General features: G+C 41.5%; 2 protein-coding genes across 3 annotated transcripts in view; one reads left to right on the forward strand and one right to left on the reverse strand.

Annotated features, from left to right (window-relative positions):
• LOC306695696 (zeta-sarcoglycan-like) overlaps window positions 1-6,465 on the reverse strand; it is a gene marked incomplete at both ends in the record, with an annotated part of 296,154 nt that extends 289,689 nt beyond the window's left edge. Inside the window, one exon of the mRNA XM_079159002.1 lies at window positions 6,427-6,465. Within this exon, the coding sequence (XP_079015128.1) occupies window positions 6,427-6,465 (39 nt within the window). The remainder of the gene's footprint in view (window positions 1-6,426) is intronic.
• A 6,205-nt stretch (window positions 6,466-12,670) lies between these two features.
• On the forward strand, window positions 12,671-75,045 carry tusc3 (tumor suppressor candidate 3). 2 transcript variants are annotated; one of them, XM_079158905.1, is made up of 10 exons: window positions 12,671-12,792; window positions 35,767-35,936; window positions 39,641-39,758; window positions 43,203-43,343; window positions 45,504-45,644; window positions 46,006-46,095; window positions 60,302-60,365; window positions 63,487-63,561; window positions 73,354-73,444; window positions 74,786-75,045. In XM_079158905.1, exons 1-10 carry the CDS (start codon window positions 12,688-12,690, stop codon window positions 74,799-74,801), a joined length of 1,011 nt encoding a protein of 336 aa, XP_079015031.1. In that variant the 5' UTR covers window positions 12,671-12,687; the 3' UTR covers window positions 74,802-75,045. The 2 variants fall into 2 exon arrangements, with proteins under 2 accessions (XP_079015031.1, XP_079015030.1); XM_079158904.1 differs by lacking the exons at window positions 12,671-12,792; window positions 35,767-35,936 and adding an exon at window positions 37,685-37,710.
• Window positions 75,046-144,179: the final 69,134 nt, after the last annotated feature.

Below are 144,179 nucleotides of genomic sequence, written 5' to 3' on the forward strand. Positions count from 1 at the left end.
TTATCAAGAGTTGGATGAACAGATTGACTTTGTGCATTTGGTACACAGAGAGTGTATAACAGGTCCAGGCAAGGTTTAGGCTTCACTTTAGCTCAGTTTGGAAAAAGCAAGCCTCCACCAATAGAGGAAAGGCACGGGTCCAAGATGATCTTGTTACGCGATGTCCTTAGTTAGAAAGCTACCCCAAAAATACATCTTAGGGAATATCCTAGGTTTCAAGTGAAAGCGAAACGGGGGACTTCACAATCAGGACAGGACTTCTGGGATGCTAGATGGGGGTCACAGAGCTTATCTGTTGTTGGTCAGTAAATACATCCAATGCACTTACAATAATAATGACCATTAAGGCACATTGTCTTATTTCCACATATGTTCAATAGACAAACAACACATACCTATGATGACTACGGTGGAGTTGTTAGAGGTCTCTCTTGAAGGAACTAGGCTAGCTGTTTTCCCCCGTTTCTACTCTTGGGCTAAGCTAAGCTAAGTATGTCACAGAGAAACTTCTGCAGAAAAAACAGAGAGAAGATGCTGACCTCAAACTTCCCGTCTATCTCCCACGAATACTTTCCAAAATATTGGTATTTATTTCTTAAATTTAGTGCAGCAGAGCTGGTTGAGTTTACCTTCAGCCACGTCAATATGTGGAGTGGTGGAGAGCTCACACAAAGACAGAGAGGCACACGCACACACACACACACATAAACACACACTTGCAAGCAAAGCGGAGGAGTGGGGTTCAACAGTGTCAATTACTTCACTCTATTGCTCAGCAAACACTACAAAACTGCTATCAAACATGAATATTCATGCGCAAGAAGCGGCTAATTACCTGTAAAATGGACTGATGTGTGCAAGATAGAGGGAATGAAATGGTTGAGAGAGTGAGGAGAAGTATAAGAAAAGAGAGAAGGACGGCTCCCCAGTCCAACTTGCCTCTACTATCAGGACATTTTGGTTTGTCCACTTCAACTAAAAGTTTACGGACTGTAGAGACAGTCCTTTACTTCAAAAGCAAGTTCAGGCTATTCTGCAGCTGTCAAGGGGGTGTGATTAACAAGATCAAAAGCTCTCAGTGTTTCCTCGCACTGCTCTTTCATCCTAGTAAACCCCTAGAATGTTTGATTTACATTTGTTCAGTCTAGGGATGTGAACAAGGATGCACTTCTGCATGACAACTATGTAAGGACCAGCTTTCAGAGTTTCAGATGCCGGCCACTGGTGACTATAAGAAAGACACTAGTGACAGTAACAACTACTACTTACTTGGGAATATGTTAAGCTTCTTAAAGTTTAATTTAGAAAACAGCAACCCAAAGACTTTACGTTTGAATTATTATGAAAAATGGGGGAGGTATCCGCTGAAAGCTGATGTAAGGATGGGAAGAAGGTTAAGGAGATGTTTGTATCATTGAGGATACGTGGGTGATGAAAGGAATGCAGTTGTTACAGTTATAATAAACTTAAATTACCATTACCAATAACCATTAGCGACCAGCTCTCGGCTACCAGCTGCTCCACTGCAACAATTGCAACAGGGCTGCAATAATGTTGTCATCTGAAATGAAAACCTCGCTGTAACTTAAATATTGGCCAGTGGCCTTTATAACGCTGATCATCAGATTGTTCTGGAAAGATGTCACATCAGCACAAGTCAATGAAGTCCCGATATTTTCATCACCACTGCAATGCATATTTAGTATAAAGTTGCTAAGAGTTTGCGCATTGCATACATGCTGAGGGACCTCCAAATGATTCATAAATACATTGATAGTTTCCAACCCGTTCAGTGTATTCCTTTTTAAACAATAACTAACACAGACGTATATCAATATATCAGTCTTAAAAGTTCTCTACAGTTGAATTGCATATGCGATCCCATATGTGGTCCCAGCCCAAAGGTTGAGAAATGTCCATGTAGATAAATTCACACATTCTGCCCATCAATACACTGCTGTCGAATCATTTGGCACCCTGGGGGCTTTGTTATTGATGTTAAATACCTCATGGCATATCTGCTATGGCTTCTCACATGCAGATGTTTGGGAAGGCTCCAGCAATGGAGTCTGTTTGGCTCGCCCACTTTTCAATTTGTGCAGCTGCCACACTGGAAGCTTCTACAAACATAACTGTCACCAAAAATACAACGTATTTCACACTGCAGCAGCACGTTACGTCTTGAGCTCGTGCGTGGTTTATGTTTGTGCTTGTTAGGTGGTTTAGCTGAACTTGTGCCTGCTACTATGCAGACGAGGAATTGTGCTTGCCTGAAGGTTAGAGAGGCAGGCTTGGGGCTGGCTGGCTGAAATGAATGAGTAATGTTCTCCCATCCCTCAGCAGCTACTACTAAAGTGCCCTTGGAAGAGGCACTGAACCCCCAATTGCTCCAATTGAGCTGCTCAGTGGCCAAAAATGCAAAACTGTGGCTGCACTGGGTGCTTACCAAATGGGGTTATGTGAAAGAGTGCAAACAGGGTGGGAAAGCAGCCACCATGCAAATGCTGGTTCATTCTGGCTGAGGCTTGTACCATAAGTTGGTTTACTTTGCCAGCCACTTTGGAAGGTAACTAACCATCAACTGGAGGTTCTGCACTATTCTGAAAATCTAGATGGCTTGTGAATAAGTGGAAGTAGGTGATGAATATGTCTAGACTGGCAGCCACATTGTCAGCAAGCCAACCATAATTTAGAGGTCTCACTCTAATTCTAGGTCTTTCATTTTAAGATGGAGAAAAAAAGAATGAAAGGGCTTTAATAGGTTGCGAGATGACCGTCAGAATGACAATATTTGGTGTCCAAGATGATGCCTTTAAGTATGGATTTCTTCTGCCTGGTTACATCAGGGCTAAATTATACCTTGGATCTAGCACTACGGAAATTAAACTTCTCCTGGCTTTCCAATGCCTGATCCAGTAACAAGTTGAGAGCCTCAGATCTAGAGGGTCAAATTCAATCTGACTGCCTTTATTATACCGCATATAATTCATGGTGCAGCTATTACTAAAGATCAATAGCACTTAAACTGCTCTACTGATATTGAAACCTGCGCTGATTTACAAGCAGATAGGTCTTAGGACAAATTCAGACACACAAACACACTTATTTATTTGATATAATGCAGTGACTTCCAAATGTCCCAATGTTGTCCTTGTTCGCTGTTCACTTCCTGTGATTGCTCTTCTGGGCGCACATACACACACACACACACACACACTTTTATCTGACTGAAAAAAAAGTGTTTTTTCATTAGCTTGGATTGCTGTGTGTTTGTCCCCCATTTACTTTTTAAATATTTGAAAGGCCAGCTCGCCAACAAACCTGGAGGCACTCTCTCTCTCACAGTTTTGCTCTTCTTGCTCGGACACTGCATTGATTTAATTTACTCCCAAATAAATGTAAAACTACAAGTACGGATAAACATGGCTTAACCCACATCAACAAACACACACATTTGCGACCTTCACTAAAAATGGAAAAACACTGCAGGAAACAGTGTGTGTATATGTTTGATTGCCAACTACCAATGTCCCAGCACTGCCAAAGATATGACACCAGCTCTGCAAAAAAACAACCAGCAGATGGATAGATGGACTGGTGGAAGTGGACAGAAATCCCTTCAACTCAATGGGCAGAGCGATGGACTAATAACACTGGCGGGGTGGAAGTTTGATTGGTGACCACCCAATCCGGTCACTTGGGGGGGTGAAAGCTGGCTCTCGGGGCCTATAGAAAGAACTTTTGCACAATCATGTTAAATACTAATGTATTAAAAAGAAGTGACGTTGGCAATATTCTTCGCTTCGCTGTTATCAGCGGTAACAGCCGTATGAGCGCAGTGCAGCGTAGCAGTGATTAGTTAGTCAGCGGGGGGGGGGGGGGGGGGGGGGGGGGGGGGGCGCACAACAATGGGACTCACATGCACGCGTAGCCAGGCCGGGCTGCGTAAACAAAGCACAGAGAACAAGCTGCGATTTAAACTCTGAATATGGAGTGAATCATCATGATCTTTCAGTTGCGTTCTGAGATACAGAAGCGATTCTCAACATCTTATTAAACTCCTAAATATTCTTTTTCAAATAGTCAACCTGCCAAGGTTTTTTGAATTACACCACACAAGCATGAATACCTTTCAAAGATGACAAAAGGGTACGTAACTCAGCTTTCATGGGGAAAAAAAGTCAGATAAAGCCTCGCTTTAAAGTACAAATCTCAAAGACTTTAACCTAAATCCATTTCTGTTAAGTTACTATCTATTGCCGATTGAGGTAACACAATGGTTATTGAGCCAATGGCCCACTGAGAACCCTTGCATTCACAGTTTTAAGAACTGCGTGTCTGTGGCGACATTCCCAATGAATCACAAGTTTGGCTCTCTGAGAAGTGAGAGACGAAAACAGACCTGCTTGTCACCATAGAGAACAAGATAAGTCGTGGGAGATATCTTATGTTTAACTAAATGCAAGATATTTACCCTCTGTATGCTCTTATATCTGTGTATAATGCTCTCTCACATACAATACGTTACAATTATAATTTCAATCACCTGAAGCATGACATCCGGAAAGACCAAACAGCTCACACATGGGACAAAAACATCGATACTCCCACAGTTCTGCAGGTCAAGCTCATTGGCTAACAGTTAAGTCCCCTTTTAAAAGCAGAATGTCAATTTCCATCTTTGGAAACTGCGACCAGCCAGCTGAGTCGAAGTCAATTTGGAGCACTGCATAAGAGCAGTTTCCCCGTCTCCTTCTCATAAATATGATCACATCATGCTATTTGAAATGTCAAACCTCTGGGGAATGTCATTGATTTGCTGATTTAGCCAATCACTGGTTATCAGTAACCGCAGCGGTATAGAAAATGAGCATTTCCACTCACATTTCCTGTCTACAGTACATTCCCTGATCAAGGTGGGACATTCTTACAGCATGTAAGTGGCATTTATTGTCTGTAGTGATACTGACCTGACCTTCCTGGCTTATTATGGTATCACTCAAATACTGATTTACATAGTTTTGCTACTGGAAACCTTTTCATTATTGCACTCAAAAGTGACAACATGAATGTGCCTCATTAGGTTAACCTAAACGGCCTCATTAGGTTAAATACTGCGACTGCACATAAACGTTCAGGTTACTTATATGCAGATTTAATCTACACTACAATTTTAGTGAATGAATGTTGAGGGAAATAATGATTCGCATACATTTCCAAACTATTGGTACGGGGGGGGGGGGGGGGGGGGGGGGGGGGGGGGGGGGGGGGGGGACAGGTGTTGAATGCTCCCCTGGTACACCTGCTTCCAAGGATTTTAGAATGGTTGTGCAAGATAACCCACGCCATTCATACACACAAACACACACCTTTATACCGCATGTTTTTCCCTAAACATCATTTGGACAAACCTAGATTAAGGTGGAATCGAAGTTACCTGAGCTTTCACAAGCCTGTAATTTACCTATACTCGTAAACCCACTGATGTGACATCCACGTGATGGGGGGGGGGGGGGGGGGGGTTAAGAGGTGGGGGCATAACTATCCCGGATAGAGAAAGAATAAAGTATAAGCAGCGACCCAGATCCACACGCTGCAGGAATACGCACACAAAGCCGTCGACGGGCACAAGCGCACCCAGGTCGAATAATTAGTCATGTCGGTTAAGAACAGACTTTTGAGAAGGGATGTCGTCATCAATTCCTTCACTCTCGGCTCTTGTTTTAATTTATTTATTTTTTTTTACGCACGACCCGCTGCACAAAGATGCCGCCCCGTCGGGAAAATCCGTCCCGTCTATCGAGCGTCCCACCGATTCACACAACAGCTCTCTGCAACAACTCTCTGTGCAAGAAAAGCGTATTGAAATGCATCCCACGCTCCGAAGACTGCGTGCACGTTATCTCTCTCTCTCTCTCTCGCTCTCTCGCTCTCTCTCTCTCTCTTTCTCTCTCTCTCTCTCTGTATTCCCAAACCAACATAGAAAGCGTGTGGTTTTTGTGCATGTGTGTGGTGGAGGAGACAGACCTGGAGAGAGCATCTCGGATCGTGTTGCAACAATCCAGATCTGGGTATACTCTGACTGAGAACCCCATCCGTTTATTGCACCTCGATAAGTTCACCATCCAGCCGCCCTCCCAGCATCCCGAAGCCATTGGGTCACCCTACTAGCCCAAACAGCCGCCCGGTCACACATCAAGCCACATTCAGCCACCTGCATAGCAAGTACAACCCGTCACTATCAGCCACTCCGCTGCGGATCAATCCAGCCTGCCACCCAGTGATAACACTCATCCTCCCAGCACTTCGAAACCATCACATCCAGACACCCAACAGGCCACCCAGTCATCCACCCGCCCAGCGGAGGATCGCAACTCTCTCCCGTGGAACAAACAATTGCGCGCCGCCCGGCTGCGAGGGTCTTACCTTGAGCGCCTCTATATCCAAAGACGTCGACCGGTCCATGATAGAGAAGTGAAGTAGCACTGCGAATCAGTCACGAAAATAGCAGTCCCACTGGCGAGGAAGATAAGAGGGAGAGAGATTTAAAAACAGAGACCAAAAAAAAGTTGGAATGCTCTCTAGAGTCCCAAACTCTGCGGCAACATCCACTGGATTCTTCTTAGGATTAGGTTATTAATATTCCACCACGGCGACGGATTTTCTCAGTTTCATTCCTCCCGGTACATTGGTAAAATCAGGACTCCATACCGTGGAAATCCCCCCCACCTCCGGTCCCCGGTTTGTCCGTGCAGGGGATGGAGGGAATAGGAAGAACAAAAAGATAAAGAAATAGAATAGAATTAGCTGTGCGTAATGTTTCAAGCAGTGGCTTCTGCGCACTTGACGATCCGGTGTGTCTTTTTTGGTTGTTGTTGTTGTTACATCTGTGTAAGAAATATTCCCCCCACTGCAGGAATGAAGCCGGTACTTAGACTCCCCTGTCAGTCGGTCAGCGGATAAATGCCGTTATATCCCGTTGAATCCCAGTAAATGTGAGTATGATGTTGTGTCTGCTCGTGCAGTGCTCGGCAACTGGAGAGAAGGAGTCCGGATCAGACAGCTGATATTCTGCCTTGCCTGGGCGACTTCCATGCGGCAAACCGCCAGAGATATCAGCTCGCACCGAAAGAAAAGGGAAAGAGAGAGAGAGAGCGAGAACGAGAGAGAGAGAGAGAGCGAGAGAGAGAGAGAGAGACAGGGAGAGAGAGAGAGAGAGAGAGAGAGCTGCTGGGAGAAATGCCGAAGAGCAGAGATGAGGAGAGCTGCGAGAGTTAAGAGGAGAGGAGAGAAGGAAGGAAGGTTTATGCTGTATATTATTCCAATGACTGACGCACCGGTGTGTGTGTGTGTGTGTGTGTGTGTGTGTGTGTGTGTGTGTGTGTGTGTGTTTGTGTGCGCGCGTGACAGAGAGAGCGGGAGTGGGAGGGAGAGGAGAGGTAAAGGCTCGTTCTAATCAAGTAGATGAATCGAAAATGCTGCTTTGCCACTGAAGACAAGAAAGAGATTTAAATGCAGAGGCTGTTGCAGAAAGTCTGGGGCTGCTGTCTCGCTCTCTCTCTCTCTCTCTCTCTCCCTCCCTCTCTCTCCCTCTCTCTTTGTGTGTGTGTGTGTGTGTGTGTGTGTGTGTGTGTGTGTGCCAGCAGAACGTAGAGGCACTGAACTAATACAGTACAATATAAAAAAAATTACGAAAAATAATCATATTGTGACTGTAGGTAGGCTATAGGCCTGAGCAAAATTGATAGAAAGATAATATTTATTTGAAGCAGACAGAAACTTTCCTTGATTCATCCTTTCGCTCATCCTTTCTTCTTTCTTTCTTTCTTTCTTTCTTACTTTATTTGTTGTGGTGCAAATTGCCTTGACCCGTCTCCTGCATCACAAAGTGTCGCCGCCTGCTGACCGCCAGGGCTTTTTATTATCTGTAACACCTTCTGAATGGGGAGAGGAAAGCACTCGGGAGGCAATGTGAGGAGAGGCTAGGAGGAGAGGGGGTGTGCTGCCTAAACGAGGAAAGGAAAGGAGAGGTGACATATAAAGGAGAGAAGAAGATAGGGGAGAAGAGAAGGAAAAGAGAAGTGTGAATGAGGATGAGAGGAGGTATGGTGACAAAAGGAGGAGAAGAGAGCAGCGGAAAGGGGAGGAGAGGAGGAAGGGAGGAGATCAGGTGCAATGGCAAAAGGAGGAAAGGAGAGGGAGGGAAAAGAGGAGGTGTGGTGACAAAAAGAGAAGAGGAGGAGAGAGAGGTATACTGTTAATGTCCATTTATGTCATAGTGACAAGTTCTGAAGCACAATCTGTTATCATCTCCGTTTAAGGCAGATTGTTCTCTTCAAGATGCCTGCATTTAGTGATAACATGTCCAAGAAAATCAGAATATTGTGTAAAAACAAACAACCAGTTTAAGACAGAAGATGAGGTATACACTTACAACTGCTGTGTACAAATCTGCAGACCTCTGCCATCAATTCAATCAACACACATTTTACTGCTGTCCTCCTAACTTATAGTATTAGATACGATGACGGCAGGCAGGCAAGGCAGGACGGGTCGGATTCGCTGAATAATTCTCTGCCAGCCAAGCGGAAAACACCCTGCCACGCTGTAACAAGAAGGGATACGATTATCACTTCACCCAATCCCATCCCACTGAGAGGGTGTAAACCACAAGAATTATCATCCATTTTATAATTGATCAATATTCTGTGAATCCGCACAAACGCTGTGAGTTTAGCTGCGTCACCAGTTATCCTTTATTCCCACCAGTGTATGAAATTTAAAAAATATGATTAATACACGTTTCTCAGATGTGTAGGCTTAACGTGAAGTGAGCGGACAACGGGACGTCCCAAAACGAATGGATGTGTGTATGATTTACAGACTTTGGAGCCACATTTACAGTATTTTCTGCGTCAACATTATGTTTTCGTGAGCGCAACCCTTTGTGAAGATTTCTGCTGCGACTTCAAAGCCTCCATGTTAACGGTGCCTCTCAACTTTTCAAGTCCTCTCTACTTTACATTAGTGTGAAGTGCAGGAAGCTTGTGTTCAATTGAATTGACTTGCCTTATATGTGAGAGTGGTCACACATGCATTCCCACATTTGTGCATTTGTGTAATTTATACACAGACACAGACACACACACACACACACACACACACACACACACACACACACACACACACACACACACACACAGAGAGATAGGCCTATTGAATAGCACGCTAAAGAACACAGAGGAACATTTGTTGAGGGAGTCGGTCAGAGATAACGAACATTAATGAATGCCTCACTCCTTCTCCCTGCTCCTCCCTCTCTGTTTGTCTGACTCTCTTCTTTGCTGCTTTTCTTTCTTCGCTCTCTCACTTCCCCTCTTCATCCCTCTCGCCGTCTCTCTGCTGCTGCTTTGCCTCCAAGCCCTCTCTCCCCCAACGTATCCCCTCGCTCTCTCGGCTTCTCCTTTGATGTGGCACTCTCCCAACCCCGCTCGCTCGTTCTCACTCGTGCTCTTTTTGCTATTTTCTTTTCCTCTGTAACTCAGGGACCCCCGTCACCTCCGCCTCCCCACCACCCCCTCTCTTTCTTTTCTATAAACTTTGTGCTGCCGGGCAATTAATCATTTTTCAGAGGACTCGTTATTTTTTATAAGGGAGCGGCTGACATCAGATACGGGCACCCAGTCCTGTGCAAGCTGGATATGACATCACCCATCTCCCCCCTCCTCTCTCTCTCTATCTCTCTCTCTCTCTCTCTCTCTCTCTCTCTCTCTATCTCTCCCTATGCCTCCAATCCTCCCGCTGCCTTTCACCTGCGAGTTAAAACAGCATAAACTGTTTTTTTCTCTCTCTTTTTCATTACACTCATCTCATTTACTTGGCCTTATATATCTGCTGCTTGCCCACAAAAGCAAATGTACAGAATCCCTCTCACTTAGGACTTCATTTCCACAACTCTTGATGAAAAACAAAATAGCTATCAGCACTAAATGTAATTTCCCTTTACGGAAATGCACATTAATTTATCACACGTAAAAACGGCATTTTGATGTTTTTCATATCGGCACATGTGGTTTTCACGTTTCACAGCTGCTCTCCGTTTTTATGTATCTCTCCTTATTCCTTAATGATGAAGCATCATTTTACCTGCCCCAGCACTCAAGAGCCATGATGCAGCTGTGCAGAGGCAGCAACTGACTTTAACAGGCTTCTCTGTCTCTCTCTCCGTCCCCCTGCTGCCTCTCTCGTATGACACTCTCCTAGGCTGTGAGCAGATAGGAGCTTTATTCTTCTGCTTAAATGCAAAGTGCAGCTGTTTGCTTTGCTCGCTGCAGAGAGAGCAAAAAGCCTGTTGGGAGGGTCACATTTTTTTGGCGTTGCCGTGCAACACAAAGTTTGACAGTTTGACTTTGCAAGTTACTGTTCGGCATTAGCCGGCGAAGGTGAGATAACGTATAGTGACGCAGGTTAAAATGGAGATGTGGAAGTCAGTAATGTCTCAGCTTGCTATTTATGAAGGATGAGGGGACATTGAGGGAGGCCCTGGTTTCCCCAGTTAAATTCATGAAGCATGGACAGATAGTGTGTAATACTGTCATGATTACAGGTCTCTCCACCTTCTGAAACGCCGCGCTACATCTTGATACATCTTATGTGCCGCATGTATTTGATCCATTTGTGGTCCGATGAAGGATACAATACAAAATGTCTATCTTATAGGCTACATCTTTATTTATGAGAATAAAAACAGTGTGAACTTCTCTACTATTGATTTCTGAGAATTCTCAGAGATGTTATAGTTTTGAAACGATGAATCTATTATGTGATTTGTTGATTTACATGAAATGAATCTGCAACAATTCCAAATATGGATTTCTTATTTTAACATAATCTGCCAAAGATTCACTGGCCATTTTTTCTTGAATGTGAATATTTTCTGCTGTTCTCAGTCCTCTAAGATAGTAAAGTGAATATCTTTATGTTTTCGACAAAACACGCATTCTCAGTTATAACTTGGGTTTTGAAAAATAGTGTTGCAGTTTTAATTATTTTCGCACAAACCAAATAATGAATCAGTTTAATTCAGAAAACAACCTGAACAGCCGTCCCTAAAACAAAATGTTTACCAGATGCAAAATTGTGGCACAGCGTATCAACTTATGTGATCTTTATGTTAAAAGGTCGAGCTACTTCAGTTCCATAATCACCCTACAAGGCAATTCCATGGGAATCATTTGACAAATCCTGCAATCAAGCCCAACAAATCTGTGGATGTTTCCATGATGGAGTTGCTAAAGAGCGAATGAATTGTGGTTGAGCAAGACTGCAACACGTACTTATTGTTTCACGGTGCATTGGCTTTAATATTCCAACATGCATTTCATTTCAGCAGTGTCTTGTCTGCGTGTGTGCGTGTCTGTGTGTGTGTGTGTGTGTGTGTGTGTGTGTGTGTGTGTATGTGTGTGCGTGTATGTAAGGGAGAGAGAGAGTCAGAGTTTGAGACTAGACTTTCTCCTCTCAAACATTTGTATTCACTTCTTCCATCTCACGGTCATTTTTGTTCATTTGTGTGTTTGTTAATATATCATTCAGTTGAAAAGTATTGCTCTCACTGCCATTTAGAAGATAGTACATTGGATTTATATATAAGAATACAGTCTCTTGGTTTAACCAAGCAAACCAGAAAAAAGGGGAAAAAAATACAGTCATCACCGCTATGAAAAGTTTTACAAAGGTGATAGTAATGTTCATTGGAGGGCTAATAAACTGCATTGCATTAGTCACAAAGAGTGCTGAGGTGTAATTTCATGGGAAGACAGAGAGACATGTCACCCCCAAATGATTTCACATAAATCATTTGTCCCCCTCAATTAACTCAATCTCACCGCTGTCTCAGAACATATGAGAGAGAGAGAAAGTGAGAGACAAGTTCTGCAGTTCTGCAAGTGAGAGTGAAACACATTCCCAATGGATTCATAACACAATGAAGTAAACTGAAAAATGGCAGCATGAAGATTAACACAGAGCATTTTATACGGTGACTTTGGATGAACATTGATATAAGTATTTGTTCGATAGCTGATGTGCTTTGGAAAGCTAAGACTGCTTAATAAACAAGATCAGTCAACCTAATTATTTCTGCATTTTTGATGCAGCTGATAAACAAGACATTTCAATTTCCATGCAACTGTGAATGTGGTGCCTGATTCTATCTATTAGTTATTAATACATTAAACCAGTTTTACTAATTACCTGTGACAAAGGGCTTTTCCATAGCATAGCCTTTTGTATTTTGTTTGTTTGTTCATTATTTCTTTACTGCAGAAATCTAAATTAAAGCTAGCATACCCCTTTCTCAGTAGGCTACACTGTTGAGGTCAGGATGCCAAGTGTTTTGAAAGTATGGTATTAGTGTTTGCAGTGTATTAGAATGAAATAGCTCATTGGTAAGGGCCTGGGTATAATTATAATGGCTTCAATCAGTCCTAATAGATACTTCCTCCAAAGTTTAAATGAAAAGAATGACCTCCAGATTTGAATATAAAGCCTGGTGTGCTATTAAATGTCTGTATGCATAAAAAAACTACAAAACCCAGTAGCTTCCGCTCTGCTCTTCCCGTTGATTGGTAGACTCAGCATCCAATGACTTGGCGGAGACGTGTCTCTCAGTCAGAGCATCCTTCCGTCATGGCGTCTGTTTGGGCTACATCCCTTGTTAACCTGCCGGTCCTGTCTGTTTTCTTCCTCTTGCTGCTATGTCTGCCACCCGGGGGAGGACAAAAGAAGAAGGAGGTAACGCTCCAAACGCTTAAATGAAAATTCCAGCGACCATTGTTGTGTCGTTTAGTGTAACGAGTGTGCAAGTGGAATGCATTGTTGTGTGTTAAGCTAGCGAGCATCAGTCCCAATAGACAGGACGTTTCAGACAGAGAGACGTTGTCATAAGTAGGGCACAGTAAACGCCTCTCGAATGATGTAACGTTAAATGAAAGAAGCACTGCGTACAAGCGGTCTTTTTTTACGTTTCGTGGTGGACTATTTCATGTGTGATTAAGCTTTTTTTTAAATCTTTTTGCATAGTATGACAAACCTATCCATGGTTTTGCATAACGTTAGCAAGCTAATATAGCTAGCTAATGTTTAGTCTACGGTATTTTGTAAAAAGTATAATCGGTCAGGGGAGCACTAACGTCACTAAAACATCCTACGTGTTTACATTTACACGTTTTATAATATTTTAGCATCACAAACGTCACTTTAAAGCACTGCTGGGTTGTCGCGAACGAGCGTTTTATTTTGAAATTTGTATTTGCAGGAAGTGCTGCACGTGTTTTACTTCACGGGAGCTTAATATGGAAATTAGACGATGCTGGCGAGAATCTCGCATCAACCTCGGAGATAGCTGCACGCCAGTTGAATTAGGTCGCTGCAGGAACTAGCCTGTAACCAGTGCTGGTTTAGTTTGATAGACCTACGTGTGTTTTCATTGACTTTAGAGTTGATACGCTTCAGCTGAAAGGGAAGCCAAACGGAAGCTCTCGTGGCTTGTCACTGGTCTGCTGACATACTGTGTCTGTTCACCTGAATCGATTAAAATGACCTTCAGAAGTGCAGTGAACGAATTATTTGTGATTGTTACTCAGATGAGTATTGTGATCATTTTAAAACAATGTAAACCACAGCCACTATATCCTTCAGGTAATATTTTATAATGTATGCAGCATTTTATTTTATCTAGTTATGTGCTGCTTTTTGTTAGCTGTAGATATTTTGTCTTTATAAAAAATACTGCAATTTCTTATTGATGCATTTGCATTACTTTTAATGATGCAGATGTTATACTATTCATTTTTGTTCTTGATGTTAATATTAATAGCAATAGCAGCAGTTTGACAGAATACTCCAGTTCCTCTCATTAGTTTTTAACCGTCTCAGTAGACTGTGAGACTTTATCATGACCACAGTCCAGCTCACCTGCAGGTCAGTTGTCCAGCACTAAACGCCAACATGTTGTCACAGGTTGTATCTGTGTGACCCACGTTTTGGGCCTTTGCTGGCATCTAACATGAGCGTCGTTGGTGACTTTTTATGGATCGCCGTAACAAACACTCAATAAGTTGATCGTGGAGTGTTTCCATTGTTGTGATAATGGTGAATAACCTCACATGAGTGACTTGGAAAAAGCTGTCTATCATGTAGAGAAGTGAAAATATAGCCTGATTGAAAGAATATAATGTGTGTCAGTGGTATGATTCAGGAGTAGTTAAAGATGAACATGCAAGCTGTCCAGAAAGAATTGAAGTAAAAAGGTGCGCTTCACGCTGGTCTGCTCTTCCGTTAGGTTTACAGTTAGATCATCTGGAGACAATAGGCCTGCTACATTTCTTCATCTTTGTAGCCTGCCATGCTGTTGTCCTGTGAACATTGATTCAGCTTGTTATGTTGTTGTTTCTTATGTTTGGTGAGCCGGAGACACATTTCAACCCTGGCGGTAAATATATTCTGCTTCAACTGATTAGAATTTGTCGGCAGACTTAGTTTGTTTTAATGTTTTAATGTTTTGTTATGGACCGAGCTCTGTTAACCAGGTCGCAGTGCTGCTGCAACACATCATCTGCACCTATTGCGGCTGACTTAGCACATGAACAGGAAATTGATTGAGCGGGCAAAGTGCGGAACCTGTAAATGATGGAACGCTTGTACAAATACATGACAAGTGGACAAATATCTGAATGAATGTATAAAGAATTGAACATGTCCACAAAGGGATGATGAAAGAGCTGACTGAGTGGAATAATAAACTGATGAATAAATGGACAGATTAACCACTGGAAAAAGCTTTTGAATAAGAGAGAGATTGAATGAATAATTGAGACTGACATATTTGCCCTCCAGTTCACTGTAAACACCTCTTTTTTTCTTTTTTTTTTCTCTCTCACTAATGCTGATGGCTGGTGAAATGCATAATGAACGTGTCACAACCGTTGGAGTGAAGATGTAAAGAACAAAAAATGAGCGCTTCTCGTAAAGATCACATTCAGCTTTAGAGGCAGTTGCAGCGATAATGTAAAGCACGATTCATTTCTACATGTTTATTTTCTTTAAGAAGGGACGATTCACATGAATTCACACGAGCACTTGAGTCCATCATTGCAAACATGCCCGGCTTTGAGTCACTTAATATATGTTATGTTTTATGTTATTCACAACAAGCTGAGTAAAGTTGATGTAGGTAATGGCCATAATAATTAAATGCAAAAATATAAACTTGATTACTTTACAAACCTCAGACGGTACTTTTAAATAGTTACTTGTTGCAAGATCTGTTCATGTTTCAACACTGAAGAAGCACGCGGCCTCTCACTCAGTTGACCACTAAAACCTAAATAACTTGCATAATCCCCCATTGTGAACATTGTCTTTACCGAGGGGACAGTCCGCGGACACCGCTGCTCATTGTCAGCAATGCCTTGATTCACATTCACAAGATTCCACCAGGGAGCTGCCCATTATAGCCGCAGTCTGCTGTTTGGCACTGACCGGCTCAAGGACACCTCTGCATTATCTAATTAGTGACAGGGAGAGCTTTTCTCCATCACTCACCTCGCTGAAATGTACCCAGCTGTTGTGCGTTTGCTCCTCGGCCATCGACATCGCCACTAGCTTTAAACCATTGAGACTCTATATACCAAGCAGCAGACGGGAGCTAGTCACACGTTATATACTGGCGCACACACATTACACACACACACACACACACACACACACACACACACACACACACACACACACACACACACACAGACATACTTTCACCGAGTCACAGGAGAGATATTGAGGGGTTATAATGTGAGAAATATTCTTTCCCGGTCGCCTGCCTGGGGCCATGGCTGAGGAGGCGGAGGGAGATCTTATTTAGCTGGAAATGGACAAAATGGTGAAGCAGCACTTCTTTGCATTCATCTCACCAACTTGTGCGCTCCCTCACTGCCCTCCGGCTCGCCCTGGCCACTTCAAGCTTCAGCTATAAAATGTCGGCCTTGGCTGAAGGTTAAAAATGTAAGTCCATTAAGGCTGTGGTGAATCATCCGAACCTTCAAACGATCGATACTTCCATCTTAAGTCAGTATTCAAAGCATTGTTTATTTGTTTGTTTGCCCTTGTGTCATTTCCTCTCCGTGATTCTCCACTTACTTACTCGTTGTGGTTAAAAGGACAGCTACATCGCAGAGCAGGGCATGTCTGTATTTCACCGGTGCGCTGAATACATTTTTACTCTGCCTTTGCAGTGTATGGAGACGGTGAGAAGGGGAAGTGGCTGAGGCAGAGAGAGAGCAGAAGAAACGTTGATATTCAAAATATGGCGCCATAGGCTTCGAGTTCAGTTTGAATGTAATGTAGGATTTGCAAACAACAAAGAGGAGCCTAACCGTTTTTATCTTGTCCCATAATCACTGCTTATTTGGAGCAGGATTTAAAAACCTCAAGTTAGGAGTTAGCCCTTGGTGGCTAATTTATTATCGACGCCTGCATGTAACGCCTCTTCACAGTAAAATCCATCCAGTTATTCAGGGGTTACAGGTGCTTTCATTCAGCCCTTTTTAGCTGTGCAATAAAGAACTGATTCCATAATGTTGACTCTCTATTTCTTTGCCATAAAGCAAATTAAAATGGGAAAGATCTAGATTCTAGACCATTTTAGCATGCTAGCAGTTGGTCCAAAGCAAAAGTTCATCGTAACATTTTTTTAGTTTTTTTACTGACTTTCTTGCTCCACAGGAGATGCATCGCCAAAATTTGGATTGCTACACGCAGGTTTTAACACCTAAAACTTAAGTATTCCTCTAGAACAGAGGGCTTCAACAGGGGGTCCGCGACCCCTAGGGTCTTTCCATTATTTGAATAGTTCAGTATTGTATGTAAGATAACGGGTATGTTTATGCATATAGCAGTAGCACCAATAGGCCATCACTCATTTTTCGTTTCCACATTTATGTTTAAAATGAAAACGTCCATTTGAATAGCTTGTATGATGATTATCATGCAATTGACAGACAATGTTGATATTGGTATCAGTTGACAAGGTATGTTTATAAATGGCAGTGGCACGGCCACCCTACTCACTGTACCTTGCACATGAATATATGAACCTGTGTATTATTTGAATAGCTTAGTATTGAATGCACAAAAAAGAGATATGTTTATACATGGCACTAGGCCCAGTTTAATATAAAACACAATTTTATACAATATATATAGTCGGGGGTCCCTGCTCCATCTCTCTATCAGTTTGGGGGTCCTTGGCCTGAAAAACGTTGAAGACCCCTGCTCTAGAACAAACGACAGAATCCCTGCCATCTCTACATTAATCTCTACGATTAATGCTAGCATAGCATGCTAACGTAAGAACTCCTAACTTCCTAAAATACTATGTCACCATACACAGTGGAGGCATGTAACTGTTAAGTTGTCAAAAAACGACTTAATCAATACCAGCATGTCTCAACATCCATTAGTTGGTGAAATGTTTGTTAACATAGCGTTAGTGTGGCACTTGTTTTCCGTTTCAAAATAAAAGCCCTGTGGCGTTTTCTGTCGACAGAATCTCTTCATCTGTTAACGCAAGGATCTTGTTCTAAAATATTTGCAGGATAAGTTTTTGGAAAACGCAGTGACTTGCACGGCTCCATAGAGTACCGGCTTTTAGTTGTGGAAATACGATAGCAGACAGTAAAGAAAAGAGTGTAATAACGATCCAAAATTAAAAGCCAGTAGGTTTCTCTATTAATGGATGGCACCGTGCAGGTCACTGAATTTTTCTGTCCTACAAATATTTCAGAATGAAAAGCTTTGTGTTAACACATGAGGGGATTCTGTCCACAGACATATTCTAGTGGGCTTTTATTATGATGGAAAAGGGAATAGTTTCAAATAAACGTTAACTTTCATGTCTGTGAAATGTTCTACAGACAGAGAAATTGAAACTGTAGTAATGCAGTTGCTGGTGTGATGACTATGTGCTGTCTGAGATCATTTTCACGGTCTATTTTTGCTGTCAACTATAGCAAATAAAAATAGGCGAGACCTCGAATCTAACGCAGGCAGTGTGACCCGTGTGTGAGATCTCCTCTTGTCTGCATGCGATCGCATCTTTGTCACGTCGTTTGACTGAATGTTAGGTTCAGCTAAGGAAGTGCACGGTCACATTTGGACAGAGTGGGTCGACTCAGCTGTCTTGCTTCATAAGTTTGCGGTGAAATTTCAGATTTGCACAGAACAGCACAACTCCTTGCAACAAAGCTGTGTATCATGCCGATGGAGAATTGTTTTACTGTCGGAACCGGACCCCAGAGCGCTGATAGTGGCACTTTTTGGCCTCTGTTATTCATGCCCTGGAAAGTTTATTGTTTCATTTCCCTTATTTTCCTAATCAGGTTAGTTGCACAGTGGGGTGGATAGATAAAGAGATAATGAAAAAAAAAAAAAAAACGTCTGAGGAAAGGAGATCAAGATTATGACAGACCTGGAGAAAGCAAGAAATGGATTAAAATAAATAAATAAAAAATGCAGTGATGTACCCCTGCCCTTTAAAATCCTGCTACGTGCCCCTTGAGGGAGTGGAAAAAATAGTCATGGAGAGAGAAAGGATATTTATATCCCTTCAATACTCCCTCGTTCATCACCCCAGCCCTGCTAGATATTATATCTAGCTTGTGTTGTGTTTCTGTCTTAAGGCTGACTACAGCACAAAGAAAGAACCAATGTAAGCACTTCCTATACCTAGGCCCGTGGAGTCAGGGGAGGAAAAGATAGGGGGGAAAAAAAGGTCCAGGGCAGCAGGTCTGAGGCAAAGAGAATTATATATCTAGAGAGTTATATGTCCACAGAGAGATAGAGATTTCAAAGTAGTGGGCTTGCTTCCACACCCAGGGAGCAGTCTAATAAGTGGATCGGAATAATAAGAGCCTACCTCTGCACACGGAGGCGCAATAAACTACCGGGTAGGCCCTTCAGGGCATAACCCGAGTCACTTGCTGAGGTTAGACTGGGGCTTATGAAGCTTAAACCTGTGTAAGCAGTATTGAGTCTTGTTTTTGTTTTCCTGTCTGACCTGTTCATTGGAGAATAAACCTGAGCTCACAGTTTACGTAGTTCTTTGCCCATGGATTGTGTGGCACAGACAGGTACTGTATGAGAGAAGATAGCTTTTGCACACCTATTGTCGCCATTAACCAGCCAGGCTGTATGAATACGGGCCTGTTATCATGCTGTCTGGGGATTGCAGTTTAAATGTTGTCCCATGCTGTGGAGTTGGGAAGAAGGAAGTTGTTTATTGTGTGTGTGTGTGTGTGTGTGTGTGTGTGTGTTAGTTACCGTCATCCGTCCAATGCCAGACACCACGCTGGGTTAGTGCTTTCTAGGTTCGTCTTTACATTTCTATGCGTCTCCCGCACTCCAGCCACTATACCGCTGTCAACGGCTTTGGTTATCTTTCCTTCCATTTTCCTCTCTTATGCTCGCATGCGCGCCAATGCTCCATGCTGCTGTCCTGTTTTTTCCTGATGAAAATAAATGTGAAAATTCAAAAGGTTCCGGAGAGACGGATGCTGTATCCAGCTCTCCCCCCCTCCCCTGTGTGTTGCCATTACAGCCCAGACTGCGGCTATATAATGTTGCCATATTTAGTGCAGGGAAATGTTTCAATGTTCTCCCGTGAAATTCAGGGGTGATTTGTTTGGATCTCGCTCATTAGCCGTAGTCGTCTGAATTATTGATGCAGAAGTGTCAGGCCTGCTTTCCCAGTGAATGATGGCCTGTGTTCCCAAGTCATTTTCCTCCGCTGTTATTCCTCCCTCCCCTCCTCCTTTTTCTTTCCTCCCCTTTCCCACACTTCTGTAACAAACTTTCTGAGTGGCAAAAGGTTTTCCATCTGCCGCTTTCGATCCCCTTGTCCACCCCTTTCCACTCCCCGGCATTTTTTTCCCTTTCAAATATGCTCCCGCCCCTTTTTGACATTTCTATAATCATGTGGTGTCATGAAATGATTCCTCTCTTTTTCTTTGACCTTGTTCTCTAATTTTCCTCGTACAAAAGGACCTTTCCTTGTTCTCTTTGGTTTCTTGTTCCCTTTCCCTTGTCCCTTCTTCGCTAACTCTTTGCCTAATTTGCCTCTTTGGCTAATTTCTGTCAAATTAGAGCAGCGTGTTTCCTTGTTGTTGTGAACATTAAGTTCTCAATGCCATTCATCTGACGTACAGGCACTTGCTCTTTCTGAAATGTCTTTCTCTCTTTTGCTTGGTTAGCCTTTGAGGCAGTCATTTTCTCAATCAGGCAGTCAATTAACCTACTAAATAAGCCCTTCAGGTCTGTACGCAGTCAGTCCCTCACATAACCGCCGTTCAGTCAGTCCGTCGTATACTCACACACTTACATTCATTGTCACGTGGTTACATACAGTTCCCTATTCACTCATATGTTAGTTAGTCACTGTCGACAACAGAGGCGTGAATCTTCACTGGCCTCACGATTCAATTCGAGGATGATTCGCCTGTAAACGATTGAAAAGCACCTCAATGTATCGCGTTCTACTACGCATAGCTACTTTTTCATCAATTAACACAGACAGTCAGATAAATCTGAACTCGGACTACACCAGTCTACAATATGAAAAAGCCGCATATTCTTCAATACCAGTATCTGTACATCAACCTGCCTGTGGCATTGTACGCTGCATCAAATAGCCGAGCGGCTAGCAGACCTTTCCTTGGTCGTAGCTCTTCTATTCCTAACTTGGTTGGAGTGAAATGCATCAGCATCAGCATCATGCGTGCACGTTTCTACCGCCCAGCGTTGTTGAATCAGAGCCTATAACGTTGGTAACGAGAGCGACGACTTAGCGGACTGCCAATCGAATCCTCTCTCCCTGCTCCTCACACATGGAGTGTGTGTGTGTTTGTACAAAGCTCCACCTCCACGAAATACCAACAGAGGACGGGAGAAAATAAATTGCGACTGTAAATGACAGCAACACGCAGTCTAGAGTCACTCTGAGCTGAAGTGAAACGGAACTCCCGATTATGGTTCCGTCACTGCGTCGAATCGTCCTCGCCTCATCGTCGTCAACGCTCTGAATTGTACCCTTTACAACTGTCTTGAGGGATCTTTTTCAATTTCTGCCGTCCATCTTAAATGTCATGAACACGGCTAGTAGTCTCTTAGTCAGCCATTGACTCACCCGTTGCCTTCTGTGTGACTGCACTGAAACATGTGTTGCTTCAGGACAACTGATAGTGAGATGGTAAGACCTTTTGGTTCCTCGACATTACATTACAGTCATTTAGCAGACTTATCCAAAGCGACACACAATTCAGTGTCTATCTATACACCGTAGGCACAGCTAGGGGAGCAATTGTGGGGTCAGGTGTCTTGCTCAAGGACAAATTGACATGCAACATGCAACTAACGGAGCCGGAGCGAGGGATCGAACCACCGATCCTCTGATTGAAGGACGGCCCTGCTCTCCACTTAGCCACGGTGGACCTTCTGTCAAACTCCAAATGGCTAATATACCTCTTGTCTGATCATCCATAACTTGTCTTTTTTTTTTTATCACTCCTTATCTCCAGAGAGAAATGCTGCAATCTCTCATTTGCATACATTTTTCTCCTCTGTCGTTGCTCTTCTCATTCCATTTTCTTTATTTATCCCTCAACTTTCCCCTCCTCGTTCGCCTCCACTCCCTTCCCTCTTTGCCCCCCCCCCCCTTACTGTGACAGACCTTGCTGTATAGCTGATATGTGGTGGCATATAATACCACTGTGTGTGTGTGTGTGTGTGTGTGTGTGTCTGTCTGGCTTATGGCTGATAAGACGTCTCACTCTTATCCTCCCAGACAGACCTGTGTCGCTGTGACGGTTCGCAGGCCACACAAGCTCACGTACGCGCGCACAGCTGCACAAAGACGCACTCATAAACACACAAGTATATTCGCGTTTAATACATATGCACATGCTTACACAAAGTCTCCACTGTGTACTAGGTTGTTAGATTGAAAGGCATACAGTGGAGCTGTGTGTACATGTTGCCTGTCGCAGATATCTGATGATTCTGTCTTATTAAACTCTTAGTCTTTCTGCTTCACTGGCAGGAAGCCTGTTAACACTCTGCACAGGGCTAAAGACTGTGAATGTGAATGTGTGTGTGTGTGTGTGTGTGTGTGTGTTCCTTTGCCTTTCTCTGCATGGTAGAGAGGCTGTCATAAGACCTGCCTTATTGAAAACACTTGTCATGAGAGTTGTACAGACGAGAAAAGCTGGAGAGACAAAGTGAGCGAGGCAGATTTCCGCCTGGCCTTGTTTGACCCTAGGATAGCGCTCTGGTGGCCAGAGTAAGTCCTTGTTCGGTAACGCTACACCTAGAGTTAATCAGACCGGTTATGAATTATTGAATTATGTTAACATAGCTCTTTTTTTTTTTTTTTTTGAAAGCTTTCATTTCTCCAGGGAAAGTCAAATCATCGCCGCGGTCTCTCCCGCTTCTCATTCGCTCCGTCGAACGCGGTCACACCCGGGAGATGTTGGACCACAGAGCAGCGTCATGGATGCAGCCGGAGAAGGTTGGGGGGGCGGGGGCGGGGGCGCTAAGGGGCCGGCATCTTTAACCTTTAGGAACCTTTAACCTTTAACCTTTAACCTGACCGAAAAAAATCCACCTGAAAGGGAAAGCCCCGAAAGAAAAAGTTAGAAAAGTGCTCGTCCTCCTCCTCCTCCGCTCGATTGCATTGAGATACTCCGTCTAACTGACGGGTTATATCTGCCCCAAAAATAAGTTATTAAATACACACACACACAGCAAATAGGCAGTATAACATGATGAACTGAAGCAGTTTAGCATAAAGCCGTAGTCAGGATAAATGCTAAATGTCTCTTTCCCTTTCTCTCCCACTCGTTTTACTCAACGGCTGTTTTTACTCTTTTGTAAAGTTGCTTCATGTCATTGGAGTGACAGTAACCACAATGGACATTGCTATGTTTACACAAAGGACATACTGTATTTGATTTGGTCAATGGTCTTTTTTTTTTTTGTAAGCCTATATGTCTATAAGTTACTCCTTGCTTATTTCACTCACCGAGACGTGCCCTGTAATGCCTGTTATTTTAGATTGCAAGTCTCATGCGGCGAGGGAATCGGCAGCTGTGCTATCACTACAAACTCTTCATATCTTCAGATAAACACGGGCACACACTCACATCATTACCTCAGTATGGAAGCGTAACGTATCAAATTGAGTGGCAAAGTAGTTTTTCCCAACACCTCCTAACAAGCCCATCATCACTTTCACCTATCGAGAGAGAGAGAGAGAGAGAGAGAGAGAGAGAGAGCGAGAGAGCGAGAGAGCGAGAGAGAGAGAGAGAGAGAGAGAGAGAGAGAGAGAGAGAGAGAGAGAGAGAGAGAGAGAGAGAGAGAGAGAGAAGCATTTTGATGGATGATTTTAAATGGCACCACTTTTTAATCTTGTATGCTTGGCGAGGGTCATCTGGAATCAACATCAAAGTGTAGTCACGACCCATCATGTGTCATTGTTTGAGTCATCAGAGAAGTAGTCTTTCATAGCCAGGCCTATCTGTACTGTCTCCTGCTGCTGCAGAATGCTCTGGCTGCACCCATCATCATCATACTGATGTAGGGGGCGGGGGGGGGGAGAGATGCTCTGGCTTGTTTTTATTTTATTTTTTTTAAACCTTGGCCACCACTAAGCCCCGGAATGCGACGACGGTGCCGTTGCAAAATAGATAGCGTAGAGCGTGAAAGGGGAGGAGCATATAGCGCCCGCAATACACAGCCAATGGCAGGCTTCTACACACAGTGAGTCAACCTATCAGAGAGGTGAGCCTGCGCCCCAAACGTTTGGGGGACTATAGGGCACATGAGTGGCAGGAATATAATTAAACTTTTGTATTTTGGAGTATGGTTCCCGCAAAATCATGGCAAAATCATTGTTTTATTGAATAATATAACAACCCCCCCAGCTGGAAAAGCCTTGCCTGATTCCACTGCAGTCACACATAAACACGGGAGAGTAAGAGAAGGTTCTTTGAACTACGGCTGCCGGATCATGTCTTTTAATGAGGAGCTTGATTTGTAATGATCGTTGCACCCCTAGTTTCAACTGGTGGTCACTTCCCTTTCCCCAGCTGTTCAGATTATTGACCAGCCAATTAGTCTCAGCAGCCGAGCTCAGGGCTCGCTATGATTAGTGCAACTAGCTCACCATTTCCCCTCGCGAGACCGACACCACTTTGCAGTTGGCGGCGGGCGAGAAGAAGTTTCATTACTGTCATCGCAGCCTGCATTCAGAGCAACTCGGACACGGGGTAAAGCTTTAACACACGCAATTCTTTTGCCGGCAGTGAAACAAGAGAGGTTCTGGACAGCCGCTTTTCTCTGGTGGCTTTATTGCTGGCTTCTTCTGAAATGAGCTCTTTAGTCAGTAGGCCAACCCATTCAGGTCTAAAAGCAATTGTCTTCTCTGAGCTCTTATTTTTTTACAATACGTTTCAACAGTAATCGTATCAAAAGACCAAGGACGATGCATAAATGCAGCCTTCAAATATAACAGTCTCTCCTCCTGCTCCTCCTCCTCTGTGTCTAATTTATTGCTCATGGAAAATAACTTGACCGCCCTACTTTTCCCACACATTTGCACACCACTCAGAATATTTAGCTATGGTCACATTTTATTTTAAGGGCAACTATATGAGTAATCAGAGTTTCCTCTGCATATTAAAATTAGTAATACTTTTTCTCTGTGGGTGGGGGGGAAACCCGCTGTGAGTCATTGGACTAATACAGCACTTTGTGTCACACCAAAAGCTTAAGATGGGTGGTCGCCAAGTAATAGTTTACATCTGAATAGAATGAATAAAAACCATAATCGCAAGTAAGTTTTTATTTCCTAAAAAAAGCTTTAGGGAGACACAAAAAGAGATGAAAGAGACAGACAGACAGACTAGACTCCTGAGTTTTACTCAGGATTTTCTTTTAATACATTTTAATATTTCCTTTTAACTGTTTAACAGCATGAATCGTTTAACATTATGATGAAAATAAAACATGTTTTCAAAGTCAATGTTAGCACTGAAATGGTATTATTAAGTACTCATATCAGTACTGGCAAGTATCTAAATATAAGTACTTGGACTTGGACTGGAACAAAGTGGTGCCGGTGCATCCTTAGTTGTAGGCGTTGTAGGCAGCCGAGGGTTGAATTTCTGTTTTAAGGTACTAACCCATGTGGATAGTGTTTCCACAATAAAGTCAGGTATACTTGTTTTGTTTTGTTTTGTTCTCTTTAAGAAGTTCATTCAAAAACTGCTATTTAGTAATAGGCCTGGTGAGACTGAATGCTCACCTAGCAGAAGCAGATAACAAAGGTGAATGCTGGCTTTTAAGGCTAATTAGGAACACATTAGGCTCACAGTTATTAGGCACTAACACTGTTACTCCCAAAGGCTAATGGGGTTGCATACTAGGCCATTTACACTTGTATTTCTAATATGCTCGTATGGGCATTGTGCACTTGACCCTGACTCTGACCGTTACAAATGATCACTGCAGGGCAGGCAGATTGGCACAGTCTGCAGGTGCATAAAGCTAAAAAGACGTGTGGAGAGAGAGAGAGAGAGAGGAGTAGATGGAGGGTTCAGAGCTAAAGGGCACCACAGCAGTGGCACACAGCACACCCGTGGAGCAGAGAAGAGGACGGCAGCTGAGCTGGTAGTCAAGACAGACTCACACCGTCAGGACCTGTTCTGAACCCAGACCCCTCACTCCCACGTCGTCTCCGTCTTTTGCTTCACACGTGAGCCAGCAGTTGCCACCTTTGTGTGTGTGTGTGTGTGTGTGTGTGTCTCTCTGTCTTTTCTCATCTTAAACGTCCCTTCTTTTTTAACACTAATTATTGTTGTCGGTGTACCTTCAGCAAACTGGAAACAGGGATGTGACAGTATACAGTATATATATACTTTTTTCCACTGTTGTGTTTTATCGGACAGCGCTCCCCAGCGGTTAGGCAAGGGTGATTATTGAAAACGAGAAGTAAGACAATTGGAAATGTGTTTGCCTTTTATGATGATATAGGAAAATGTCTTACCATGTGGACACCTGTCACTTAGCCTAATGTAAGTAAGGGATGATTGAGTAGCGTGAACGATGTCGCCGGTGTTTCTATCACATCCCCCTTTTTTTTTTTTTTTTCATCTGTCAAACTCACTGTGGCTGCTGTTTTTGTTTTGTTATCCGCTGAAAACTGTCCCTATCGCAAGTCTACTTTTGGTGCATTTGCAGTTGCTACAGGAAGCTATAAATCCTTCACAATAAAATCCTTCACAATGAACTGACTGGTGCAAAGCTTGTGAAGCGTTCAGATGAATTATAATATTTTTAGTTCCCCCCCCACCCAAGAAAAAAAACTAATTTTGGCTCGGAGTGAGAACTGACTTTGCTACTTGGCTGCTGATGGGGATTATTTAGCAGGCTGCTTGGTTTTACAGTGCTAAAAGATTAGCAGTGTAATAAGCTCAACCCCTCAGTGTGTGTCAGATTACTCCAGTATTGAGGTAATGTTCGCCCGAGTATTACCTCACAACTCATATTTCATTATGAGTTACAGAATTTGTCTTTGCGACTAACTTTCCTCCTCATCGCCTCCCGCTACGCACTATTACGGCATCATATACTAATTATACCCTTTAATTGCTAAAAAAACGTTTACACACACACACACACACACACACACACAACCTTTCATTGCCCTTAACACCCTTGACTGAAATCCTTTGAGTATGTTTTTCTTTCTAATTTGATGCAAGATAGTTATGTGGCGGCACATCAAACTGTGCCTCTCAGTGCTTAATTAAACCATTAGACCACCCACAGCTGACCCGGGCTTTCATAATCACTAAGCAAGCTGAATATACTATTTGGATACTCTTTGTGCCTGAATCAACTGATCACATAACACAACACACATGTTTGAAGCCCAACACTTAGCATAAACAACCTTGAGTAACAAGCCGTGAACATTTCTTTCCTTCAGAGGAAGAGTAAGAGTGAGCTGAAGTAAAGATAATAAGGCACGGGGAGACTTAATGGCACCGTGTCCCCTACGTCGTGGTGAATCACTCATGTGTCCGGGAGATGGAGGAGCCCACATATTGGCTCTGTGTTCTTTTCAAAATTCAAGAGAATGGCTCTTTGCTGCAACCAACACAACTCTAGGGCTCCATTTGTGTTATCTCCACTCGGTTTTTCTTAAACATTCCTTCTGGTTTTCGAAGCAGGTAAATAGATTTGTCTTTGTGTCTGAAGTTGCTTTTGATTGTTTTGTTCCTTTTCTTTTACCGAGGGCAGAAGAGTTCAACGCCGGTTAGCTCTCGGGTGCTTTCTAAAGTGTGATTGTTTTTGTTTTGACCTGAATTAGAAAAATTGCTCTTGAAAGTCAACTACCTCACCGCACGAAGGAGCATTTCTTAATATTTCTTCCTCTGGGCTTACAGACAGCTAAACGCATCGATGTGTGCCCAACTGACCCAGCCTGGTGAAGCAGAAGCATGGACTACCTAACAGTTGCCTATACCTGCCTGGTGCCTGGCTCAAGGGTACCACCGATTTTTGCCGTACAGAAAAAAAAAAATCATCTCCTACAGTACCTCTCTGCCATGCATAGATGTTCCTGCCCAATCCCTCAGGGAATTTGAATTAGCATTTTATTTTTTATAAATCCTGCGATGCAATTTTTTTTTTTTTTAATCAAAGTTTCACCTGATGTTGACTTGCTGTAAGCTTTTCTGAAATCCCCCCAACGAATGTAAAACCTCGAGCAAACTAATTTACACACAGATTTGTTTTGCCTTGCATTCTGCCAGATAAGCATACGCTCCCTTTATCACTTGCTTATGGCTACTAAAAAAGCAAAAAAAACAAAGTAAGGAAACCTTTTATGTTTTGGGATCATTACAGAAATGTCATAGTGATGCTTGTCCGGTTGTTGGGTGTGTGACAGTGCTGAGGCTTAAGACACACTGTGTGTATCCGTGCATTGATGAACATGCATTGAAATAAGAGTTTTGTTTGGAGTGATCTTGAGCTTGAAGGGAAGTAAAGTCCTTTTTAAGTCCTCAACTGTCACGCGCTAATATCGTCATTGGCCAGTCGGCACCGGGTGGAAACTAGCATCACCTCAGTGTTGACATGTTGTTGTTTTTTTTTAACCTATTTGCGCCCACGATCATGTTTAGCCGTGTACGGTATTACTGGCTTTAAAAATTGTAAGCATATACAATCGCAAACCTGAAACAATAACACGAGCTGCGTGTCAGTCGGAGCTCTGTCGCCATATTCTGCTGTTTTAATGTCTGTCTTGACTTTCTTCATTTATCATGTTATTATCTACTGTGTCCCTTTGCTTTCTGCTTCTCTATTTGTCTCTCTCTCTCTTACTTCTTGCAGGTGATTTCCCTCCATTCATCCTTCCTCACCATCCGTTGTTTTTTTTCATTTACTTTCTTCTCCTCCTTCCATCCTTCCATCCCTTGGCTTCATTTAGCTTATAGTGACCATATGCTCGCTCCCCGAGTGTTGAAGTTGACTCCCTATTGTTCTTTTTTACAGTAGGACTGGCCCTGTGTGTCCATCCACAGTTTTTTTATTAGGATGCCTTTATAACAAAATCAACCTGCGCTGATGCTCCGTAACCCAATTGGAGCTCTGTGCTTCCCCAGAGAAATGATATCTGCAAAAGAAAAATAAAGGGGAAAGAAGGGGTGAGCGGAGGTCAAGCAGAGTGAATAAACAATCACCCGTCGCATTCTACTTCTGCTCTGCGGCTGATCGAATGTAATATATGTACAATCAGTTATATTCACTATGTTGACGGTTTAAATGACTGGGATTAGTTAGACCACTTCATACAGTGTTTGTTAAAATATCCCCCCATATGTTTCTCCTTCCTCCACAACAGGCCTTACAGATGGAAATAACCAATACAAGTCAAAAACAGAAAACCCACTCGCAGCAACTCTAGAAATAGAAAGAACAAAAAAAACAAAACGTTAAAACATGATCTTAAAGCTCAGAATGGCCTCCAGTGCAGACAATTTGAAGGACTTAATTTAGTTTGTGGTCTTAATTAAATTGTCTTATAATGTGATGAATGGGGGGGAATTTAACCTAGCCACCCACAACCAAACCCTATTGTGTTTTAATCGCTTCCACAGCTTTTACATCAGTCTTATTACTCCTCCTAAATGCCATTTAAACCGTCTAACAAAAGTTAACTTGATGAAACTAAACCAACAATGACAAAATACTTAACAGGCACCCTAAGGGAAAGGAAATGACAGAAGATTTAAACTGTTATGGGGGGGGGGGGAGCTGAAATCTGTAAGCAAAAAAAAAAGAAGAAACAAGGCAGAAAAATCTTCAGATATTCTATAAGCATGACAGAGGGAGACAGAACCTCTGGCGCTAATGGGGGAAAGATAAAAAAATCAAATCAAATCACTAGAGGGTGACGGGTGGGAAGACGCGTGGACAAAGGCGGGGGGGGAATACGTTTATTTCAAATAATTGTTATTGGGAAGATAAGCTGACAAATCCCCACCCTCAACCCCTCCATCGACAAGTCATGATATTTCTGGAAATCGCAGATTATGGGCTGACAAATATGGAGCTGGCAATATGAAAGCATGCTGGTCTGATTCAATGGAGGTGAGAGATGAAGACAATGGCTCCGACAGGCAAAGTGACTCAAACAGACACACTCTCAAAATATGTGCTTACATCACACCATATGAACTGTTCTCTGCCACCCTTTATTAACAGGATTCCCTTATTACCACCCTGTGTGTGTGTGTGTGTGTGTGTGTGTGTGTGTGTGTGTGTGTGTGTGTGTGTGTGTGTGTGTGTGTGTGTGTGTGTGTGTGTGTGTGTGTGTGTGTGTGTGTGTGTGTGTGTGTGTGTGTGTGTGTGTGTGGTCTGCTAGCAAACAAACTGAGGCAAAAAGCATGTTTGTCACATGTCATCTTCATGTTCACTCCCTTTCAAAATATAATTATTATTATTAATAAATGGATATTAGAGAGGGAACCGGTTTACACTAGCTCTAAGCAGCTTATGATAAATCATTAAAACTACTAATAAGATCTTATTTTAATCAATGAAAATACAATCTTTTAATTCCTAATCATTTGAATCGTGTGCCTTTTTAGTGAAAACACTATAAATGACTTTAACAAAGCAAAAGGATAACGTGTAGAATTATTGATGGTTTACAGACATCAGATGAACTGATGTTTGGGATGGTGGCAAAAGAAGGAGCTTTGTAGACCAGCTGCTATAATCAAACAACAAAGGGATCTGTATCTGACATTATGGATCATCAATGATCTGCAATTAGTACCAGCGGCAAACAAAACATGATCAGGGATCTATAAAAGTTATATTTGCTCCCTTTTTTCTTTTGTGCTGATCCGATCCGTGACTCTGATCCGTGATCCGATCCGAACCGTGAGTTTTATGACCCGTTGCACCACCAGTACTAGACTATCCAGGTGGTACACGGCAAGTTGTTTTTTTCAGCTCTATTTTTACATTTTCTGTAAAAAACAGTATTGCAATATATTGCGATATATCGTATTGTGACGTGCAGCCCTAGCGTGCACGTGTGCAAGTATTCTTTGTCTTAGATCAGCACAGAAAGTCACAAAGGCATCACAAGGACTAGAAATGGACATGCAATATGTTGTTTCTTTTGGAGTGTACTTCTTTGTGTGTGTGTGTGTGTGTGTGTGTGCGTCTCTGAGAGCGAGCGAGAGAGAGAGAGGTTGAGAGATGAGTCTTTGTTCCTTGTTGTACCAAGCCAATTTCCAGTAATCCCCCTTTCAATGGAGAATTGGAGGAAGTGTTAGGAGCATGATGGCCAAAGCCGAGGCCCATTCACTCACAATAGACCTCTGGTTAGACCGCTCAGAGCTGGGGATTGTGCTTTCAACAAATACTGTTGGCTTTTCATGGGGAAGGTTCGCAGATCAAACCTCTGGCCGGGGAAAACCGTCCCCATCTAGTAACTACAAGAATATACGGGCTGCCGAGCATTACTACTGCAATCAACTATTTGCTATAAAGATTTAGTGGCGTTATGTCTACCTGAGGAGAGAATGAAGTATGTAAAATAAGTTTGGCTTTCGTGTCTGCGTGGATGGTTTCATACACTTGATTGTGGTGTGTCAGGAAGCCTAATGTGTGCGTCTGCTCCGGCTCCAGTAGCAGGTCCGCTTTTAAAGGACTTCGTTGACTAATTACTCGGTTGAGCGACTCAGCTGACTAATAGACAAACTAACTAACCACCTGAGTGCCTGCTTAATACGCTGATTCAGTGACTGACTGACATGAACTTCACGCATTTCCATTCAGCTGATTCGCTGACTAAATAAATGAACCGACTGACTGGTTACCCCCAGCGGGACTGATGGGTTGACGGTTCTTTTTGGGCCGGCAGAGTGCCCGCTTGATTGAATAACTGGCCGCCTGATAAACTAACCGTCTTCTTTCATAACCTCTCGCCGTGTGGTCATCAGTGCATGAGTCACTTCTGCCTTACACTCCATGTGTCATCGCCCCGTCTCTTATTTTCACTCTCCCTCCTCATTTATTCTCCTCTATCTGCTCGTATCAGCTTGATGCTCCTCGGAGCGCTTTTTTCCTCTTCTCGTCGTCATCTCCTTCTCTCAGTTTGAGGACGCTCCGCCAGCGAGAATGTTCCTCTCGAAAAGTCATTTTCATTCGCTCAGCCTTTTATTCTTGATGTAGCGATGATGGGCGGTTCTCAGGTTGCCGTAGTGACTTGCAAGGAATGTGGGAAGAACATGGAGTTGCTGAAAAGACGCCAACAGGGAAAATGACATCATGAGATAAAGGGAATGCTAGGAAGGGAAAACGGAGATACAGTCTGCTGCATACCCTATGACCTATAGAGTGTGTGTGTGTGTGTGTGTGTGTGTGTGTGTGTGTGTGTGTGTGGGGGGGGGGGGGGGGGTGTGTGGTTATGACATACATAGAGGAAGCAACAGAAAATCAGATGGATGAAGCAGGACATCTGCACACCATTTCTGCATCTTATTCTCTCACACACACACACACACACACACACACACCTACACACACACACACACACACACACACACCCTAGATGTGATTCATAGTAGGGCCCTCTGTGCTCAGCGGGGTAGAGAATAAATGTTTTTAATGGTCCTCGGCTGTTTGGAGTGCTTATGTATTGTACATGTTTGTGTGTGGCTCACGTCAAGTAGGGAGCCATAACACTGATGTGTGGGAGTCACTTGAAGGTCTAACATAAGGTGTTTAAATAGCCCTGTGCATGCATTGCTCCTTAGGAGCATTTTTAACACTTTTGTACAGACAATATTGATCAGTGTGAACTCTCCAATAGTGGTCGTTAACTCAAACAAAGAGTGAAGCTGTTATTTGAGACGGCCTTTTATTTCCATTTCCCTGTTTTGAGAGGTCAGATTTAAATAAGAAGTTTGCCTGTGATGCAAAATTCAACCCGTTTCTCGTGTTCATTCAGCACTAGATTAAAGGACTAATCGGATCGAGATGTAACACCTTTCATATGCAGTAAGTCATTCGTATCAGTGGCACAAACCATTATTACACGTACTGTACTAAGAGGGGCAATCAATGCAGACTAATGCAGTTTGAGCATAAGACATAGAGAATATGTAGTATAATGCCAAATGATACTCCCAAACTTGGCATAACTAGATACCTTTTAAACAGCAATGGTATAATTGTACATTTTAAGACCCACCTCTCCTCAAATGACGAAGCTTTTACTTCAAAACATGCACTCCATAATAAAAAGTATTCTCTCTTTGCAACTGTCCTGATCTCAACAATGCCCTCACAAGTAGTACTCTTGTGTGTTTTCTCATTTTTCGTGTGTGTGTGTGTGTGTGTGTGTGTGTGTGTGTGTGTGTGTGTGTGTGTGTGTGGGTGTGGGTGGGTGTGTGTGTGTGTGTGCGTGCAACATGAGTAAGGAAGTGCTTCATTACTGCTGGTATGATTGACATCCAGGACTGACAGCTCTCCTTTTGAGGCTGAATGCACACGGGTAAAAGCTTGCTGGATAAATTAAAGGCAAAAAAAAAGCAAAGGTGTACAAGAAGCACTTTGAACCTCCTCTGGACGTGCACACCCGTGTGTGTGTGTGTGTGTGTGTGTGTGTGTGTCGTATTCCCTGTGTGCTGTTTCTCTTAGTGCATCTCACCTCTCATTATACATGGCTCATTAACGCTGGAGTGTGTATTACATTGTGTGAAGTGAACGAGCAGTACAGCAGAAACGCATTACATACTATTGTGTGTATTTTTCTCTCGCGCTCTCGTCTTTATCGCTTCCAATTTTTGTTTTTTGTTTGTCTTCGTCGATCTTGTCTCCAGGCAGTTTACTTGAGAGATTTAGTCTACAGCTGTGCTTCGTGACTGAAGCCAGGCCTATTACCTAATGTTTGTGCATATGTGTGTGTGTGTGTGTGAGATATATATATATATATATATATATATATATATATATATATATATATATATATATAGAGAGAGAGATTTTGTGCCTGATTAGCAGTAGGAGTGAGACGCAGTTCTAAATTATTTAGCTGCTGCCATACTTGAGCCAATACTAGCAAACTCCTGGGTAGAAAGCGGGATGATGTCTGCACATGGAGCGGCCTTGGACGCTGCCGCCATAATGCGTTAGTCCTCACACCCGGTGTGAACACCTTGCAGACTGGAGATTTGAAAGAGTGCTGCCACAGAAAGCCTGTCACTCCTCTCTGCTGCGCAGCAAGACCTGCATGCTTATGCCGGCTGGCAATTGAGAGCAAGAAGTATGAATTGCGTTGTACCCATACGTCTTATGAATAACTTTTAGAACATGCTGAAGTAATATGCTTTGACATTTAAACTGATTCATATACCATTAGCTAATGAAATCCCTATTAAAGGCAGGTATTCCTGCTTCATTCATTCTGTTTGAGCCGGGGGGCGTTGATACATTTGGTCCTTTCCAAGATAAACTGCCGTTCTGATTGGGTAGGAAAGCTGCTTAGCGCAGATCCATTAGACAAAAGTCAATTATATTACTACTAATCCTAGGAGTAGAATTTATCAACCCAAAGCATGCAATTAATATCGGACTACAATGCTCTTTTAGTTAAAAAAAAAAAATAAAAAATAGATGTAGCTCAGTCTACATCACAAAAAGTTTTCTGGGTCAATTTGAAATATGCCTCCCGTACAGAGTTGCTGCTGTACAGTGTGATCAGCAGAAAGGGAAACAACAAGTGTCTCATCAGCAGTCTCAGTATTTCCTCAGTCATGACTTCAGAGCTCAAGTCTGGCGGAGATGATGCTGGTACTAAGCGGTGTCCTGCTGAGAACTAACAGCGACACAATCACACAGCCCGTCTGAAGACGCACACACACCATGTGAGTTTGCTCTTATAAGCATTTAAGCCTACGATTCTTACTCAGGCACCAGCTGCTGTATGCGGCGTGTTGTTGTTGTTGTTGTTGTACCTTTTTATGGCGCTGTGTTCCGACGCTGACTCTGTTGTGACCTTTCAGCTAAGCCTTGACTGGATTTAATCAGCAGCAGACTCCTAACATTCACACACAAACACAGCCAAGAACTGTACACACACACACACACACACACACACACCTAGACTGCTAAGTCGGGGCTCCTTCTTCTGTAAATAATGGTTAGGTTTGTTATATTCCAGATTCTTTGTATTGGATCCCATTAGTCAAAAAAGGCCAGAAGTCAAACCTTTCAGTAGCACATTGCTGTGTATCAGTGTTTGACTTTCAAAGCATTTAGCAGATACAGTACGGCTCCTGGCTGGTCTTTGGATGTTTTGAATGTCAGATTTTAGGAGACGTTGCCCGTTTTTAAACCAAGGTGATATCAGCGGATGCTACAAATGGGTCATTTTAATACGATTGTACCAGAATGTCTTTGCAGTTTCTTTATACAGGCTTGTTTCCTCTCTGACAGGAGCGGTGGTGGAAGAAGTATTGATATCTTTTACCAAAGTAAAAGAAGCAGTACCACAGCATATACTCCATTTCAAGTGAAACGTTAAAGGTCAAAAGTATTAGCAGCAAGATTTACTTAATAAAGTATCCAAAGTAAAAGTACTAATTTTAACAGTATATTATTGTATATCTTACTACTAATGCATTAATGTATAAGCAGCATGTTAATATTAATTGTAACATGGCATAACATTTACACACTATTAAACAGTAATCTTACAATGCATCCTATTTTATATGGTTTGTATATTTTGTCAGATAAATGTACTGGAGTAAAAAGTATTATATGTACTTTCAGTTAAGTGTAAAGTAGCATACAATGAAGAATACTCACTCAAGTACAAGTAGCTCCAGAATGCACTGAAGTGCTGTGCTTGAGTAAATGCACTTCCCATCCCATCCGGTTGCAGTTCTATTCTGCAACTGGATGGAAGTGTTTTTAACATTTTAAATAATTCAAAGGCCTTTATTTTGAATCTGCTGTCGCTTTGCATTGTTGGACGCACCGGGAAAGGGTTTCTGTTTGAATCTGAAAATCCTAATGTGGATGCAATGTCCTCGCTGCCCTTTTGCTTGTCTGTGTGTTCAGAACATGCTGTCGGAGAAGGTTGACCAGATGATGGAGTGGTCCTCTCGGCGTTCGGTCGTCCGGATGAACGGGGACAAATTCCGTCGCTTCGTCAAGGCCCCACCCAGGAACTACTCTGTCATCGTCATGTTCACTGCCCTGCAGCCTCAAAGGCAGTGTTCTGTCTGCAGGTATGCACACACACACACACACACACACACACACACACACACACACAGACACACTCGAGGCCGGAGCACCTTGTTTAGGCCATGATCTGCATGGCTCCTACCTTGACAGCCTCTGTAGTTTCTCAGTGCACTGAAGTTCACGTACAGTGGAAGGGTCTGTGAGCTCTCAAGTCACACGTCCACAAAACGCGTACACACAAGCATACAATGTCCTAGAACTCATCTGATAATTCATGTACGCTTCTTCCACATGCACATATAGATGTATAGACCTTGGGGAAGCACAGAAAACACCATTACATAACAAAAACCTGTGGCTGACGTTGACGTTTGGATCAAAGGGACTCCAGCTGGCTGTATTACCAAAGGGTATGAATAAATTCAACAGAACAAGGCCAACGAGACCAAAATCCCGATGGCAAGCTTTAAATCTATTTACAAAACCAGACTTGAATCATGTTTGCAGCAGAATAGCAATGGGGCGGGGTCAGGGACCAGCCCCAAATGCTAATACTAGATTAGAGGTTTGATTACATTTTTTTAGTTTCAATAAATTCCAATTTGAACCAAACAGCTTGAACTCCCAGACGATCCCAGTATTTCAGGACCATGGACAGCTCTGCACACAGCACTGGACTCTGTCCATGGTCCTGGAAGCTACTTTGGTATCGAGGTTTCCTGAGATCCTCATGTCTCAAATACTGGATTCACGCTATTACGACACCGAAACCAAGACGACTGCAGCGTGATGAGCAAGAGTAAACAGAGGAGTAAATATGTTATTTTTATATTCAGATGGACTCGTGTATTTATTGCAGACATTGTTGTGTATGATAATACGCGCACTGTCGCATACCCGGGTGAAAATGTACAGAGCCTCCCATTTGGATTACACACAGCATGCACACAGAGGAAACCAAAGTTGTTAATTTTGTAAAGCTTTTCTCAGGGTAATGTGAATTGCAGTCAGCGTCTCTATATTTCATGTTTCTGGTTTGCTGTGATTGTTTTTCATTGCATTTTTACTGTTGTTTTCCTGGTTGCTCTCACATTTACGCCCTCGTTAAGTGCTTTGTTCCTGTAAATGGACGGAGTTGCAACTAAAGGCGGCGGGTGGTCTGCATATTTTTCTTGTATTATCCCACAAATCAGCCCCTCTATTATTATTACTTCGTATTATTATTTCGTAAACCCAGGTTTGAGTTGTTTATTCCTGAATCAAAAAATAGACGAATGTGGAAACCAGGCTTGCCTAATGTTGCCTAATTGACGTTCATCACATTGGCATGCGCGGTATACATCCTGCAGTCTGGTCTCGACGAATGTATTCTCGGTACAACAGTAATAATAATAATAACAATAATTACATCCACGACGCACACACACACACGCGTTCCTGGTTCATCTATTTATCGCCGAAGCAATTTCTCTCCCTCATAACAAAAAATATACTCCTTATTTATATAACATTTTCTGATTTAATCATTAATGTCAACCCTCTCTCATTCTCCCTTATTCCTTTGTTTATTTCCTTTTCTGTTTTCATCTGTCTGATTCTTCTTCTGTTTTTGTCCATCAGCTTGTTTGTCTGTCTGTCTGTCTCTCTCTGTCTCTCTCTGTCTCTCTCTCCATCTCTGTCTCTCTATCTCTGTTTCTCTCTCTCTGTCTCTCCCTCCATTTCCCAGGCATTCTCTTATTAACACCCCAGCAGCATCTCATCGTTAGAAAAAGAGAGAGGAAGAGTTAGAGTAACGGATGGATGATAGACGGTGACGTGAGTGTCTGCGTTAAGAGGACTTTCGGGCAGTGAAAAGACAGCTAATCACTGAGGTCCTCAGACCCACATCACTCTTCAGCTTTGTCCCAGTTCCATAGCGCATAGTTTTTCTTACTCTGCAATTTGTAAGCACATCGATGGCCAGTATATTAGGAACATAGGTACAGTTTAGAGTTACTGTAGCTTTATGGGATAGGAACCTATAGGTACAGTTTAGAGTTACTGTAGCATTATGGGATAGGAACCTATAGGTACAGTTTAGAGTTACTGTAGCTTTATGGGATAGGAACCTATAGGAACAGTTTAGAGTTACTGTAGCTTTATGGGATAGGAACCTATAGGTACAGTTTAGAGTTACTGTAGCTTTATGGGATAGGAACCTATAGGTACAGTTTAGAGTTACTGTAGCTTTATGGGATAGGAACCTATAGGTACAGTTTAGGGGCCATGGCTGTCTTTACCCGAGTGGGTTCTCTTTGTTTTTTTAAAAGGCAAGTAACAAGAAGCACTCTTTACTTCTCCCTTTGCTTGTTTAATTATTCACTTTTTGGAAATAAATATTTCACCGTAGCAGAGGAAGTGCATCCACCCCTGTATTCAGTGTTGATTTATATTGTCAGGTGGTAATAAATATCTGCCCTGGTGTGACAGATAAGGAGACTTTGTTTTAGATCAATTGGTTGGCTGTGATGCTCACATTGATAAGATGGGACACAAATTAACAAACGGAAAACTTTTAACATCACATTGTCTTTTAAATTCAACACAAACGCGATGATCAGTTCAAGTTGGGGATCCTGTAGTAGAGACCGGTTGGGTTTGGGAAACACACTCAAAAGTTACATTTATTACTGATTTAAATGCAGATTAAGGATACAGGTAAGGGCCGTACGTATGTTGAGCTAATTTGCATGTATAAATGAAGTTTGAAAATGAATAGTATAATGTTTAAAGTTACACATCTTTTATGCCCTTTGAAAAATCAGATAATGTTTACTAAGAAAAAAACGTATTAATGCTGTAAAACATCATTGAAGCGTCTTATGCTGAAAGACGCAAACAACTTAACATCTTACATTCTCACAATATATATATACATATGTTTTTATTTTGCTTTGTTAATTTATAGTTTTTTCTCCATTATGATGACATTTCTTAATAGAAGGAAAAACCCCTGCAACCTAAAAAAAAGTCTTTCATCATTAGCACAGTTGTCAGAAGGTAAATAAAGAAGAAATAAATAAATAACATGGACCCTTAGGACAGTTAAAACCATATCTCAGTGACACGTTGACAACTCCAGCAAATTGGTGTTCACAGATAAGATAGGGAAGAGAGATGAGCCCCACTGTACTCACTGCTGGCCTGATTTTCAACTTCATCTCCGCTGACTTTTTGAAACGGTAGACACTTCAAAGAGACGTAACATTAGCCCCAAAGATAACAATGTAACACCGCCGCACATAACACATCCTGACAGACAATTTCCTAACTAATTAAAGCCAGCACGAGAGGCAGTTGACGCGAGACACTATGTCAAAGTGAACTTTAGCAGATGGAAGGAGACATATATCTAATGTCAGCGACGAGGGAAGAGAGGGAGCTAATAGAAAAGGGAGACGGCCTCTTGGCATTTTCGTGTTTATCTTGTCATGTAGGAGGATAAGGGCACGGACTGGACTGACCATGGCTGGTAGAGAAAATAACGCCTTCATTGGGCTGCGTTTGAACATAAGAGAAATAAAATGACAAATGAGGTTCGGGGAAGAGAGGAATGAAACGGTTTCTTCACATGCCATGTTGACCACTGCTGGATGACGAGAGAGACACTGCCAAGGATCTAGTGTACACTTTCTGTTTCTTACTCCTGTCATCTTTTCACGTTTCTTTGTTCCTCATTCTCTCTCTCTCTCTCTCTCTCTTAAAGGCAGGCGAACGAGGAGTACCAGGTCCTGGCAAACTCGTGGCGTTACTCATCTGCGTTTTCCAACAAGCTCTTCTTCACGGTAGTGGACTACGATGAGGGAGCGGATGTTTTCCAACAGGTAAGTCATTTATCACTTCCCAATGTATTTACCAAAAGCCACTGCAATTTGCGACTTGTGTCCTTCCTTTCTCACCCTCCATCACCTGCTCGCCCCGCTCCCCTGCACATAACGCCCCTCTTCTGTTCTCTAACGTTACGCCGGTCCCTCATCATCACCCACCCCATGGCTTTAATGAAACACGTTCACACGGCAGTGTGGAAGCCACTGAAAACACCACTGTCCCTCGTCGCTTGTTGTTTAAAATCTGCTGGCTTGTTATTTTTTTTTTTGTGTTTATCTGACGAAGCTACAAGACCGAGAAAAAAACATATTTGACACCAAAGGCTAATTACTGTGGGTAGAGGATTATTTTTATCATTGGATTTACCCGAATGCTGGAGGTAATTTGCCAGCTGTAAACCGTAGGTAGTGAAACAACATATGTTGGTGCTCTGGATGAAGAAAGAATGAGAAGAGAAAACTGTGGCGTCTTCACCAATCCCCCCCCCTCCTCCTTCGCACTGTGGTCCACTAGTGTCGGACAATGACAGTTTGCGGCCGACAGTCCCTTCCTTTTTCTACATACCCACCAGTTTATGTCTGTTAATTAGTAGTTGCTTCAGAACCTCAGCAGTAGTTCAGCGTATAACCTCACATAAAACATCATGGAAAAAGGCAAAAAGACTCACCGAAAGACATGATGACACAAAATATCCTGCAAAGGCAGAAAAGCACACAAGGTCGGGTACAAACAAGACCATACATACACTGAGAGAGTACTTATACACACTGAAATAGCACACACACACACACACACACACACATCTATTTCGAAGGACAAACAAAAAGTCCATTCAAACATGTTTGTTTAACCTTGTCTTTTGACTTTTTTTTTAATACAAACACTAAAAAAGGTCCAGTAAACAGCATTTAATGGTTTGAAAGAATTGGTCAAAAATGTCAAATCTGGTTCATTTATTGTTATTCTCTTCTTATTTAGTATATAGGTGTGTAGAAAGTTAGATTTTTATAGTCACACATACTTATTTTTGTAGTTTTATTCTACTTTACCATAAACTAGAACATGATGAAAATGATTGATGACTGAATTGAAACCCATCAACTATATAATACACGACTATTGCTTTAAACAGGGTTGAATATCCTGAGAAATCATTACAAAACTCATTTTATTGTTTAACTTTTCGATCCAGTGACACAGACTCTGCTGTGCGGTGACGTTGATGGTCTACAGGAGATTTTGACAGGGAGCCAGAGAGGCTGTCACTTTGCCCCCGTGAATATTCAGTCATTTAGGTGTTCTAGCTCTAACGACTGGGCCCTCCCACAAAACCGAGGGACAAAGACAAAAAATAAACGCTTTATTTAAAATCATTCTATGTCTCTGTGCGGTGGTATCAAAGTATTACTCACTTTAGAGATATTTTTGTAACTACAAAACGTTGTTCCTCAGTGGGGTTTTTTTTTTCTGGTGTGGCTTCTATGATATCAGAAGTGTTAGATACGTTAAAAGATCTTCAACACCAGCAAATGGCTGCTGTCTGCCAGCACTTTTTACCTAAATACAGGAAAAAAGATACAAAACACAGAGGTAAATTCCCAGTTGTCCCTTGTATCCTACACTCTATACTCTTAGAACTTTAAATAGCTGTGCTCAGTTAGAAATAGCCTTGTTTTGCTTCTTTTCCTTTTATCTCGATTTATTTTAGACCAAGGAACCCAATGAAGGCAGCACATGGTACCACATGGTCCTTTAAACACATTTCTCTTTTTTTCTTCCTACTTCAGAGTTTGCTGGCCATTTTCCCCTTTTTTATTGATTTAATTATTAAATCTTTCCCTCTTACTTTTTGGCAAAAAGGCTTTCTGCTTTTCACAATTCTGTCCACGTATGTAGTTGTCATGAGAAAAAACAAAAGAATCGGCTAGTGAAGTTTAGTTGAAAGTTAATTACATTCCCAGCTTCTTTCTCTGTCCTCTTAGTGTTTCCATGTGTGTCGGCATGAATGCACACTTTTGTATTTGAATTCATGGACATCTATATATGTATGTTTACATGTTCTCACATTTACATGCATATCCTTTTCTCCTCTAGAACTAGTTGACTTTATCATTGTTGATCGTTGCAGGGAGTCCTGGGATTTGTAGTTAGGGTTAGGGAAACACGGAGGGAGGGAGAGTGGAAGGAAGAGCAAGTTCGACTAGTTGTCTTTATTTAGCTGGGTGTGTGAGTAGAGGAAACAGGTGACACAGTAAAGCAATTATACAGAAGAATATATTTGTGCACGTTAATTATTGGAGATGTCCTTGCTATTCAATTATTAGCTGTGATAGCTAACACACCCCCATATACTGCCATGTAATTGGGTAAAAAACGCAAAGATTGAAAAGCAATACTCTGATGCAGTTTGTTATGTCTAATGATCTTTGAGGGTTATTATTTATCTCCACTCTTGAGCCAAGCCTTTTTGATATTGAGTATTTGCAACATCGGGACCCAATACTTATATTTTCCTACAAATACAGTTGCATAGCGCCACTATGTAGAGTAGCTGGTCAGACATTGGTAGGGTGTTTTCAACAACTGAATAACTCTGCATGATAAAACATCATTTGCATCACATTATAATTCATAGATATTTGTGCATCCCTAATTTTTAGTTGTAGATCCCTACTTTGGGCATCACTCTCTAACAGAGCTGTGTGTGTGTGTGTGTGTGTGTGTGTGTGTGTGTGTGTGTGTGTGTGTGTGTGTGTGTGTGTGTGTGTGTGTGTGTGTGTGTGTGTGTGTGTGTGTGTGTGTGTGTGTGTGTGTGTGTGTGTGTGTGTGTGTGTGTGTGTGTGTGTGTGTGTGTGTGTGTGTGTGTTGGGTCTAGGTTTGTAACGGCACACTGCTGGAATGCATACTGTGTCAACATTTATGTCACTACTGTGATGTACTATTTATTGGATTGTTAGCCGGCTGCTGAATGTTCTAAACATGCAAATATGACCGTGTTAGGCCGGCAGCAAAAGAATTGCATCGCTCCAAGCGCAAAGTAATACATACATACTTTCTAGTGTGAAACAGCAGTTGAATGCGCTTATCGAAATGTAAACAAATAATCTAAATGAAATGATGACATACTGGCTCTCCTTGCATAGATAAATAGCAAGTCCAGAAAATAACAGGCATTCTTAACTGAAAGATGTGTTCTGCCATTCACCCTCTTATATTTAACAAAGCAGGTCATATTTGGAGTAAATCAAAGAAACTTAATTATAAAAAAGGGCCTCAGTCAAGGAGTCATTACCAAAAGAGGGTGAAAACTTTGAGCCATATGATGATAATCAGTCTAGAGGTGAACCTACGATACTAGCTAAGATATGATGAGCGATGACATGCTGCTTTCAGAGATAACATTAACTTGCCCCGCCCTCGTTTTTCCTCTTTCCCTCTAGTTGAACATGAACAGTGCTCCAACCTTCATGCATTTCCCGGCTAAGGGAAAGCCCAAGAGAGCCGATACGTTTGACCTGCAAAGGATCGGCTTTGCTTCCGAGCAGCTGGCCAAGTGGATTGCAGACCGCACAGATGTTCAGGTACCACGCCCTCATTCACACAGGCATCATTTGCAAGAAACGCGCACTCGTGTGCCAAAAGATGTACGGTTGGTACACACAACCCCAATTTTTTCCATTTTTCTTCCAAAGAATAACAAGGTTCAACATGAACCATGGCCCGATGGCCACACAAGTTACTCTGTGGCTGCCAAGTATCCCCTGTAGGTGGCTCCCCTGCGGCCACCAAGTGTTTATCAGTTCTTATATCTTGGGAATGAGACTCCATCTCTGTCTGTTGAGCTGTGTGTAGGTGTATAATCAATATGTACTGTATGTAGGTCTAGATGTATCTGGGCATGTATATGCATCTGCATTATAGAGACATACAGTGTTTTGCTTTATTACTTTTATTCACTGCTGTATTGCTAATTGTCTATATTTCTTTGGCTCAAATAGTACAAAGAATTTGAAAAAAACATCCCCAGGGTTTCCACTAGTTTACGTCAATCCTGGCAACTCGCCGGCCCTCGGTTGAAGTATCAGGGATTTAAAAAATGAATACAACTAAAATGCTTTATACAAACAGCAAACTTATTCAAGGAATAACTATATTCAATAGTTAAGCTCTAAAAGGAAAACACAACAAATTGAGAAGATTCCAGTGTTGTGTTTTGTTGTGCAATAGTGCATTTTGAGGTGTTGATCTTGCGTTCATATGTACACTGCTTATAGAAATCAGTTATGATATTGATCCTTCCCCTGACTGTCAAGGATCAATATTTCAAAAAACAAATAAATACAAGTTAAAATGATACAAATAGATAAAGTCTGTTGCACCTCAAATGAACTGCATCAGATTCTGCTGGTAGGTGGTTAGAGACCCGCCTTTTAATTAGGTCTTGGCAGGGTTGGGTAGTGCACAACACCGTGTGATGGAGCACTTTCATACAGCCCTTAAAGGTAACTCCACCAAGTTTAAACATCAAAGTCTGTTTACAGGCCTTGGGGAGTGCTGCTGCATGTTATGGGAGTGCAATGCTAAATCTTTGGGAGTACTGTTTTAAAAATAAAAACTCCAAACGGGCAAACCCATTAGTGCTTTTTTGTGTGTGTGTGTGTGTGTACCAAACAGGTAGGTCTGAAGGCATCCTTGGTCTTAGTGAGGGCAGATGCAATGTTGACCATGTCGTAGGAACTCTGTGTATCACAGGAGGGCGTTAGATGCTTAAGTTGCTGCCACCTGAGGGTATTTTTTCTACTTGTGCGCGACTTTTGGAGACACCCTGGCCACTGCCAGAGTCAGAGATGACGGGGAAACATTGGAGATGCATCTTCACATGTCTCATATGTTCTCATACACACATACTAAGTTTCGGGCTAAGGCTGCTGACTCGTACAGTATGTATCTGAATTCTGCCTCGTGAAGTTTTTATTCAGTAACACTTAGCAGCAGCAGATGGTACACACATTTTCATCGGTGACATAATCGGTGTTGGTGACACACATGTACTGTTCTGTCTGTCGGACCATTTTACTCTTGCATCTGTTAATAGCAAACACAGCATGTTGTCAGTTTGGCTTTATGGCCTCACACACACACACACACACACACACACACACACACAGACACACAGACAGAAAGAGAGAGCGAGTGAGAAACGTACACAAGTAACAAAACAAAGGTTGTCATACAATTACTTGGGCTATGGTTGTTTTAGTTCATACAATTATGCAGAAAAACATGTATTTGTCAGTGTACTTTTACTATCATTATTTTATAACTTCTTAAAATGTTTCCTTTCATTTAGTCCTCTTCCTTATGTGCTGCAGCTTATCAATGATTAAACACATTTTCAATAGTTTTGGATTTTGAAAACAATTGATGTATAGAATATGTGTATACATATATATATATATATATATATATATATATATATATATATATATATATATATATATATATATATATATATAGTATATCTCCTAAACAGCATAAATAGATAAAATGATGAATGGATTATTTTCTCATTTTTATTCAGTCATTAAGCTAAAACATGAATAAAAACATGAATGAAGGATGTTTATTCAGCAATCTCCGCTGCATTGAGATAATCACGTATAAGTATAGATTTATACGATCTGACAGTAACTGAAGGAATGTGAACTTGATTTGCTCCTCATCTCTCTCCGTCCCTCCAGATCCGTGTCTTCCGTCCTCCTAATTATTCAGGCACGATCGCTTTGGCTCTGTTGGTGTCACTGGTTGGAGGTCTGTTGTATCTGAGGAGGAACAACTTGGAATTCATATACAACAAGACTGGATGGGCTATGGCTGCACTGGTATGACACACAAACACACACACACACACACACACAATGGATTTTAGGTGGGAACCTTTTAATCCACTGTGAGAAGTTAAATACTGTATATGCTCTGCCAAAAATATCCACCTTTACAAGACAGGGACATACTGTACGTTTAGTGAAACTGCTCTGGAAACCAATTGAGCGGAGTGATGTCATTAATAGAATGTTCTGTCTGTTCTAACAACACTTACATTTTCATGTCTCAGTCATACGTTGAGAAGAATTAATTTGACAAATTCAGTTAAAAATCAGGATGATATCACACGCTTAATTCTCACACTCTCCTGTCTGTCTATGTTGTCTCTCTCTCTCTCTCTCTCTCTCCCCGTGATAGTGTGTAGTCTTTGCGATGACATCCGGTCAGATGTGGAATCACATCAGAGGTCCTCCCTACGCCCACAAAAATCCCCAGAATGGACAAGTGGTATGAGTCGCATCCTTCTATCCATTTATTTTCTCTCATTCTTTCTGTCCTCCAGCCATCCTCCCATCTTTGTTGTCCTCTCTCCCCCCTTTCTTTCCTTTCTTCCATTCTTTCCTTGTTCCTTGGTTGCTGAATTCCTTTCTGTTTTCTTTCGTTCTATCATTCTTTTTTCTTTTTTCTTCTTTACAATGGCTGTGTGTGTTTTCAGCAAAAACAACATTGAAAGGGTTAACATGAATCTGTTTTACAGTGTGGTGAGTGAGGCTGTATGAGATCAACCGTAGGAATATCTGTAAGGCTGTTGGCCCCGAGTAAGACACACACACACATGCACACACACACGCAGGAGCAGTGTGTTACTGGACAGCTGGGAGCAGTCATTGTGTGTTAATATCACCTCATAGACATGTCAGAGTCATCTTGAAACCAAGCAGAGGGGGGCAGATAAACTTTCACTCTTTTTCTCTTTCTTTCTTTTTACTTGCCTTTCTTTCTCTCTGCTGGTCATTTAGGTTTGCTCGCTCACGTGTGAAATTGAAACAACAATATGAGAAAAAATGAGGGAGGGGATGGGACGAGGGATAGAGGAGATAGAGGTATAGAGTGAAGTTTTGCCATAAAGAAACATGGTTATGTGTCTCCAATATTATGTCGTCTAAAATGCGACGTGTGCATTTGCACACACACACACACACACACTCAAACAAACCCTTCCACAGTGAGTGATGCGTGGGTCGTAGGAAAAGTCAACTCAGCTCCTGCAGAGACGGAAACGGATTGGTATTCCCTGTAGCCAGCACACATACACAAACACACAACAGAGTCAAAAGAAAAGAACAAAAAGAGAAGCATCACACAACCCCCCCCCCCTTGCCCCTTCTCCCATCCTCTATTCCATACGGCATGTCCCCCCTCTCTTGTTCTGTGTACAGGGCACTCTGTTTTTCAGGCTCTGTTGGCTCTCTGTCATTTTTCAGTCGGTTTGACAACAAATAGGTTACACCCTCATCCTATGTAGCTCCCAGCCTTCACCCCATCTCTCTCATCCCCTGTTATGACTCTCCCTCCACTCCCCTCTCTTTGACACCTCTTTGCTTCTGAACCACTTTTATTCTGACAGGAGGACCATCTACAGGCGGAGATGCTGATGTTGCTGGAGACAGGAATTCTGACTACTTAAATCCTAATTGATTTTAAAAAGAGGAATCATTTTTTCTTTTGTCTTTGACTGTTGTCACGTCATCCAAATACACAAAGAAGACCTATCACACTCTTCACACTACATCTGAGAAAGTCCTGCTTTCTCCTTCTTCAATCTGCTCACTAGTTCTTTCTCCCTTTTTCTTTCCTTCCCACTGCTTCCCCTTCTTTTCTACGCCCTCCCTTCTTCCACTCGCTCTCACACCTCTGTCTGTCTTCATTCCATGTTATAGTCGTCATAAGAATGAAGTGCGGTCAGCTGCTTTCCTTCCTGCGTGCCGCCTCTCTTCGGCTCGGCTTAGTGTGAGCTGAGCAGAGCGGTGAGAGCGCCGTTAAAGCTTTTGACACAGCGAAGTGTCGAAACAGCATTTTAGATAAAAGACAGAGAATGAATTCCCGAACTGTGGGGAGCAATACCCATAGGCATCTGATTCAAATGCAAAGGTGAGCAGGTGATAAAAGATGTATTACTGAGCATGCAGAAAACAAAATGATACCAGTTAGGAGTAGAAAGGATGAAGAGCTGGCGGAGGGGCCATTGTGTGCTCTGTTACAGTTGTACACTAGTCTACCCAGAGAGTTAAGGTTTTATAGTTTGGGATTTTTAGCAAACCGCAAAAGCCGTTTATCAAATCAATGAAAAGAGTCCGACCAAAGTATAACCATTATTTGTCACATTATTTAAGACTTTATCCGTGTGAAAGACACTGCATGCTAAAGTCTTAATGAAAAGTGATTTTTTTATCTTAGTGACTTGCCTCAAACATACCCTGAGCCACTTTCAAGTACCCTCCAGGAATCCTATTACTGATGGGACTCATCGTCAACAGAGCTTTACCAACTTCACTACCAGTCAGCTGCCTATATATTGTAAAACCACTCCACTTTTAAAGCCACACTCTGTTTTAGCGTATATACCGTTGCTTCTTTGAATAGTTTTTGTCCTGATAAAAGGCAATGTGGGAGATATAGTAGAAATACAGGGAAAAGCTAGTGCCGGCAATGACATTCCCCAAATCATGTTGAGGCAAACTGCAATAAAGCAACAAGATGGACGATGTGGAGAATCACCTTTGCAACACTATGTAGTACAAGGTTTTTATTTAATGCACAACCTTGTTTTTTTATCTTAGAAGATGGTATTTACAGTGATGGAGAACTTCCACCTCTGCGACCTTTCATCAGAACGTCAGTAGAAGTGCCACTTGTTGATAGTGGGGGTGAACTGACTGAACTCTATTTACGTGTCTCGCTTTCAGAAGATATGTCACTCAGGTGTGGATCCAGGCTCATTATGGTAACACACAGCAGACACTTTAGCTTTTTCTGTTTGCAGAACAGACGGCAAAGCCTAACCCTTAAAAACCTGGGAAATATTATGGTTTAATGACTACTATTAGCAATGATACAAGACATTGTTGGGCTGACACGTCTCTTCAGTGTCGCGTGGAGGTCTGCTACAGTCCCCGTGCAGTGGCAGACCGGGGGTGGTGGTTCCTAATTTTAAAATGATCGGGGTATCGCACGGCTCAGCCTCCCCGGGAAAGTTTATTCCACGGTGCCGAAAAGGAGGCTCCGACCGATTGTCGAACCTCAGAAACAGGAGGAGCAATGTGTATTCCGTCCTGGCCGTGGAACAGCGGACCAGCTCTTTACCCTCGCAAGTCTGTTGGATGGGTCATGGGAGATCGCCCATCCAGTCTACATGTGTTTTGTGGACTTGGAGAAAGTCTACGACCATGTCCCTTGGGGAGTCCTGAGTGAGGTACTGCGGGAATACGGGGGTACCTGGGTTGTTGCTGCCAGCCATACTGTCCTTGTATGAGAGCTGTGTCCGGATACTCGAGCACATTTTCAGTGCCACCAGGGTTGTCCCTTGTCTCGGAGCCGAGCCGCTGCTCCTTCGCGTCGAAAGGGGCCAGCTGAGGTGGTTCAGGCGTCTGATCAGAATGCCTCCCGGACGCCTCCCTTTAGAGGTTTTCCAATTATGTCCAACTAGTAAGACCCGGAACATGCTGGAGAGATTACATATCTCGTATGGCCTGGGAACACCTCGGGGTTCCCCAGGAGGAGCTGCAAAGCGCTGCTGGGAAGAGGGGCGTCCGGAAAAACCTCCTAAGCCTGCTGACCCCCGGATAAGCGGAAGCTAATGAACGGAACTTTTTTACTTTATTACATTAAACTGAGAGAGATGCATGTTACATTTTAAACGTGTGCGTATTTTAAGATCAGACAAACCCTTTTCACAATTGTTTGTAAGACTCCCATATGCTTTATTTGGTACACTTGTACAGTCAAATGCAATCCAATACATTCATACATTTCCAAAAATGGACATTATGACTTTGTAAAGATAGATGTTATTGCAAAGCTGTCGTATTGGATTGCATTAGATTGCACTGGTGTATACAACTAGACCACTGAGTGTATGCGAACCTATTATGGGAAATTATAGTATGCAAACCCATTGAGGGCTGGCTTTATTATGCTATAACTATCCTGTTAAGCCCCCTACAGGCCCGTCCTCTTAGGCCTTGTAGCCTAACCTTAATCATTCCTCTTCCGCAGCAGTAGCCTCATTGATAACCCCAGTGACTTACACGCTTTAACCCAACCACATGTTCTTCATCTTGAAGGGCAGGTTTCTATTTTGTAGCCACTCAACCAAGGTAGCTGCAGAGATGGCCTCTTTAGATCTTGTGTAAATGGCCGTCATATCCGTCTTGCGTCCTCCCTCCCTTCACACCTTTTTCCCCACCTTCGTCCTCCCTCCTATGCTTTAAATCCTTCTTTTTCCCTGTGAACAGTGAATAGCTTGAACTGGGCAGATGATATTGAATAGATACCAGCCTTATCTTTGCTGTTCTACTTCCATCCTCTTTTCGTGTTACTTCCTCTCACCTCGCTCTCTAATCTCCCACTCTCCTCCTCTCTCTCGCTCTCTCTCTCTCTCTCTCTCTCTTTCTCCCCCTTTCTCCCCAGACACTGTAATTCCTTTAAAATGATGAGCGAGCGAGGCCAGGTAGACTATATTGAAAGGATTTGTCAACTGATGAATGGCACGACGAAGCAGATGAAATTGTAGTGAGCGTCTCACTGTGCAGCCAAGAAAATACTGTTCGCTCATTTTTGCTCAAACACTTCCACACACACACAAAAGAAATGGGACATAGATACAGTTGTGCTTTGACAAAATGTGTGCGCTAATACACATACGCACATGGGCCAAGCCTACGTACGCGGTAACTTCATACATGCGCACACGATTAAGCCAAACTCCTACATATGACTAACCCACTCAAAATACTACAAACACAGTTATGTACACAAAAAAAATCAAACAATTCAAAGTCACACACGCGGCTGAAAAGATTTTGAGCCGCGTCAGAAGGGAGAGGAGGTTTAAAGAAAAAAAAAAAAAGAAAGTCAGGGGAAGAAAGTAAAGGAAAGAAGTTTTCTCATGATAAAAGTTTTTTATGACTAGTTATAATATAAACAAACTGTCTCAGCCTAAAAGGAAGGACATCTTAAGGAAGGAAATGGTTTATTAATTCTTTTTTTATAGCATTTCCGCCAGTGTTTGATTATGTTTGACAGTGTTTGACACTATTGACTGATGACATTATCATATTTCCAGCTGATTTCACATGATTGGTTGATGGCTTTTTAGCGGCTGTTGGCAGCAGCCCTCTCTACGTTATTTCTAATCTTTCAGATTTAAAAAAAAAAAAACAGCTGTCACTTTTATTGGCTCTCTGCAAATATTTGACTTTTGGCTCGCAGAGAGCATCATTGTGTGGTCGATGCCGGTCAGTGTGAGTGCTGCTTCAGATTTTGCTTTACCTGCACACCTCTGTCTGTCTGTGTGTATGGATTTGATTGAGTCAGACAATGCTCGTGTGTTTATCTGGGTGTTTCTTTGAGCCGGTATGGAGAGAATTGAACAGTGTAGTGAAGCAGAGAAATAAATGGTCCTTTAGGCTGGATATTTCTCTAGACTAGTAGACATTGACCTCTCCGTCTCTCCACAAACACACACACAGCCTCACATGAAATGATTGGAACCATTGTTTTTAGCAGAAAACTGTAATTAACAATGGTATAACCATTTATACATACCTACTTCATTTTAAGGACGTGTTTGTACCATTGACTCCTGTCTCATGACTGTATACAAACCATTCCTCTTTTGTGGAGCAGTTTTTACTCCACAGCACAAATTCCTTGGTCAAAGTTGACCGTGATGATTCATAACGCAGCAGCAGCAGCAGCAGCAGCTCATGAATGTATTTTCGGCCCTAAACCATCCAGTGCTTTTAAAAACTAACACTAGTATTTTAAAATCAATGATTTGACACACTGGAAGCCGGTGTAAAGATCCAAGAAGTAGAGTGATGTGATCCACTCTCCTGGTCAGCAGAGTCAGCTGCTGCTGTCTAAACAAGTTCAAGTCCTCCAGAGGCTGAAGCCCTTTAACTCTATCGGCTGAAAGCAGCAGTTACAATTCATCTGAATAACAAAACATGCCATACGACCGACTATAGCTAAAAGCACGAATTTCTATAGTGAAATCGTGCTAAACTTCCTAGCTTAACGTCCGTTGAAAACTTTGTCAATCCTTTGCAACCCGAAGTCCAACTGAAGGAATTTCTGACAAATCCAACTATGGATTGGTTTAACGCACCAAGCTGGTGACTGTAGTCACCTGGTGATGTCGTCACATACATCCGCGTGTTGTTTGCTTAATTATGGTAGGATTCACTTTACCCTCAAGAGCGAATCCACTGCTGTTCCACTGAAATGTTTTTGTTTTCTTTCAAAGCGAAGAAAACTGGTTTTAAATGCTTTTAATTGACGCTTGGGTAATTAAACGGCACTCTCCACGGACTGTGCAAACATTGAACTGCATTAAACAGTGAGCATATAATGAGATTTTAAAGCATCACCTGAATCCCTGAAATAGACTACCGTATTTGTTTAGATGAAGGGTTCAGTGAACCTGCCCATAGTCCCTTTGCTGTGCCGGATGAATCCCCCCCCCCAATATGCTCTCAAGTCTGGTTAGTTAGACATTTAATCGTTGATGTGTTGCTGCTCTTTTCTCCCTTCACTAAAAAAAATAATTTAACTTCTAATATTGAAAACCAGCCATCAATCATAAATAATGAATTTCCTTTTTGTCCACTCTAAAATTATCTACAAATCCTTTTTTCAACATTTCCAGTCGACTCGTGACTTCGCTCCTTCATGCATCAGTTTAAGTGTCGTGTGTAGTTTACAGGTCTGATTCAATCTGGCAACCAATCGTTCTCTCCTTTGGTTTTCACTTGCTCTCATTCTACGTTGCAGGTATTTAGCCGGCACTCTTACCCAGAGTACCTTGCAAGGTTCACTTCCTAGATCGCCTATCATTGTAACCAACACACACAGTCGTGCCGATCCTCTGTTTGTACAAATGACGCACCTGTGTCCACTCCATCTCTCTTCCTCTCTGTTACTTACTCTTTCTCCTCTCTGCTCTTTCTGCTTTGTTGACTTTTCATTTATCCCTCTTCCTGTCTGAGTGCCTCCTGACCTTTTACCAAACAAAACACACACACACACACTATACCCACACATATACATGATACAGGATGGAAAAGGATGAATATAGCTATTTATAAAGGTTATCTGCCCCACAGCTATTAACAGCTAACACTACAGCAGTCTGTTTTTAGCGATAGTATGGTCAAGAGAAGAGAAGGAGGGACAAGGTTTGCTCATTGCTCATATACTTTGCTTTATCCGCGTCAACATAACTCGCCAATAATGCCAACTATTCCATTTTTATTGGTACTTAACGTTCTTGTCGCTTATGTTTTCCGTGACATGTAGCACTCTAGGATGTGACTCATTGAGGGAACCATTGACGGCCACTTGTGAAAGCCTGTTCTCAACCTCATTTTAATACAATAATAAACATGTGGGATGCCTATGGCCCTCCTCTGTGTGTATGCATGCGTATATGTAAATGCGTATTACACGCCTGCATTGGTGCAGACACTTAATTTGCTTCAAAGTCTGACAAATGGGCTGTCTCATGCAGGTCTTATATAAACAAGGCTTTTTAATGTCAATGTATTCAAATGAGTCCATGAACACAGACACACTCACATCTTTGTTCTTGTATTAGAAATAATGTAAACACTTATATTCCCGGGATCTTGATCTGAGAACATACTAATGAAACAAATACTGTCGTAAATTATCCTCAGGGGAGGTAAAGGTCTAGACATAGTTTAGATTTCCAACGTTGATATTTAGATTTTTGAGTGAGCTAACCTTTTAACATTTATTTTCTTGAGACCCTCTGGAGGAATAATCTCATGACTAAGTTTACATTTTGCATAGACCTTTTCTTTAAGTTATTCAGTGCGTTCAGCGTTTTATACCCCAGGATGTGGTAAATAAAAAGGTGGATAGAATAGTAATTGTTTTCACAATTGCCTTGGACAACCCCCGATAAACATGCTTTTAAGGAAATTAATGATTTTCCTGTTTATACTGTGATTTATGGTGGAAATTCGTAGCATAATAATGAATGGTAGCCTTAACAAGTGGTAAAATGTATAAATACATTTGAGTAAACTGACTTTGACCATTACATTCCCATCACATTTCTTTTATTTACCAGTTGGTCAGATTCTTTCGCATACACGAAAGATTCCCTGTTTTTTAACGACCAAAAGACTCTATGTTTTCAGCTCATTCACAGAGATGGGTCTCTTTAAAACACTAATCCATCAGATTAATTGGACCAGTAGCAGATTAAAGTTGTGCCAGACAGCTCCACAGCATGAACCTGCCTGAATTTATGAAGGTGAGCCGCAGTGAGGCTGTTTAAAATTGGAAAGAAAGAAGTATATGTCAGCATGCTGTGTTTTAACACTACATCAAAAATGGTGACATGTAACAGCATTTAATAGCAGTGAGAGTGTCAAAGACAGACAAAATACTTTTGCTGGGGACTGAGGAAGCATTTTGCCCACTTTCAACTTTAGTAATTTCCACTTCTGTGTTGCACCGTACGAACACTCAACAAACACTTTCCCGAAAGGCAACAAGTCCCAATAGGCTATAAATTAATAAACATCTCTTATGCTATGAAATTGAAGATCCCCAAATACGGTTTGCATTTTCCTCCTTCCATCTGGATGATGCCGTCAAAAGCGCATTAGCATGTTCAATGTGCTTCCATTCACCCTACAATGGTGGATTCTACACACAACTCTCTCTCTGTTGCTGACTGGGAACCGGCAGGCGGGGTCTTCCTGCTCTGGCCTTTCAGTTGCACCTGCAATAGTGTGACTGACTCGCGATCACCACGTTTGACCCTTTGTGTTACATTACGGTCATTTTAGCAGACGCTTTTATCCAAAGCAACTTACAATTCAGATTCTATCACACACGCCGTAGGCACAGCTACGGGAGCAATTTTGGGGTTAAGTGTCTTGCTCAAGGACACATCGACATGCGACTAGCGGACCCGGGGATTGAAGGACGGCCCTGCTCTGCACAGTTAGCCACAGTTATATACTTTGACACTTTAACGGCTGTTTAAGGCAAACGCAGCTGTTTTGTAGTTGTGCATCAGTAAAGTTTCTCTTTTGATTCTCCAAATAAACCTCACCTTGCCTTAAATGTTATTAACAAGTAGTTATATTCAGTAGAAGCATTGGAATCTGTCTTCATCTCTATGTTATGTAGATTAATTTGACTCGGTCCATTGTAATTCAAATACATATAAGATAAATCGTTTGTGGCATAATGTCCGGCCACATTTTAAAGACTGCGTGGGCTCAAGTGTCCCCGTTGGTCTGTGTAGGTAACCTGTGTGTTCGAGAGTTATAGAGTGTGACTATTGTGTTCCATTCATCTCCATGTTAGCTTAACGAGCTGTGGCTGCTTTTTACTTCCAGACCACCATGATGCCTTACAACTTTCTAATGAGCACACACTTCTTTCACAAAGACAAATTCTCCCTAAATAGTCTCATTCACAAACACGCATTTACTTACTGGTTTTTGGTAGACACATGCAAAGCTACATACACTGACACACACACACACACACACACACACACACACACACACACACACACACACACACACACACACACAGACACACAGTCTCAGCTCTGCACACTAATGAATAGAGCTCCTGCATTCTAATCCATCAGATTAATTGGAAGTGCCTGGCCATGGATTGAGGACTTTTTTCATCCCCCCCAAGCACTGCTGGTGCTCACAGCCTCTATCTGCAGTTTGTGTTTATATAACACGAGGAAAGCAGTGTCTTGAAAAAAAAAAAAAAGTTTAGTAATGAAAACAATCCACCCTTGGATACTGATGCAGTTGTCTCTTATTAGTCTGTATTATTTTTCCAAGCTTTTTGCAGGAGTTATGTGATTTTTTTTAGTTTTTATTTTGTCCCCCCCCCACACACACACTTCCCTTTAATGCCTCATCGAATCATATTGTACTTGATTTAGCATTTGTTTCCCAGAGTGTGTGGCACAGCTGTGGAAAGTACTTCTTTCATTGCTCTGTATTTACATCTTTTCCCCGCACACAGTTATTGAACATTATACAAAGATACCCTTGCACTTTGAGTCTTGGATAACATCATTGATACATTTTGACAAGAAACTAGTCAGGCTACTTTGCAGATGTAGACTTTTAATACAAAATATGAATCAACTAATAAACTAGGATTAATGACGAAGCGATAAATATCTTTTAAATATATGAAGTAGTTTTTTCGCTCCATCTTTACCAGCGGCAACATTAAAATGATGAACACATTAATGCATCAATAATTGTTATCCAATGATATAGGCCTACCATAAATATATCATGTGAATTCTGCATGAGTATAGGAAATAGAACCGGAGATGTAGTTGTTGACTTTGGCGTTTCTAAGACGTTGCCCACCTCCTATAAAGTCTAAAGGTTGGATTTATTGCACAGTGGTTGTGTTTGAGTGCACTGCATGTGGCTCGCTATACTTTATAAACTGGCTCAGATAAAGCTCGGAAGGGCTCTCAATTGAAATGATTGCTGTTCTGGAATGTAAAGGAGGACCTACAAAAATACTTGCCAAGTTCCATGAATATGTTCTTCAACAGATGAGTCAATCGTAACGCACAACTGCTCCTCATACACAGTCATTTGTGTGTACACAGTGACCAAGTCCCTAAATTGTATGTGCGTGCTATGTAGGAATGTTGTGCCAGCTAGACAAAGCTGTGTTTTGAATTTTTCCACATTGATTTGAGGCCTTTTTTTTTTTTTTAAACATCTACTGTCCAGCGGGTTCCTCATTACATGACGTATGTATATTAATGATGAACAGAGTTATACCTCCTTCTATTCAGTTGGTCATCTGCATGCTAATAAATGCCGCTGCATTTACTTGTTAAAGGATGATTATTCTTTTAATAGGTGGATACATTATTCTAGTTTTGATGGCACTGTAAACAATTGTTTTTTTTTTCAATGAGTTATTCCAGCAGCAAACTGCACATCTGGTGTTATTACAGTAAACCTTTTAGTCCAATATAAATGTTGGCATATTTGAGTTATTGGTACAGCTCCTGCTATTTTTGAGTTATCAATCTCACTCAGCCAATCATCAGTCCGTTGTATAAGTGTTGTACGGGTTAATTAACCCTTTTTGTATGCACCTTGATGTTTGATACTCACTGTTATTGTTAAAGTAGTCTTGGATCTAGACGTGAATAATCCTCTATAATCTTGCTGTGCTCAGGAAGAATACGTATAGGTCTACTATTAGGCCCACTGAAAGATGACTTATTATCTCCTCCTTCCACAGTACAGGATACACCCCACATAGCCGACATCTGTTCAATACCTGACATAATGGACCCAAATGTAATCAGCAGTGATGCTTAGCACCTTGCTTTCGACATTGTATACGCCGCCTGCTCTGCCATATTCAGGAAGAATCTTCAGTAATATTTCTAACATCTCTCGCCTCAACGCAGTTGAATTGAAACCTACAATTCTTGCTATCCGTTATTTCCTTCTCAGTTCACAATGGGTAGACTCAGTACCAGCTCAGGCTCTACCTCAGGTTGTTTACCTTATTGCTGTATTGAAATAGCTTTAAGCAACGCTTGCAGTCGCACTTTCAGTTGTTCGCGTCGTGAAAAGGAATGCAAGAAGCAATCTCTCGCCAACTTCAGAAAAGTGCAACGCAACCCACACAAACTTTTGTTCATTGTGTTAATACAGGAGCCTTGGTTTGTCAGTCAATAATGAAAGCATCTTGATAACGATTCCAAATCCCTCCTTAATGCAGAGCAACAGTTTTGTGTTGAAGACAAAAGGATCTGTTTCAGCATTGAGCCTTTTGTCGCCTCTATGTCTGCTTTCAAGTGCAAAGATTCTTCATTTATCTCCACTGAAGCAAGAATAAGCCGTCCACCCTTTACTCCGCCTCCTTTGTCATCCTCTATTCATCTTCCCATCCTTATTCCTGTCTGATAGGGAAAGAAATGAACACTGGGGCAGTCAAGTGGAAAAACAGACCCTAGATGTGCCGTAAACCTAGACGCTAATAATCTGCTGGGATTCAACAATGTGAAACACACCGAAAGACTTCCTTCCTCTCGCTCTCCTATTTGTCTCATTTCCACAAGACTTCCACTCTGTCTTCCTTTGTCTGTCTCTCTCTCTCTCTCTCTCTCTCTCTCTCTCTCTGCTTTTCTCCCATCACACACACACACACACACACAAATGGATGCCACACACGAAACTGACGTCCTATCAGAGAAGCTTGCTTGTGCGGCGCTTGAGCTTTGGCCATTGTGCGGGAGACTTTCTTCAAAGGTTGAGACAATGGGTACTGACTGGAACAGAGAGATATACGCAGAGCAAATTGACACCTCAATGGGAATGCGTCACACTGGCTGGCTAGTTGGAATATATTTACATACAAATACATTGTTACAGTCAAGTATCAAGGGTTAATGTAAAGATTTAGGAACACTAAATTGATGTCCCTGTCCAAACTGTAGCCGAATACTAATTCTAATTTGAATTCTATCCAAGTTTCAACTCTCAGAAGAAGTATGGACTGACTGACATGAACTCCTTTTGCAAAAAGCCATTAAGCTTGAGGTGATAGTGACACCTTTGCTTATACACGTTAATACTGAGACAACACTTTAGAGTCTAATGGTGCACACAATTCCCGGTTCAACTAACTAAAAACTTCAACCACCACGCTCCATGATTATGTCTGACAATACAAGAAGACAACGCCATTGTTTTTTGAAGACTATAGTCATTTCTTTCATCACGAATGTTGATACTTGCATCAAGTTCATCTTGGTTCCTCATCTTCAATTAAATCTCAACAGAGTATGTGCTGTGGTTGCATCATTAGTCCCTGCAAATAAACATAAAGAGGTTCAAGAGCTCTAAGGTAGTGAAATAGGGGGAGAAAAAAAGTCAAATGCGGCACTGAGAAAATACGAAAGTTTTGGATTTGTAGTGATAGCATCATAGAGATAAAGGGGCTTCATTTCCCTGTGATTTATTCGCACAAACTATTAGCATTTGGTCTGAAAAGACTGGTTGTTGGCAAGTAAGAAAAAGGAATTTCATATGATGGAGTATCTGTACACTCATACAGCAGGTCTGGAAATAAATGATCTTAAATCACTTGTTCGTGCCAACGGAAATTGTTGGTACGAGAGATTTTCTTTCCTTGTTTCTCTTCATGCGGCCCGTTTCCCCTCACACACTTAGCAATAACGGTTGCCCCCCCCTCAGCAACACGCCCCTCTCCTCCTTTCTTCCTCCACTTTTGCTTCGTTGGCGTCTGCCCTCAGACCGGCTCATATTACTTAACACCCGCACTCTTGAGAATTGGCAACCAATCAAAAATGACAAACGACAACCTGTGAGCGCGGCATTACTGACTCCCACTGAATGACTGCGACTCTCCATATGAATAGAAATCTGTATACATTATGTGTCACGCTATCCATTTTTTCCGTAACAAAGCAGAGGTTATGAGATCTCTTTGACGGGGGTTTGAAGCAGCATTAATGCTGGACGGATACATAATGGAAATGGTTGTACAGTACCTACAGGTTTAACAGTGGGAGTCTCCATTTAGAGGACGGGGGGTTCAAATAATATTTCCTCTGTCTATATGCGAGTGTTCCTGTAAGATTAGATTGACCTCTTTGCCCACTCAGTGAAAAGGCAGCACCTCTACCACACCTACGCACTACAGGGGAGAAATCTCTGTGACGCACAATACCAAAGCACGCACGCACTCTTAAACTGGCGTGCACGCACACACAAATGACATATTCAATTATGTGAGGAAAACCATGTGTGGTTCCATCAAACACACACACACACACACAAGAATCTTGTTGCCCTGCTGAATGCACGACGTATCCTTGGAGGAAAAAGTACTGGCCTCTCTAGATCCTCAGTGTCCATTAAAGCAAAAGATGGGATCAAGCCAGGAAGTGGATGCCGTTTTGGCAACAACAAAGTCCAGGTTTGCATATATTGGGGACAGTTATTATACTCAAAATATAAAAGTGCCATATTTCAAGCCAGGTTCATAAGTCATTAGAAGTTTATCTCTTGGGATAGATTGGGAGGTTACTCTTTCCGTAACCTAATATTCAAGCGAGAGGTTTTTCAGAAAAGGTTATGACTTTTTTTATTGAAGATTTTCTCTCCTCACTGTTTCCAACTTTCCTGTTCGATGTTGCCTCCTGCACAATATTATTCTTTACCATTCATAACTCAACTCGCCGTTTCCTTACTGGATTCTTCTTTATTTCTTTTAATTCAGAAATGAAACTGAGGGTGGAACCTAGTGTGACTTATTTTCAGTTGAAATGAACAATGTTAATCTCATATGTCTCTCTCTCTCTCTCTCTCTCTTTCCCTTTTCTTTCTCTCCTCCACAGAGTTATATTCATGGCAGCAGTCAGGCTCAGTTTGTGGCGGAGTCTCACATCATCCTTCTTCTGAGTATCCTTTCCCCAACGCGTTTGTGTTTGAATGTCTCACGCGTTGACATAAATTGAAACGCGGTGCGGCAAAATGCTAATCATCCAGAGCAGTTTAACTATCTGTGAAATGTCCAACAGCTCATCTCGGCACCAAATTCCTTTTAATTCTCCACCTGCTGACTCGCACCACATTGGAAGCCACCTTATATGTGTCTGAAATATGTGTATATGTGTCTGAGCACACGATTGCTTTGTCATCTGTGTGCGTTCTCCATAGGGAGGCTGCCTGCCGCACTGAACAAACAGGCAATACAAAGACTAGGGATTGTCCTCTTTTAACTTGTGTGTCTGTGTTTGTGTGCTTTTGGCAGGGTAAATGCTTCTGTGCTCTGTTTGTCTTCTTCTCTGTCTGCTTGTATACCTGTGTGTCCTTGCACTGGTGCTTTTGTCTCTGTGTGGGTAATGATACCGTTCATTCCTAGCTGTTGTGTTTGTCCCCGTGGGAAATAGCGGGTCCAAGGTCGCACCTGCTGCAGAGCAATATTTGTTTGTCCACACTAACACAGTTTTATTTTATTTATTTTTTTTCGGCCCATCTGATTACATCTAAATGAAACACACATTCACACCTGCTGTAACGCTGACACGCCTACGCTTGGTGTCTGTGCAGGTTGTTTAAACACATTGTATGACTGTCATAGATGCAGTTTCCCCGTGGATGTAACCTTGTAAAATTTCTCATACAGAGGAATACACACACACACACACACACACACACACACACACACACACACACACACACACACACACACTCGGGTACTACGTGAAGTTGCATATCTATACCATTTTAGGATGAGATAGAAACAGATAAATGTATTTCTCTGTTGCTATGATCTCCCCACAATAGTCGGATGGGACCAGATCAATGAATTGTGTCAACCCAACATAAAGCATTGCCGTTCAGGCTGACCTGTCTGCCATGGTAAAACCCCACACGCCACTGATTAGGTGAAGACACACAGGTGGGGATTCTCTCTGAGGAAAATGTCTATGTCCTCTCAGCCTCTTGGCTGTATGTGTGAAGTATCTTGGAAGCTGCTCTCTGTAACTTGCAGGTCTTCAAACTCCAGCAAAGATAACATCAAATGACAGGTTTCTGATGATGAATGTTTGTATACTGTGTAAATGGCTGACAGACCAGCTCACATGAAAGCATTTTATTCATGGAAAATGATGAAGTTAGACGGCATCGACAAACCTCTTAATACCAGCGGATAGAAAATGTCTCAAATGTGACTGGTTTTGGTTTGTACCCCAAACCAGAGACAACACTGTATATTGTCTACTAATCAATGAAAGAACATCGGTTTTAGCTTTAAAGCAGAATATAACAAAATACATAAAGCTAACATTCAAACATTCACAGTTTAAAGGGTAGAATGCCTAAAAAGCGAATGAGTTTTAAATATAAACTGAACATTGTAGCAAATCATGGCATTCCGTGTCAACAAACTAGATTTTATTACTTGCAAATTTGTGCCAATTTGGTATTTCGATGATATCTCAAACTCCGAGCCGTTTCAATGAAGTGAAGTGGAAGCACTCGGTTGGGACACTAGTATCAAAGCTTTTGGATCTTTTTGTTTTGGTCATGTGCACATAAGCCAGTCCTGTCCCAAAATTGTACCAATCTTAAATATTCCGGTTTGACTTTAATCTCGATCAGCCTCACAGGATAAAGGACATTTCACTCTAATGATATGCATGTGGATGGAGTGTGAATGTTTCCCAGAGTGATTAGGGTGCACCACGACAGATAAAATAAATGCAGATGGCGGAACAAAAATTCAGTGCAGTTGCATGATCTTACTCTATACACTGATAATGATCCATTTGTTATTATAAGTTCGCACTGTGGCAGAGCTTCCTGCAAGCGCCCAGGCTGCCGCACACATTGCTGTCTGTGGAGATATCTCTCGTGTTTGTGTCATATCATGTCTTTCGCATACAAGCCGACGCCTGAATCTCCCCATGTGGCAGCTTTTGTTTGTGCACCCCTTCAGGATTTCTTCAGTCATAATGATTGGTATGCAGCGCACGCTGAAGAAAAACATCTGTAATTATGAGCCACCTGAAGCTGTGCTTTGCAGTGATTGTAGGAAAAAAGCGTTGAAGTGTTGAATGGAGCACTGCTTGCTTCTGTAAAAAAAAAAAAAGATATGTTCACAAAACAAAATGTCACACTTTCAACAGCTCAAAAACGTTAACGATAGCTAAATACTACAAGTGCATAGTGCGATGACCGTACTATGCACACATTGTCTCAATGTAGCCCCACCTAGTTCAAGCTCTCTACATAGACGGGGGAAACTCTTCAAAAACATAAAGAAAATAGAAGAAAGCCTTGCAGAGGAAATATGTTCTCCACCTCTCCATGGTCAGATTTATCTGCAAGTCACTGCAGATTCTACAAACTGTAGTGCTCACAATTTACACTACATCAGAGCATCAAGGCCATGGCTGTGACATGTGTTTCCTGTGCCAAATTGAATTGAATTGGGGAAACCATTATGATGTTTTTCTTCCAATGGTTAGGTTGTACCACTGCCGATTCAATTCAGTAGTGGAATAATGAAAGAGTGTTTTGAGTTGCCTTGTGATCTCTTGCCCTCTCACAAAACGGTTTGTGATTCATTCAGCAAAACACATTTTCTCCTTTTTATAATGCTGTATTGGGAATACTAGGGAAGGGGCCAGGGACCTGTGAACCAAGTCTCTCCTGATTACATCGTAGTTGCAGTACACCATCAACTATGGCCCTCAACATTTGCAGTTTAATGAACTCCTCTCTGACACTGTCTCAACCAAACATGACGCTTGTGAGCTTCAATTGAAAAGTATTTATTGTAAGCCTATCGTCCTGGACTCCTTTTGATTCACGTTATTGTTTCCAAACCGTTCATATGAACTCGGTGCCGTCACGCACTGACCGATGTTCTGGCGAATCTGTTTAAGTGCACATATGCGCATATATGTGCGGGCATATGTGTGTCCAGCACTTCTTCCTGGGTCAGTGTGTACTTCCAGCTTCTCCCACTCCTGTATGCTAGTGTGTTGTTTCCTTGACGACCTTGTCCCAGATGCTGCAATCACCATGGGGATGGTGCTGCTAAATGAGGCTGCCACCTCCAAGGGAGATGTTGGCAAGAGGAGAAGTGAGTAGTACTTTTTTTTTCCCGTTTCAAGCTTAAGTTCTGAGTGAAGCAATTCTCAGCTGTGTGTGTGTGTGTGTGTGCGTGCGTGCGTGCGTGCGTGCGTGCGTGCGTGCGTGCGTGCGTGCGTGCGTGGCATTGATGTTAGTGCCACCTTGTAACTAACAGTTAGGTGATTTGTCCTTGCTACGCCCAAAGTGTATTCATCAAAATCCATGTTTCAAGAGGTAGCACTGGTGTTTGAGAGGTTAAACATTCTTGGATAAGAAACACAGATCCTGTAAAACATTCATTCTTATTTTGTATCTTGTTATTATAACTGAGAAAAACTGGGGCCGTCGATCGATGGACAAACATGAACTAATTAACCGCTTTTGTTCTCCTTAAGACTGAAGCGTGTAATGGAATTAATGTAGAATCAACTCAAAATAAATATATTTAAATTCAAATACTATTTTTTTACAGCATCATTTCAACTTAGAACACAGATTCCAGTCAGCTTGAAAGGCTTTTTATTATATGCACTAACAAACTATAATAATACAAACCAAGCCTATTAAAAGCCATTCAAAAGCTTAGAATGCACAATTTCTTAAAAGCACTGATACAAATGATGATTAACAACAACAAAAAAGTGTTACACCTGCCTGTTGAATTTCAAAATAGGTCACATTATTCCATGCAAATATGAAAAAAAAGAGGAAATATTTCTGCACCGTGCTTGCAACTGAAACAGCTGTGCACGCAAACTAGCGCTTTCACATCACTCCGGGCAGAATATCTCTGCTCGCGCAAGTAAAATTGAAGCCTGCGAGGAGAAAACCCTGCTTTGAGAGCGAGGAGCGTCCCCTGGCGCATGACTCATCTGTGCTTGCGGATATTGACAGCGATTTGCCTTCATAGTCATCATTGACGTGTGCCATAACGCCCAAGAAGTTATCATCACTCACAGAAGTCCGATGATCCCCTGTGAGGGCGGCGGCCCTTTTCCAGCTCAAGCATGCTCGTCCACCTCGCCCTCCCGTCTTCATACAAAGTGTCTATTCTGGACACGATGAGTTTCTCTCGAGGTTGGAATAGAAGCGGTGCAATTCGAATGATTCCTCTCAGTCCATCTTTTACTGTGTTTAGCTTTCCACTTCAGCCCAAAGCATTAGTTAACGTACCTTCTCACTTACAGTTTTTAATATTCTCCCAGAAATACCAGGTGACAATGAAACTTTCCCGCCTAAGACTCCATTGTTGTCCTTCTCCGTCTTCAGCCAGGTTGGTTTGGTTTGGTGGAAACACGATGTCAGCTGTTACAGGAAGTAAACGAAACACAGCTGTGTTAAATAGGTTCATCTTCTTCAACATGTTAAACATTTAAAATCAAACACAAAAGTTAACAAGTTCATTTTGACATGATGAAAAGTTAAACATTTTAATGAGTTACACATAGACATTCACCAACAGACATAAATGTGTTTACCGAGTACAATTTCCTCCAGTCAAAGGCAAACCACAAGTCCACATATTAACAAGAAATTGTCCCGGCTGCTGTTTACAGTTTGGCCTCCGTGATCTCTTGGAAAAGACCATCATCTGACTGTAACATTAACCTCAAGAGAAATTATTTTCTTCTTTGAGATTGGATTTACACTCTGCTACTTCATAATCAGTTATTTCTTTGCGGCGCCCTTTGCTTCTATTCTCGTTCACTGGAAAAAACAACATTTCATTACTTGCGGCTCTCCAACCACTCCAGGCTACACTGAATACGACGAGATGTGTTCGGACTCGCCCCTTAAGCGTTGTGCTCAGTAGCCTGTGTTTTGTTGGAATACATGCCCTATTTCTTGAGCATACTGTAATTTACACCTTACGGTTGGAACAGTAGGCGCACTAGAAGACAGAAGCGCATTACAAGATGCACAAAGAAATATGAGTAACAGCGAAATGCAAAGCTACGCTGAAAGTTATGTTTAACGGTGCTCTGTGGAGTTGTAAATAAATAAAATGTATGTTTACATTCAATATTACTCATCAAAACTCATCACGTGTGTCCACCAGGTCGAACTAACCTGATGAATGCATCTTTTCTAATAAAACTTAAGCAAAGACAAATTTTTCCTTAATTGAACCTGCGGAATATGTGTGAGCATGCATCCTGCGACAACACAGCAAGAACCGACTCGCAGAAAAACCGCTCCACAATACTACTTAGAGAGCAAAAACTCCCCATGCTGCTGTTCCAGTTTTATTTAATAGTAGTTGTAATAGTTGTTACTTAACCAGCAGACAACTCAGAAAAATGTGCCATTGCAGTAATCAAGACGATTTTCTACCAAAGAAATGGTCGAGGTGAAAACACTTCTGTCTGTAGATAATCCAGAGTTACGAGAGTAATTGATTCTGAAAAGACACATTTATGTAGATTTATTTTTTTCAGATTTAACAATTGAATTCAAAAAACAATTTCACTCTTCCCCGTTGTAGTTGGGTGAACAGCAGTAGTTCCAGAGAGACAGCGTCAGGAACGCTCTTGCTTCATACCAGCCATGACACGTGTGTGAGGTGCCACGTGTTTGTATTTCTGTCTGTCTGTGGACAGCTTTTTGTCTTAAGATTGAGATGGGACGCTCCTGCACACATGTCCTCACACACACTATGTGTAAATGAACCATCATGGCAGTACCTTCATCAGTATGAAGTGTATTTGCATAACTGTCAATTAGCTGGAGCCGCTCTAAGAATGAGAAGCACTTGTTTCACTGTCCAGTTAATCAGTGAGATGACCCCTCATGTGCCCCATAAGTACCTCTGAATGCACAACCACAGTATTTAGTTTTCAGCATTTAGATGTGCTTTGTGAATGCTTGACGGTTGATACACTAAGTAGATGCATGTGGTATAGTCAAAATTAACCTGATGTGCTCTGTGAAGAAAATGATTTAGATTGCTTGTAATTGGTCAAGAAAATCTTGAGACAATGACCGCACGCTCCCAAACGGACCGACGGCCTCTCACGATGTCCTGATGATCAAAATTGTTCTTATTCTACAAAAATACCACATCAAATCCAAAATCATTTTATGGGAGCAAATCAAACCCACTCACAATCTGCATGAGATTAACATCTGATTTACTTTAGCAAGAAGTCCATAACTAGTTACAGTGTGGAGGTCACAAAGACCTTAATTAAAGGCAAAGTTAGTCATACCTCACATTTAAATAGTGTTCTTCTTATTAAAGGAAAGAGATTTTAAAACATTTACCAAGGCTGCACTTCAGCTCAACCATGAAAAAGTCATTTGTGTGACTGTTACCACACTTTACTCTGGAATGACAAAATAAATCATGCTCAGAAATAAGGAAAAATACTAATCATCTCAACAGGTGGAGGACCACCACAGTAGAGGCAGCAGAGTCCACATACCAGAGCAGGTGGATGATATATATATATACAGTATACGATCAATGTGGCTGATCCCTGGATTACCAGGTTACCAGCAGTCAAATGCACTTTTGTAAAGGTCGCGTTAAACGCGTTAGAATCCCACTGGTGCAGTAGCAGCTCGATTAAAATATGCTTATTAATTCATGCTCCTTCCTATTTTTGTTTGTCATTAAAAAAACATTCTGCTAATTCCTTATCCCTGCTCTTTTTCTTTCTTGAGAGGCATTTTTTTTTGTTTATTTACTTTTCGATAAAAAATGTCATTCCTTAAATGAATGTTCCCTTACCTAATTACATCTTTAGCTCTGTGCATTTTATGATAACAAGTACCGGAAGACAAGAAACAGAAACAAAAGGAAAAAACATTTGGCATAAAAGCACAGAACATTGCAGGCAACAGGCAGTGCTAGCTGACAAGATTCCTAAGGTCATTTTAAAAACATGTTTTTAAAAGGTTAATTATACGAATTTATATTCAAACTAAGGAGACTTGCATTTCCTAAGCTCATCAGCCTCATCAGGCTCTGGCAGCCATAGTTTTCATCTTTTCACCTGCTCTTGAAAGCTGAAGAAATTTCTCTGTAACCAGACCCCCTTGCAAGGGCATAATCAGTCCAGCATAATGCACATTCCACCACATGTACAGGAAGAGGTAGATTTGCACACCATTGATTACACTGAAGGTGAAGCTCCGATATCAGTCAGAACTCGAGGCCAGTGTGTCTCTAGTCGCAGAATATGTCCTTCTATATCCTTGTGCACCCAAGCCCACCCTTCTCCTGTCTGGTAGGAAAAAAGGAGACTCTTTGTATGTTAAGCAATTATAATAAGGTGCTATGAACTGTAAAAAGGTTTCAGGGTTCTATATATATATATATATATATAATAATCTATGAGCAGCTTTGTTACTGGTGGTCATGCACAATTAAGACCAGATATTTCTGAAACCGTGTTAATCAAGGATAATGTTAGAACTCATTTGTGTGGTTATGCAGGTGGGAGTGTAGGGCGGGTCACACAAACACAGGACTTTCACTAAGGAGACTGCTGTTCATATGAAGCAACGTTGACCTATTTTGTGCGACAAACACACTTATTTTAACCCAAACCGTGATCTTTTCCTAAACTTAACCAAGGCAAGGCAAGTTTATTTGTATCGCACATTTCAACAAGGCAGTTCAAAGTGCTTCACATAAAACCATTAAAAGCATCAAAATATAAGGCAAAAGTAAAGGAGATTTGAAAACAATTAAGAACATTCATTGAAACATTAAAAACAGTCATTAAAACACAAAAAATCAGTGTAAGAAATACAATACAGTAGTAAAATGCAGAAATGCAGGAAATTGATTAATATCCTTGAATCTGGTTCAATTAAAGGCAGCAGCGAACAGAAAAGTCTTCAATCTTGATTTAAAGGAGCCGAGGGTCTCAGCAGACCTGCAGCTTTCCATGTAGTTGTGTTCATAATAAACCAGTGATTGAGGTGCTGTAGAATGTCTGCTGTAAGTGTATGTTCAGTGTGGTGGTTTTGAAGCATAAGGCCACTGACCGAGCGGCGGTATTTGACGAGTTGGGTCTGAGAATGTGTTGAGACCAGCTTTAAAATACTTCATGTGGGACCGTCGACATGTGCTGTCATTTACAGACAAGCCTGAGTGTTGCGCGTGCAACCCCAGTTCATTATTTGAAATAGGCGGTGGTCACTTAACCACACTAATGGCATTCTAGCTTTCAACCGTTTTCCTTTGCTGCCCAAGCATAGATTCTGCATAATCTCTAGATTATGAAGAGGGGAGTTAGATATTAGATGGCCCGTAATGATAATTACCTCAAACACAGAGACACTGTTACACACAAGTGCATTTTAATTAGACTGGGTGTGATGAAAAAGAAACTCCAGAAGCCTTTCAATGCCTCTGTGAGGCCACAAACTTATGCGCGCACACAAAAAAAAAAATCTGAAGGCAAGATTAATAACTTTTTGTTCTACTTTACCCATGAGCTCTCCTTGAGATGTTAAAGCTTGGCAATTAAAATGATAATGACTTTATAACTACCTCAAGACGTGTTTCTCAGTATCGGGCCAAAAAAAAAAAAAGAAGAAGACTTCCATACCTCCACACACAGACACACATGCACTGTGTTAGGATGACATATCACGTGTACATCGAGGATGAGTCATTTATCAATTCTCTTGTCAGCTCAATCATTTCCAACAGGTCTCTCTCTCCTTTTCCCTTTTCATCCAATTATCCTCCGTCTCCGTCTATCTCTTGCCCTGTCCTCTTTTTTTTTTTATTGTATCAACTACTTTAATTCAACCTCTTTTGTTTGTGCAATTTCCACCTGCTACTTTAAATAAACTGAAGCAAAGACATCACGCAGATCACATTTTGCCGCAGCACATGCATACTAATGCCGACAGAAACCGGTTATGTAAAGCACACGCGACATCCAGACGCGAGCCTGCATAAAATACACAGTTCTATATCCCACGCACTGCTGTCATTGAGTTGACACACATATGGACACACAAATTAAATAAGTGCATTATAAAGCAGCACAGCGAATAGTCGGTTGTCGGTAATAGAGAGAGGATTAGGCTTGAATTGTAGTGTAATCACTGAACGTGGGTGTTAAATCCCTGGCATATAGCTTCCATGCTGCTGAGTGCAGCTACAAGAAGTTGTCTGCTGCTTCCACGGGCATCTGTCGAAGAAATCACAGCGCACACGTGGCTTCTCAGCAAGGGAGTTACTGAACTAGTAAATGGAGTTCCAAAATCACGACATATGCAATACCAGTGGAAGAAGGGGGGATGTGATCGACGGAGGGAAGGTGAAAGGGAATGGGAGCGAAATGTCAAGGAGGGCGAAGACGGAGTGGGAAGGAGAAATTGAAGAGTCGGGGGAAAGAGGGAGATGGGTCTGTGAAGGAACGAAATACAGTAGAGGCTACTTTAATGCAACAACTCTATATCTACCTTATCTGCCTGGTGAAATGCCAACGTCAAGACAACGGAAAAACAGGGGTGTCAGGAGAACTGATACTTTGGTACCAAGTCAATGTCAAAAATCAGAAAATGTGATGGTACTTGTTTTTAATATAGTATACCGCAGGTACTGTAGGCACCGGGCATCAGTGCCTCGTCCCGGGGACCATGGGAACATTTCCCTGACGATGCTGAATTGTGAACAGCAAATTTGTGTTGAAATCTGCAGGAGAGCTCGTAACGTTAGCCGTTAATTAACTGCCGGTGGGCATCACCAAAATCGCTAAAAGTTCAGCTAATGTACGGAGGTTGCATTGAGGTACATTATGAGGCATTCAAGCTCTGTTCAGTACAAATTAGTATTGGGGTCAAGGTAAATGATAACGTTCAAATGTAATCTTGTAAAATGTTGTTCTTGGCGAGGCATTTAATGCGGATCATCAGGGATTATCTTGAAGCTGTGGGATTTACCGTATTTGTTTTTTACCATGCTATAGAATTGAGAACCGTTGAATTTGACTGGTATCTGTATCGACTACTAAATTCGTGGTTGCGTGACATCCCTAATGAAATCTTACAGGAGTCCAAATTAAATCCAGCCAACTGTAGGACATGACCCCAAAATGCAAAGACTCAAAGTGTCTCCTCATTTAGCTCTTAGTTTGTGTGATGAGTGATATTTAAATGCCCAAGGAAAAAAAACACAGTTTACTCTCAATGTTGAATTATTTCTTTAATAGAGAGAGAGCCAAAGGGGGGAAATCAGTTTTCACAGCCTGCACATGTAGATGTGCCTCACTTCAATGTGCAGTCTGTGTGATACTAGTACGTTTGTTTTTCTGGTTGGAATATTAAAGAAACATGTTACCAAGAACTTGAGTCCATTCAACATGTATCTACAAGCCCTGGTTCACTTGTAATTGGGTAATGTGGACATTAATAATCCAAACAAAAGAAGCAGCCGGCTTTTCTGTCGCAATTTAGCATAAAAATAATTGTGGGTGGTCGTAACCAGAGGCTGAGTCGGTTAATGTCTCTTGAAGCCAGTTGCTCACCAAAGAATGAACTGAAGAACCATTTAGCATCCTAATATCTGTTCATACTTGTCCTCCTAATGAGGTAGGCTTAACTTAATATGTTTATTGGCTCCCCCGTGCTGGTGAAAGGTACATTTATTTCTACCATGCCAATATATCATGATTTGAATTGAGCCAAGTCGTACAGTCAAAAGACGGATTACCACCTTTGTCACTGAGGGAAATCATTGGGCTTAAACAACTTGTCATTTCGCCAAGGTCATAAATCACTTTCATTAGCATGCTTAGCGTGCGTCATTATCCACGGAAGCATACTAAGATACCTCTCAGTCATAACTGATGCGCTATGGGAAACACATCCCACTACACTTAATGAAGATACACAGACGTTCTGTCGCTCACGTCCTCGCAGGCACATATGTAGATGTGGCAACTCAGGGAACACAGGGCCAGAGGGGCTCTCCCTGGGGACGCACTCTGAAATATGCAGTGCTCTCAATCAAGTCACTCGGTCAATGTCACACACACACACACACAGGTTTGTAATACAATACTTTTCAGGACATTGTCTTGAATAAGTCATCAGTGTAACCTTTATTTAACCCCAGATCCGTCCTCTCACCTATCAACATTTTTAAGTCAAAAATGACAAAAATACTTTTAGCAATTTACCCTCTTGGCTGATGCCCTTTGATCCTCACAAGAATAGAAGGAAAATAAAGCGCGCGCACGCACACATACGCTGATTGCTAAGTGGGCCTCCTGTGTATTTGAGAGTGTAAGTGTGTGTGCTTGTAGATGCATTAGGACTTGAATGTTATATCAATTGCTGCCCCTCTCTCAAACACAATACAGCCGCTGAGGTTTGCGTGTATGTGCGTGTTGGTGTGCGTGTTGGTGTGTGTGTGTGTGCGTGCGCGCAATGACTCCTTTGTGGGATTATAAATGTATGATTTGTGTATAACGTGAAAGAAAGAAAGTAGAACAGTCATGTTGGAACTGACACTGAGCAGGGAGAGCAAATGTAGTCTCATACACACATCCAAAACAGATCACAGGACAACACACACACACACACACACACACACACACACACACACACAGAAGACGTAAACCATTGTAGCCCCAAATATGAATGACGGCCCATACGCACAAAGTTAAACTGAGAATCTGTGATACACTTCCAAGCCAAATCTTTTGTTCTGACGTTGCCTTACACGCATTACTTTACATACTTTACATTACACACACACACACAATCACACACACACACACACACACACACACACATTACTTTACACACGCACACACACACACAGAGCGAGAACCAGCACATATCTCACTATTTAGTCTCCAGGAGAGGTCCTCATCCTAATCCCTGATTAACAATATCAGTCGGCGGTGACAGTTTAATTTAACACAGTCCCTCTCAAGGATTAGCCGCTACATGAGGGTGTGTGTGTGCACACACACTCATGCACCCAGACACACAGACACTCACAATTCCCCTGCAGATTAAAGATCATGCCTATGTATATTTCACTTTAGAATAGCCACCGAGGAAATAAGATGGTAGTAGTTGCAAACACAATTTTCTGCAGCACAGCAGGGTTGATGATGAGAAAGAGTCAGTGGCACATACATGTAATGGATTACATAAAGTAAATATTTAATAAGGTTTTGGCATGATGAAGAGCCCCAGGCATTGTTTGAGACGTCCCTTCTATCAGCATTATAGCAAATGTCAAATATAAATGTTCTCATCATTTGGCTGTGTGTATGTCGGGCTGTGTAGGTGCTTACGTGTGTGTGTGTGTGTGTGTGTGTGTGTGTGTGTGTGTGTGTGTGTGTGTGTGTGTGTGTGTGTGTGTGTGTGTGTGTGTGTGTTTGTGCGATCCACCAACATGAAGAGAAGAAGATGCTTTCAGTGTGTACCATGTCTAAATTCTGCGGGCACATTCAATTTGAACAGGGATCAAACGGAGCGTGTTGCATCAGTGGTTATAATGTGCGTGACATGATTTAAATGGTTGCCTTTAGCCAGGAATCAAACATTCTCACGGGCCATTGTCTAATAATTATTATGCATATATAAGGGTGTCTGCAGGATTTGCAAAAAGTTGTGAAATTATGGAAACTCAAAAGCATCAGGTGTGATTCTAGTAACTTTTACGTTACGAAACGTTTTATAGACCATGTCGCAGTTTCTTAGTGTGTTGTATTTTTAACTTAATGACAATTTGTGTGTGTGTGTGTGTGTGTGTGTGTGTGTGTGTGTGTGTGTGTGTGTGTGTGTGTGTGTGTGTGTGTGTCTCTCCTTCCAGTCATCTGCCTGGTTGGCCTTGGCCTGGTGGTGTTTTTCTTCAGCTTCCTGCTCTCCATTTTCAGGTCCAAGTACCATGGATACCCCTACAGGTAACCATAGCAACTGTACAGCAGCACTGGACAGATGCTCACACACACACAAGTTTCATCCAACTTACTCAACAGTTATTCACACGCGATATACAATGAATCTTAAAAATCCCTGAAGTTGACATAAAATCGCTACAAAGTTATTGCAGACACGGTGAAAAAAAATCCAGGCCAAAACCGGATCCATCCATTCCCATTATTGCATCGATCGTCAGACAGCTGTTCGATTGGAAACACTCCCATCAAAAATGCACAGGCCACAGCGCCAAGGTTCCTCCTCTGAAGACCAATCCGCCAGCTGAAAACCTGGCGATACATACAAGCGCATTCACATGTCTCTTCTTCTCTAGCCTGATTACTAGAACTCAGGGAACCATCATGAGTGTGTTTCTGTCGTGTCGGGCATCACACAGTGAACGTGTTTGGACACTAAAGCCCTTCAGCTTAGGGAGCCAGAACAGCAGCAATTTGGTGCCACTTTGAGCTAAAGGTCACCACTACATTAAAAAAAAAAAAAGATTTAATGTGTGACAGAAAACACTCCTCAGAGGTCCAATTCATCCCTTCTGGTGCAGCCTGTGGGATATTACAGCACAACGCAGGAACACCTCCAGCTGCAGGAACTCACCTCTGCAGCTGGAGGGGATTCGTGTTGTTGGGGTTACTTTCACCGGGGCAGATCACTTACGGGGGCTTTAACCCTGCTGCGACCTGTGGCTTGAAATAGGATCAGCTGGCATTGTGCCAGCTCAGTGGAGGGGCTTAACGATGATTGTTGTCTAGTGACTTTGATGGAAAGATTAGGTGTGGTATAAAACAGGCAATGCTTTATTTCACAGGTGCATATTAATTAACTGAATGTTTTCTTCCTGCTGCTCGTTAATCAATTCAACTATACAGAAGACAGATTTGTAGAGCGGTAAAGTTGCGGATGGCTCTTAAAATGGGAATACAGCTTGAGAGCAACTGTCTTGATGCATTTTTAATTACTACAAATCAGGCCAGTGTAGTGTTTGTTGTTTTATGTGAGACATAGAAACATTTACGTCTGTTTAGTAGTCAGGAAGCAGTCAGTATCAGTGTCTTCAGCTAGCTTTAGAGCTCTTTTGCCTCATTTAAATGCCTCCAGAAACAGTTTCAACCTGCAGCATCTACCAAGAAACTCACCAACAGCCACACTTTGTTGTGGCCTCTGCTAACAAATGTGTTGTTGTGCAACACAAGCCACGACTAAAAGAACCTGTATTGCTTTTATCCCTTTTGTGTGTTCTCTCCCTATTATCTTCTTTGTTTCTCTCCTGTCCTCTTCCTCACTCCCTCTAATCCTCCTCTGTCTCTCAGCTTCCTTATTAAGTGACAGAAAAGACAGAAGAGGAGGTCAGCGGATTGGCCGAGAAGCGGTGGGTTAGAAGAAGAGGAGTCGACCAGATACTTGACGAGGAGGAGGCAGCGTCAATATTGAGTCGAGAGTGCATGGTGGAGTTTCTTTTTGTGTGTTGTTGTTGTTGTCTTTTTTATCGACTCCTATCATAAACTCCGCTAGTTGAATAGAAAATAAATTATTCCTTCTTACACTGGAAAATAAAGGTGTTTGGCATGTCTCTGTGTATTTTTGTCATTTTTTGATGGTCCCCCTTTTCAGTGATTGAATATTCTGTGTTGGCTATATATACTTGTGACTGTGCTGTGCTGTTTTTAATCCATTGTATTGCATTTTATTTATAAAAGCTGTGTCGCAGGTTGAAGGGAGAGACACAGACGCAGAGAGTAAAGTGGGAGTTGAGAGGGCGGGAAGTCAAGCAGCAGGTCAGGAAGATGGTTTACGTGGTGACACTTGAACACAGAGGCAGAGAGCTAAAGTTCATGCATTAGTTAGTAGGAAAGCTTATTAACTACGTGTCAAATCTCAATAAATTACATCTTCCCAGGTGCTTGTCACATATTTGTCTCTAATGGCGACAACATAAATGCAGCTTTGGAACATAAAGATGCCAATCCTCAGCTGGTAAATTCCTGCTGGAGCTCTGGAGCTCAGTCAGACCAGTGTTGAATTAATAAGGCTAAAATATGAATGTGCAGATTTATACACATATGGAATGAATCGTTAGGTGTCTCTAAAGCCTCTTGGATGAGGTTATTCAAAGACAAATAGTCAAAACTGACTAATATGAGACCTAAGATGCGAGTGTTAAACCAAAGCTCTGCCTTCACAGTCTCACACAGTTCACTTTTTGCTGTATCGAATAAACATTCACTTCTCCCCAAACTCGCAAGGATCTTAAATCGCCAATGTGAAATAGTAGTAGTACGTGAACCGAGTTTACAGGAGGCCGGCTGCGAGCGCTGTAACTTTTTCTTTGCTGAATGTGAGAAGCTAAGGTCATTTAGAGAATACATAGATTTCTAATTCTTTCACTTGTGGACTGCCCGCTGAAACAGTGAGTGGGCTGGAGCATTGCAACCATTTATGTAACCCTTCTATGCGTGGGCAGACAGAGGAATGGTGCCGCACATAGACCAGTTTTGACAAGTGTAATAAAAATATTCCCTCTTAGACTTCCCATTCTTGTCTATTTTTTGCTTCATGTCGTTGGGAGACTGAACCGGTGTGTGTGCAGCAAGCTGATCTTACCAAAACACAAGCTGATCTTGTGATCGGTAACTGCAACATACTGAATATAATTACATTTCGACGGCTGTGTTAGAATTCGACACTACATGCAGGCAATGGAAGGGACTCAAAAGGTTGCAAAGAACTCCTTCCTATTTCCTGTAGAGACTTACTTTAATAATAAGGACCACCGTCAGCAAAATAGTAATGCGTATAGCCGCTTTGTAAGAGATGAGAGGTAATAATAGCAAGCAACACCTGCCCTCTTTATGCTTGTAAATAACATACTTTCTTCGAGTGAGTAACAGTACACCAGTCGCAGTAATAACCAACTTCAGCTTATTGATTGGCCCGGGGTGAGATCATTTTCTTTTTTTTTTGCTACAAGGGCCGAGTTGTGGTATCATCGTCGGCGCTAGGAATAGAATTTCCCATCTGTTTCCCCTGAACTGTTGACCTTTTATGGTGTGGAGGAAATAAGCAGAACAAATGCCACCTTCAGGGGAGGGATAAGTATCGGCAAATGAAGCAAAATCAATGTGTATATTAGACAGAGGGCAGCTGTAGTACAAAAGACAAAGTGACTTTTAGAATAATCTCTCCACTGCTTCAAAAGGCGACACAAAAATCAGCCGAACGTCTTGTAAAATGAGTGTGTGCTCATTAAAGGTTTAGAAAAAAGACTGCTTGTCACTACTAATGTACAATGAGTTACCCTTTTTAGTCTGTGAATTGCTTTACAGTTATATTAATCTGGCTTGATTAAAAGATTACTTCAGTATTTTTTCAACCTGCACCCTATTAACCCATTTCTTTTGTGTCTAACTGACTAATAAGCTAATTTCCATCCAGTATTGAGTCAAAGCGCTGTAGACCGTAGCCACTGACCGGCTGCAATGTAATCTATTGGGGTTAGCTGCCACCGTCATTCACGTTCCACCAAAACGGCTGTTTGTTTTTTTTTGCCATGACAGGCTCTGATTGTTATTATAAGTGTCAGACGACATTATGGAAAGTCTCGTTCAAGGAGAAGTCGAGTTCTGAAATCTCGCCAAGTGACTTGTTGCAGGAAGATAACGGGGAGATCACTGCCAGCTGGGTGGGCTGAGTTTGTCGTTTTGGAGAAATATGTAGCTTAGTGTTTACTGAACACTGATTTTCTATGTTACGGCTGAATATTTAGATGATTTCGACAATGTGGTTGAGGTGTTTGAAATCGATGGCCGTCCTATAATAACAGTCTGAGCCTGTCAGTGGCAAAAACAAGCACTTTTATTTGATGTTGCATTACATTGACCCGGCTTACTTGCCCTCAATGCCCGTTTTAAAGCGTCCGGCTCCAGCGTTCTCCCTCAATACTGGGCCAATTGTTGCCCCATTAGTCACTTAGAGTCCATGTTGAAAAATACAGACGTAACCCTTTAAGTTAGATATAACCCGTGTAATTGAATGTACTTCCTCATCTTTTGGGGTCCCATAAACCCCACTGTTGTATGTGTAAAATGCAAACATTGCAAATCAATATTTTTCTCCACTAAATGTTATTTAGCTGTTATGTAGGTATGCATTGAAGTGAGACCCCTTCCCTTTGCCATACACTGAGCTTGCACATTTGATGAAGTAACCTCTGCAAAACTACAGTAACAGAAATCCCATTTGGGAGGCGTAGTGCTGCATAAAACGTACTTTGACTAGAGCATATTTATAAATTTAAAATTCAAATAAAAATAAAAAATGTGTTGTACAATGCAAAGGCATTACCTGTCCCCCTGTATGAGTGCAGGGGCTGGTCCAAAATGAAATCAGCTGGGTTAAATAAAAACAAAAGAAGCTTTCAAAAATGCATTAGTACTGTGTGCCTGGTTGTTCTTCTTTAGCAACTGCTAATGTTTATTTCCATCGGAAGAAAACAAATCTAAGAAACGCAATTGGCATTTGGATGGTGACAGCAGGACTGGCATTTGTTGTCACAGCACTTATTCACTGCTTCATCCTTCTGACGGGCAGTATGCATCGGTGTGTGCATTTGGGCATTTAGCGACCTTTACAGGTGCTCCAACCCGTCGCCTATTCAGAGCACTGCCATTCACGAACTGTTGGAAAATAAGCGTTGAGGAACTTTCCAAAATGTCTCTTGCAGTTTTATTGAACTTTTCAATTTCCACTCAGCTTCTCTAACTTGATATCTCACTGTTAATCTCGAAGAAATCACAGCTACTGGTGCTGCAACCCGCCGCCTGGTCTGATTCCACTGCCGGGTCTGATGTTCCTGCCTTACCTGACCTCTGTGGAGTCCTGCTGAGCCGCGACAGACCTTGAAGAAACTCTTCTGCTGTCTGTCTGTTGAGGGCATGATGCCACCTCACTGTGGACCAAATCTCCCCTCTCATCTGCAGTCCACAGACATTTTCTCCAGGCGTCCACACCACAGCTACAGTAATTATCCTCAGAGTGCTGCTTCAGTCGTTGCTGTTTTGTTGCATCACTGTCTTGTCTTTGCGTGCGCACATTTGGGCTTGCACGTACGTGTGTACGTGTGTTCGTGGATTAAAGTGTGCGCATGTGTCCGCGAGAACATGCATGTTTTTTTTTTTATTGGTTGTGTATGTGTGATTTTTAGAGGAAACAGTCATATGAGAGAGGAGAGAATAAGACAACACGGTCGCGTCTCTCTGTGTCCCTCTTGGACGACTTAAAAAAAGGAGAGATTACATCTCTCTATCCTTCTCTCTCCTCTGCAGCAGATCTATTCTCGACATATGTGGACGATGTCTACAGTGGCGCAAAGTGATAGAAAATGTGATGCAAGGCCCTCCTGGGTGCTCTTCCAGTGGAGAAAGCGTGATGCAGTGCACTGATGGGTTCCCTTAAAAATTCAGAAAACGTGATGCCGGGACCTCTCAGGTTTCCATGTGGAGGAAATGTAATGAAGTGTCCTCTAAGGTGCCCTTCTAGTGGATAACACATGATGCAGTGCCATAAGGCGGCCCCACCGCACATGCAGTTGATGCCACTTACATTTTCTTTGCCACTCTGTGGAGGTCAGGTTTTTGTGTGACTGATGGTACAGGAGCCTTGTTTAAATGTTTTTGTTGAGTAATACTAATCATTTTTTGGTAACAAAATCTAGTTGTTAGAAAGTCCTCATGGACCTTAAACAGATGATCAACTGTGTTCCTTATGTGAGGCTGTGCGTTAACTCATGAAGGCATTGGAATGTGTCGTGTTCAACATCAGTCCTCGGCGTGTTTAAAAACCTCATTTACTTTTATTTGAACCAATCTCTGGAACATCTTCTAGGGCCTGCCAATACCCTCTACATCTTCCGACAATAATCATGCCACTGATGAGAAAAGGTACTTCAGGAAACTCATTGCAGGGAGGATAATTCAGCAAAGTATTTCCCCGATTCCACCCACAACGCCGACCGCTGACGCCACCATCAGCATGATCCAGCCTGCGGATAAGCCGGTGTGTGCCCTGAAAGGTAATAACTAAGATTTACAGCAATCGCAGCAGCATGACTAGAGAGGGGGGTGGAGGGGGGATGTAATGGGTGGGGGGGGGGGGTGCAGAGCCTGTTAAGGGAACAAAAAGGGCGTAAATAAAATGATACGTTTACTGATAATGCTGTGGCGTGACAGCTTGAGAAGTGCAAGATTCAGAAGTACCACATATGATATTACCACTTCTATTTGCAGGGGAACTCATTTTGAGAAGAGATTCAGCTCTGATCTATTTTTCTGATGAAAAATACATACTCACAAACGGTGAGGGGGGGGAAAAAAAGGATCTTTAGAAAGAATCTGCAACTGTGCATGTGGGCGTGGGGGTGAAATAGAGGCGGGAGGAGATGTAATGTTATCTATTTTCTCCAAACTTTCATTATCTTTTTTTTTTTGCCAGACGTCTGTACGTTGCATTGAAACATATTGAAAACTTGAAACTTCTCGAAAGTCCAACTCGCGTTCCACTTTCAACAGGCAACAGGGACATTTATTTCGATTTTTATAATCAACTGTGCTACGAGGCAAGATTAGAACAATGCTGTTTGTCAGCCCGGGTTTTCGTGTTGACGTGTCAACACATCATCTCATTAAGATGTGCTGAGAAGATACATTTGTAATAATTGGTTTACTGGCTTGAGGTGAAATAGGAAAGAAAAAGAACGTTAAAGGAAATATATGTATATATGGTGGAAGAGCGCATTAGATAACAGGAAGTAACAGCAAACACAGAGGGGAGGAGAGCTGCCAGTTCAATGTGCATGTTTGACTTTTAATAAGCTTTAGTGAGTCTGTTGAAAAGCGATGCTATTAAATTGTCTGGTGTGCAGTTGTAGAAAATGACATTCTTAATTGTGCCAATTTAATGGAAAGAGCTAAACGTCTATTGGAAATAATTAAATTACTGGTGGTAGCCTGAGGTACACAGTTTCTTTGTTTTTTTGGCAGGACTTTTCATTTTAAAACTGACAATTTGTGTTATCCCTATTCCTGCTTTGTACTGGCCACATATGGTTTAAAGATACAGGAATTTACAGAACATACAGAATGCTCATTATTGTCTCGAAGCACTGCTGTTGTCTTGAAGCAGCTTCACTCCTACTTCTCAAGAGACAGCAGTCGACTTCCTCAGCAAGTCTGAAAGTTTCCTCTCGCAGAGATCTGAGGAGCTGCTGTCAGTCGAGGGCCTCCGCCCGGCAACGCCACAACACTGTCTCCATGGCAACAAGTACCCTCAGACCTATATATGTAGTGCACTTACATCACGGAAACGGCGTAAAGAGGGAAATTGTGTCTGTGTGTTATTCAAGTGTACGTGAGAGACGCAGGGAGAAAGTCAGAGGATAAACAAGGTAGTTACACAAGCTGCCCGACCAAAACACCATTTGCATTTTCTTCTTTGCTAAATATAACTTTTACAGCTTTTAATTATGTTGTGTTTTAACAGGATTTCTCTATATGTTTTTTTTTTCCTTCCTCATTTTTCTTCGCAGAGGGTTAGTCAAGATTTTCTCTCCAGTCTTAAACCTTTTAATTGGACTTCGTAGCACACATGCATTCAGATGAAAGTACAGACACCTACACATACAGCCCTGTACCATGCAGAGTGTAATTACATGCTGTTACAGTGACGGCCTTACAGCTTGTCAGTGCAATATTTCAAGTGATCGCTCAGTAATGTCTTGGACACACACACAGTCTCACAGATGGGGCGGGGACTCATTCTCTGTGAAGTGTACTTGTCGTACAGCGATATGTACTCTTTACTCCTTCCAAACTCACTCACTTTCCTCTTCCACCGTCTTTCAATCTCTCCTCTCCTTTCCTTCCCTTTGAGCATTCGGAAGAAGACAACAATCAGATCTCATCAGATCACCATCAGCTCCTAATTAACGGTATAAGTGTGGCTAATTAATACATTGATTAAAGTTCCTGGGAAGAAACCTGACTGACTTCGTTTCTCATAGGGTTGACAGCGTTGGAGCCTCCTCCACCACCCCCGAAACACAAACAAACGCTTTCTCCGTGACTTCAAAGAAGAGAGGAATTAGATAAGTCAGTGGCCATCCTGCGGAGGGAGCAACAAGCTCATTTGCTCTCACAAACAAACTGTCAAAAGACGCGTTTTATACGGCGACCGGAGGGGTCTGAGATCATCATCAACGTTACGACTTTAATTTAAAGAGAAGGGCTTTTTTAGCTGCGCAGTGGCTGGGTGTTGAGAAAAGAGCCCTTCAAAGGGACGCCTTCAAAGGGGGTTTTAATTATGACATGGAGACTCTGTCTTTGTTGTCGTCTCTCTCTCGCTCTCTCTCTCTTTTTCTTTTTATATATTCTCCCGTTTCTCCCTCAGCAACAAGCTGCCACATTTAGATTAAATCAGGTGAAAAAGCAATAACCCTCAAAATTAGTTTTTAATTCTATCAACACGCTGTATCTCTTGTCACCAGCCGCCACCACCTCCTTCTTCCACACTTGCCAGATTCACTAACAAGGTGGAAGAGATATAGTGACACTTAAATACATCCAGCCACACTCACACAAGTCTCACTCTCTCTTGTTTACTCGCCCTCTGCCAAAACTAGCCACATGCAATAATGACTGGATGTAGTTATATTTACTATCTTTAATCTGACCAAAAATATGCTTAAATATGTTACATAATTACATTAAAGATCAGAGGAATCACAGTGGATTATTTACAAATGTGTAGGTTGTATCTAAGATTTCACATAATAATTAATTAGACATCAACAAGATTATCTATTTCGTAGCTTAACAATCAGAAAATTATCTTATTTGTTTATTCTTCATACACTGTAGCTGCAAGCCAACTTTCACAAAAACGTTTTTGGATTACTTTCCCTGCATACAGTGTTTTCAATTTATGGCAGTACAATACTGAAATAAACTTTCAGAGACACTTAGTCAATTAGTTCAGTTAATTAATTTTTTGTTATCAGTTATTATTAGTAAGTTATAAGAGCTAAATTCCAATGAACTTGAAACTGGATGTGATATTATGAATTTGAATTCAGTTGTTCTGAAACTGTGATCCTCACTAAATATTAAACTTTCCGAGTTCCACAGTTCAAATTAAATCCTTGCCATTTAATTTCAGTTTACTGAGATTTACATCCTGTCGAGTTTAGATTTGACGATGCTCGACCTTCAGTTAGCGGCAGTAGCAATGAAATTCAGAGCAAACCCCATTCCTGGGGGTTACTGTGGGCTGGTGGCCAGCAGCAGCTCTAGGTCTAAACAAGTGGCAAAGGGCTCAAAAATGAAGCCAATGCAAGTGCCAAAAGCTGCATTCCATCAAATAGCCGCCTCCGAAAGGAGAGTCATTCCAAAAAGACCGCCATGTTTATTTGCCCAAATTTACAGCTGAAATAAACATGTTTACAGCCCGGTAGAAAAAGGTCTTTATGGTTCATTTCCGTGTTCATGACAACTGTATTTAGGGCTTTGAATTCTGCATAATTAAGGATGTGGCTGCTTTGAGTGACAGGTGGGTGCCATCACAGCCTCTAGCTCTCTGCTAGGCATCACCACCGCTAATTTGAGTCACTGTACTTAACATCAGCCGTGTTTGTGGTGTTGGTGCCTTTAGGAGATTTTTTTCATGCAATGTCAGACATAATATGCTTGCTGTGCGGTTATTTATACACCGGGCTTCCTGCTGGCACTGGATGAGTGACTCAGTGACCTCCGTGCCTGCATCAGTTTCCAACGAGATATCAGGAACTGTCCTTGCTTTGAAACTTGACGAAATCCTGGAATAAAGCGACCGTACAGCGGCCTTCAACTCTTGTTCTAACTTGTTAGATACTGATCTAACAGAACAGAGGACTCTGGTAAGAAAAAAGAAGGCTGTGCCAATGTGCCAATTGAAGGAGCAGCCAGGATTGCATTTCACTTGTTCCTCATATGATTTCATATGATTGAGTGATTGATTGACGCTCACCATACCTGGCTTGTTAGCTTAGCTTGTTAAAAGACACTCCAAGGAGTCAGCTGTTCATTCTGTTCTTGGTAGGAACATTACAAGCAAAAATTAGCATCCCAGTTGATTAGTTTTTAATGTGAATTATGGATGCACCTTGCTAGCTATTGTGATAGCATTAGCTGCTCACTTAGCGATTGTTATGCTAACGGGAGCTGCCCCCACCAAGCTTCGCTCTTCAGTTTTGAACAAATAAATTCAAATTATGCTATTCCGATTCAATTTTTTAATGCAATTATTTAAGTTCAGCAATTCAAATTCAAATGTAAATGATTCAAATTCAGTTACTTGCGACATATTTCTGCCCGTACAAGAACCTCTACTTGCAGTGCAGATTTCACATTGTTCTTTAACATTGACCGATATAACGATTTAAAGACTTTTTCAGTATCTCCATATATTTATCTCACGTTTCTGACAACAAACAATGTCTCCCTTCCGTCCGTAGTGTCTTCCCCAGGTCTTTTCCTCATTTACTCCACTTTTAGAAAACATCTCTGAACTCTCTGGGACCTTACCCTGCCTCCTTCCCAGCTCTTTCCTCCAGTTTCCCTGGAGATGCTTCCTTAACAACCCCCTGAGGCACTGGTAAACGAGACAGCTGTGGTTGCAGAGACAGTGCGGGGACAGTTGACGTGCACCTACAGCGAGATGCTGAGCAAAAATAGTTTCTATGCTAAAGAAGTCAAATCTGGTTCAGGCCACATGCACACGCACACATTCAAAGTATAAAGAAACACCCCCGGTGTGTGCCCGTCTGGTGACCAGCATTTTAAAAAAAAATTGTTGTCTCACAGGTTACCAGTTACAGGTAGCCCTGGGTAATGGGGCCTCATTTACATACTTATGTAATTTGCATATCACCTGTGTCATTTACTTTTGATACTGATGAGTATGGAACTGTCTACATGACCTGTTTCTGCTGCTTGACACACACGGACACAGGAACACACACAGGCTAGAAGGAATTAAGACATAGATGCACAATAACACACACAGACAATCACACAAACCCAAAACCTACTGGATGAAAGAACTCGTGCAAAAAAGAAAAATAACCACGTATAGTATATAAGAACACACACGCATAGGAAATACACATTCACAACCATCTTGGCAGTGACAACACAGCCTAAGCCAAAAATGGGCACCTAGCTTGAAACTACCTAACTGAGGCTAACAAGCTAGTAAGCAGCCTGGTGATATGCTTTTCTGTGTTGCTAGCGAGTTAAAGTTAACCCTGTCGTCTTGTAGCTCCCGGTTGAAGGCTGGTCCCGGTGCCAACATATAAATAAAACAAAAAAATAATAATGAAATGACTCACTGAAAAAAAAAAATGAAGCGCAGATGTCTTCCATCAATCAATTGATTCGTTTGAAATGCAATCCTGTCAGCTCCTTCAATTTGTGCATTCATATTAATGTTATTCACCATATAGCACACGTCTCCTCCTTTCTTTTAGCCAGAGTCCTCTGTTCTGTCACATCGGTGTTTAGAAAAAGAGACAGGGTTAAATGGCGCGGTCAGATATTCCAGGATTGAGCTGAGTTTCACAGATATCATCCTGTTGAAAACTGTTGCGGATACGAAGGTCATCCAGCGGCCGCACATGGGCCAGCAGGATGCCCGGCGTACATTAACCGCACAGCAAGCCACATTATTTGTCCGATATTTTCATGAAGAAATCTCCAAAAGGCAGGTTAATTTCAGTAGCTCGATTTATCCAAGTAGACAGCTAGCGGCTATGATTGCACCCACCTGTCAAACGGCCACGCCCTTAATAATGCATAACTCTGAGAATTTAAATAATTTAAACAAAGCAGCAGTACAGTTGTCATGAACGAGGGAAAAGAGACAAAAAACAGGGCTGTGAACATGTCTATTTCCGCTGTATATTTGGACAATACAACATAGGGGTCTATTGGGACTAACTCACTTTTGGAGTCAGCCTCAAGCGGCCATTTGTTTGGTAAAACATCATCTACCTCACAGACTGTAGTATTCAATATGGGGCAATGTGCTTCATTTATTGTTAGCTTCTGAACACACACTATTGGTTACTTAGGAGGACATTGTTGTGACTTACATTCATTCTTTCCTCAACTACAATACCTGCCTCACCATAATCCTTACCCTAACTTTAATTTAACCCCACCCATAGCTAAAAGTCTTAAGAATTGTGGGGACATAAATCTGATGACACAGATACATTGTGGGTATGTCTTCCTTTGGTGGACAAAATGCACATCCCAATAACAGAAATCATTACTTTTTTGGGTGGAGACCTGGTTTAAGGTTAGGGAAAGGTTAGGTTTTGGTAAAAGTTAGGGTAAGAATTAGGATTTGGCAGGTCGAGGTTATGGTCACGGATAGGGTATGTCTCCAGGAAATGGATGTAAGTGAATGTAATGTCTGCAAAAGTCATGAAAACACAAATGTGTCTGTGTGTTCTACTTTAAAGCTGATTGCATATGCAGCCCACCTTGTTTTCCGCTCTCTATAGTAACAAACAATCTCACCATGGTAGCTGTCACTCAACTAAATTACCATCATTTCAGAACAAAATGTAGAAAAAATATCTGTTATTTGTTATAATCTGGGGATTTGTGTTTGTGTGACTGACTTCTGTTTGTGTGGGTGAAAAGAAGGTGAGAAAAAACACATTAAGCCCCATTGAGGAACAAATGACTGACCAGGCTTCCAATTTACCTTGAAATGCAGAAGCTAGAACTCTAGAAACTGAAAAGAAACAAACAAGCAAACAAAAATGACACATGAAAACTAGAGAAAAAACAAGGAAACCAGAGGGATACCATCTCATACTCTGCAATAATGATCATCCACCCACACGCAAACATACACAGTTAAAAAGTATACACAGGCTAAGAATATCTATCTGAAACTAGATAAATAAATAGAATGTAAAAAGAAAAACACACTGTAGATATGATAATCTTGACTCGGGGCCCACAAATACATAAAGGTACACACATACACTCAGAAACAAGTACTAAACCCACACAGTGCACACATTTCACACACACGTATATATGTCTACTCATTAGAGTGAATACTGCCTCATCCTCTGACTTTATATCATTCTCATTAGTTCAAATATCAGTTCAGTGAACAGAATGGTAATGGCGGATCTAGCAAGGAGGTGAATGTCAGATGAGTGGGAAGTGAGAAAGCAAAGGGTGAATGGGCCTCGAGAGGGAAAAGGAGGGGGAGAAGATGGCCCCTGCTGGTGATTTAACACCTGTTGGCAGCCATATTCCTGGACAAGGATGACTGAGAAGGGCTTGTTGCGTTGCTAAACATAGCTTACAAATTGGATGTCTTCACAAAACCCATAGTCAATGCAGACGTGTGCTGTTTTTTTTTTTAGGGCTTCATATCTCACAAGTGATTCTGTGTTGAGGAAATGTCCGGTTGTATCTGGTTCGGTAATGTTTGTCTGTCTGTGGATGGGAGGAGGAGAGGAGATGCTGAGTGGTATTTTTATAGCTTCTCTAGAGACCAAACATGACACAAAAAAAGCTTTTTATTCAACACTACTGTACAATAACGGAATGCTAAAAATGATAATGGCTATAAATATGCTGAAAGACACATGTTGCAGCGCTATGCCGTCATCTCCGCCAAGAACAAAGACATTTCTGAGTCCTTTTCCAAGTCATGAAGCCGAGCCGAGTCCTGAACGCAGTTTGCTTGTGTTGGAACGCAACCCATGTGGGGCTCGGGGCCGAGGGGTCGGAGCCGAAGCCTCCAGAGGTTGGTCGGAGAGGGGATGTGTAATGCAGGGAGACAAGAGAACCTCAATGTGCTGCTCATTAGAGAGAGAGGAGGCAAAAACTTGAATTTCAGGTCTTTACTAGCACACAGAAAAGGAAGAGAGGAGAAGCTGTGCGTTGATAGAGCGTGTTGTCCACATAAGGCCTAAAAACAGCATTCATGGACTCATCGTTTCACATTTTGAGTGTGTATGTGCAAAATAATGAAATGCAATTAATCATTATACCCACACTGTTACAGAGATTCCTTTCTTTAGAGTTAGATAAGCGATTCATTTATTAATAAACAAAATAACTGAAAAATTAATATGATCATTCCCTAAGCTGAGGAAGGATTAAAGGCCTTTGATTTGTTGCTGGTTAAATGTATTTAATAGAAGGGAGCGGGGAGTGACTTGTCTTTATAGCCATAATTACATTGATTTTTGTAGATGTGACTTGCGTTTCTAACGCTCGTCAATGAAAGCAGGAGAAAAACACCAACACACTCAGAATTGTAGATTTTCAACTGCAGCGTCTCTATTTCTTCTTCTGCCCCTGCAGCTGCTCACCGCGCTCAAGTCTGAAGACCGGCGGTGTCATTCATACTAACATCAAAACGCAAAAAAACATCATGTTGACGAGGCAAAAGCACCCCAGAGTCAAACTCATTGACTTTGGTTCAGCCATTGCAGCCGCTGAAGTCAGGCGAGGTGTTATAATGCAGCCACAGACACGTATTCTGCATGGACATACAGACAGAATGTGCTCTGCTCTCATTACGATGTCCTGGGAGCTTCTTGTTGACAGCACAGAGTTTATAGTTCCATATTGATGACGTTTTATGTGAAACATTAAATGCGTTGAAATCACGTCTTCGTGTAGACCACATATCAACGGCCAGCATAATATGATTTTGGAGAAATATGTTTAAAGTAACCAAAATCGCGTCTCTTTCAACCTACAACTGAACAAACCATCAATATTTTAAAAGAAATTGGTGTTTTGTGACACGTTGATATTGTAACCGCAATTTAGCCGGGTAAATAATTTCTTAATCACATCACAGATTTTAATATAGACCATGAAATTACCATTTTCTTTAACTTTTAAAAGTGAATATTTTCTAACTTGTCACACATACAGGCGAGTTGAGTTTGTCATGAGTTATTTGGCTTTCTGACCTAGTGCCAACGTGGTTATCATTCTAATAATAGATGCTTGTCTCCCGCCCTCAGGTCTCCGTATATTATTCTAGGCCTTTCCGTCTCAGAAGCGGTAGACGTGTGGTCTCTGGGTGGTATTATGGCAACCATGTGCCTCAGCAGCTTGCCATTTCTTCAGAGGAGCCAGTATTACCTGGTACGTCATCTACTACGCTTGGATTTAATACGGCTTTATGTCAAAACCCAAATAGAAACTCAATCCTTTTTTTTTGACAGATGTAAATCCATGTACATATTCTTTATCCAGGTGAAAACTATGGTGGAGACGCTGGGTCAGACGGAGGACAAACTCCTAAGTGACGGCGCCCACACAGAGCTCTATTTCAGCCCAAACCAGGACTCCACAACGCCGGCATGGAGGCTCAACGTACGTTACACTATCTCGCTCTACGTCAAGCTGAGCACATGTTTTGGTGAAAAAGAAAATGTGTAATGATTATTGAAATAAAGCATTCCGATTATTTATGAGTGCAAATAACTATAAACCTACAGTTCTACAAGCATCATAACGCAAGTATGTTTATATGCAAATTTTTTTAATTAGGCTGCAACATATCTCAAATATATTCCCTGCTGTTTTAGACGGCTGAGGAGTACAAAGCTGCAACTGGCTTCCCGCCACAAAAACACAGAGGCAGCTCAACATCAGTTGGTGCCGCAGTCTCGGTTGCAAGCCTATTCAGGCGACACTCCCGTGATGATCGGCGTAAATGACGTTTCAGCTGGTTATGAGGCCTCAGAGTGCACTGCCGGATTAACTGATGACACGGCCTCTGCACACAAAACTTTAAGAGAGTCTGTGAGAGCAGTTTCAGCTCCCGCCGGGGGAGACTCAGACAGGTTCAGGTGATGATGACGATGAAGCTGCAGTCACCCCTGCCTCTACGGAAGCTTCGACCGACCCTGTAACGACTGACCTATATGACGCCGTTTCAGCTGACGAAGCTTCGACTGCACCACCCGTGACTGAAGCGGACGAGGGTGCAGTCTATGGCGTCTCAGCCATCGGCTCCAGAAGCGAAAATGGTCAGAAGATTCTTCGGCAGGATGCTCAGGGCCCTGTGCTGCTGCTGCTGCTTCGCAAATGTAGAGCAATGAGTTTGTGTAATAATTTACTTTGTTCATTTTTTCATGTTATTTATCCTTGTAAAATAAACCAAAATAGAATGTACTCTGGCAGAGGCTTGGTCTGGTTTAAACTTCATCTCGTTGGAGAAACTCAAAGGAATAGTTCATGGCTTGTGGGTACTCGAGATGCACACAGTAGATAATTATTTTCGGCGCTGGGCAAACGTAGCTGTCATCAGATGTCATCAGATGTTCCATCAGAGGATCGGCAGCTCCGCCAGTGGCATGACGATGTGTCCTTGAGCAAGACACAACCCCAAAATTGCTCCTGTAGCTGTGCCTACAGTGTGTGAATGAGTTGGTCTGATAGGCAGTTGGCACTTAGCCCCTGCCATCAGTGTGTGAATGGGTGAATGATGACAAGTAGTGTGAAAGCGCTTTGAGTGGTCGGAAAGACTAGAAATAAAAAGTTTTAATAAAAAATAAAAAGTATATATGCAATATTTTCATTCCTTCACAGGTGATGTCAACATTCACATCAAGAAGAAGCTTGTCGATCAAATAATGCTTGCCTTGTGATGGACAGAAGAAAAGCAGATCCTTGTGAAGGTCATGAGTCAGCACTGCCAGGACCTCAAGGACTCGGTAACAAAGGTCCGGTTACTGATGCTGCAAGATTCCGTGAGCACACAGAAAGGAACTAAGTGTAGTCAAATTGTTGGTTTATGCACTTTAAAATTCACAGGTTTAACCATTTCTAAGTGAAAAGAAATCATGCTAGTATTGGCTCAAGAGCGAAAGCAATCCAATTATTACTTGTCCAATTTTACTTTGTATTCAAGACCCGTGTTAACATAAATAAGTTATCTCTGCTAAAGTGTTTAGTGTGACGGTAATTCTACTACTCTTCATTCATCATCATCTCTTCATGTGTGGACTCTATAATTTATAGGCTATCTGAACGGATCCACAAGGGCCTCATCGGTCTGCTTAAGAGAAGACTGCAATACTTCAGACTCAAACAGCAGATTGTAGCAGGCACCTACAGACAGGCTCGGACTGGTAGTTTGTCAGTTCTGGCAATATACCGCTCCACCAGAAATATGGGGAAACAAAATTGACCTGCCAGTTGATGCTACTGAGGCTATTTTAAAATTATCTTTAAAATTCACAAACAACAACAGAACAGAAACGAGCCTAAACGCACCGTTACCGGTCTCCATCTGATGAGGGACTGCCAGCTGAGTAGCATCGACACCGTTGACATCAGCTAAACAGACAGAGTAGCATTGCCCAGTGTTTCCCCTGAATCAACTTCAGGTAACTGATTTTGTCATTTAAAAATGTCCGTTATTACAATGCAATTGATGAAATGTTTTAGTTTCTAACGATTTGGGGTTCACGTTCTTTTAAAGATTACATTTACAGAATATAGATCTATAAATTATATTTACATTCCACTCTGCTCAGTTTGATGCCATGCTGCTCCCCCACCACCTTTGAGCCATGGTAATAACTAAACTTGTATTTTTTTGTGTTGCTCTAACCTTCTCCTCTTTCCATTTCTTTCTCAAACATTCACTTTTTCTTCCTTTTGGTCTTCCTCACCTCTCAGCCAGCCCTCTCATTGTGGTCTCTCTTTGTTAATATTCTAAGGATCCCGTCAGGTTTGACCTCGGGGCAAGCGTCTGAAAAGACCTCATTTCGACTGGCAGTTACCAATAATGCCCTCATAGAGTTGTAAAGTAGGGCCGGTAATAAAGAACTGGTCTAGGCACACATTACACACACTGAAAAAAATGATTCGGCCCCCTTGTAAATGTTACATGTCTTAATTTAGTTTATTTAATCGATTTTAATGTGTAATTGAATCCTACGTATCTTTTTTAATTAATCTCAAAATGTTCTGCGCTCGTTTAAAATGAGTTAATTCCATTCAGGTAAAAGTAATGAGAGAAAAATATGTACAATTTAATTTCCACACGTTTTCCTGTCTGCGCATGGGCAGACTGCTAGAAATTCAAATTCTGAAGGCGGGATTGTTTTCACTCTAGTTCTATGAACTGTATTGAGAGGGACCCTTGATCATGGTTCTAACTTTATAACACAACAATGAATAACCCACAACTAACGCTATTTAACAGGGCAAAACACCACGACACAACAGTTTGTGACATAGAAACAATTTGTAACACTAATAATTGTACATTTATAAAATTTCACCGCCGAACTGCATGCTGGGTACAGCTCACTCGCCTGCTAGCACAACAGTCTGCTAACAGCTGGGAGAGGCTCATCACGTGCACAACGTTACATTAAAGAACAGAACAAATTGATGCAGGATGAACATAGACAGACCGGAGATGCACCGACAGAGTTTGACACATATGCAACGCTGATTACGTTTAATATGTGTGGCATTTGTAATAGATGTACGTTGGTACATAGAGGGTGATAAGACGCTGTAAAGGGAGGGACTTAGGACCGTCACGATCCTGCAGACCAGAGATTCTCAACTGGTGGGTCGCCGCGGACCCGTTTTCAGTGGGTTGCGGGCCTTTGCCTTATGCAACGCACTCATTCACGCTCCTTTCCAGCATTTACGGCGCTTGTTAAGGCGCTTGTTAAGCGGTGCAGGAAAAACGCCGACCAATGCGTTGTAAATCACGTCACGTGATGCAGTTTAGCCAATCAAATAAGGGTATTCTGAAACGTTTCCTTACTCCAGTGAGATGTACCCACACCGTGACACAGGGAGGAGAGACAAGGAAAGACATCATAGAGCAGATCTCATGAGAATCTATGTATGGAATCCTCCTGTCGATTTTAACAATTGAAATTGCTGAAAGGACCGCATTCCTTAACCAGTGCTGCGAAAACATTGAAATAAGTGTGTTTCTCTTCTGCACGCTTGGCCTTATGGTGAGGTGTAAGAGTTTGAATAGAATACCGTGATATACCGTGGTACCGTCAAAGTTATGCAAAATACCGTGATATACATTTTGGGTCATATCGCACAGCACTAATTGAAAGTTAAGATACTAGTAATAGCTAAAAATGTTTAACTAAATCAAACTTAATTTTAGTTTGTAGAAATTAAACCATTAAATTGATCTCAATCTACTAAAACAAAAAAGGTAAATAGTAATTGAGGTTACATAATACATTTGAGTATACTGAACATGAACATAGTGAGTAAACTTTACTCAAAATAGTTGAGGTAAAATTATGAATATAAATTAAGTAAAGTCAACTTAAAATATATATCTGGATTTAGATACATTTATTTCGTGCAACCACTTACCTAAAAATAATTAAGTAAATCCAACACCACATTTTTTTCAGTGCACATGCACTGCATACAGTGCAAGTAAACATGTTTACACAAGCATACTGCACGTGCATAAAGGGGGGGGGGGGGGGATTTAAGGGCAGGGGCATTGAGCAGTTTATACATGATTGCAAGGACGGTTACAAACAATTATTACATGTGTGTGTGTTTGTCAGTATGTGCCTGTGAAGACACAGGAAGCGTGTGGTTGGATGGTGGTGTTGGGGGATGTTGCAAGAAATCGCTGGCCTGGGTATGGTAACCACTGACAGCTCCCAATTAATAGGCTGTGGTGTTGCCAGGTCACTAAACCTTGCATATATAGTCTTCATAATTCCCAAACTAAAGCCCAAAGGGATTTAATCAGTAATCTATACGATCATATATGATATACAACCAGATCTCACTCCCAAAGTGTCAAATAGTGTTCCTGCAACGGGCTTGCAGCTAACTCCAATGTAAACACAGCGATGTCCGTATTTCACGCTCAGTGCAAATAGCATCGTTGGCTACGGACACTGTGTAAATAGCCACATTGGCTATTCCGTCCGGGGCCAAATATTATTGTTGACTTCTCAAATCTGGGTGCAAATATCATCTGCCTAATAATGCTGAAGCCTTTGGACATTAGACATTATCATTTGATCCAATGTTTATCTAGAAACATCAATTAATGCAGCTGTATATAAGTACAATAAATGTATTGCATAGATTTGTGAACAGATGACAAATTCCTGAAAATTAAAATACATTTTTGATCACGCCAACCATTTTTCCACACACCTATACTGTTGTTGTTTTTTTCATGGAGCACGTTCTGACAGATTGAGTGTCAGTAAAATGATCGCTGCTTGTCGAAAAAGAAAACAAAAAGAAAAAGAGAAAACATTAAAGCCTCAGTCTAAGAGGATATTCCTCTCAAGTCTGCGGCATTTGGTCGGAGATGTAGTGGGAAGAGAGAACTGTGTGTGTATGTGGGCGTTGAGATGGCTATCACTGTAGGCCATGAAGGCCTGGGCCGTTTATTTAAAGAGCCACTAAAAATGTTGAAGCAGTGATAATGGCTGCAGGGCCGAGGGATGACATTTTGACAAACATAGCTTATTATAGAAATGGTTTTATCAATGTGTTTATAGCGCCATCCACGTTTCTGATCGTGTGTGAGTGCGTGCGTGCGGGTGTGTATGAAGGGCTGTGTAGATGTGAAAATGTATGTGCTGAACTGTGACGGAGTACCTCTGCTTTCGTGTGTGTGTGTGTGTGTGTGTGTGTGTGTGTATCTTGCCACTAGCCCATTGAATTGCTAGAACAGGGAGACTGAGAAAGACAATAACCACTAAATGTGCTTGTTTTCCCTCATTTATTTTGTGAAGTGGGAAGATGGAGGGGGAGGAGATGGAGAGAATAATCTAATGGCTAAAAACTAAAGATAAAACGAGGGAGGGGTAGAGGAATGGAGGAGGAGGGACGGCCAATTGAAGCATAATAACTTTGATACATCTTGTTTTTCTTTCTGTCTGCAACGTTACCACTCTTAGTTACTTAAACTAAAGGAGGCATTGATTGTTCAGACAGTCTTCCACATACACACCACACACACACACACACACACACACACACACAGCCTCACAAACACTAAGATAGACATGCAGGCAGTCACGTTCACACATACACAAACACTGCATGGATCTTGCAATAACTGCTATGGCAACGTAAACACTGAGACATTGCTTCCAGCTCTGTTAGCGAGAGTGTCATATCATGTGGATGTCTTCTCCATTGTGTGTGTGTGTTTATAGGAGGTGAGGCAGCATTAGTATTGTTATCGCCACATTATTAAAGCATCATTACCAATTATCACAATGCCATGTCAGGGCGTTGCAGAGTGCTTGTGTGTGTGTGTGTGTGTGTGTGTGTGTGTGTGTGTGTGTGTGTGTGTGTGTGTGTGTGTGTGTGTGTGAGTGCACACACATGAATTAGTCTCCCATCTCTGTGGAATAGCTGATTATTCATTTGTGTTGTGACTGTCATGATTTCCCCTGTTGAGCTGTCAAAAGATGTCAGACACAGCCAGTCACAGGTGTTTGGGTTCCTAATGCTGACAGTGTTTTTATAAGTTGGGGCTGTTGTGGGCCATTAATCTGTCTCCATCTCTGTCTATTTACTTCTTTGTACCTGTCAGCGTCGCTCATCCACCTGCATTCGCTCCCTGTGCATCATTAGGAAAAGATGTGTCATCCTCAGTAGGTAAGTTCCCTCAGGATCAGTGGTGGCACTGGTGGCAGGCAGATGCATTTCAGCATTTCAGAAACGACCATTTATCAGCGTCTGGGGTTAAATTAGAATAACCGAAACATATCTGCACAGGAGCAGTCCTCCAGGCCAGAACGCATCGCTGGCAGAGGTCAGAAGAGAATGGAGAGACGTGTTCAGTGAACAGGTGGCCTGCAAATATGCAAAGAACAGCTTTGTACAACAATGATGCTCTGAAGGGCATCTCAAAGCACAGAACTCATTCAATCTTGAGGGAAAGGGGATACAGCAGAGTTCTGGTCTGTTAAGCAAGCAACAATAAGATGATGCTTAATGGGGTGACCCAGGAATTATGGCTCCTTGCTCTCAAATAGACTTAGTTTCTTTTTGTTTAGCTGAGTGAGTAGTTGTGATAAATGTCTAGATATATCCTATCTGGTGTAATTCATATTTTCTTGACACACAATAGTGGAATTTGTAATTTAGATTCTTCTATAGTGTGTCATGTAACACAAATTATATCAGTTTGCTTTTATAAAAAACAATACACTGATAGTATTTCTTGTCTTCCCTTTTATTGTGTCTTTTCGATGCACTGCTCCTTACAACATAATTACGCAGCAAATCGCATGGATATGATATCTTACTACAAAGAAAAATGAAATGGGGCAGCTTGACCGCCCACTACATCAGTTAGATTAGTTTGTCCACCCTGTGAGATAAGGCTCTCAGACGGTAAGGAGAATGTGGCAACAAATTGTTGGTGAAGAAAGGCCAACACTGATAATATGTGAGCTAGTGCACTGCAGCAGGCAAAGAAAGAGAGGTGGCGAAACCAGACTAAACACAGCAAGTGGTCAAAGACTGAAATCTTTTGAAAGGGTTGAATGGGAAAAACAACTTTACTAAATGATAAGTGTTTCATTTGCGGAGCGAGTTCATATTTTGAGTGGAGCGACCCAATAGGATTAATCATCTGGGGACCGTGAATACAGGCTAATTTCATGCATTTCATATACACCTGTGCAGTGCACTTGTGCATCCAGTGCTCATGAAAAGCACTGGATGCCCGATAAGCAACACAAGATCTGGAACCGGATGCTCTTAAAAATAGATAGCCCAAATTCCTTATTGTATTTGTTCCAGCAGCTAATAAATGACTTTATAATAAATTAATAATACATTTATTTATAAGATCAAAAGCTTAATTCCCCATTTTTATTGTAAAAGGACAGATTGTCCAAAACTGAAACCTCATCCTCTCTGTTGTACATACACATACAAGCACATGTATCGCGCACACACACACTACCGAAGTAGGATTAGCTGTCAGTTCTTCTTTCCCAAAAGATTATCAGGAACGCATTTGCATTTCCCTGCAGAGCACTTCTTGTCACACTGTCCCAAAACGGCAGCAGGATAGGGGTTTGATTTGAATCTAGTGTACTTCATGGAGCTCTTTTTGTGTACGTGCTTGACATCAGTGTTTTTGTTTGACGGGTTTTTGGCACCTGTTTTTTTGGGGGGGTCTCACATCATCAACACACTTGTGGTTTTCAAGGTTCTTTGCTACAGGTAAAATATCCCCAGTGCAGCCAAATCAAAGCTTTATACGTTCGTCACTGCTGGAGGCACAAATGTCGTTGTTTCACTCGCAACTAGAAATATCACTTAAAGGGGGGAAATAATGCAGTTCTATGCTTTTCAATGCAACCAAAAGAGCAAATCACATCTGTCTTTCACACACATACACACACAAAAGGAAAATGAAATGACACTTTGGCATTTGGACTGTATAATATAAATTGTCCTCATCGATGACACAAATACATTTGCTGATCACGTGGTGTGTTGGCCAATGATTTTTTAAAGGAAGTAACAGAAGTGCTACATTTGACTGTACGTTATTAAATTAAAAGATAGTTGGGAACTGCAAGGTAAGAGGCTCAAATCAATAGAGCAGAGTTATGCTCTGTTTATTCCACGAAATATTGGTGATAACAGGATTAATTCTGCAGATGGACTTTATTTGTTCACTCAAACACCTTTCAACTCCCCTTCAAATCACAAACACCATGTTGAAGGATTTAGCTTGTGTTGTTCGAGAGCTGATGATAATTACAATAAATCCATAGACTTGATTTAATTGGAGAAAACAAGGTTGTGTTATAAACTTATTGAGCCAATAACAATGGAACAGAGGAAACATTGGGTTGTTTCAGGATTTAATGCTGTGAAATAGTAGCTTATGGACCGCAGTGAAGCTAAGCTTTTAATAAGCGTGTGGGCTTATGTGATTTCTTCCGACACTGGTTGCAATGCCAGTCCGTTAGCAGCACAAGCACCTGGATTAGGTTTTAGTATGTCTGTAGTAGCCAGACCAATCTCCACACTTGGTTTTAGCGCTGTGCCAGTGCTGGAGGAAGAGCTGGCTGAACTCATCATAATTACACAATAAGTGGAAACAAACGCTCTGGGTTATTTGTCTTTCACAATCGTCTTCGCCGGTGCTAAACCCAGGATGCAGCCATGGTGCCTTTTCAAAATACTGTCATGGGGAACATTTGCAAGTGGGGAGGCGAGCCCTGGGATTCAAATGGCTTAATCCTCTTAAAAGATAACGCCACATTAAGTATTAAAATGTGTTTGTCAACTAAGTGATATGATTTTTACTGATAAAAACACACAAACATATTTTGATCATCGGTGGCCTAGAGGTGAAGCCTGCCTATATTTGGACTTATTTAAACAATGGAATGGCTGCATTAGGCTCTTGCAGAACCTTATTACATCTTTAGAACCATTGACTCAAACGGCCAAGCAGGCCGGCCTTATTGCACGGTCCAAATCCTTCTCAAAACTTTCCTTTTTCAGGGTGGTTGCTAGCTCGGAGGTTGTTGTTGTTTCTTACACTGCAAAGTGAAAACGGTAAGATGCAGATAACTGAAGGAGATGATAATTCTGTCAGAAATATGGCTTATAGGCACAGTCTTCATCCTGTGAGTCAGCCTACGAGGGTATCTGTGTTAATAACGGTGTCTTCACTGTGACACAGCAAGTGTAGCAAAAAAGCAGCACAAAACCTGAAGGCTTGACGATGTGTAACATATCATTCTGTGAATGCACATCATGGGAGTGGCTTCTACGCTGAAATTCTGGGGTGTTGAAAATATTTCCCACATGTCCTTGAGAAGGGGACATTGTAAACCTCTGGATTTAGACACTGAACCCAATTAAACCAAGTGGATTAAATGAGAACATAAATTGATCTTGTTTTCTATGAATGTACTGAGAAATGAATCCATCATGTGTTTTATGATTGTCCAATGGCGTTTCATAAAAAGTTAGATTGTTTCTATATGATTTTTATGATATAAATGTATTTATGCTGTGTCAGATGTGAGCATGAAGCGATTAGCTTAAGCGCAGGCATTTCAAACGACTTCACCACCGCTGCCTCTTCCTCCTGGACATGATTTACGTCGGAACTTTAATTGCTGAACCTTATTAAAAGCTCTTAACCGTATTCTCCAGATCTCATCTCTCCATATCCTGCCTCAGTTGTCCTGTCTGTTGAAATGCCTCGGTTTACCTTTAAACTGGCTGATTTACCCCATGTAGATCTATCATGTTAATATGCTTGGATAAAAATGAAGACGGCAGTATCCAAGTTTCCAATCATTATCATCATCGAACTTTAAACAAAGAAAAGCCTTTTATGGTTAAAATGATGCTGTAAAGGATTCGGTGTTTGTATTGAACGTGAGAATATTTGTATCCACTTGTGGCCCACCTGTTTGACCTGAAGCATGGTGGATTTGAGGACCCCATTCTTTGCGTATACATGATAGGCACATTTAGCTGTTTGTAGTCATCATTTGCTCTGACTTTTCATCATGAAGTTGACATTAGTGTTTTTTTGTAACATGTCCCAACAACTAGTGGATGGCACTCCGATCAGCCTCAGTTGTACTTAGTGTTTAGCGATTCATTATGAAAATGTTAGCATCCTTAACTAAGATGGTTAGCGCCATAAACATTACCCGCTAAAGATCAGCATATTAGATGTGTCCTCCTGGGCCCTCTAGCCTGCTGGAATTAGCATTTAAATCATAGATTGTAGAGCTATCCTTGACATTCACTATGCCACGTAAATGAACAATGTTCAACTTGAATGAGAGACTTTAAATTGATGTTCAATTTAACTGCAACTACAAAATGTTTAGTTCAGCTTCAGACTCAAGCACCAAACTGTTAATTACCATATCGAGAATATCAAAACAGATAAATAAGATCCCCGTCTAAAGAACAGAAACTACTCTATGAATTTTGAATGTGTTGACAGTGTAGCTGGCAGTGGAATATTTCGACAAAAGATGCATTTGAATTTGAAAAAATGTAATAAAATATATATATATCCATACATAGGTGACTGACCAATTGCAGTATTGGTTTGGCTAAATGTGCCATAAGCATTAAGTGAACCTGGTAACCCTAATCTCAGACAAGGCAATGGATCTGTTTTGTTTTTTTTAGCAAATAGCAGCAAGGCGGAGAGACAGAGAGAGAGAGAAAATGTCTGTTTTGCTTCACGGGTGACTGCAGTTCCCCTTTTGTTTCCTGTTCAAGGCCTGGTGGATTGGAAACACATTTTCACCCAAAGTCTGCACCTCATCCCTGAAGGTTCACACACAAGCACACCCACCCACACACACACAGGCTGAGGCTGAGACCCACACACACACACACACACACACATACACAAATACACAGCCAAAAACAAATTTACTTGACTGTCTTGACTCTCTACTCACACACACTAAAACAGCCAAAGGCCAGTGGTAAACCATTTACATTGGCCCGCCGTCCTGATAATCAAACTCTAATCAAGGGCTTATAGGATCGTTAAGGCTCGTTAGGGCTCGTTAAGCTCTGATTTATACACTGTGTATGGATGGTTCCAACCCACTGCCTTATATTCATGAGGACATTAGGAGATGGACATTGGCATTTTAATTGATATATTGGTCTTATATCCTCTAACCAGTTCATCTGTGCGTCCTGTCTTCTTCCTCAACAGCTGTGTGGAATTGTAATCGTGAACTTATCCTGTAATTTGCTAATTACCATAATCACCCACGACACCGTGAAATACACACACGCACGCACACACAACCACAAATGCACTCATCGAAAGACACGCACACACGTTAACATGTGAACACTTCTATTGAGGTGTCTTGAGTGCAAACTTTAGGGAGCTGCACGACGGAGAATCCATCAGCCCAGACTTTTGCCTGTAGAACCAGGAGGTACCTTTGTCAGATCCAACAGTCCTACATTTAAAATGTATTAATTGTATTTTTAATATATGGGACTTAAAAAAACAAAAAAAACAACAGTTATGATTAAATCAAAGATGGCAAACCTGAATTGCCATTTATAGATTAAAAAACAACACTATGTAGTTATTAGTGCGACCATAATATCATGCCAACTGTTTTTGTGAACTTTGTCAAAATCCATATTGGCTTAAGGAGCAAGCGACCTAAACTTAATGCCAACTGATGTGTATCGCATTGAGGCCTGGCCAGTGCACTCAGGGGTGCTCTAATGGCCTTTTAAGCGTAATGACCGGAACCGAGCATAACTGAATGTTTATAAACCTCTTATTTATCAGTGGAGTTTATTCGGGCGTTCCTAATCTTCTAAAGGCATGATAAATGAGGTGGCTGTTCTTTAAATGTGCTGGTTAAATGGTATTCGCATCTTCCGTTCAATGCAAAGTGAGGGAGAATTTGTTTTATTCGTTTGCGCTGTTTGTTTTTCCCCCATTAGTTTTTCAGCAAGAAGTTCCTCAGAGTAATGAGGTTGTAGAAGCAGGTTGAGGTAAGTGCAAGATACAGGTAAAAGTGAGAACTCTCCTGTGAGTTGACAACCTGAAATCACTAATAGCAACAAAAGAAAACCCAGCTGAGCTTGCCAGCAATCCAAACATCATTTTGGAGTGGGCGTCATGAGGGGTCCTGGGGTCATAAATTGTACCCAGCGCCGTTTCACTCCCCGAGGACTACATAACCTTTTAATTCATCAAGAAAAAGAAAAAAAACAAGCTCTTACCCAGCAAAAGGGGATAAGAGAGATGTATGTCTAAAAGGATGTAGAAACCCACGGAGAACAGCCTTTTTCCTCCAAAGCTTCATGGTGAGAGACTTAACAGGATTGCATTGATTTTAAGCCACTCTTCTGCGAGGAGCTACGAACAAGTGACTTCTTTTTCGCTTTCCTTTTAATGGAGTTTCAAAGGGTAAGCAGGTAAATCCAACGGGGAAGAATGTTGGTAAGAAACAAACTATAATAAAGCATCTGGGTAAATAATACCCGGCTTAATTGGCTGGACGATTCATAGTCGTGCTCAGTACTGTTTCTCTCTGTTTCTGTCTATCGCCCAAACAGGATACACATAAACAGAGCAACAGCGACATGGACAGCGAGTTACATAAGGACCTCCAGTCTGTCATGAGCTGTAAAAGCTCCCCGGCTGTGTCGTCTCTGTCTCCATCTCTGCCTCTGTCTGAGCGTTCCAGTCAATCAGTCGCTGTATGATTTTGCTATGCAATATTGTCTAAAAACCCATGCCGAGTCCTAAGTAGGGCATTCTGGCCATTTACTTCTTAAACAGATTTGTAGTTGATTCCACAGCCCTGACAAATGCGTAGAGAGTTGAGACGATGGCCATATGACAAAGGCTTTTAATGGCAGATAGGAGTTTTTATTAAAGGCCCCTGCAGGAACCAGTATTGAGGATTGAAGTAGCTGATACCCAATATGTTGCACTAATATTCTGTGAAAATAATTCTGTCCATTCCAATTATTGTTAAGTTCCGAGATTGGGAGCAATTCAGTTGGCTCTCGACAGCTTTCTTCATGTCGATGGCGAGCTGGTGGCACAATGCTAACGGTGCTAACAGAGCAAACTACGTCACAGTGTTTACCTGAGGGGCAACGGCTTCATTCTCTGCTCATGTAGACATGACTTCACTATCTCTTTACATAGACAATAGTTGTTTGCAGTTTTTGTTTTTTTAACTAAACATTTTCAGTGTTGGTCTCCCTGTGCAATTGTATTCCTCTAAAACAGCCTTAAGACCATTATGAGACACTGAAGTAATGGATATCTGTAATGTGGTGGTTGAAAGTGAGGCTGTAGTGTTTTGTGGTGCCAAAGGACTTCAGAGCTTCAGCTTGTTCTATTGCCTCTCCTCTGATGTTTACTGGGTGGTGTGCTCTCTATAGGTGCAATACTGATGAGGTTTTGAGGTCAAGTTTGGACTTCACCAACGTATGAAGTGGCTGATAGTGGAAGTCCTGCTTTTCTATCAAGCAGCGTTAGAAAAGCAGCGATAAGTACAGAGCACGAACAGGTTGTTTATTACGACTACAACATGTGACAGAAAATGTGCAATTGTGTCAGTGACATAAAAAGTCCACATGAAAAAAGCAAAGAGTTGAGGGTCATCTAAAAACAATGATTAGTATATTATTGTGACTAAACGGCTTCTATTTGTTGTGTGTGCTTGCTTTACTATCATGTTAATCATCCCGCAGCCCTTCAGAACCGAGATGGTCTGCTATCAACACAAAGGAAACAGTCCATGATTCGTACTCGCAATCAGTTTACCAAATTACCAAATGTGAACCCATACTAATATTAAAGTATGTTTGCTATCCAGAATTCAAAATTATTTAAATAATGTTTGATTATTGATTGATTTGATTTGTATTTACTATTGCAGTAAACATGTGAAGTGAAAAAAGCCTATTGCTGAGACGCTGTGTTTCACAGTGATTGTAATTAATTTGCTACTGATTGAACAACAGTGTCTCAAGCTACTGCATACTCAGAATAAATTCCAATAAAACACAAGACTCAAAACTATTTTAGTTTATTTGACAAGAGAATTAAGGCAACACGGGCGATTAAGTAGCAATGGTGGTACTAGTGGCACCTTAAGAACATACACAGCAATACCATAGCAAGCTCCTTTCTTCAAACATAAGGACTAACACCACTTTTAGTGTGCAAATAGTACCTGATCATAGAACATTTATTCCATGTTGGTCCTGAGTCTGTAAACACAAGTCTATCATGTCAGTATGTGTAAGTGGCCTCTGGTGGTCCATGAGGCCTAAGTAGCAAATGGACTGAACACACCTCTCCCTGTATAGCAGTCTGAGACGTGCATCACCAAATGCACTTCAGAGCTAAAACATGTCCCCTAATCCTTAAAACCATACTCTCATTTCCCAGGACCCAAAAATGAATTCTATTTTGGCCATATGAAGAGATCTTACTGTCGATAAGTCAGTTTCATTCTCGTCAAATATGTCTCCATTTCAGGATAGCTTGCAATATAATGGCATCCTTGTAAAATCTATAACGATTGAATCAGTTGACAAAATGCATTTTCACTAAAACCCAGCCTTGTTCATGTTAAGAGAAATGCAAAAACACAAATGACCCAAGACACTCATGCAGTATTATAGATTCATCCTTTCAAACACACTTCTGTTTTGTTGGCAACATGCATCATTCGCCTCATGTCTATGAGTGAAAGTGGTTGCATTTGCAGATTTTGCACACGCTGTAGTTAAACCCATCGACTTTGTCGCTGCTGCTCAATGTTTTCTCCTATGTTTTCCCTGCCATTAGAGGTTAGTGACTTCCAGAATTGAATTAGTTAAGAACAGCCACTCACGGGTAGAAAAATAGGCACAGACTTTTTCATCAAACAAATTTCCCCTTGTGGGATTAATAAAGTATCTATCTATCTATCTATCAAGGCCAACCTAACCTCCACTTTGTTTACATAGTTGAGCTGTGTTGATGAAAAGGGTCTACGCTGGGGAGCAGTGAAGTTACTGTAGGATGTACATTGGGGAGATAGACATATACCTGCACCGCATAAGATAAAGTATTACATGAATGTTTCACATATTGCAAAAGTAGTTTACTCATCTGCCTGATGGCGCAAACAATCAGGTCAGCCACATGTGTTTTGTATCTCTGTGACATGGAGGAGAACCTCTATCATAAATAAGTAACCCTATTTAGTTCCAAGCTCCGATTTCACTGCCTCTTTGTCCTTTTATGTAATAAATATGTCTGGGATAAATCCATCAAGGATGCCCCAACTGTCCTGCGTGACTGAGTGAGGATCTTTAAATAACACAGTTGTTAATGTGATTAGTGCTAATGACTGCAGGAAACATGGCCATTCCTTTTCCCCCACTGTAACCCCGAGAGGTAGAGAGGGGCTGAAAGGAGGGGCAAAGCTGATTTACACATTCTTAAGAAGATATTTTTTGTTCACCTCGGATGGCTTTTCTCTCTCCTCACACACACTGACTCTCTGCCCCACTTTCATCCATGGCCTGAAAAAAAAATCCAATAAATTAGGAACTACAACATGCCAATGCTCGAGATCATACTGCATACATGATCTACGTGGCTTATCATCACCCCAGGTATCGGCCACGGACCAGCCTGTATCTATCCGCTCAAGGCATGGGGTTTGAGGTAGACAATGAGCACGCTTGTCTTTCTTACAGAGGGATTTGTCATCATTTAACTGTTTGACAGCCTGGAATCCCATCCCTGTTATAGCAATTTGTATGAGTGTGTGTGTGTCTGAGTATGGGTTAGTGTTATACACACGCACACAAAAACTCAGCCTCGGTTTTTAGGAGAGAGGCTTAAACCGGGGTCGCATTAGAGTGCACCATCGCTGATCTGCCTCCATTTCTTGGCGCTCAGACAGATACCCATGAAATGGTCACATACACACACACACAGCCAACCTTCACATCACTCAAACCGTACGACTGGAGGGCAAACAGTATGATGCAACATGTTTGGAAAGGCACCTAAGGCCAGTGGTTGTGTTTTCATGTTCAGGTTCGGGTCAATGTTGAGTTCCCGCTGCAGGTTGAAATGGGATCCGGCCTCTGAAGCCCAGTGCTCACCTGACACTGTCCGCGCTGTCAACTGTCTCTCTGTTTCATTTTGAGATGATGTAGTCGAGAATGCATTTCTGGTGGAATTTGTATACGAAATGTTAAAGATGCAATAAGATATACTTTTATACAAGTAATGAATCAAATGATTAGGTGTGACGAAGGATGACTTCTACAGTATGTACGGGTTTCTGAGAAGCAGCCGAGCAGGAACCCCCTGCTCGCGGAAGAGCACGGCAGTCATCCGCTCCTGGAAGAAGACGACCGGCATTGAGTTGGTGAAAAGGCTTTGAAGAGAGTGGTGGCGCAAAAGGACTGCAGTGTCCGTAAATATATCAAAGTCTTGATGTGGCTGTTCGGAGTTTTCCCTTTTCAAGACCGTGTGCGTGCAAAAAAACAGTCAAATTACATAAAAAACACATAAAATCCGGTGTTAGTTGTATTTCATTATCATGTTTACATTGTGTTAGCTTGCACGGCAATCTAGTCAGATATATTTTGCCACTTGTTCATTGTTGTTTGCTTAGTGGCTAACTTAGTAGTTCCCAAAAATGTGTATCACTGCCTGTATTCTGTCCCTGTATGTTGTAATGTGAAACCAACACTGTATAATAATGGCGATGTCGCTTTCAAGCCTTAAGTGCCTTAATTAGGCAATTATTGTTTCCTTGTCCTGTTTGCCACAACAACTTTATAAAGTTTATATGTGAATATTTGGAATGTGAGTGGTTAGAATGCAAACTAGGGATTTAGTTAATATGTAAACATTTGTTAGACTCTTGTGTTGTTGGTGTTTGCTGGTTAGCCTTGCTGACCTCAGAGGTTTAGCAGAGTTAGCTGGCCTGCAGACATTTAAAGTTGTGAAAAACTTGGTCTTCAGTAAATGAAAAATAGACGTCACTGGCATTTAAACCTCAGACTAATTCAATTATATAGGTAGGTAATAATACAGTAAACCCTATTTGCCATCTGCAACTCGTCAGTGATGTATTTCTCTCCACCCATTGAGGCTAAATCCAATGACTGAATTTAATTCTGTCTCCAGAGCAGCTCTGCCTCTGGAAGTGAAAGGATTTGGCCCAGTGCAGCAAAAGAGAACTCTTACACATCGTTTGCCCCGGTGTGGCCGACTGGAGTCAGCACTAAATCTCAAATCAAAGTTGCTCTGAAACACCCCCAGCAGAATGAATATGCTGTAACCAGAGAGAAAAATGGGGATGTGACATTGTTGTTACTGGGGATGTGACTAAGGGTTTGATACAGCCCTGAAGGAGATTGGACAAGTAGTGGGATGCAGCAGGCATGGAATCTGGGCTAGAGACGTGTCTGGTTGGTGATACGTGACGAGAAATTATGACATGATTGGATGTTACCTGCCTGGTGTGTGTGTGTGTGTGTGTGTGTGTGTGTGTGTGTGTGTGTGTGTGTGTGTGTATTAAAGGGAGCGCCGCACCCAGATGTTCTAATACAGCAGTTCAGTATGGGAAAAGACTGCACACGCACACACTGACGCACATGATTAACACACTGACACATATACATCTTTTTCCCCAAAGCCCCACCATGATATATTAATTCTGGAGGAAACACTGTTGATTCAATTTTTCATCTGTAGAACTGATAAATTATGATGAAACCTTAACAACTATGGGCCTGACACACTAGATAAAATACCTGCACATCCAATCCACAGACACACAATCACAGACAGGCAAATGCATGAACGTGTGGGAATGCACACACACACATATGCATGCTTGGAAAGCACAGTAGAGGTCTGAGCCAAAGCCGAGAGCCTCTGTTTAAGTCATATATCAAATAAAGATGGCTTTATCATTAAACCTTGCTAATGTAAATATATGTGACTCTGCATCCATGCACAAACAAGCACACCACAAAAATGAAAACCATGCTGCATGCCCATTGCAATCAATCACCATATTGTGTCACGCCACTCTCCAAAACAATATTACGCCATCACATGGTCTTGAATGTAAGGCTCTGATTGGTTTCATTTCTTGGGTTGCCATTTATTTCATGTTGAGATATGACCTTGGGCCATGGCATTATTTGCATTATCACAAAGTCATTCGGAGCCAAGACGGGTAAAAAAAAAAAAAAAAAAGGCTATATTGAAGCGTATGAGTGAGAAGTGATTAAAGGGAGGTGACATGGCTGACATTTGCTGAAGTCAAATTAAATTACAGGATGCAGTGGCCATGGTAACAGAATTCCAAGAAAATTGGACAGAAGTCACCTGGACTCCATTTCAGAAGCTATATTTGGTGAAATTGCCCATTGTGTATGAATTATAGAGCCATTTGGATAATGATGAGCATATTTTAGGCCTCATTGCAGGCTGGGCAGGGTGGCTCTGTATTTAAAGATACCAACCATCAACCCAAGGACCTCCGTGTATCAGCCAACATCCACCCTCTTTAAACACTGCCAGATCATTGTCACAGATGGGAGGTGTGACATCAAGTTATTGTAATTGGCAAAGCAGGTTGGAGTGTCACAAGAGCTGCATGCTTTTTTTATAAGAATCATTCACCCCCCAACGGACATTGACAAGCCAAAGACTGGAAACAGCCCACTAATGAAAGAGGCAAAAGGAAGCTGGCACAAATTGTCCCAAGCAACAGATGTCAGCTGGCAGAGCAGCACAACATTGGTTATAAAGCAGCCATGAAGGAATCTGCGGCTTGTCGTGCCCTGACAGAAATGTGGTAAACAGCCAGGGTTCTTGCAGAAATTGCACTTTACTCAGCAGAAACACAGGACTACCCTCGGCAAAAGAGTAATTACACCAGGTAATGGAGTGTTTTTGTGAAATATTGTATCCAAGGTTTCCCTTTGTAATGTTAAAAGGGTAACTTGTATTGTTAGACGCAGAGGGAATTAGCTTTTGGACATCTTCTAGCAACTTTACTGTTTTGGTTCAGTCTCACTACTCCCATCAATGTCATTGCAAGACACTGATGGCAGCAGTTTTAAGCCGAAAAGCTCTGATAAATCTGCTCTTTAGCAAAGAGACAAAGTTAGCAAACAGCTGGTGAAAACAATGAAGCATTTAGCAGCTAAAGCGACAGATATGTCAAACAGCTGAAAAAACAACCAAGGAGTGAATATTAGAATTTGATTTGCCGTGTGGCCTTAAAACACAGTTGTAAATAAATGTTAATGTCACCCCGTCCCAACAGTTTGCCAACACACTCGCTGCTTGACCTTTATGAGGTCATTGATATTTGTTTCATTTACAGTTTGTTCTGCTGGCCAAAATTATAAATATTGTTATTGTACAATATCATATATTGTTATTATACTGTTATTATAAATTAAAATGCACTGTTTGATGAGGAGGTGGCTGTGTTTTGCTTAGTTATTCTCCAATCTCAGCTAGTAGATAGAAATGGCTGGATATAGTGAGAGGTACATTAATGGATACGTTTGAGTCAGCCCTTGATTCATTCTGTGATAGTCAATCCTATTCTGGCATTTCAAAATTTGAAGTAGTGTCTCATGATTTAATCTGCGTTCACCCTGCTGTTGCTTTTGATGTATATTGATTCTATCTCTAAATGCATATTGTGTGTACTTTTATGTGCTTTTGTGCATAACTACGTGGTTCATTGTTTATATACTGTGGCAAGGCCTACTTGTAATTTCCAGGCAATACATTAGCCTCTGGCCCTTTCAACCTTGAATGCCTCTGGGGGGGTAAAGAGAATTTATCAAATGGTGTCATCGACAGTGGCATCTTGGCACGGTGTGTTTGCGTGTGTTTCAGACATGTTTACTTCCCCCCAGGCAGACAGAGCAGAACCCCTGCAGACCCATATGGCCTGGCATATGGCTCACACCCCGCCTTACCCCTTTACTTGCAACACACACACACACACACACACACACACAAACCCACATGCTGAAGGAAAGGTAATGCAGCCACACGGGACACCGTGGCATGATGCAAACCGGTAGACAGAACAACCCGTCCTGCCCTGAATCCACCAGCACTATTCTGACTTAGTGGGTGTTCAGAATCACACACAAGTTCATTCCCTCTCTTTCTCTTTCTCTGTTTTTTTTTTTATCTTCTTCTTTCAAAGGAGATGAAACGTTTCATTTCATGTCTGTCATTGATTCAGGTAGATCTATCACTGACTTTGGATCACGCTTTCTCTCTCTCTCTCTCTCTCTCTCTCCAGTTTGATCTCCACAGCTGCCTCTTCTCTCTAGTAGTTCTGCATAACCAGTGAGTCCTCTGGACTTTGATGAATCTTTGGCAGCCTTCTAGGCATGCTAACTGCTGCTACGAAACGCTCCCCTGTGCAAAATTTGGAGGGAGGCTAAGTACGTGACATGTTCTCGCACGAGAACACACTCACACGCAAATATGCAAACATAATTTCCCACTTCGATCCATTACTCTGCAGGGTGTTAATGCTTTCTCTGATTCAAGTGTGTAGCAAACCCCCTGATGTGTGCGTGTGTGTGTGTGTGTGTGTGTGTGTGTGTGTGTGTGTGTGTGTGTGTGTGTGTGTGTGTGTGTGTGTGATCCTTCACTGCATGTGCTGCTTAATCAAAAGTTGACTAACATAATTAACATACAGTAGACTCAAACACTAACCACCCACACACGGACACAAATACACACATCTGTGGTGAGCAGCTTTTTTTTCCATTTATTCAAACTCTCAGATTGAGTATAAACACCGAGTAAATGATTTGCATTAAAAACCACACACACACACACACACACACACGTACACACTAACTGCAGGTGACCTGCTCATGCATCACGCAGGTATTTTCCATCCATCATGAATACCACAAACGACGCACCACATTTGAACGCCATCAGCTCAGCGGTACTGGCTGACTGTTAACAGCTTATACTGAACTATACTATACTTATGCTTTACCATCTGATGTGCTCACTCTTTCACCCCTCCCTCCAGCATTACAGCATCCTCTCAATGCGCTTTTTGCATCATATTTAGCATATTTCAGTAATAAGTGTCCACTGTTTTCCGTTCTCTATCCTACTGTGGGATCTGTACCGCGCTCCCCGCTGATCTTCACACGAGGCTCGGATTCCTCTGGATAGCAGAGCCTATTCCGCCGTATCCAACTGTGCAGTGATTTGTTGATGTAAAGGATCTGGTCTCCTTTAATGCTCAGTGAGGGCATATTACTGAATACGTGTTGGATTCTTTAAGAAAATAACATTAATGGCAATATTGCATGCAGTCTGTAAGTGCCAAATCTGTGTTGATTTGAAGAGAGTGTATCAGGACCTCTTCAAGCCCACTAACCCTCAGTTCATTCAACCATTGAAGTGGTTTTTTCTGGTTTTCCATGTAGAAAAAAACATGTATAATGATGAATATGTTAATAATATATATAAAAGCAATAAAAAAATGCCATTTTCGTTTATATTTAGAAAAACAAATAACACTGTGCTGTCTTTCTTTGGATTCAACCACTTTCTTAATGGTTGGCAGAGCAACAGTACAGAAGAAGAGAGAACACCAATGACCAAAAAAGATTTTCCTCCAAAGCAATGCTGCAGACATCCTGTGAAACACACTGTAAATGAACCCAAACACACAAGTGGTAAATGCTGTTAAGTCTTTTCAGAAATTACCTGTTTTCTATACAATAATTTAATGAAGTCTCACATTTGAAGGAGCAATATTTCATTGATGGTGCTGTAATACACTCGAGGTCTTTACATATAGAGCCTTATTTGTTAACCTTTGAAATGGCAAAGCTTTCAAGGCAAAAAAGAAAAAGGACAACATAGCTGTTAAAATATGCTGCACAAGTTCAAAGCTGTATTTGTCTTTGGATACTGTAAAGTCACATTTTCTTCAGTGTTATAAGAGGCAATTGCTCTTTTTTTCAAAATAAGTTGTTACAGTTCTTAACACCCTGTGTTGCAAGTTAAAATGTTCTGACAGTAAATTGTATGCTTGATTAATGTCAACTTCCAGGTTACAACCTTGAGATGTCAATCATTTTTTACTCAGCGTTTAACTTCATCTACAACATTTTTACATGCATCTCACTTCATCAAAAAAACTAAATCATTTTAATTTAATTCAGCAATACTCTTGGGGCAAGTCCTGCACTACACAGCTAAGTGCGCTGAAAGACCACAGTATGTAAATCACATCAAATTGAGGCTTCAGGGCTCTGTGGATTAAGTCGAGCATGTCGTCGGCAGCGGACCGGAGCTCATTGATTGCGGTTCACTTTTGCCGCCGGATGCTGGACATACTAACGTTACAAACAAACTCTTCTAAACTTCCCTGGAGTCAACAAGTGTTCTCGACAATGACGGAGGTAGTAATCCCGGGGGTAAAGTGATCGACCTTGCTCCAAAGGGGCATGTGCTACGTACAGTCTGCCACGCCCCAAATGGCCAATGCACTAGTCTAACTATAAAGCAAGGATTCTCTGTCCGTCTGTTTGTATGAGTGTGTGTCCTTTGCATACTGTATCTCGAAAAAACGATGTTTCCGACAGAGATCGTACCTGGTCTTGGGTGTGTTTTTACCTTTGAACCAGAGTGTATTTCACCGCTCTTTCTGTGACTGTGTGACTTGACTGTGTCATGGCAGGTGTATTGCTCAAGACCCCAAAAAAGCGCTGTGTATGACATTTTTTTGTATGATCGGTCACCCAGAAAGCTGCAAGCAGCAATACCACAATGCATTCGGCCCGTTCTGAACAGACATGTCTTGAGCGGCTACTGCAGTGGTTAGTAAAATGTACTGAAAGTATAAAAAGTTAAGGTACTAGTTATGGAGGAAAAGGCTCCTGTGACTGATAAAATCAAATTACATTATTAGATCATTATACTCATGCATCACATCATCAGAGCCATGCTGAAAAGAATTCAAGATTAAAAGATTTTTTACCCTTTTCTTTACTTGAAGCTACTGGCACAATATACGGACTACAGGAAATATTGGCTAACGCCCAGAAATGATGTTTGATGTGACTCTTGGCAGAGCACAATGCTAAGTGAATGCATCATCTACTTTATGTATTACTGATGTCCAGGGTCGCCAATGAACAAGAATGGCCCAGAAAAAAAATGTTTTCTATGCAGTCTACATATAGTATAAGTTAATGTGTTGTATGTGCATGCATGTGAATGTACCTTGAGTATTTTTCCAAGAATAATGAAATCAACTCAGAAATGTTTCATTATTCACACTGTACCTGTAGGCTGAGTGTGAGGATGAGAAGGAGTGAGGGAAGGAAAGTAATTGGTGAGAAATAGAGTTGTCGTGGTTATAGAGCGACTGTCCTTCATATCATCATTTGGTATTAGAGTTATGTGTTACTTTAGATGAAGTGGCCCCGTGCATTCGACTTGTTTCAATGATTGTGAAAAAATGAATATGAGTGTTCACTGAAATAGAGTTTCAGCGTGTGTGTGTGTGTGGTTGAGAATTACAGAAGAGAGTGTGTGTGTGTCATGGAAGTGTCACATTAGCTTCTGTCAGTGTGTTACAGCTCATGCATCGGGGGATCACCTACTTGTTCATCTCACTACTCGAATTAGTCGGTTAACATTGTACATTCATGATCAGGTGTTTGGAGAATAATATTATTTTTTCCCACATGTGTATTTATCCTGGTGACGGCAACCCAGTAATTCATAAAATTGCTAATCAATGTCAGAAAATGTAAATAAAGAACTTAAATTTGGACAACAAATAAATCGACCACCAGTGGATTCAGACTGTTGTAGATTCCTGATCTTGGGACAAATAGGTCAAAAAGAAAATTACCAAAACAAAGTTCTTCTCCACTTATAAGCCGCTTCACGCAGGAAAAAAAGAAAAAGAAATTGTGTTCAAATTTTCATTCATATTTTTAAAGTCTGTTGTATTTAGTAATCTCTGTTTAATGTAGCATGAAGTACTTTAGTTAAAGTTACCATGGTATGATGGTTATGATTGGCAAACGTACGCTTGTGTGCAAATTAGAGGACAATGGATGAATAAATAAAAATAGTTATCCATTGTCCTTTGCTTATAAATTAATTCAAGCAAAAAAGCAATAATAATTGGTTTATTCTTCAAGCCATTCATTCTGGATATACTTGTTCTTTCCAGATTATCTTTTAGAAAAGTCACCCCAGTGGCGACTATTTATAGTCTGATCATGAACTCAAACACCAGCATGTCGATAGCATATTTCCATTTATACAACTCATTTGCTACGGTTGTCTCAGATAGTAATTGGCTCCTACAGAAAAACAATAATCTTTTTTATCAGGTTTAAAAGTATCATGTATTTTATTAAAAACCTTCAAACTGCTATTACAGTCAGCCCTTAATGGATTGTAATGACCTGCTGTGAGATTACAATTAATTATTGGATTATCAGGCCCTATAGACTGATAAACCAGACAGTGATTGCAATTATTGTCATTCTTACACCCAACGGTTTTAATACATAAAACATACAACCCAGACCAGCAGTGTGATGAACAGCAAAGTGGACGAGTTCAGTCAGCTCATTACGGAGTTGAGGACCTTGAAAAGGCCTTTCATCGAGATGGGCTGGGAAAACAAAAGTGGCTTGGCAGGGCTGTGTTGAGACTCTCCTGAGGAAGAAGCTTATCACCCTTCTTAGAGCCAGGCAGCCAGAGAAGATGAGAAAGAGAGAGAAAAACCCCACGAGTGCTGTAATGAAATGTGACTTCCTTGAAAATTATGTTTCTTTCTCCTAACAGATGGATAAAAACAAGAAGCGCAGCAGAGCAGGTGTGCATGAACTCTTTATGATTGTGAATATGATCCGGAATGGATTTAAAGTTCCACAGCACAGGTAGAATTACTAATTCATGCTTTGACTACTGCAGGAGGAAAACATCCCATTCATGCATGTTACTGCAGCTGTATCGCCTGGTGTTTGCACCACACATCGTATTGCCATATTACACAGGTCTCTTGAGGCTCCACACATAAGAACGCATAACTGCCCTACTCACTGTACATACAACGTGTTGAATAAATGCATACACAAAGTGCGACTCTTACAGAGGCACTCATCCTTAACACTTAAAATGAGATGGACTATCACTTGTGTAACTTCTACTCTTACGCAGTACTGAGGAAAAGCACCTTGGGAACTCTGTGATAGCCGCTGCAGGAGCCACACAATGAATGAATTTAAGAGGTGCCATAAACTGTGCAGTAGGTTTTCATCTGTTATGAACGTATTATGTTATACATTATAGGTTTTATATCGTATTATTTTTCCACCTCCCACAATATCACTGGCACTGCCCTCTCCTGGTTCATACCTTTCATACCTTTCCGACTGCCACCATCACTGCTGCCCTCACACACTGCCTCAGCGATATAAAACCCTGAGTGCAAGATAGAAATTCTCAAATCCTCATCATTGGCCCCAAATCCTTCAACAAAATCCTGCCATGATTTCTCCTCTGCAATGGTAGCTCCACTGTTCCACACAAATCCGTAATGTTGGTGTCATCCTTGATCAAACCATCTAATTTGAACGCCACGTAAAATACTTTACAAATACAGCCTTCTCTCATCTTAAAAACATTGTCCGCCGTCGCCCCTCCCTCTCCTTTTCATCCGCTGAAACGCTCATGCATCGCCTCATGTCTTGACATTCTGTGCAGCGCGTCCAAAAATCCTCAACAAACTACTATCCATCCCAAACTCAGCTGTCCGTCGTCTACTCACAGAGTATCCCATCACCCGTCCTTCAAAACCTCCACTGGCTCCCACTTCAGTAAAGAATCTAGCCCTAAATGACCTGCATCTGAGGAAGTATCTTACTTTCTGTCATTTGAGTGTTGTGAAGTCCTAGAGGCATAGTGATTGAGTGAACTATAAAGGAATGTTTCTAAGTTGAATAACTGCATAACTGGCGAGACTCACACTATTTGCTTGAGTGCCAAATGACTTTTCACTTTTTGTTTAACCCTGTTTCTCAAAATGTGTGTTTGATCTCCACCCTGACTGCATGTCAGTCAAAAAATCGTTCTACCATTCTTCCAGTACAACCTTTTGAAAAATGATCGCAAGACCTATATAATTTCAGAGCCCTAACTGCTTAAGAGATTTGCTAAATTGATATCAATTTGATGAATACTTGACAGAGAAAATGTAATGCATATGAAATGAATTGATCAAGGACCAAAGAACATTCAAAGCAAAATCACTGACTTTATCCTGGATAGGAAGACACATTTATTCAAGGCATATTTTATGCAGATTGCATTGTAATTTATATGACAATTTCCAATGAATTTTGGTCTCACAGTTAATGGCACTTAAATGCCATGGGTCTTATTTCATAATTTGTAATTTCAGAAATGTAAGAGTTATTCCTTTGATTAATGAAAAAGCCCATTTTGATGGGGCGCTCTGTTTTGCTCTGTCAGGTATTTCGGAAATTCTTCCTTTCTTCTCTTCTCCCCTTTCTCAAATTTCACTCTTTCCTTGCAGCTTTTGAACTTATAAATGAATGCAGTTCTTATAAGCAAGGTGATAAAAATGCATTATGAATCACCTGCACTTTTGAACCTCGCAGTGTGTGAAAATGCATTAAACTTAGCAGCAACAGAAGAAGGCAGACAAAAAGAAAGCATGAGAAAGAATGAGGCAAGGCAAAAAGAGGAGGACACCTCATAACAGTGCATCGGCAGCACAAGGCGGACTGCAGTATTTCATACGTGTGTGTGTGTGTGTCTGGGTGTGTGTGTGTGTGTGTGTGCGTATGCGTGAAACCTGTATATCATGATATAAGGTTAACTTAGAGGAAACAAATGCAGCAGGTAATAACATTCATCAGCACAAACACACACATACACGCACACACAAAAACACTAAAAAACACTACTGATTCATATTTATGTGGATTCAAGGATACATATTGTAATATCACACTTCTTGTCGCACACTTATCTGAAATGAACAGGCACAATAAACACATTTATAGGTTACACACACACACACACACACACACACACACACCGTGACTATTAAAGAGACTCACAGTGGATGTTGGTCATCACCTTACACTATTCCTATAGTTACTTTATCCCTGACTCTTTATCTATCTCCCGCATTCTCTCCCATATCAAATGTTCAGCATGATTTCCCACTTCTTTCATTTATGTTTCATCATTGTCTTGCTGACCCCCCTTCACCCTCTTTTGTCCTTTATAATCTGGAGTTGGAGTATTTATCCGAACCCTAACCCTAGTTAATGTTCCACCCTCCAGTTCTCCACGATATTTCTTGCGCCATGTGACCTTTGCACTTGACTAGACAATATTGTTGCTCAGGTCCTCCACCTGCTGCTTGGATCTGCTCCCTACCACATTAAAAAAAAAAAAAACGTTTTCCTACTGCTCAGCACCACAGGTATTAGGAACTCTAAATTGCTCTCTTCAGTCAGCTATATTTCCTGCAGCAGTTAAAACCGTCATTAAATCACTTCTGAAGAAAAGCGACCTTGGTGCAACAGTTATTGCTAACTATTGGCCCATGTCTAACTTAGTAATCTTCAGCAAAATACTTGAGCACATCTATCTAACATCAAACAGCCTTCTAGACTTCTATCAATCAGGTTTTCAACCTCCTAACAGAGACATAGCACTCATCAAAGCTGGGAATGATCTGCACAAACTCTAATAAATGATCTGTTCCTTAGCTTCTGTTCCCACACTGCCCTTGACACTGTTGACCATTACATCTTACGAGAGAGGTTAGAAAATGTGTCGGATGTGGAGCAATGAAATCTGGGTAAAATCAGCGAACTAAATCTCAAAAGCCTCTTCATCATCTCACAAGATCAGTCTTCTACCAGCTAAAGAACATTTCAAAACAAGGAGCTTTCTATCGAAATTAGACACACAGACAAAATCTGTAGTGCGACAGCGCATTCAAAATGCAGCTGCATTGGTTCTTACCAAAGTTGAAAAGTATGAGCACATTGCACAGAATCTCTGAACTGGCTCTGGGTCAAAGCCATAATTAATGTAAAAATTCTGCTACTTGTATACAAAGCTCAAAATAGCCTTGCGCCTCAGTATAAAAAACAAAAAAAACATGCTAGATAGGAACCAGCAAGAACCCTCAGGTCCATGGGCTTTTAACCATCCCTCATACCAGCTCTAGAGGAGACTGCCTTCTGTATTTATGCCTCGAGTAGATTGAACGCTCTGCCTGAGAACTTCAGAGAGAAGCCCCCACACTGAACACTTTTAAAAGCAGGTTAAAATCATTAATCTTTCTCTTCTCAAAACAGCTAACCTATAAGAGCGTGAGTGAGTGTGTGTGTGTGTGTGTGTGTGTGTGTGTGTGTGTGAACGTGTATGTGTGTCTTGTATATTTTGGTATTTGTATATTCTGCAATGATTATGTTTTATGCCCTTGCACTTCTCTTTTTATTATAGTTACTACGTCATTTTTATGTGAGGCACATTGTTGCAGGCTTTCATGTATTATATGTGCTGTATAAATTAAGTTGACTTGACATTTGGTGAGACAATATCTGTTGTTTGCATTTAACTTTCTTTAATCATGTGCTGTTGTCTTGAGGAAGTAGTTATACGCCCTACTGCACGGTTTGATCAAAATACATTTGATGGACACACAGAACAGATACATTCAATATGGTTGTTCTGAATCACTAAAGAAAAACATGATTTTGTTTTGCAAAACCAAATGAAGCAGACCATAACTTATAATGTAGAAAATAGCAGTTCATCTAACATCCTTTCATTGTTCCTCTCTGAGCTCTCCACCCTGAGTAATCCATTCATAGCCCTCACAAGTGAGTTGTGACAAATTCCTATCACATGATGTTTCTGTGAGACAATAGCTGATATCAGACCATTAGTTTGTATGTATGAGGCTTTTACTGTACACATTGTCAACCATTGATATTCACCAGTGATTTGTTAAAAAGCACAAAAAAATAGTAGTTGTTGTCATGTGACTATTTCACTTTTCACAATTTTTGTCAAAGTGTTGCTTTTCAAAGTCCCGGTTTGTTACTGAAATGATGTTGCATTTTTGGGAATGATTTTCATCCATTAAATGTCCCTGGAACTGAATGGCCGACCCAGAATATTTCAAGAGCCTGTGTCCCTGATCTGTCACCGAAGCTTTTCTAACGAGAAAAAGTGCGTAGTGAGCAATGAATAACTAAAAATATCACATTTTGAGATTTTGGATAGCAGCAAAATCGTTATTGTTGTTATCTTATAGTTATTACCAATGTTTAAAACACGGTAATAGTCGTTTTTGAATGATGAAATATCACATATACTCTGTATGAGTAAAAGAAAAACATCCGTGCCCTGAAATCAATAGATGCAGGGGAATTGTTGCTTTCCCTGTTTTACCAAGCCAGCCCTGCTCTACAGGAGAAAAGCTATTTGCTGCTCTGTAATACCACTTTACAAATATTAATCAGCATTCCCTCGCATACAAATAGCAAGAATCCACATTCCATCTGAAATGTACGTAATGTTTGTGTGAGCGGGCTTGGAGGCTTTATGAAAATAGGTTTGTTTGTAGGTGGGTATGCAAGGGCATTTGCAGCGCATATGCACTCGTGTGAGTGTTGCTTTTCAAAAGTGATGCTCTGCAGCCCCATAATCATCATTCATCCTCCCAGAGATTTGAACGCAGAGTGGCAGAGTCATCTCAAAGACAATTACAGAGAGAGTGAGCCTGTGCTCAGGTCTGCACATTATATGTAATGTCAGCTACTGTGTGCTGTTCTCTCTCTGTTACTGTGTGTGTGAGCGGTGTGAATGGGTGTTTTGGCCATAAAGGCAACAAGAGCCAGCATATCGGTACAGGCTTCGTAATTTCTTATCATCTATCTTGAAGAAAATGATCTCAACAGACTGACGTCTCCATAAGCCCTTGCTCCAATGCCAGAGTCATATAACATGCTCTTGTCCTTCTAGAAAATCAATGCCACACCATTCTCTGGACTTTATAATTCCACGTGCTATTTCACACGAGCTACACCTTATAATAGGCTCGTGCCCACTCTTCTTTGTCAATCAACCCACTGAATAATGCATGTGCTACTTGCTCAACCAATCAGGACCGTTTTCGGCCCACTTTTGGTAATTATTAATGGCATAAAATTCTTCAATAATAATTTTTGAAAGAACAAATAAAATCATTTCTGCCACCGTCCTTGATATCCAGGCAGGTTTAGCTGAACTTTACTTCCCTACAGGATAAAGATCTGGAGGTTGGTTGGTTAGCAAGTGTTTCCAACTTAATGACAGAGCATCATGTTTCATATTCACGCTGAAACACACCCAAGCCGTCGTCTTCCAATAGACACATCAAAACAGTACTTGATGAGTTGCCTGAATTGGTTCTTGTCCTAGAAGTCATTGCGTTTCTCTTAATAACACAATAAGGCCAGCTGAGGCTTGCCTTCATCCCTTCAGAGTTACAATATTCAGCTCAGCACATTCCTCATTCCATGGCAAATTGACTTTTGGGCTCCCTGGACTTTGGTAGCCGAGGGATTGTCCACACTGTGAGAGGAAATAATTTATTATCTCATAATTCCCCAAAAATGTTTATGGCCAGAACAGCTCACGCTGTGCGATAAACCTCAGGGCTCACAGGTTCCAGTGTAATAAGTGCTCCATAATCTTGGTGCTGATGCTACAACTTTATGGTCCAATGTGGCTGATATGCGTGCCCCATCCTGCATCAAGTTTCATCTTTATTTGGTGGCCCCTTCCAACTAAGATCCGGTGGCGTATACCTTATTTGCAATTATTCACAATCACTTGCTAGCTCTCCCTCCATTACCCCGTGCTATAAAAATGATGGAAGGACTTGCTATCCCTCTTAGTAATCTGTTTTGCCACATGATGCAGATCAGACATTTCTGTTAAGCAAAAAGAATTTCATAACATCAACAGTTTGGGGTGGAATTTGGGGATTTAGGGCCATCGTTGGGCACAATAACAAAATCAGAGATGTCGTTTTTAATTCATCTTTCACTCATGTGTACTTCTGCACATCCAAGAGAGCAGCTTTGCTGTTCGTCAAATGTGTACCTCTGCCATGAACGCATAAATGGCAAACGGGGAGTGTTCTCTATTATGAACACTATGTCCTCTACAACCTTTATGTGTGTGTGTGTGTGTGTGACTGTGAGTCGCTCACTCCATAATGTGACAGCAGGACAGTGAATACATCCCTGCTGAGCAAGCGCCCTTGTCATTTAGCCACGTGGATGGGATCTTGAATGCACGCAGGTGTCTGTGTGTATGAGTGTGTGGCATCCCTACATCTCTGTGATGACTGTCGCCACGGACAGCTTGACTGACAGCAGCTGCAGCTCACGAATATGGATTCAAGCACTGTATTAGAGTACAGCATGTGTGACGGGAGAGTAGAGTGAGAAAAAGCTGACCATCTCACTTTAACTTTAGCTGGATTTTTGTCGTCGGAGCACAATATAGTATCATTTTTAAGTGTTATATTGTTGTCCGATACAAACTGCAAAACCTTCTAATGTGTTTTTTCAGTGGCAAATTTAAAAGAAAAACAAGCATGTATTAATTACTTTGTCCTGGGGCAAAATGCTGACATTTCTTGTGTCGGTTCAAACTAAAAACGTGGTTTTTATCAGATATATAAAGCTGTGTATACTGAAACCCGATTTCTACTCCCAGAGTTAACCATAAATAGATGTAGACACACCCTTAATCACCTGTTTGTGTATTAACACCTCGTTACGCTCCACCAAGCAGCAAAGAAGAAGGATAGTTTCACAGATCGGCTGTGTCACATTGGCAAAGTCCTCCAATAATGCTGGAGCAGTTGTCCTTCGAGAACATTACAGACAGATGTGGCTATCAGTAGCACCAGTATTATCGTAATTCATCACATGTGCTCTTACTATTAAATTGTAGGATGCAGATGTATCAACATATCTGCCCTGCAGTTCATACAGTATAAAGCACTGTGGATAACAGCTACTTTAAGAATCACCTCTAATCCTTGATGAGATCAGTGCAGATGGATTTTGTACCACATCCAACCAAGTTGTTTTTGATACATGCATCTACTGGTTGGGGACTGATTGATTAGAATAATGTATTTGCATTTTAAGCACTATCCCATTATTGCTGCGCGCATTTGCTGTGAGTGTTAAGTTTGGCATGGTTGATAATATCTCGCCTTTTCTCAGCACATCGTCTAAGACCCAGCTATCACCAACAAATCTCTTTGCTCTGCCTCAGTTGTATGAAACTTCCACCTGTGTGTTCCTTACCTCCCACCTGTACACCACGCGCTCTGCGCTGGACACCTAGATACCACATGAAAGCCAATGTCAAGGTCAGAAAAATACGAGACTGCTACATCACACTGCTACATGAGCTGGCAGGCATGCACGGTAGGGTTACAGATACGTTCACCTTCAATTACAAATGAGTTCATTCGATACATTTAAACTTCAGTAGTAAGCTGGTAAGTTGAGGGGATACAGCTGCGATGCTTTGAATGTTAGAAGGACGCAGAGAGAGAAATGCTGCATGCATGTACACCTTTAATATATTTAATCCCTCGTTATCAAACTGAAGTGTCTCTGCAGGGCGGCAGGCCTCACTCTCGTTCACGGGGAGAGTATAGCTGAAGTGAAAGCTCGAGTAAAATGCGTGGGCAACATCTGTATCGGCTATCTGAGATTACTTTTTCATTCACACATCTGCTTAGAGGATGTGTTGGACAAAGTTGCAGGAAAAAAAAAATAACATCTGAGATGTTTGGCTTCCCGGCCTGAACCGAGACCTCGGCTGAATGTCTAACAATGTCCAGCCATTGCTTGTGAAGAACGAGCTACCCGACTTGTCTCAAAGAGAACAAACATCTCACGAAAGCAATCACTGAGATGGATTTTTGTTGCCGTTTGAGGCTGTGTGCTGATTGTTTGCACCAACTGAGTGAGACCCTGGTCTGGCTTTGAACTATTGACCACAGCACTGTTTCCATACAATGTGGTGTGGAGCGCTACGCATAAGTGGTACACTTAGGACCCTGTAATCTTCTTAATTTAAAAAAGATAATGTTCAGAGATACCCAGCAGCAACTGAAAGGAAGGATGAAGGTTGCACACAGACGGAATCAAGGCAATTAGTTATTTTTTCTCAGATCTCTTACCCACGTTCAACAATACTGAGCTTGCCCACAGTGATAAAAGACATCCCAAGGTTGTTACAGGGAACGGCCGGGAGTTAAAGGGGGGTGATGGAGACAAAGACAGAGACAGAAACAGAGAGGGAAGGGCAGATGTCCACAATGTTGGAGCCACTCAGCGGTCGCTCTCATTAACTCAGAGTACAGTCAAGCTGAAAACAAGGCACATATGGCCGAACACACTCACACACTGCATCCTGCTAACCTAGAGCTGTGATGCTTGCTGGTCACAACATCGATGTTATTGTGTAATTACACTTTGGTTTCTCAATTACAGCCTAATTTTCCAAGTACTTAAGCACCTTCCTAATTAAGCACTAATTAACACTGTGTTACTGTATTAGAGCCTCAACGACTATGAATCACAATCAAATGATATGATGATGAATGTATGTGAATGTAAAATACAATCTAAAGTGACTTGCTGACTTATTTTTTTCTTCAAAACCACAATCCATCCAGAGGAGGGGATATAATTAAACATATGGGTTCCTGGAAAAGAATAAAAAGCCTGTGAATGATGAACTATGCTAAAGAGCCACACATGCTGAGCTACATTTATTCATAATTTACAAAGGGTCTCTCTTACCGTCTTTCTCACTCGACCAGGTGTGATGAATGCACAAACTAATTAAGTCAACGAGGAGCGAGCTGAGGGGAGGAGAAGGAACGAGGGATGGGTAAATGAGCACACCTTACAAATGAGCATGTGTGAGTAAGTGTCCTTTCTCCGTGCGCTCGAGTGTTATGTATGACTTAATGTTCTCATTTGGCTTTAATGGACAGGTGCATCATCATGTGCGTGAGAAGCTTAGTTAGAAGATTGCACTTTTGTCTCCAGGACAAAATTCCCTCCAGGTCCCCTCACTCCCACACAGCCAAATCTGGGGCAGAGAAAACAGCCAGCTCTAATGTTATTATAATGTGATGAGCATTGACTAGTAAAGAGCCCATGAAGTGAAAAATGGCTTCTGGTGATGTTCAGCAATGCACCTCACCCTCAGGTTCTCCAAGGAGATGATACAGACTGAAAGTTTCACAGAAAGTTTACCTGTTAGAAATTTGCACACGGAAAAGACCCAACTTGTTTTCTCCCAGCTGTACGGTAAATGTACTGTGAAGTTCTGATGCGATGTGCTCTGCTGCTCATCAGCTTGCAAAACCCCTTTTCCTTTTTATCAGGTCCACTTGTCATAAAGTCAGCTCCAATCTCCATTTCATGGGTTCTTTAACAAGGCGTATTGTTCTGAATTCTTCTCGAGCGACTGGAAAGTCATTTTTTATTCATGCGTTCCCAATTTCAACTCAATTTCAGTCTCGAAATATTTCAAATATCTACATAGGATAAAGATGCTTCATGTTTAGGATTAGCTTGCTCCCTGAATGTTTTAGCTCAATCCACGATCCAGTCTCAGATCGATGCAGACACCAATGCATTCCTTATTTTCTGTGCCATTAAATACAAACAGAGAGATGGGCTGAGAGATTAGGACGCTAAGAGGTGAGGAGCAAACATTCTAACTACTGCATGTTTTATATGTCCATGTATGGGGCATGTTGCGCTCTTGACTTACTAGGATAGTCACTACATTGCATTAACCTGCGTGGGCTGAACTCACTATATCAGGGGCCCAGTAATGCATATGGTGCTGTCTTAACATGCTCTCAAATTATAATCACTACTTTCTATAACTTTGAAACACATTTTTGCAGTGTTGAAGGCTCGTCAAAATGTGCAATAATTCATTTAAATAACTTTAAATCAACATATGTCACTCTTGTACATTTATATTCCTCATATCTATTTCATAGCGGCCTTATCCTTCTGCTTATCAAGAAAACAGCTGTACCCCATACATTACTGTGTGGCCCCACAACAGCGCTGTATCTGGGCTTTGTGCATACGCAGTGCTTCTATTTTTATATGTTGCTTATTATGAGCCCGATGTCTACTATGGTGTGGCTTTTTCAGAAGTTAGAAGCAGGGAAATGTCTGCAAGAAAATGCGGTTGTGTTTGTGCCCACACACACGTGTGCATGTGTGTGTCTGCAATGTGATTACTCATCCCTGACTGAATTTACATCGTCCTCTAAGTCAGCAGGGCGGTGCAATAAAGCTGTGTATCTGTGTGGGTGTGTGTGTGTGTGTGTGTGTGTGTGTGTGTGGCAGGGTGGGTGTGTATGTGAGAGAGACACTGTGTTTGCTGTACAATGCAGATTTACTATGCATTATCTTCCTGTAGTGTGTCCATATGTGTGTGTGTGTGTGCTTCACTGTGGTCTACTTGACCTCCTCTCCACCTTTCCCTGGTCCTATGGCTTTCATTACCAGCAGCATGCTTCACACTGCGGCTGTCTGCCCACACTCATGCATATATAGTACACACGACACACAGAAAGATGCAGAAGGACAGCTTCTCTCTACTGATCACATCACCTTCTGTGATACAAATGATGGTCGAACCAACAGCCAGCAGGGCCGCTATCTAACTAATCATCCACAAACAAGACGGTGAGAGAGGAAAAGAATCAGAGGCAGACAGAGAGAGACGATACAATGAAAGGGGGTGACATAGGAAGGGAGGAGAGAAGGAGGAAATAAGTGAGCTCATAGCTGGCAGGTGTGCTTAAGATAGACCATAAAGGGAAGAGAAAGTTATGTGAAATGTGGAAGTTATTGTGTGCAGTAATGTTTAATACTCACATTATGTAATTACATTTACCCTCAATTTAGTCATTTACTAAAACAGTTGTTTTTTTATTTTGTTTGGTCAAAATACAAATAAATAAGTGTCCCTTTTGCTGGTTAATAGTATAATGATGTCTGTCAAACTTTTAAAGTTTAATGGCGACACTTAAATGCAAGTGAAACAATTAATGAAGGTTGTAAAAGGCACGCTCCACTTTTTACGCGCGTCAACATATATTTGTTACAAAGTGTCTTTTCCAAAATAAACGTCCGTCTTTACAGGAATATAAGTTTAGGCAACAAAACCACTTAGTTAGGCTCGGAAAAGAGCTCGGTTGACGTTAACTTGACTGACCTACAACAATAACAACTGACGCAATAGACAGCCGAGGTTGCAGTTTTGTACGGGACACCAACAGTGGTCTCCTGCCGAAAGCCCTGCGTTTGTTCGACCAGTCGCCTTCCTCTCGTCCTCTCCCTCCTAGGCTTCCAAGTTTATTCAGTGGCAATTTACGCATATGGGATTCTTTTAGATGCCAAAGAGCGCTGACCACGCCGCGACATTTAACACATTGGGAGTGAGAATAGGGTTGACAGGGAACAGAACCAAATAATCTGCATACATGAAATGATTAATTTCATGATTACTTAAAAACCAACCAGATGTACAGTGGACCACAAGTTACCAACCTACAATGAACCAGAATTCTGAGCAGATATTTTCTTCAATACTATTCAAAACAGATGTTCATGATCAATTTGATCTAGAGCGTTAGAAGCACATGAAAATCATGAAATTGTGCAATGTGGAAATCCGGCATTAGAACCCCTTCATCAATGTGTGAAGACGTCGTAATTGTGTGTGTGTGTGTGTGTGTGTGTGTGTAGTAGTATTAGTAATAGTAGTATTTCCTATTCTCCCCTGCATCATTGAAATGTCTTTGTTTTATCCTGATCCTTATTTAAGTAGTCTGTCTCCCAACTAGAGAAATTGGCTCCGCGTGTGTTAACGTGCATGTGTGCATATGCGTACTTGTGTTTGCTGTTCTTTATGTGAACAGATGAGGTGGGCACAACGATTCCCATTAACCTGCCATTTCACAGTCCACAAAGTGCAATAATCTAGGGGCACATACACACACACACACACACACACACACACACACACACACACACACACATACACACACATTCTCTTTTCACACATTTAAGTGTGGGAGGTGATTGCTGTGACTACACCTGCAATCCCGCTGCTTTATAGGGCCTCTAGTCCCACATGCACACAGACACACACACGCACACGCAGAAAACTGTATCTGATCTTTCCCTCTGGATGTCATCATGATATCGCATTACATCCGACTAAAGTTATTAAAGATCAAATGTCTGATGCCACGTAGCATCAAGAACATAGAACAGAACAATATCTAAATGCGTCAGTACGCCTCTGACATTTTGGCCGTGCGTACATGTATGTGCACACTGTATGTGTGGGCGCACCTGCATATGTGGGTACGAGTCTCATTACTTGTCTAGCATGTATGTAGGAGGTGAGCATGGATGCAGAAGCCATCCTGGGATAAAAACGTAAAGTCTTTTACTCCAAGCCAATTTGTCTTCCTTTTCTTTCGCTCTATGTGTTTTAATTAGTGGTTTTCCAGAAAATTGATAAAAATTGCCACTGCCTTGTCAGTGACCTTTTTTTCCCACCAAGGGGATGAGTAATATGTTTAACAATTAATTTCCGGGTTGGTTCAAGACAGTACAATGGAAATGAAAAAGTAGAAGAAAGGACACAATAGGAAATATTGGAGTAGTGAGAGTATGCGACATGAGAAAAAGATGCTCACGTAGGATGTCGGATGTACAGATTGTATGTGCTGCAAATACAGTATACTTCTGATGGATTATCCCTCCCTACCACCGTCTCTATTTATTCATTTTTGTCATTTTAAACGTACAGGAAACTCAAAAAACTATATCGTGTTTGTTGGCTGTCTGACTTTTTTGAGATTTTTTTTCTTTTACACTTACAGCAAATTGTTTGCCCCATTTTAGAAAAATGTCCAGATATGTACTGTTATCATAAGATCACTCTTCAAAGTCCAGGGTCTGAAAAGTGCCTAATCAGTCTTTGGCTTCACACACATGCATACACATGTCTTCTCCCTGCCTGAGACAATCTGGCATCAGAAAGAACGTATATGTGTATTTGCGCATGTACCTGTGACATTTTTAGGCAACCAAATCAGTCTCACAATTAACTTTTATTAACTGTCACTGTGAAAAGTTGTAAGACGAAAACTCCCAAACTGGACAATGCCGTAGTAGAGACCTGTCAATCACAAGGTAGCCACGCGCCTAAAGTATACCCTGCTTTATGGTCTACTTTACTCTAAATGGGACCATAATGTACTAAAAGAACATCCTATTCTATCGAGGAAGACTTGCGTTTTTACAACTGATTACTGAGGTAATAAATCAAATTAGGCTCATTTTCTCAAAGACTTCTATATAATAGGACTTCCTTTTGTAACCAGAGGAGTCGCCCCCTTATGGACATTAAAAAGAATGCAAATTTAAGACACTTCCGAATTGGGTTCACCCTTGAAACCCAGAGGTTTCGGCCTGCTAGGAAAGAAAGAATAAAGATGTATGAAGAAAAAGAGGCAAAAAAGCAAAGAAATAGTTAGAAAGTAGAGAGCGATGAAAAGGATGTAAGAGATGACGTTAGGGGCTTTGCAGAAATCACTATAGATGTCAGTCAGCACATTTTTCCACACACTGGGACACATTCCAAACCTATAGCATCACACGTTCTCATGGGAGGAGACCAAAGACATTACAGATCATGTTTCAACACGTTAAAGGTTTTAATACATTTTACTCTTGCATGGATACAACAGACACAAATTAGATTGTGTGATTGTGTTTTTTTTGTTACCTCTTTGTTCATTAGATGAGCATGTAAATGCCCACGATTGGTAAAGAGAGCTGAGTCTCTGTCCCTGTGAATGAATACTCCCAAACATACTGGAACATGAGGACAACAAGCAGATGCCTCTCACTAGTCCTTTTTCCCTCCAACAAATGTTGAATATATTTCAAAACAAACTCCACATAATCCCAATAGTGGAAATAAACACAGCACTTGCCGACTGAACTCTTCCCTAGACTGGAGGTGCACTAGGAGATGTTTCAAAACTACTTTCTTTGCCATCGCTCCATATGAAACTGCCTTTGAGTGGGGACACTGGCAATGTAGAATTGCACTTCCATAATTCATTGCACTTTCCAATCTGTTCTCTGTTCTTCTGGTAAGGACACACATGTGCCTTCACCCACTCACCCCAAAATAGCGTGAGGGCACATAAACACTGAATGAGTCTTGCACTTCAGGCAGTATGGCGGACACACACTCGAAAAAGAAAGAAAGCGTTGATTTTACACCGTACATTTGTCTGCTTACCATGACAACTCTATTTGGACTTGTTCCTAGGAACTACATTCATCACTTCCTCTGTCTCCCATCAGATTCTCTCAGTGGGGTGTGGCAGATGCATGCCAAAAAAAACAACAACACTGCCTACAAATCAAAACCCAGTATTCCCTGTAGCTCTGGATCAGTCCAGTGTAGAATATGGGCTGTGGAACACACTTCCAACTAAACACAAACCCAAAATAAATCCCATGGACTCTTGAAATGAAACTGCAAATCCCAGTGGAAGTCACTGTCGGGAAAAGTGTGCTGACTGCGGGACACATTGCAAATTAAAAACGAGTCAATAGGGGGCCAGACGAGAAACACTTTACCTTTTGAAAGTAGAATCCCTTTCAATGCTCCAGGCACACTGACTCTCAGCATGCCCTGTTTCCTCCTCTGCAAACAGCTCTAACAATTCAGAGGAATTACCTTTCAGATCAAATCAAACCATGTTTTGTTAAGCCATAATGATAACTGTGGCAACTGTCAAGCAACTCTCAAGGATTCCAGAGGTCAGCCGAAGATCATGGTTGCTTGGTTTTATTGTGTGTACTACAAATGTTTGTATGAAAAGTGCTATTCTTCACAAATAAAGAGAGATGTATTTATGTATATATGATATGATAATTGAACAATGCCTTACAAACAGCAGAGGGCAGAAAGTTTGATCGCACATTAGATCATTTTAAATAACTACAACTTATGAATACAAAAACATCGGTTCTGTAGAGTCTTGCCCTGGTCTCAGATTATTACAGCTGTGTGTCATGCCTTTTTGACGTTGCGGGTGCCGAAAAGACTTACGCCGGTGTTTCCTCGCTCTCAGGTCCTCATCTTCTCTCCTGGCTCCTCGTCTCCTCAAGGTGCATTTAAGGGATTGGAAGATCCGTTGGCAGAGGGGGAACAATTTCCAGGTCAAGCGAGGAAGCATAAATTAGTGTAATGAAAAGCACCTACGTCTCACTGAAGGACATGACAAATATCTTTACAGAGGGTTTTCACTTCAGGAATGATAATTTAAAGGAACAGTGCACAGAAAAGGGATATGTCATGGAATACTCACTGACAACATCCTTCAAAAACAAGTTGACAGATGTATTGACTTAAAGCTTTTACATTTTAACATAATCCTTCAAATACTTATTTTTAATCCAAACAACTGCACTGTCAATCTAAACTACAATATTTACCTCATTTAAATCTTCTCTGCTATTGTTTACTGTGCTACCGGTCACTGCAGTATTAGCATAATGTGCTGCCTTTAATTGTTTTTTTTAAAAAACATCCTAATTTCAGGAAGAGAATGCTTCAAAAGTAGGAAATACACATGAGACAGATTTTACATTCCAAACATACCAGGATGTTATTGTCTCACTCTCTGTTGAACTTAACCATGCATAATTAATGAACACATTTAAATACCACTTACACAACTTCCTTGTCATTTAGCAAAAAGAGGCTCCGACACTCATTTCCTCAGCAGTGAGCAAAGAATCAACAGACATGCCTGTCAGTAAATGATGATGATAATCACTTATTTCAACTGACTTTGTGTAGTTTGGGCTTCCATCCGTGTTACTGGAGCAGACTATTAATGAACATCGTTCACTACCACCCACATTGCAGCAAAACAAAGTTGAGAAAATTACCTCTTTATCCCTGTAAACGCTCCCTGTAAATAACACCATAGCACAATCAAAATGTCAACGGTAATTTTCCAAAATCAAAACAATCGTGGTAGTACTCCAGGCTTGGTTTCTCCAGGAATCTTTTGTTCTACAAATCAAAATGAGTCTTTATATAGTACATCTGCTTAAAGCTCTTCGTGAGATCTAAATTCTGTACCAACAAAAGAATATTGCTGTAATCACAACAAAATCCCCAAAAAACTAAATCTAATACAGTCGTGAAACTTCAAAGATTTTATCAGACATTAGTACTAAGAGCATCAATATTTTGGCTCTGGTGTTTTTTTTTTCTGGTCAGAATCTACTTCCTGCTGGCCAGCACACTCCTCTGAGAGGGTGACAATGTGTTGGGAATGCTTCCAGGTCCAAGCATGTACGACTAAAGTGTATATACAGTATACGAACACACAGCACATATATGCATACATACATGTAAACATGGAGACAAAGTGTGATAGCAAGGTGCTGGTTTCAGAAAGCCATGTAGTTTTAATACCTCCATAACAGGGGTTACCAAACTTTTTCCCTTGGAGGGCCAAAACTGAAAGGTAATGGTGGGCCACGGGTCAAAAGTGAACACCTATTGTGTCGAATTTAATGTTAAGATACAAAATGGTACTAAGAAAACACTTGGCTACTCACCGTCTCCATTTGTTCTTTCTGAACCTCACTCATGCCAAACTGACTTCCTGTGCAAACTGTCACTCTGAAAAATAATGCAAAATTAGGGATCCTACATTTTTAAGAGAACACTTGTATCATTAATTTATAAAAAAAAAAAAACTGCATAAATAGCAATTTATATATATTTTTTTCTTACTTGATTTCTTTTTTTCTTTTTGTTAGATACATGGCGGGCCCCACTTGGGCAGCCCTGCTCTATAATGTCATGGGGTGAGGGCTATGTATAAACTGAACGAAAGAGGAAAAGCTGACAAAACCAACCTATTGAAGTCGGCTTTAGCTATAAACAGGCAGAGCCAGGAGGTAATATACTGTAAAAGGGCCATGATGCCGAGGTGGGTTTAGTTGATTCGCTAATTGTGGAAATGTAGAACAAACCCATAATTGCAAGTGCTCTGGGTTACCACTGTAGTCCTCAAACGTAGATACGATACTTTCAGGATCTGTTGAAAGCTTGGGGAGACACCTACTAACTGATTCCAAATCAAGTGCAACATTTTATTATTGAAACATGAGTGATTGAGTATTAAGTTCATATTATTAGGCTCACATGATTAATTCCCTTCTTTTTTTGGCTCCCTGATAGCGGGTAGAGCTTACCAATTAACGAAGAGTACTCCACCTACTCAGCATTGCACTGTAACAATTATTTAGACTCTCCACCCCCAGTTCTTAAACGTTCAAACCGGCAGTTTTGACATTGAATATTTTGTGCAGCTCTCTCTGGAGTCACAAAAGGCAGTATTCAACTTTTTGAACATATACAGTAATATACCGCAAAACATGTAAACAGACTTTGATGAATGAAATTGTTGGGAGTTCCCCGCCCATGCGAACAACGTTTCTTGACTAGTGTTTTGCTCAGAACTGTTAAGCCCATTTCCAAATTAGTTTCCTTTTGGACCAACCCATGCAACATAACTTCATAACAAAAACGTCTTCAATGGACGCCATTTGGGTTGGAATCAGCTTGAGCTAACCGCCGATGCAGACGCAAGGTAAGCCCCAAGCAACGCACTGCCAGTAAGCCTTTCAATGTCTTTACTTTAGTCATTGCTATTTTCTTTCTCACACGCACGCACACGTAATGTCAGAGAGTGACTGTTGCCTGCACACTAGCCGATTCCTGTTACAGTGACTGAAAGCAATTAACTTTGCAAACAACTCATGATCTCAAATCAAGACTAAAAGACGAGGTCCAATGTGTAACATTTTCTCATTCTCATTTAGTGTTGCCATGTCATGGGCAGCGTCTGCACACAACCATCACGACTGACGCAATATATATATTCATAAATGTGTGTAGGCTTTAAAGAGGCAGGCAATCCTGAAGTTGATGACTCCTTAAATCCTATGAGGCGATGCCAGTATTCTCATAATGGCACGGTCAGTGCTGATTTACTGAATGCCAAATATACCACATGGAGGAGAGATATTCAGTTCAGCAGTCTTGGGGCAGAGTGCTCACTCGCCATTTAGGAGTCAGGACTGTTAAGATTCAATTTGTCACTTCCTGCTGGCTCAGAACATTTCCCAGAGTCTATACCCAGCAGAGGAATTTCATTTGGGTAAACAGGGCAAATCTACTGGTTGTCCATTAGTGGAGATGAGATGCTGTTGTCTGCTGAATCTCACCTTTCAGATTAAAGGATGGAGCTATTTTCACATAAAACTCTTGCCTACTGCAGCTCGAACCATACCTTATGTCATATTTCATTTTTCAGCATTTAAAGCTTTTATATCTGGGAGCTCCACCATGCACTCAGAAGACATCTGTTTTGAAAGTGGTTGTGTGTACATTCAATCCGTACGTTTGTTGTGTCCGTCAATCATCATCTGTGCTGTCTCCACCTGACTGTGGCGTGTCCTCGTGTCCTTTTTCATCAGTTGCAAAGCCTGCATGCCTCTGTTTCCACTTGCAGCTCTATCAGTCTGTACCAGTCTGTTTGGAAAAATAAACGCAAGCACACACACACACACACACACACACACACACACACACAGGTGCACAGGTACACACGCATACATAAAGTGTCTTCATTATTATTTCTGGGAACTTCAGTGTGATTCCTGACTCCCGACCGCTGTTACCTTCAGAGCAGTTCATTTGAAGTACAGCAGGACGCGAGAGTGATAGCACGGCACTGGGGACTACTGCCGCTGCTGCTGACACTGTGTGCTACCTGATAGTAAGCCGGAGAGAAAAAGAAGGGCAGAGTGACAGAGGAAAAGAAGTCATAAAGCAGAGAGAGGACAGAGAGTGAACATTAATGCGACGCAAAAGCCCCAGTCCCTTGGGATTAGCATTTACCTTGGGACGTCCACTGAATGTAGCAAGTCTGCAAAGTGCTTGGATGTGTGTTAGTGGGAGTGGGATTTTAAAGCCAGCTACTTTGACTTTTGAAAACTCTACTTTTTACTTTTCATTAGCGGGGGTGCCAATACTCATGCTTCAGCAAAAAAAAAACAATGCAGGGGCATTCTACGAAAAAGAGAACATGACTCAACCGCAACCGTTCGACCACAACATTATTCAGGCAAGAGGATGCAGCGGCCGATCAAACAAACGCAAACCCACATTGCTGGTGAATTACATGATTACTGTCAAATCATGAGTGTTATAAACTGCTGTACAGTGATTTGGAGTATGCAAAGCATTTAAACCCATTACTCAAATTTGACTTCCTGAATTGTATTTCATGTCCCACTGGTACCTATAAACCTATAACTAAATAATACGTTATTTTCTAATAACTAAAATGTATAAATATAAATGTGTAATTCAGGCTCTGATTTTTCCAGTGCACTTTGAAAAAAACAGAGCTACTAATTACTGAAATATAGAGCGTTGAAGATATCTACCATTCTGCCTTGTGTGCAGTTACATTTTCTTTATTGTTTAAAACTTAACTGTTATTCACACCAAGAACTCCCACAGAGATGTTGGATGGTCATTGTTTTATTCACTACATAAGAAAACCTACCGAGTACTCGCCTCATTTGTACCATGAGATACATTTGTACCATGAGATACATTTATAAAGAAGGGAAAATGAAAAAGAAAAGTAAGGTTATTGTATTTCAAAATCCATGTTCATACAAGAATAGCATTGCCTCTTCTGTGATTTGTAACCTTCATGGGGATTAGAGATTACAATACTTTAAGTAATCCTCCAAGAGAAAAATAAAATCTAGTGCCCAGTGCCTACCATATTTCTAAAGTGAAGAAAATAACAACCTCTGCTCCCATTTGGAGGTTATGCTTTTGGCCTTTATTTGTTCGAAAGGATTCTTCAAAATGTCAGAAATAGATATAGAAAACTTGGAAAGATTAGTCAAAGGCAAAAAAGTGTGAAACGCAAGATTGATGATGATCTAATACAAGTTAATACATTGTTCCCACAATAACTGTGATGATAAAACCTTGTTCCTAGGATCATCCATGAAACAAAACACACAAACACAAAAGTTAAACAGACACATCTCACGTTCGATCTCATGGTGGACATTGGCATTAAGTAATTAACGGGAAACTAGTCCAGGAGTGGTCGTCAGAGGTGCTGCCTGCAGCGATGTCGAGAACCGTTCACTGACCCCAGAGAAGTGAAGAGGAGGGTGATTGTAATGTCAGTATACCCAGCATCCAGCAGCAACTGGACTGAAGTCAATGAGCTGCAGCCCCTAAAGGCCCACTGCGGACAAGATTCTCTCTCAGACCGCAGAGCCCTGAAGCCCCGCCCCCGCTGCTGCACAGAGCGCTACCACTTGTGGATTCAAAGTTTACTAATATTGAACGAATTTCAGCAACTTTAACACGTCACGTCCATGAGTACCCAGTAATACACCCCTCAAGTGCGAGGTAGATCAGATGAGCGGCTCTCGAGATATGCAACATAGGATAGGACACACACACACACACACACACACAATTAAACACAGAGATTCCTTGCTTTACAGTTATATAGCAGAAAATGGATAATTGTCACACAATCCCATTCCCTACATGATGGTTCATTGGCCTCTTTTGATCATAAAAAGTATCTGTATTAATATTATTATCTTTGATTCTAGTCTATAACTTCGTATTTTATCAAAATATTTTTGGTATCTCTGTTGCACAACATAGTCCCACACTGCACTGTTCCCATATTTTAATATAATTTAGGACCGTGAAACATTTTAGCTATGTGGCCAAAAAGATCTGATAGTGATAATTTGCTTAAAGCCATAGTCTCAACAGGTGTTTCACGTCTGATATCAAATTGAAATGTGTGCTTTTCCAAATGTAGAAAAAAAAAAGTTGACATGAAAAAAGCACGGGTCATATTGAATTAGATATTGTGTGGGTGGGAAGGAAATGAGAAATGAGAAAAGAAAAATTGAAAAAGAAAAATGGAGAGCGACAAAGCAAAGTGGTAACATTAGACAGGAGAAGGGAAAAAAAGATAAAAATGGAGGAGCAAGAAGTATGAGAGAAGGAGAAGGAACAGTCTCTCCTCACCTGCCGCAGCATCTGTGCCCTGTCAAAGATGCTTGACTTCCTATAATATGCATATACACACATACACAGACAGACACGCACCTCTCAGAACTGAACGTTAAAGCGAGGGAAACAATGGAGAGATCTACACACACCAACACACACCAACACACACACACACACAACGCTGTGCTGTCATGTATGATAAATGTCTGTTTCTGCAGCCTCTGTGACCCACTTGAAGAGGATCCCTTCTGCTGCGTCTACTGGCACTAACTCACCGAAACATATTACCCATACACCTCCTTTCCCTCCTCTTCTGTTGCCTCTCTCCTCCATTTCTCTCTCCCTCCTCCTACTCATCCCTCTGTTCTCCGTGGATCTGCCGGATCTGATTCACTGAAAGTGAAACACCTCTTGCCACTTTGCTTTTGGCAGTTTTCCTCCCTCCATCACCAGCTCTCCAAACATCAGTCCATTTCATGTCTCCCCCTGGCATTTCTTCTTCTTTTTTTTTTTTGCTTCAACCCTATGTCATCATGTCTACCATTGCATTACTACCGAGTTAGCTTGTAGAAAGTGGCTGAAATGTCCACTATTCCATCTATTTATAGTAAAAAACATTTTCTCTAGAAAAGCAGAATCATATTGCCTTGTCACCTCCACTTTCTCTCTGCAGTCTCCCTCACCCTGTCCTGTCATCCTTTCATCCCTGTCGATATCAGCTGGGGCAAATCCACTAAAACATATAGTAAAAATATAAATGTTTAAGTCTCATGCAGCCAACCATCCTCAGCTGTTGGCAACTCACTAATATACACCTCCTCTGCTTTGTAACGTGTTGGCTTACTCTCACTCATTTGTATCCGTCCAGCTCTGCGTCCATCCACATCATCTCCATCCCTCCTCCCTCATTCACTGAAACTAAAAATCCTTCCCTTAATCACTTCTGCCCCTCCCATGTCAACACTGTACCGACAGTGGCCGCGCGGGCCTTATAGTGCATGTTCGTGCATGTGAGCGTGCGCCACTGGCAAGCTCGAGGCCGCCGCTCCGCACTGCACTCGAACGGCGGTTAGAGCTGATGAAGCCTCCCCGACCGACGGTGTTGTTGCGGATGCCTAGCACCCACCATCCGGTCCCCCCCCCCCCCCCCTCAGGTAAACATTGTTTGCACTATAAGTGCTGTTAGCATCGTTGGCTGCGAGCCACCGGCACAGCTTTCACCATGTTGAGTGCCGCCGAGAGGCATTAATCGCTCCCGATTTCGTATTCAGCAGATTTCTCCTCAAATCATGCAGTGTAAATTACACCATATATTGTACTTCGACTGTAATGTGTCTAATAATCCTTGCTACAAGTAAAGGTAAATATTCCACTTCACTGCCCCTTCACTCCCTCCCTAATCCCCCTTTCTTTCAACCTTCTACTCACTCCAATCGAGCAGGAGGGCATGCGTCTCTGCTCCCCATCACCATCCACACATTAGGACTCTTTCCTTCCCCTTCTTGCTCTTTCTGTTCCCTCCACTCTTTAGATCTCTGAAATATTTTACTTGCCAAGGCTCTTCCTTCTCTCATTGCTCGGACTGATGGCTGATTTCCCCATGCTTCTTTCACTACTTTACACCTCCCTTTACGTTCTTCCCCTTCATTTCTTTCTTTTTTCTGATGCATGCTTTCCTATTGTTTTCCTTTCGTTCTTCCCACCTTAGTTTTTCATTCCTTCCCCTCCTTCATCCTTACTTTCCAAAATCATTCTCTCCGTTGCAGTCTTGCTCCCTTCCTTCACTCTTACTTTCTTCATTTCTGTCGAACCCCACTTTTGTAAAATCACACTCGTCCATAATCGCTGACCCTCCCTTCCTTACCAGTTCTCTCTTTCTTCACATCCCTCTTCCTTTTTGCTCACTACCTCACATCCTCACGTCTTTTGAGATTCCCACTCTCCCAATCGCTCTCCTGCTCCCATCTCTTTCCTCTCTCTCTCTGCATCAGTGATATAGCATATACTTGGCGTTCTGACTCTCCAGTCCCTTCCTCCCCACCCATAATAACCCTCCCCTCTGTATTTTTTAGCTGCATTCATTTCTTTTTTCTCACCTGGGAATGTTGGAGATAGTTCACTGCACAATACACCCTCCCTACCCACACACACGCATACACACACTATTATCTTGTTGTGTGTACTTTGTACAGCGCTCATTCTCCACTGGGTCTATTCTTATACTACCTTTTCCTCTTTGCTGCATTACGGTGTTCCTCTCTTGCTCTCCGAGGTATGCCACAGCTAAGCCAAACATCTACTCTCAATCCCTCAAATCATCTTGTTAGCTTCACGTTCCCGGTGTGCTTGCACTCCTACTTCACTCTTTGCTCCTGTCTTTTCACAATCCCCATATCTGGCTCTGCCTGTCTTTCTCTCGTCCCTCTGCTGGGCCTGCAGTGTAAAAGGAGACCGATGCCAACCTCTCTCTATTTTTTTTTCCCTCCCTTCCTGAAAAAAAAAACAACCCACCCTTGCTCCCGTCTTTGCATTTTATCGGCTCTCAGAGCATCTTGTATCTGCTCTCCCTCCTTCTGTTTTTGCAATCCATTCGTTCCTCCCTGCTCTCCTCTCCCGTATCTCTCCAACATGCCCTGCATTCCCCCCCCCCCCTGTTCTCACTGTGTTGCCTCGACTGAGGATTAAATTGAAAAATAATCAAAATGCCGAAGGTTTTGAGGCACACCCACACGCGCTTCGCACACACGCATGCTCGCACACATGCAAACAGAAGCACAGTGTTGAGAATGGCTCAGGCAAGTTAATGGTTGGGTGTCGAATAGTCGAACAATGCTGACATCTGCTGGAAGATCATTGAAACAACCTTCCATGTTACAGTAATCTGCCTTTTCCACAGAAGAACTGTTACACGTCACAGCAGGACAAGCACAGGTAAAATTGAAAAACATTAGCGGTGGCTCAGAACCACTAAGTGCCCCGGTAAGCTTTTCCAGTATAGGCCAGCATGCACATCCCCTGAGTGGAAATCAGTCATCGTTAGTGCTATTAATTAAACCTCTGCTTTTCCTTTGACATGTCTGCTGTGAAAAAGGTCAGTCAGGTATCAACAATAAATATAGCATCAGACCAGTGGGCCCATCAACCACCAAGCCTGATACACACTCTCTATTTTAGTTGACCAGAAACAAAAATAGCCTATATATGCATTTTAAAGCTTAAGTCAAAACACAACTGCAATACATGTACACACACACACCCTCCTCCACTAACACGAACACTATGTTTAATTTAATATAATACTCAGTGCATTTGGGAGGACCCCTGACCAATATAGCCTTAGTGTGTGTGTGTGTGTGTGTGTGTGTGTGTGTGTGTGTGTGTGTGTGTGTGTGTGTGTGTGTGTGTGTGTGTGTGTGTGTGTGTGTGTGTGTTTGTGCACCGGCGCACCTATCCAACAGTGGGCTTAGGCGTCGTTACACAGCCACTAACTGTGCACCGAGTAACCAACAGGGGACATTTTTTAGGTCCCCTGATGGTCATGCCTTATATCAAGTTGAAATCATGTCCAAAGCCCTCTGGTAGATTTTTTTTAATTTTAGCCAAGTGGGGACTTGCATGTGTGTCAGTGTTTAAGTCCATGCACAGCACTTATCCTACAGGCTGGGGCAGGGATTTTAACGACCCCATTCACACACGTCGTTTAAACACTCCTCCATTGTGTGAATGGCTTGCAGCCCCAAGCCTGTCTTTCAGACTGTGGAGGGGCTAACAGGCCACTTAGTGAAGACATCAGTCTCTTGAAACACGTTTGTTTTAGAAAAATGGTAACAAAATAATCAACTTTAGTGGATACCTTAAGTTTTATTTTTGGCACTGTATTAATTTAAATGGCTACCAAGAAGGCAGGAGAGCAACGTGTATTTTAGAATCTAAAAGAATGGAAGAAAATACAAAAACAACCAGGGTTAAATTAAGAATATAATACTTAAGTACCTAAATACTTAATAAGATTCTTTCTTTTCAGTTTTAGTTCACTAAAAACTGATTTGTCATCAGCCTTTCCAAAATACTTGCCTGACCGGTTTGCACAAGCACTGGATGTAAATCAACTTTTCAATATACTAGTGTGCTCAGTCTACACTTGGATTCACACTACAGTAAAAAGGTCCACACTTGTACTGTAAGGAATGACAGAGGCCCACCATTGGTTGGTAAATAATGACACAAGTTCCCTCTTGGATAGCATGGAGTGACATTAAAACTCCACGTATGAAAATAAATAAGCTAAATTAATAGTACTTGTGAAACAAATTATCTAAACTAAATAATTCTATATTATTCTTCAAACATGTTGTGTTTTTGAAAAATATACATAAAGGCACAGCTGTAGTGAACAAACAATTTTACAATGCATCTCTGTCCTCAAGCTTTATTTATTGGAATTATTTTTGTTGATTCATAGTACAGGATGAAAAAGGTCCACACTTGTATTGTATGGAATGACAAGAGATCCACAAAAAAAAAAAAAAAACATTAAAGGTAAAATATGTCGGTTACGTTGTTCTCTTAACTTTTATTTTCTTTTAACTTGTCTTGTTTCGTGTTGTCTGTCTGCAACTATGTGTCTCTGATGCTGCTGCCGGTCTTGGCCAGGTCTCCCTTGAAAAAGAGATTTTTAATCTCAATGGGACTTTCCTGGTTAAATAAAGGTTAAATAAAAATAAATAAAATGTCGAAGAAAGTCACAAAGTCATTGTATAGTATGCTGAAAAATTATCAAAGTATAGTGTGTCGAAAAGGTCGCAAAACGTCACAGTATAGTTCGACGGATATAGTCACACTGCCACTGTGACAATAATATGTCATAGTTTAGTATACCATAAAGAAATCGCCCCAAAAATATCAGATACAATAAAAAAAAGACATAAAGGTCTATGGTACCAAAGTGAGAAAATAAAAGTTACAACTGACTGCATTTAATACAGGTTCCAAAAAATAGAAACACACACGGCTAATTTCACCCTTTAACAGGAAGCAGTCTCACAGGCAATATACATGGTAACACCATCGAAGCATGCTAACTCCACTTTTGTTTAGAGCTCTGCTGTATGTTAACATGTATTGGCGAAGCAACCGTGTTCTTTTGACATTTACTTATTCTGAAAACCACTCTGTCCATATTCTCCACCTCTTAACTCCACAAGAGAGTAAAGAACGGTCATCAATGGCAGAAAGTGTGTGAACTGAATCACTTCTCTGTGCCCGCTTCACGCTCAGTGGGAAATATCCCATCTCATCATCGTGGTTAGCGAGACAAAACAATTTAGAAACACATTTCTCAAGTCAAACACTAGAAAAGATCCCTGAAAGTATAGTCTGAACAATCTTACGGGTGAAAACAATAAGTCATTCACAGGACAATAATTCCCTCTGAGGGTTCCTCTCTGCCATCAACAAGCTCCTCCTCGTCTTGCATCTCGTCCAGTCATGTGTGTTTATGTAAATTACACAATATTTCACAGCTAATTTCTGACTCTGACTCAAACATCTATTGGCGAAACAATCGTGTTTTTTTTAAATTTACAAATTTTGAAAACCACTCTGTCCATATTCCCCACCTCTTAACTCCACAAGAGAGTAAAGAACGGTCATCAATGGCAGAAAGTGTGTGAACTGAATCACTTCTCTGTGCCCGCTTCACGCTCAGTGGGAAATATTGCATCTCATCATCGTGGTTAGCGAGACCAAACAATTTAGAAACACATTTCTCAAGTCAAACACTATAGAAATGATCCCTGAAAGTATAGTCTTAACAATCTTACGGGTGAAAACAGTAAGTCATTCACAGGACAATAATTCCCTCTGAGGGTTCCTCTCTGCCATCAACAAGCTCCTCCTCGTCTTGCATCTCATCCAGTCATGTGTGTTTATGTAAATTACACAATATTTCACAGCTAATCTCTGACTCTGACAGCTAATTTCTGACTCTGACTCAAACATCTATTGGCGAAACAATCGTGTTTTTTTTAAATTTACAAATTTTGAAAACCACTCTGTCCATATTCCCCACCTCTTAACTCCACAAGAGAGTAAAGAACGGTCATCAATGGCAGAAAGTGTGTGAACTGAATCACTTCTCTGTGCCCGCTTCACGCTCAGTGGGAAATATTGCATCTCATCATCGTGGTTAGCGAGACCAAACAATTTAGAAACACATTTCTCAAGTCAAACACTATAGAAATGATCCCTGAAAGTATAGTCTTAACAATCTTACGGGTGAAAACAGTAAGTCATTCACAGGACAATAATTCCCTCTGAGGGTTCCTCTCTGCCATCAACAAGCTCCTCCTCGTCTTGCATCTCATCCAGTCATGTGTGTTTATGTAAATTACACAATATTTCACAGCTAATCTCTGACTCTGACAGCTAATTTCTGACTCTGACTCAAACATCTATTGGCGAAACAATCGTGTTTTTTTTAAATTTACAAATTTTGAAAACCACTCTGTCCATATTCCCCACCTCTTAACTCCACAAGAGAGTAAAGAACGGTCATCAATGGCAGAAAGTGTGTGAACTGAATCACTTCTCTGTGCCCACTTCACGCTCAGTGGGAAATATTGCATCTCATCATCGTGGTTAGCGAGACCAAACAATTTAGAAACACATTTCTCAAGTCAAACACTATAGAAATGATCCCTGAAAGTATAGTCTTAACAATCTTACGGGTGAAAACAGTAAGTCATTCACAGGACAATAATTCCCTCTGAGGGTTCCTCTCTGCCATCAACAAGCTCCTCCTCGTCTTGCATCTCATCCAGTCATGTGTGTTTATGTAAATTACACAATATTTCACAGCTAATCTCTGACTCTGACAGCTAATTTCTGACTCTGACTCAAACATCTATTGGCGAAACAATCGTGTTTTTTTTAAATTTACAAATTTTGAAAACCACTCTGTCCATATTCCCCACCTCTTAACTCCACAAGAGAGTAAAGAACGGTCATCAATGGCAGAAAGTGTGTGAACTGAATCACTTCTCTGTGCCCACTTCACGCTCAGTGGGAAATATTGCATCTCATCATCGTGGTTAGCGAGACCAAACAATTTAGAAACACATTTCTCAAGTCAAACACTATAGAAATGATCCCTGAAAGTATAGTCTTAACAATCTTACGGGTGAAAACAGTAAGTCATTCACAGGACAATAATTCCCTCTGAGGGTTCCTCTCTGCCATCAACAAGCTCCTCCTCGTCTTGCATCTCATCCAGTCATGTGTGTTTATGTAAATTACACAATATTTCACAGCTAATCTCTGACTCTGACAGCTAATTTCTGACTCTGACTCAAACATCTATTGGCGAAACAATCGTGTTTTTTTTAAATTTACAAATTTCGAAAACCACTCTGTCCATATTCCCCACCTCTTAACTCCACAAGAGAGTAAAGAACGGTCATCAATGGCAGAAAGTGTGTGAACTGAATCACTTCTCTGTGCCCGCTTCACGCTCAGTGGGAAATATTGCATCTCATCATCGTGGTTAGCGAGACCAAACAATTTAGAAACACATTTCTCAAGTCAAACACTATAGAAATGATCCCTGAAAGTATAGTCTTAACAATCTTACGGGTGAAAACAGTAAGTCATTCACAGGACAATAATTCCCTCTGAGGGTTCCTCTCTGCCATCAACAAGCTCCTCCTCGTCTTGCATCTCATCCAGTCATGTGTGTTTATGTAAATTACACAATATTTCACAGCTAATCTCTGACCCTGACAGCTAATTTCTGACTCTGACTCAAACATCTATTGGCGAAACAATCGTGTTTTTTTTAAATTTACAAATTTTGAAAACCACTCTGTCCATATTCCCCACCTCTTAACTCCACAAGAGAGTAAAGAACGGTCATCAATGGCAGAAAGTGTGTGAACTGAATCACTTCTCTGTGCCCGCTTCACGCTCAGTGGGAAATATTGCATCTCATCATCGTGGTTAGCGAGACCAAACAATTTAGAAACACATTTCTCAAGTCAAACACTATAGAAATGATCCCTGAAAGTATAGTCTTAACAATCTTACGGGTGAAAACAGTAAGTCATTCACAGGACAATAATTCCCTCTGAGGGTTCCTCTCTGCCATCAACAAGCTCCTCCTCGTCTTGCATCTCATCCAGTCATGTGTGTTTATGTAAATTACACAATATTTCACAGCTAATCTCTGACTCTGACAGCTAATTTCTGACTCTGACTCAAACATCTATTGGCGAAACAATCGTGTTTTTTTTAAATTTACAAATTTCGAAAACCACTCTGTCCATATTCCCCACCTCTTAACTCCACAAGAGAGTAAAGAACGGTCATCAATGGCAGAAAGTGTGTGAACTGAATCACTTCCCTGTGCCCGCTTCACGCTCAGTGGGAAATATTGCATCTCATCATCGTGGTTAGCGAGACCAAACAATTTAGAAACACATTTCTCAAGTCAAACACTATAGAAATGATCCCTGAAAGTATAGTCTTAACAATCTTACGGGTGAAAACAGTAAGTCATTCACAGGACAATAATTCCCTCTGAGGGTTCCTCTCTGCCATCAACAAGCTCCTCCTCGTCTTGCATCTCATCCAGTCATGTGTGTTTATGTA

This window comes from Pholis gunnellus (assembly GCF_910591455.1).
Source record: "Pholis gunnellus genome assembly, chromosome: 5".
Taxonomy (NCBI): Eukaryota; Metazoa; Chordata; class Actinopteri; order Perciformes; family Pholidae; genus Pholis; species Pholis gunnellus.

Coding starts and splice junctions, on each gene's coding strand:
- tusc3 (XM_079158905.1), top strand. CDS start 12,688: ATGGCGTCTGTTTGGGCTACATCCCTTGTTAACCTGCCGGTCCTGTCT. Junction 46,096..60,301: donor ATCCCCAGAATGGACAAGTG/GTATGAGTCGCA, acceptor TCTCCTCCACAG/AGTTATATTCATGGCAGCAG. Junction 63,562..73,353: donor AGATGTTGGCAAGAGGAGAA/GTGAGTAGTACT, acceptor CTCTCCTTCCAG/TCATCTGCCTGGTTGGCCTT.